The 144,179-nt window shown below is 32.7% G+C and overlaps 8 protein-coding genes and 1 long non-coding RNA gene across 10 annotated transcripts in view; 2 read left to right on the forward strand and 7 right to left on the reverse strand.

Moving 5' to 3' along the window:
- Window positions 1-5,908, reverse strand: part of LOC140443258 (uncharacterized) — a 7,204-nt gene extending 1,296 nt beyond the window's left edge. The window contains exons 1-2 of the mRNA XM_072534401.1: window positions 5,562-5,908; window positions 1-976 (exon numbers count right to left, since the gene is read on the reverse strand). The exon at window positions 1-976 is cut by the window's left edge and continues 1,296 nt beyond it. Coding sequence (XP_072390502.1) covers window positions 1-976; window positions 5,562-5,796 — 1,211 coding nt within the window. The 5' untranslated portion in view covers window positions 5,797-5,908. The remainder of the gene's footprint in view (window positions 977-5,561) is intronic.
- Window positions 5,909-10,478: 4,570 nt separating this feature from the next.
- LOC140443261 (uncharacterized) lies at window positions 10,479-27,906 on the reverse strand. Its single transcript, XM_072534407.1, has 2 exons — window positions 27,576-27,906; window positions 10,479-13,116 (listed from the first exon to the last, which is right to left on the reverse strand). The coding sequence occupies exons 1-2, from the start codon at window positions 27,808-27,810 to the stop codon at window positions 11,918-11,920; spliced, it is 1,434 nt and encodes a 477-aa protein (XP_072390508.1). The 5' UTR covers window positions 27,811-27,906; the 3' UTR covers window positions 10,479-11,917.
- On the forward strand, window positions 26,204-70,831 carry LOC140443263 (uncharacterized). Its single transcript, XR_011951191.1, has 4 exons — window positions 26,204-26,470; window positions 37,560-37,874; window positions 69,565-69,882; window positions 70,482-70,831. It is a non-coding gene; the product is annotated as an uncharacterized lncRNA (long non-coding RNA).
- On the reverse strand, window positions 29,695-44,137 carry LOC140443260 (uncharacterized). Of its 2 annotated transcripts, none has more exons than XM_072534406.1 (2): window positions 43,805-43,924; window positions 29,695-32,905 (listed from the first exon to the last, which is right to left on the reverse strand). In XM_072534406.1, exon 2 carries the CDS (start codon window positions 32,867-32,869, stop codon window positions 31,313-31,315), a length of 1,557 nt encoding a protein of 518 aa, XP_072390507.1. In that variant the 5' UTR covers window positions 32,870-32,905; window positions 43,805-43,924; the 3' UTR covers window positions 29,695-31,312. The 2 variants fall into 2 exon arrangements, with proteins under 2 accessions (XP_072390507.1, XP_072390506.1); XM_072534405.1 differs by having other exon boundaries at window positions 29,699-32,889; window positions 43,805-44,137.
- On the reverse strand, window positions 58,892-71,555 carry LOC140443262 (uncharacterized). The gene is made up of 2 exons (XM_072534408.1): window positions 71,169-71,555; window positions 58,892-61,226 (listed from the first exon to the last, which is right to left on the reverse strand). Exons 1-2 carry the CDS (start codon window positions 71,407-71,409, stop codon window positions 60,244-60,246), a joined length of 1,224 nt encoding a protein of 407 aa, XP_072390509.1. The 5' UTR covers window positions 71,410-71,555; the 3' UTR covers window positions 58,892-60,243.
- A 5,616-nt stretch (window positions 71,556-77,171) lies between these two features.
- Window positions 77,172-83,143, reverse strand: LOC140444246 (uncharacterized). The gene is made up of 4 exons (XM_072535992.1): window positions 82,294-83,143; window positions 81,124-81,756; window positions 80,612-81,003; window positions 77,172-77,186 (listed from the first exon to the last, which is right to left on the reverse strand). Exons 1-4 carry the CDS (start codon window positions 83,141-83,143, stop codon window positions 77,172-77,174), a joined length of 1,890 nt encoding a protein of 629 aa, XP_072392093.1.
- A 16,381-nt stretch (window positions 83,144-99,524) lies between these two features.
- LOC140443264 (uncharacterized) lies at window positions 99,525-104,231 on the reverse strand. Its single transcript, XM_072534411.1, has 2 exons — window positions 103,478-104,231; window positions 99,525-101,490 (listed from the first exon to the last, which is right to left on the reverse strand). The coding sequence occupies exons 1-2, from the start codon at window positions 103,740-103,742 to the stop codon at window positions 99,575-99,577; spliced, it is 2,181 nt and encodes a 726-aa protein (XP_072390512.1). The 5' UTR covers window positions 103,743-104,231; the 3' UTR covers window positions 99,525-99,574.
- A 133-nt stretch (window positions 104,232-104,364) lies between these two features.
- LOC140443265 (protein FAM50 homolog) lies at window positions 104,365-108,666 on the forward strand. The gene is made up of 6 exons (XM_072534412.1): window positions 104,365-104,679; window positions 104,731-104,895; window positions 105,467-105,610; window positions 105,884-106,076; window positions 107,170-107,324; window positions 108,350-108,666. Exons 1-6 carry the CDS (start codon window positions 104,500-104,502, stop codon window positions 108,572-108,574), a joined length of 1,062 nt encoding a protein of 353 aa, XP_072390513.1. The 5' UTR covers window positions 104,365-104,499; the 3' UTR covers window positions 108,575-108,666.
- Window positions 108,667-112,479: 3,813 nt separating this feature from the next.
- Window positions 112,480-113,900, reverse strand: mRpL9 (mitochondrial ribosomal protein L9). Its single transcript, XM_072534413.1, has 4 exons — window positions 113,712-113,900; window positions 113,331-113,657; window positions 112,946-113,146; window positions 112,480-112,691 (listed from the first exon to the last, which is right to left on the reverse strand). The coding sequence occupies exons 1-4, from the start codon at window positions 113,802-113,804 to the stop codon at window positions 112,512-112,514; spliced, it is 801 nt and encodes a 266-aa protein (XP_072390514.1). The 5' UTR covers window positions 113,805-113,900; the 3' UTR covers window positions 112,480-112,511.
- Between the last annotated feature and the right edge of the window lie 30,279 nt (window positions 113,901-144,179).

Here is a 144,179-nt window from a genome sequence, read left to right on the forward strand (position 1 = left end):
TTTTCTCCTGTGTGTACTAGTAAATGTGTTTTTAAAGAACTTGTTTTACTAAACTGCCTTAAACAGATTTCACACTTGTAAGGGTTTTCTCCAGTGTGCACTTTCAAATGTCTTTTCAAAATATCTGCTTCACTAAACTGCTTAAAACAGATTTCACACTTGTAAGGTTTTTCTCCAGTGTGTATTCTCAAATGGTTTTTTAAATTGCTTGCTTGACTAAACTGCTTAAAACAGATTTCACACTGATAAGGTTTTTCTCCAGTGTGTATTCTCATATGTTTTTTCAAACTACCTGCTTCACTAAACTGTTTAAAACAGATGTCACACTTGTAAGGTTTTTCTCCAGTGTGTACTCTCAAATGTCTTTTCAAACTACCTGCTTGACTAAACTGCTGAAAACAAATTTCACACTTGTAAGATTTTTCTCTGGTGTGTACTCTCAAATGTAATTTTAAAGCGCCTGCTTTATTAAACTGCTTAAAACAGATTTCACACTTGTAAGGTTTTTCTCCAGTGTGTATTCTCAAATGTGTTTTCAAACTACCCGCAATACTAAACTGCTGAAAACAAATTTCACACTTGTGAGATTTTTCTCCAGTGTGTACTAGTAAATGTGTTTTTAAAGAACTTGTTTTACTAAACTGCCTTAAACAGATTTCACACTTGTAAGGTTTTTCTCCAGTGTGTACTAGCAAATGTGTTTTTAAAGAACTGGCTTCACTAAACTGCTTTAAACAGATTTCACACTTGTAAGGTTTTTCTCCAGTATGCACCCTCAAATGTTTTTTCAAACTCTGTGTTTTAGAAAACTGTTTAAAACAATTTTCACATTTGTAAGGTCCATGTCTAGTCTGAACTTTTATATTTTTATTTATAGTTTTTCCTTCGGCGTGTCGACTCGTATAGTCTTCATTATGGGATGAATGTTCATAAAATGTTTCCATAATTTTCATTTTATTCTCCTCCTGAGTAAAACCTAAAATACAAACCAACTGTAAACATTTACTACAAGAGAAAAATTAATACAGAAACAAAATAATAAACAAAGTTCAACTATATTCAAAAGTTGAATATAATCAATATGTTTTAAGCACCTGCATTTCTGTCTTGTATGTGCGTAAGACGCCGCTTTCTTTTAAACAATCTTTTCACACAAAATAAGTCAACCATAGCTATTAAATAACACAATATTCCATCTTTAGTCCAGTCAGTTGGTAAAACATTATTTGTAGCATTCTCAACTGCGCCAACCCTCCAATCAATCTTAGTCTATCTATTAGTCTAGTTCTCACGGGTTTCGTCATACGTTGCGCTGTGCAGATTTACCTTAAACGTGCTCCGATTAGATATCGTATTCAAAGCAGATGTCTGATTTTTAGAGCAGTCTTAAGCGTCAGCACTTTCTTTGTACATATTAGCTCATAGGTATATCGACGATGCCAAGATATATTCTCATTTATTGGGCCTTATTTTTTGATGACTATCCTTCTTCTTCTTCTTCTTTTTATGTATTCATGACTGTCTGCTTTTCAATGGGCCCCCAGTAAGTTGTTGTTTCATCGTTTTTGTGGTCTTCCTATTGGGGAACCGTCTCTTGCCGTCTTTACTACTCTATTTGTTGTCATTCGGCTTATATGATCGTTCCATTCTACTCTTCTATTTCTTACCCAGTTCTTGATATTCTCCACCTTACATCTACGTCGTCTATATGTACTTCTAGCTCTGTCCCATAGTGTGTTATTGGACTTTATTTTTTTGACGACTTTTCCCTTAAAGCAATTATGGAATTAGACGCAAAACTAATTCCACAAGCAGGGCTTCAGGCCAGGCAAATCCTGCACAGCCAAGTATTGAACCTAACAGAGTACATAGAGGAGGGATTTGAGCAGAGAAACAGATAGTGGGTAGATCTCGGCAGCATATGATATAATAAATCACACAGTTATTTGTAGGTACCACTGATTAGGTAAAACTAATTATTTTTAACCTAATTTAATTTTAAGATTTAAGTCTCTCAAATATAAAGAAAATTGCTGGTAAAGGTCGTCAAGTTGATGCTGGAGTGTTTTCTCGTGAGTCAAAACAAACGAGAACATCAAAAATTAAAATGGATGCACTTGTTGAGGGTTTACTTCGTAGCACTATCATTAATTTTCACAAAATGGAAAAAATCGCACCAACAGTTGATTGCTTACATAAACAATTTACTGGACAATGAGGTTATTTGGAAAGTATTAAGTAAATCGTTAAGAAAAAAAAATCTTAATTTAGGATTTCCTTGGTAATAAACCACAACCAATCGTCGCATTTTAATAAAAAAGTGATTTAGGAAAGGTTAGTGAAACATTAGTGTTATCATTGTTGACAACGCTCAATATTACAATAAACAGGCGGACAAGGCAACCCTTTTAGTATGACATTTTGTTTGAAACATTTCGAAGCCGAAAGTAATGCTATCTATCGATGATAAATATTTTCATGGAGCCACCTCTCTACAACACAATTTGATGGCGACAGTTCAAGATATAATTCTTATTTAACGAGACTTTTCATATGTTCAGGAAAAAATGTTCAACGTTTTATTACAAATATTTTCCACTTTCCGGTTTCTACCGGTAGCTTTATTATAAGCAGGAATATATTATTTTTTCCTATTGTGACAAAACTGTACATTTAAAAATTTTCAAAAAATTCATAGGTACATATTTCTTAGGATTATATCTTTATGCTGTAAGAAAATTAACAAAATTGTATGTTTGATTTTCCCGCTTTATACTTGGAAAAAAAAAGTAGTTTTTTTTTGAGTTTCTTCGAAAACATGAAGTTTGCTCAAAATTTGTTAAAATACTTCTAGTGATCACATTTACCTTCTCAATTTTTTTGAATGTATAGTTTGTCTTTTTGGGGGGTGCAGATCAACTTTAATCACAGATTAAAAAAAATATATTGACATCACAGATTAAAATATATTAACATTACAAATTAAATATGCTGATCAGGGAGAAGAATAGACCAGGCACTCCGCCACAGAATAGGGTGTGTTTTCTGTTGAATGTTAGATTTAGACTATTGTAAAATGTAACACACGCATACAAAGGAATTCTCTCTGTTAAAGACAAAATGTGAGGTGGGAAATTCAAATTAAGGCTTCTTGTATTATATTCATGATTTGGTAGCAGGTGATAAAACAAAGAAACATTTTTAAAAAGGAACATAATACATTTAAATATATAGATCGCTGAGAAAGTGAGTATATTGAGTGATTTGAATAGGCTTCTACAAGATTCTCCCGCATTTAGTACCAAGATCACCCGGACTGCCTTTTTTGGACTATAAAGACAGTTGTGCTAACCACAGCAGCGCCCCAGAAGATTACTCAATATCGCATAACATAATCAAAGTTTGCATAATATACTAATAAAATACTGGCAAAATCCCCTGGTCTAGATAGCTCTTCATTGCCCTTAATGAGTAGAAGGATCTATTCAGTTTTTTTGTTATATTTTGTATTTTTTCCCCCCAAGTCCTGGTCAATATGAAGACCAAGAAATTTAACTGAACTAGCAGGTTCCATGTTTTGTGATAAAAAAATTGACTGTATCTGGGAACTGTTCTCATAACTCGCTGGTTCTAAAGTAAACAAAAACTGTTGACAACCTATTTCAACTGAACCACTCTTTAGCATTGCTTAGAGTTTGCTCTGCCACTGTGAAGAGTGTTTCTAATGTTTTTTCCAAGAACAGCGCATTTGAGTCATCAGCGAAATTTACGAGGTTTGAGAAACCATCAACCACCACATTTTTTTATAATATACACTGCATACATTTATTATACACCACACACTTCTTGTGACCTATCTGTGAGAAATGATTTTATCACATATTCCAAAACGATGTAATTTTTGTAAGAATAGAACATGATCTAGGCTTCAAAAGTCTTGGATAGGTATAAAAAAGAACCTAGTGTTTTCATCTTTGCCTCTAGTTTTTTTATTAGAAAACACCTTAGGGTCACCCTCTAAACAGAAATTACCTTGATTTCTGGAATTACCCTTAATTACTTTTACCAATTGCCAAGCCATTTTAGTTTTATTTTCGCTTTTTTCAACTCATTCTTTATAACAATTTTTTCGAGATTAAGTGAGTAAAGAATTATATTATATTTTTCTGTTCTGTAAATATCTTTATATTCAACATTATTACTAGACAGTGTAAACAAAATATAAAGCCTAGATTTACAATGTATATCATAATTTTTAAAGTACTTTTGTGATTTTTTTAGTTGCATAAAAATTTTCTAAACTATATTCATAAAAGCATCCAAATTAGTATCTACCTCCAATGTCTCAAAAACAGTTACCCAGTATACATTATCCAATATAAATTAAAATAATCTTTATTCTCCTTACTAAATATTTGTTTTTTATTATGTATGACTAAAATTTTACCTTTTGAGCATTATAATCTGATGTATGAGGATTGAATACAGCAGAATCAAATATGTCAAGATTTGTAAAAATATTATCTATACAGGATTTTTTGTTACCTTGTATGCATGTATAGTCATTGATGGAAGGTTTAATATCAAAGGAGCCCACAGACATATTTAATGCGTCTGTATTTGTTCTAATTTGTTTATTAACTGCACTGTTACAAAGTGGTGACAGTGAAATCGAAGATGAAGAAGACAAGAAGAGAGGAAAACTTCCTCAGGGATCAGGAATAGATCAGAGGATGACATAACTTTAGAAGAAGAAGAAATAACATGTGTTTGGTAGGTTATATATTTTGCATGTGCGGTATAAGTATGTATTTTTATTTTTCAGATAAATCCTGCCAATGAAATACCTACTTTTGTGGTTACCCCAGCTAAAGACAAATTATATGGAAAAAATTAGTATGAATGTAACAACCATGCACAGGGAAAAGTAAAACTTCTTCGAAGAATATTGTATATATAAAACCAGGACCCACATCGCAATTGTGAGATATACTTGATCCAGTATGCATCTTTCAAATATATTTTTCTGATGATGTTTTGAATATAACAGTAGAATAAACTTATAAAAAGACAAAATTACAATAGGGAGCCAGCATTTATTTCAGAAACAAGTTTGGAATAACTCAAAGCATTACTTGGATACTGACACCATGTTCAATACTACCTTTTCTGGTATGTGATAAAAAATGTCAAAAGAAGACAGAAATGCGTTACAGGAAAGTCCAGTCTCAAAGAGGATGAGGATGCTGTTACTTACTGCAAAATGTGTCCATCAGCAAAGAGACACATGACCATGACTTACTTATTTAAGTGTAAAGTAGGAAATAAAGGAAATATGCAGTGCTCATTAAAATAAAATCTGTTCAAAATGTATTTCAAGTTTTGTTTATATTTCTTTTGTTTGCTCAAAGCACTTTTTGAGTTACCATTAATGTTGTCTGTTACCCCATGTCTAGGGTTAATATTTGCATACTTCAACAGGGTAAAGTTAAAGATAGGTCACACAAATAAACTTCTTAATTTGTTTATTTCTTTTTAAATTATACTGTTATCTTACTTGCCTTTTTCAGTTTTTTGGTTTTCTTCAAATTGGTTCAGGTTATTTCTATCTTGGTGTACTTCAGTATTTGTAGGATATTCCTTTAAGTCTAAATAATCATATATGCCATGTGTACTTTGTCTATTGGATTCCTCCTTAATTTCACATTTAAAGACATCCAGAAGACCATCATCTAAGTCATTATACTCTATTTTTACTTTAGACGTCTCCTCACTAAATTCTTGTTTAACTTCCATTTTATTAAACTTGATTTTATGTATTTCAATAGTAAGTAATAATAGCAAAGATTGAAAGAATATAGATAGACGAATGCAGAACCAGAACTAATGACAATGACTAATGACTAGTCGTCTAGCCGTTGGCAGGTCAGGATTTCAGGATAATCCTGACCAATCCAATCGCACTTGATTTTGTGTGTGGCGCGTCATTCAAATTATGTACAGGTTTGAATGTAATAGTTCTCATTTCTCATATCACGAAACGTTCTCAGATTGTTCACACAAACAAGGAGTTATGTTTAATTGTGTTTTGAATACACAGTTTTATTATTTTACATATTATAAATTATTATTATCTTATTGTGAGTTGGCAACAAGTGACAAGACAGTGACACAAAGGGTGAGGGAGGGCTTGTCTGCTTGTCACTTATTATTATTATAGATCATAGTTGTTGTTATGTTGTTGTATAATAACCACAATCAAATATCAGCAATAGTCTGACGTTCAGATATACTTAGAAGTAACTGTCCAATATCAGTTTGATGTCCAATGTGTGTTTTTATAAAATTGACTTCAACTTTTTCTGCCAATTCAACCACAACCTTGAGACCTGCTGGGCAAAATCCACCAATTTTTATACTGCTTTTCATTTTTAAGTGCCTCTTTCCTTTGCTTTCAGAATTAAAGCAGCCTGACCGATGACACAGAAACTTCATTGTCTTGTGAGTCTTTACGGAAAAGTTCTCTACTTTAACGTATTTGGTTTTTGTACTACTTTCAATAGAATATTTCCACTCCTGAAAAGAGGCTAAATTGGAAAATTGAAGTGTTTCACTTTCTAGGATTAGGTTGTGTTCTTCTTGAAAGTGAGTGTGCAATTCTGCAACATAACTTGAATGAAAATTACACAAAGGACACTTCTTAGAATCCTTGTTAATTTTGCTATCTTTCGTTGAAGTGTCTACAACATTTTTGTGAGTTTTTTCATGATAACGTAAATGTTTTTTGTGGTTGAAATTGTTACCACATATTCTACATTTAAAATTGTAATTTACTACTTCCACCTGCACTAATTCTGGGTGAAACTTCTTAATATGTTTGCGTAAATTTGAGGTATTTAAGAATACTTTTTTACAGTTTTTGCACTCGCAATCCATTTTCTTTTTTCTTTCACGGGGTCTCGCAACGAAATACAAAATTGAAATTCAAATCAAATTCAGCTAAATAACACAAATTGATCAATGCGACTGCGCAGTATATTTATTTGTAATTGGTTAGGATCGCTATCTTGTCACTTGTTGCCAACTCACAATAAGATAAATATTTATAATATGTAAAATAATAAAACTGTGTATTCAAAACAATTAAACATAACTCCTTGTTTGTGTGAACAATCTGAGAACGTTTCGTGATATGAGAAATGAGAACTGTTACATTCAAACCTGTACATAATTTGAATGACGCGCCACACACAAAATCAAGTGCAATTGGATTGGTCAGGATTATCCTGACCTTCCAACGGCTAGACGCTAGTGAACTAATGACGAATGTCGCATATAGATATTTTTTTTTCTTTTCTTTCACACTTTCACCCACAGACCACTGAAGTTAGGTGATCTGTGCTTTCACCAAAGAATATAGATGCTTAAGCGTCTATATTCTTTGCTTTCACTGTCAAATAAATGTGTCTTCTGTCATTTTTCAGCGTTGGCAACATCTAGTAAGGTAACTCTCATAGAAAGTTTTGGGAGAGAGTTTATAGCGCCAAATACGGACGGGCTAAAACTAATTTAATTTGGCGGCAAATTCAAAACGTAGGTTTTGAATTTTAGGCGACAAATTAAAAAAATATGCTCTGAATTTTAGGCACCCTTTAAAGCTAGAGCACTACTAAAGAGTAGCAGTGTTGTCATGACGTTTTAATAAATCGCGAAATATCATGCGATATAATATTAATTAATTTAATTAAACATGTAAAACATAAAATGGTAAAATAACAAGAAAGATAATCTATAAGCTTTTTTGATACCCTTTCGAGGTGAGTTAAAGCGTTCACTGGGGGATTTTTTATTTACCTTCACATTGTATATGATTTGTCGACCTTGACCACAAACCATACCACCGAACAACGGTGACCATACATACTCTGTATGAGTATGTATGGTCTGTGACCTTGACTATGAATCATTTTTTTGGAACTAGACATTTTTCTAGAACAACAAATACCTTAATAATTAATTAATTATAGAATTAATAAACAAAATAACTTAAGGTGATATGTACAAACCAATCTTAACTAAGTAGTTCTTAAAAGCAGTTATAAACATACCAAACCAAAGACGTCAATTTTGAATGTTTATTTAATCGAATGTGATGTTTGTTATCCACAACCGATTTAACATACATCGGTTTGTGCATACCATCTATATTTAGTAAAATTAACAATAGCAAAATTTTAGAAAAATTCTGATGCTTATCTTAAAAATATATTATGGATTCATCAATATAAATTCTAGTTTCGAGTATATTATTGCATAATAGGCATTAATAGAATTTTTCTGCCTATATGTCCATTAGTAAAAAGAACACCCCTTTATTATTAAAGTTTACAAAATAGCATAAATCAAACTATAATTTATTGGAAATATTTAACAAATAAATCCATACTTACCTTACTATCAAGTAAATTAATTCACTGAATACAAAAAAGATTTTCACAAAGTATTGTCTATAAAAGCCTTCACTAAACTAAATTAAAAATGATTAATAACTACAATCTACGATAAAACTAACTAAAAGGAAACAAAATTTACTGCACTATTACAAATTTCGGAGTCGAACCTATCTCCATGGAGGACAGTCGGTGCGTTCATAACAGAGACCATCGCACCGTCCCCTCGCCTAGAGCGTAGCACTGACGGTGAACGCTCGCATTTAAAGTAATGCATTTATTTTACCGAAAATCGATTAAATGATACCATCCCATGGCCCGAGCGAGGGTCGGTGCCTCGTTATGGACGCACGCTTAGAATGACCTTAAAGAGCCGAGCCGTAATTATTAGGATAGTTAGTAGAACGCATGGTACAATGAATACCATTGTATCATGAGTAGAACGTAGGTAACACGTAAACTTGTGTACTGCGTCGATATGACTCATAGCTCTTCTTAAAATCCATTACTTCTACTTTGTTAATATCTTACAATCTGGCAACTAGTGCTGACCGCCATGTTTTGGTGCCCGTACATTGCTCTTAAGCGGCCCACAAATTGCGTTGTTGTTCGAAGTTCGCGAGATGCACACACACTTCGGTTTTGTTTATTAGTTTGTCCGAATATGAAACGAATATATTTGTGTGCAGGCAGCGGCGTAAGGAAAACATTTGTTGTCTAAATTTTTTTAGCCGATTAATAAATAAATCTTCTGTAAGAAAACTTTCAACACCTCCTATCTCGGAAACGAAGCATTTGCCGACATATGTTTATCAAGCAAAATGTCATTATTTTTTCATGCAGAATTACACCTTAAAGTTTGCAATACTTATACCCTGTATTAACGAAAAACAAGGCTATTTGTTAAAGTATCCAACTTTTTTTATTATGTAACACAAGGGAATAAATTAAACAACAGAATGTTAACAAGACATGAGGCTAAAGTTGGGTCTTAATTTTAGTATTTTATAAATGCTTGAATATTCCACAGGGTGGATAAATGGTTAAAAAAATAAATGAATGTGCCGCTTATCCACAATATCTGCTGAATAAAATATTAGACTAATGTATTCTAGCATGTTGAATATATTGTACGAAATAGAATATGAAATAATAGCTAAATCATAAGAAGTCATGGAAATGCAGATGCTCCATATAAAACTAAAAGACAATAACGATAATTTGATAACGAGCGGGACTAATATAAAGGCTTTAGATAGAAGTGCGATCTTTACCGCTAATATCCGACATTTACTCTTCAGTCCATACTCTTCCCACAGAGAAAATACTAATATGGTAGTAACTGTGATTCTACATTTACAAAGTAAAGAAGACTTGAAACAAGTGTGAAGAAAACGGTGATAAAGCCTTGTATTTGCTAGGCTGAAAACGTTGCTACATGCAATGTGGCCATATCAGTGTTATAATTCGTGAAAAAATGTCGTAAGTTAAGAAAGGTAAAATTAATACAAAAAATGTATTTCAAGACATAGAAATAACCTACATTTTCTATTCTTCAGAAGTGACACAAACGTCTCAGCAACTTCTTGTGGAAATCCATTTTTATTACTGATTTAATCTTAGACAAATCAACATAAATGGGCGTATAACAAATCGCAAAAATTCAACAATGTAAATTCCGCCAGAAACGCTTATTCCTATATGTAGCACATATTTAAAGATACCATCTTTTCATTTTCTCCGTGTTGTTTGTTTTATTTGTCCTTTCGAAACCTTGGAGCACCCTTTGGTTTACCCAGGTCTCATGAGGGTAATATCAAACGTCCACCAAGCGCTACAAGATTGCCGAGGCTGCACTGCAGTGTTGAAGGTTAATCTGAGGCCTGAGCTACATCTTTCTTGGCTCGCAGGTATCTGAATGTTACCCTTCCAAGTCCATATTAAGCTTGGTAGTTCTTCAGAATCCTGCAGGACTTTTCATCTATAGAGATAGTCAGGAGCTGTCCTCTTCTTTATTTTCCAGCTTAACAGAGACCAGTTGTGTTGCTACTACTCTCCTCCTTGTTTCTTAAATGTATTGTGAGGATTTTCATCCTTTCAAATTTTTTCTGTAATTTTCCTCTCCTTGTTCAGTTTCCTCTTCCCAGCCGCCGAAAGCCTTTTCGTCTTGAGTCCGACTTTGCTAATCCCTTCAGAGAATTATTGTGCAGAGATCCGACTTCATTCTGCTTCTTATTTACCGTCAGGGTCAATCGGTTCCATCTCACTGAGTGTTGAAGTCGAGAAGTCTGAACCAGTGGTCTATGACTCTCCCTTCTCTTAATAGTTCTCTTGGTTTCTTGTTTATTCTTTCATGCCCATTTAATTCCCACGATAAGCTATTGAAAGGATGGTCTGAAATTTTTTAGATTGCCCTAAAAACATTTAAACCACAAAAAGGATTTTTGAAAATATATTCTAAAATTAAATAATCCATAGTTTCTACTAATTACTACTAGGGATTTTTGAAACATTCGGGCACATTTTTCATAATATACCTAAATACCAAATTTATATTTATGTTAATTGTTGTAGTATTTTTTTACTGGTTAATTAGTTTAACATTTGACACCAACACTTCTTTCCGATAACTGTATTTAATTGTTTCGTTGAAAGCATCCTCTATATGGACACCCTTTTATTACGTCTCGATTGCTGATTAGTAACACTGAACTTTCCTTTATTTGGCATTTAACTTAAGCAATTTTCAGAAGAGCCGTCAGAAAGGTTAGCCGCCTGTGGTAGCCAAATTTTCACTGTGATGCCGGCACTTTATATCATTACGAAGCAGAATTCGCCAAACGGTGAATTGCTAGCTCATATAGAGGGACCGTGAGCTTGGATTAGACTGTTCTGCACAGCACCAGAAGATACACAGGTTCAGTTATTTGGGTGTTTTTTTTTCGGAACTAGTTTCTTTAACTAACCGTAAAGACTTCCACAAACACACTCAAATGCACTGTCACTATAGTAAACTAACTGTTACGTAAAAATATGAGTCATATTAAAAACCTGTAAACATCTTGTTTATTCACGTATCTGTTTTAGATTTTACGAGACACTTCGATTAGCTGGCAGAAATTTACCTGAGACGGAACTTTCCAGAAACCGGTCAGACGATGACCCGGATTTACCTTCTAGTATAAATCAGAGGGATTCTCCTGAATTCTAGGCCAGTTGTGTTTTCATATATAATAACGGATTTTTCATTGAAGGAGTCAGTTGATTTTGAAGACGCGCTCGCGATTTAAATGTTACGTTCGCCTATATAAATTATGTATTATTCGTTAAATAAATTAATATAAATCATAGTGCTTTTCAATAAATTAAGATAAGAACATTAAGTTAGAATTAAATAAAGACATAGCAGTAAAATAAATTTCATTTCATAACATTAAAGAAAATTTCAGACTTGGCAAATGTTTTCTCTAGTGTGCGTGATTTTTCAAATAAACCTTTGCAGAAAACTGCTTAAAACAGATTTCACACTTGTAAGGTTTTTCTCCAGTGTGCACTTTCAAATGTCTTTTTAAAGTACCTGCTTCAGTAAACTGCTTCAAACATATTTCACACTGGTAAGGTTTTTCTCCAGTGTGTATTCTCAAATGTTTTTTTAATTTAACACCTTCACTAAACTGCTTCAAACATATTTCACACTGGTAAGGTTTTTCTCCAGTGTGTACTCTCAAATGTATTTTTAAAGCACCTGCTTCAGTAAACTGCTTCAAACATATTTCACACTGGTAAGGTTTTTCTCCAGTGTGCACTTTCAAATGTCTTTTTAAAGCACCTGCTTCAGTAAACTGCTTCAAACATATTTCACACTGGTAAGGTTTTTCTCCAGTGTGTACTCTCAAATGTCTTTTCAAATGACTTGCTTGACTAAACTTCTGAAAACAAATTTCACACTTGTAAGATTTTTCTCCAGTGTGTACTAGCAAATGTTTTTTTAAAGAACTGGCTTCACTAAACTGCTTTAAACAGATTTCACACTTGTAAGGTTTTTCTCTAGTGTGTACTTTCAAATGACTTTTCAAATTACCTGCTTCACTAAACTGCTTAAAACAGATTTCACACTTGTAAGATTTTTCTCCAGTGTGCACTATCAAATGTCTTTTCAAAATACTTGATTGGTTAAACTGCTTGAAACAGATTTCACACTTGTAAGGTTTTTCTCCAGTATGTACCCTCAAATGTCTTTTCAAATGACTTGTTTGACTAAACTTCTTAAAACAAACTTCACACATGTAAGATTTTTCCAAATGTGTATTTAAACCACTTGCTTCAGCAAATTGCTTTAAACAGATTTCACACTTGTAAGGTTTTTCTCTAGTGTGTACTTTCAAATGACTTTTCAAATTACTTGCTTGACTTAACTTTTTAAAACAACCTTCACACTTGTAAGGCTTTTCTCCAGTGTGCACTCTCAAATGTGTTTTCAGAATATGTTTTTCAGAAAATTGTTTGAAACAAATTTCACATTTGTAAGGTCTTTGTCTAGACTGCACTTTTATATTTTTATTTACAGTTTTTCCTTTTGCGCGTAGACTCGTACAGTCTTCTTTATGGGATGAATGTTCACAAAATGTTTCCATAGTTTTCATTTTATTCTCCTTCTGAGTAAAACCTAAAACATAAACCAACTATAAACATTTACTACAATAGAAAAATGAATACAGACAAAAAATATACTGATGGTAAAAAAAATGCAACACCTAGAAGGACTAATATTTTCTTAAATATTTATGGAGGTATACATTATAATATTCCTATTATTAAAAAAATTATAAAAAAATTCGCAACGTCATTTTCTTCAAAAAATTAATAACGAGTGGCTCCTCCTTGATTTTCTATATACTCAGTTACTCTATGGGGCATTAATTGAATTAAGTGGTCTATATAATATTGCGGAATACTTATCCAGATTCTTCTTATGGCATGCCACAGGTCTTGCAGGTAAGGTAAGTTTGCAGGAGGACGTGGCAATGCATTTAGGTTTCGAATTACTATTTCTCACATATGTTCGATGAGTGACAAATCAGATCACCTTGAAGGCCTGCAAAGTCTCTATACCAGACTCTTGTATGAACTCCATGGTTTCACAAGCAATATGAGGTCTTGCATTATCCTGTTGAAAGATCGCATTTGGAATGGTTCATAGGTAGGAGTGTAAAACCGGCTGCAGTACTTCACCGATATATCGTTGAACTGTCAGAGTGCCGTTAATAAGAACTAGAGCTGATCTGCTTCCCAAACATACAGCAACCCATTCTATAATGCTTGGTTGTCTTGCTGTACGATATTTAAAAGCCAAGTCTATATTTCGTCTCACCTCGAAAACGTGTTATGTACTCATTAGAGCCTCCCAAACAAAACCTAGATTCATCACTGAGGCGGACAAAATTCCAGTGGCCATTTCAGTTTTTCCGAGCTCCGCACCACTCTAAGCGTTGAGTTTTATGCTGTGGTGTCAAAGGTTAACACCAAAAGGGGACAGTAAGCTCTCAGTCCCATTCCAAGAAATCTTTGATTAACTGTTCTTCTTGAAACTACCCTTCCTGTAGCTGCAACTAACATCATCTCTTGGTTGACGTACACTGTACCGTCTATTTCTGAGATCAAGAAGTTTAAGATGGCGCAAAGCATGGACTTGCAATATTCTAGGACATCCAGATCCTCCACAACGCCGATAATTCTCATTTAATGCCTGTTTTATTTCGGTTTTTAGCTTCAATTGACGTTGTCTGACCATCTTTTCCTCGGTTGTCCCAAAGATCTTCTTCCATTTGGCGATTTGTCTCTTGCTCTTCGTACTATTCTATTTTCTGTCATTCTTTCGATGTATTGATTCCATTCCACTTTTCTTCTTTTGGTCCACGCGTTTATTTCCTCTATACCCCATCTCGCTCGTATTCCCTCACTTCTTACTCTGTCTCTTAGAGTTTGGTTTGTTATTTTTCGTAAGACCTTTATTTCTGTTGTTTCCAGTAGTCTTTGTGTTTTCGCCGTATCTGCTCTTGTTTCCGCTGTGTACGTGATTATCGGTCTTATTGTTGATTTATATATCCTGGTTTTCGTTTCCCTTGTGAGGTATTTGTTTCTCCAGATTGTGTTGTTGAGACATCCCGCTGCTCTGTTTGCCATGTTCACTTGTTTTTGTACTTCTTTTTCCACTTTTCCGTAGGTTGACAGTTTTAATCCCAAGTATTCAGTTTCCATCACTTGTTTTATTATTTTGTTATTTACGACTAGTCTACATCTTCTCGGTTCCTCTGATATCACTACCGCTTTAGTTTCCTCTGTTGAGATCTCCATATTGTATATCGTTGTATCTTCGAATTTTTCTCTATTTATTATTTCTAAATTTTAAATTTTTTGGGCAAATCAAAAATACTCCAAAATGGCTAAAAATTGGTACAAATAAATTATATTTAAATACACAGAAACAAACTTTATCTTTCTTGTTTTGACGAAAAAAAGAAGAAAAAAATTTCAATTAAAGAACAACTTATATAATAAATACATATATACATATATATATATATATATATATATATATATATATATATATATATATATATATATATATATATAGTATAGGTAAAAGTTTATGGTCGGTATGGACCTTACGTGAGATGGAGTGAGAAACACCTGTCTAAAAAGAGAGAGGTATATTAGGTCCGCCCTTTATATCGCCGAAAATGCATGAGTGGAAATAAAGTGGAAATAATAAAAAAGGGGAAGTTCATCGTTGCCAAACTTATTGGTTTTATTTGACCTGTTGTCTTTTGAGCATTTGAACAATGTTTTAAGATAATCAAAATCAGATTTAAATGGCAGCTTACTGTTTTTTATTGGGAATATGCCACAATTTTACTTTACAATAAATGTAACATAACTTTTTGATTTCCACTTCGGAAATCGTTTTATATAGTATTTTTCATATAAAAATGCGTGTACGTCACAATTTATATAAAGTGACTTCACTTATATTTAAAATTTCCAGAAAGTCAACCTTGGAGTTCAAATTTTCCTGACACAGGTAATATTACGAAACCCATACGGAACTACTGGATCTTTCATAGGCGTCAACATGGTATAATAATCAGAAAAATGTAATCATCATTATATTGGGAATTTTAGAATTATAGAGGTAAGTTTAAAATTTACAATATATAATTTTGTATTAAAATGTTTTCTTACGTATTTTAGTGTGTTGCAGTAATCTTAGAACTAAGTGTATTTACTGTTATGTTAATATACTAGTTTGACAAATAGAAGACATTTTAAAACTTTCTCACTTACTAACTATTCTGATATTTTGGCAACGCTGTGGGGTTCTGACGTCGTAAATCTGAATGACGTGCATCTGAATTGAATGTTTCGTAGTTTATCTACGATTTCCGAATTAAAAATCTAAACATCAAAATAAGCTTATTTTAAAATCACATTGTGCCTTATTCCCAATAAAAATAATAAACTGCATTATGACGTCACAATAAAAAACCTTCATAAAAAATTATTTGGCAACGTCTCGTCTCGCGTCGTCAATGCACCGAATCAAAGTAGGGACAGTGGTAACGAGTAGAGGTGTGTCGTTGACGCTTTTATCGATAACGCAACTGAACCGATTTTCGTAAACAAGTACATAACTATGATTGTTTAACAGTAGTTTCAAGTAAGAGAGTACCTACATAAACAAACATAATGGCTATTATCGTTTATGTGTATATTTATTGAAATGAAAGAAACTAATGAAGGATATATTTATTATAACTTGAAAAATAAACTAAACAATACAAATAGTAAATCGTACTTACATTTACATTACACGTTATTATTAAATCGCGGATCGTCTAAATTGACTATGTGTTCTTCTTTTATTTAAAATTATTTAAATTTAAAATATACATGGCGATGGTTTTTCCACCATTGTAATGGACTCTCGATACAGGTGTACGTTTAGATGAGTCATGTCCAATTAATTGATCAAAAATACACCATGGACTTAAGTCATCTTTATCGGTTTCCTTTTCTTGTACTGGTTGATTTTCAATAGTACAATCTTCTTGTTCTTTAATTATAGAAGTAACCAGCTTCTTAACTCTTTATTTTGTCTTTTTAGCTTCATTTTTATCAGAAAATCACTGCACTTTACAGCATGAACCCATAAATGTACATAATGACAATGTGCCACTCTGTTCTATCCCTCTAAATCTTTTTGCTAAGCCCGATATTATTAATTGTACTACGTCGGATACTATGGATGTAAGGTTACCGTTTTCTAAAATTTTATTGCAAGATTCTTGCAGACAGCGTACCATAACAATCACTGAACTACCCTTCAAGTATTTTTGGTCACTCATTGTAATTGTTATTTCTTTAAAAGGCCGTAAAATTTGGGAAAGTTGAGAACAAATAATCCAGTCTTCATTATTTAGATTTGGTCAAAGTCTGTATTAACTAATACCAATATGGAACGGATTGCCTCTTCTAATTCGGTCATTCTTTTTAACATGTAATAGGTGAAGTTCTACCTAGTTTCCATGTCTTGGATTGGCCGTTTGGGAACTTTGTTATGTTGTAACTGATACTTTAAAAGCCTTTCTAAAGATAAGCTACTTTTTTTGAAATGTGTTTTTTGCCGAAATGTCGAAAAAAAGACTTTTTATTTTATCTATTTGAACACGACAGCATTTAAGTGCGTCCTCCACCAATAAATTTAACGTATGAGCTAAACAATTTAAATGTTTTCATTCCAAAATATCTTTAATAGCTTTGACCATATTTGAGGCATTATCAGTTACTGCAAAATTTACTTTTCGTTTTAGACCCCACTGATTAATAATTTCACTAATTTCAAAAGCGATGTTTTCTGAATTATGGTTTCCAGAAAAATGGCAGCAGCCTAATAAAACCGTTTTAAATTCTAAATTTTCGGTTAAATAATGTCCAGTTAATGCGATGTAACTCTCAGTTACTCCAGATGTCCAGAGGTCAGTAGTAATACAGATATTTTCTACTTCTTTAACAACTTGTGATCTAATAGTTTGCTCAGTTTTGATATAACATTCCTGAAGTAATGAACCTGACAAAGTTTTTCTTGTTGGCGGTTTATATCCAGTAATCCACCCTGCAAACTTTTTAAAAGATCGTTCTTCAACTATAGAAAACGGATGAAACGAGTCTTTGCATAGGTTTAGTAAATCCATATCTATTTGTTTCTTTTATTCTAAACTAATATTTTTATTAATGGAAGTATCCTTCACCTTTTGACGCTTGGGTGGCGGTGGCAGTGTCAGTACTTGTAGTAGAAGTATTCGAAGCGGACAGAAATGCGTCAGGAGAAGATTTAATCATTGCAATATTCAGAAATTGGACCATAAAAGCTGCATCTTCTACAAATGTGCATTTTTTGAAGATAAAAGTATTATTCTTATACTAGGTCAATAATTTTGACTAAGAAAAATAATTCTTAATTAAATATTTACAATAAATAAATCCTTTGACGAACTATCAATAAAGATTTGAAATCGAAAATGCAGATTAATCAAAAATCGAAACTCATTCATTAATCAGAATACCTAGTTATTTTATTTTCAACGTCAACCGATAGCCAGACTGTCCACTGTCCCGAAAGAGTCGCATGTTATTTTTAGTTTTGTAGTAGTCTCTCAGATCAACTAATCGTCCTCGTCGACGTAAAGTGTTCGTTCCTCTTCTGTTTACGTCTACACAAAACGTAGTTTTTTTGAATCACTAGTAGGCTTACCAGTGAGAAACCGTAGATTCGTAAATGACAAATAATGATTTAAAATGCAGGGATTTTCTGATAAAAATGAAGGTAAAAAAACAAAAGAAAGGGTTAAGAAGCTGGTTACTTCTATAAAAAAAGAAAAAGAAGATTGTACTATTGAAAATCAACCAGTACAAGAAAAAGAAACTGATAAAGATGACTTAAGTCCATGGTGTATTTTTGATGAATTAATTGGACATGACTCATCTAAACATACACCTGTATCGAGATATATAAAAGAAGTCGACGTGTATTTGTCTGATGATATATTACCCACAAAAAATTTCGAACAGAGATTGGAACTGTCCATTACAGTGGTGGACAAACCATCGCCAGGTATATCCTAACTTAACCACTATATTCATAAAATATTGTAGTATTGTAACAAAATCTGTTCCTTGTGAACACATGTTCAAAATCTGGTATAATTTTAAATAAAAGAAGAACACAGTTAACAAGAAAAGTGGAAAAACTTAAGTTTTTAAATGTCAATTTAGACGATTCGCGATTTAATAATGTGTAATGTAAATGTAAGTACTATTTACTATTTGTATTGTTTAATTTATTTTTCAAGTTATAATAAATATATCCTTCGTTAGTTTCTTTCACTTCAATACTTATACACATAAACGATAATAGCCAATATGTTTGTTTGTGTACTCACTTATTTGAAACTACTGGTAAACAATCAACTAGTTACTAGTTTACGAAAAACGGTTCTGATAAAAATGTCAATGACCCACCTCTAGTTTCTTAGGTATAAGCTGGATCGGAACCAGAGATATGTAAAATATCTCTGATCAGAACTAATCGTCTCACTAATGAGCAATGGGCGTCCATGAGAAATATGGAGGGAAGACCAAGGGGAAATATGATTGTTATCTTTGTCTATTCGCTGAAAATATGATTTTATATCTGTGTTAGATATCCTGTTAAATTTTACCATACCGACCATAAACTTTTACCTACACTGTATATAGAAATGTAGCCATAAGCTCCCTTACTATTAAGAATCAGCAGATTCCGATATCCGACGTTATAAATAGGAAGAAATCAATATTTTTATTATTATTGTAATTATTATGTTTCAATAGTCACGTTTAAATCATTAAATGTAGTAGTTTGTAGAATTTCTCAAAAATTGTAACTTATTTTCGAAATAAAGATTTTTTTTGGGAATATCGACGTTGAAGAAACATTTCTGGCGCTGCGAACAGGATATTTCATACAGAAACATAGTCGTTTCCTGGTCTACATTAGTTTAATGAAATCCTGAAGAACCTGGTAAAAGAGAAAAATGTATTGGAAATCAAACACGATCATCCTTGCGTAAGTTTTTCCTTTCTTTACCATTGTTTATGAGCATTTATTATTTTAATTGAATTCTTAAACATTTACATTGAATTTATTATTTATTGTTTATTGAATTTATATTATTTATAACATTTTACTTCAACGAATTTTTATATATATTTGCATTTATATTTTTTGCATATATTTTATGAGTACATTGAATGATATTTCCCAAAATAGTATCGAAAATTTAAGTTTACTATTCGACAATTTAAATTTAAAAATAAAAAGAAATCTACAAACCTCTAAATCTAAGCCTGCATCTAAATTACGTTCCAAAATGCCGATGACCAATAGCGATATTGCTAGCCTTTGCTCAACTCTGCCCGAATTCTCTTCTGGAGACAACCTCTCCACCTTTATCAAAGCAGTAGATAATTTAATAGTTTTCTTAGGCACCCAAGATTTAAATCCGTCCCAAGAATTTATCTTAAATTCCCATATCGTATCTCGAATTAAAGGAGAACCTAGAAATTTCTTAAACTATTCTAATAAAACCAATTGGACAGAAATTCGTCCAGCATTATTAACTAAATACGGAGACAGACGTTCCGAAGACATATTAGTAACACAACTATCCACTACCGTCCAAAAACATAGTGAATCCTACGACAATTATCATCAGAGAATAACTACAAATCTGAACGATTTACTCCAACACATCACTTTAAACGATAATCCCGCGACAGTCACTTTTAAAACTCCATATTTCAAAAACATTGCCCTCAAAACTTTCTGTACCGGAATCAACGAGCCTTATTGCGAATACTTATCGCATTTTGAATTAAATTCCCTAGAAGAAGCCCTTCAAAAGTGTATTGCCTACGATAACCACAAAAATCAACAACAATACATGAACTTCCTTAAGAGCCAACAAAACAAAAAGGCCCCACTCAAAAATAAACCCTATCAATCTTCGAATAATCAAAGATCCACAAACTTCCAACCCACGCATTCAAATTATGTGAGACCTTCAACTCACAACACAGAGCCCAATTTTAACTTTACTCCACAACAGAACTATAATTTTCCTCAGAGACAAAATTTCAGTTCTCACGAACAAAATCAATCCTTCCAACGAAACAATGTTCCGAAAAACAACCAACAAAGACTAAATAAATATAAAGCTCCTCGACCCCAACCAAATTTTGCTACTCCAATGAGCGGTGTTCAAACTACCACAACCAGAAACCATCAGCCCATGACAATTACAACTAATAGAAGCCACAATTTTCACATAGACTCAAATGATACCCAATATTTCGAAAACGATTTCGAAAATTACGAATCCGAACAAGAGCCCGATTTGCATGATGAAAATCATCAGGATTTTCAAGCCATCCCGTTAGACGATCATCCACCCCCTGTATAAACCTACATAATATCGAAAGTTCCCCTGGGTTACCGTGTTTCGTTACACCCAAAACACATCTACGCGTTTTAATCGATACCGGCGGTTCCCATTCAATTTTAAATCCGCGAGCTCTCAAACTATTTGATAAAAATCATATTTATCGAAAACCTTTTTCGCTAACGTCAATGAAAATTACTTCCAAGCACGACTTAAATATTAAGACGCCACTATTCCTAGAATATGGAATTCCACAAACATTCGACGTAAAAATTGCCGACTTTAGTCAATTCTTTGACCTCCTCCTTGGAACTTACGATCTGAAAAGATTCCACGCCACAATTAGCTACGCAACTCATACTTTAACCTTTGAGAATCCTCACGTTAGCATTCCATTTGAAACTTTATACCAAAAAATTCCAGTAAGCGTTCATAATGGCGAAGTTTTATTGCGTGAAAGACACTTTCAAGGTATCAAAATTCCCAATTCTATTCACGTTGCAAAAAACGGCTTTCTAGACACTTTCGACTTACCTAAGCCTATGAAATTTAATAAGAGAATTGAAGTTGAGAACTTTTGTAATTATAATATAGCAAAAATTCCAACGACGCATTTTAACGAAAACAAAATCCGTACTTCGCACTTAAATAACGAAGAAAAATATAAAATTATAAGTCTTTGCAAAAAATTTAAAGACGTATTTTACGACGAAAATAAAAATTTAACTTTCACGTCAGCTGTTAGACACGAAATTAAAACTAAGGATGAAAATCCAATTTATGTAAAGGGATTTTGGCATCCCAAAGCAATGCAGGAAGAAATAAAAAAACAAATAAATAATTTATTAGATAATAAGATAATTCGACCGTCAATTTCACCGTACTCAGCTCCAGTTTGGATAGTACCAAAAAAAGCTGATGCCTCAGGTCAGAAAAAATTTAGATTAGTAATTGATTATAGGAAGCTCAATGATCATACTGAAAGTGATCGCTACCCACTTCCTCAGATAGATGAGATACTGGATAACTTAGGAAAAGCCAGTTATTTCACAACATTAGATTTAGCTCAAGGTTACCATCAGATTGAAGTTCATCCGGATTCTATTCGGAAAACAGCCTTTTCAGTTCCGCATGGTCACTTTGAATTTTTACGTATGCCCTTTGGTTTAAAGAATAGCCCAGCAACATTCGAAAGGTTAATGGACAATATTCTTAGGCCCTTTATTCATAAGTTTTGCTTCGTCTACATGGACGATGTCATTATTTTTTCCAAGTCACTGCAAGAACACTTAGTTCATATTGCGACTATTTTTGACACTTTTAGAAAAAATAATTTAAAAATTCAGTTAGACAAATCTGAGTTTCTCACGAAAGAAGTTTCTTTCTTAGGTCACGTAGTGACAACCGAAGGAATCAAACCTAACCCAGCAAAAATCGAAGCTATACAAAAATATCCTCTACCAAAAACAGTAAAAGAAATTAAATCATTTCTTGGTTTAATCGGTTACTACCGAAGATTCATACCCAACTTTGCAAAAATAACGTCCCCATTTTCGAGATGTACTCGAAAAGGAGCAACTATCGACCCCACAAATCCAAATTATTTAGAATGTTTTGCAAAATGCAAACAATTGTTAACTAATTCTCCAGTCTTACAATATCCAGACTTCGAAAAGCCTTTTGTACTGACTACAGACGCCTCTAATATAGCTATAGGATCAGTATTATCTCAAAATAATCACCCTATTGCCTACTATTCCCGAACTCTAAATTCCGCAGAACGAAACTACTCCACTATTGAAAAAGAACTTTTAGCCATACTAGATTCTTGTAAACACTTCCGTATGTATTTATACAACCAAAAATTCACTGTAGAAACAGATCACAATCCTCTCGTATGGATCTACAAAATTAAAGACCCCACTTCTAGATTAGCCCGATGGAGACTTAAACTAGAAGAATATGATTTTGAAGTTAAATATAAAAAAGGCAAAGAGAATCAAGTTGCTGATGCTCTTAGCCGAGTCCAAATAAATGCCCTAAGTTCGAGTTCAGAATGTGCTGAACCCCCGAATTCAGAATGTGCTGAACCACCCGACAATTTCGACATAGACGATTTCCTTGCCGATTTCGACAACTTACAAAACAGTACTAACACACAACATACATCAGTTGAGAACCCTATCACTGGAATAGAGATTTCACCTGAACCAATTAATTTATCCTCAAACCAAATTATTTTTAAACCAGAGTCAAATAATTTTGAAATTAAATACAAAAGAATTTTTAACAAACACCGTTACACTGTCACTTTGACAAATAATTGGAAAACAGAAATAGCAAATACCTTCCAAAATATCCTTAGACCAAATCAAAAATTTGCAATAACAATCCCTCACGAATTTAGACCTTTTATCTGTAACTATTTTAAAGAAAAAATAAATTCCACAGTCAAAGCAATATTTTGCAATATACTACTTCAGGACATAGAAGAAGAAAACCAACAAATAGAATGCATAAAGAAATATCACGTAGAAAATCACAACGGAATAATTGAAACCTACAAACATTTAAAACAAAAATTTTATTGGCCCTCAATGCAGACAACTATTTCTAATTTTATCAATAAATGCGAAATTTGCCTAAAAAATAAATACGAACGACGCCCTTATAAACTTCCCCAATTAGGACCGTTGTTAGGTCAAAAACCTTTTGATATATTACATATCGATCTATTCCACTGCAATAAAAACCTGTATCTCACAATAATAGATTCTTTTTCCAAATACGGTCAATGCTATAAGCTCACCGACAAAACTTCCATTTCCATACTAAATAAATTAAGACACTACTTTTCGCACCACAATTACCCAAAAAAGATTGTATGCGACAGCGGCACCGAATTTAATTCCGCAGTCATTAAAGAATTCCTAAATATCCACAAAATCGAAATACATTTTACAACAGTAAACAATTCTTCCTCAAACTCTCCTGTAGAGCGCTTTCATTCAACTCTTATTGAAAAACTTAGGACCTTACAAGCCCAAAATCCAAATGATTCGTTAGATGACATTCTAACACACGCCATTCTTATTTACAACCAATCAATCCACAGTTCCACAGATTATTCCCCGTTCTCAATTCTGTACGGACCCTATGCAGAAGAAATACATTTCGACTTTGATCTTCCAATATACGAAACATATAATCAAAGACATAAAGAAGAACTCCAACCCTTTATTGCAGAACTATATAATAAACAAAAACAAAAAAGACAACAACTCTTAGATAGACAAAACGAAAATGCCGAAGATATTCCGGAAATAGACCTTACAAAATCCCTATATGTTTCTAAGAAAAAACATAAGTCCAAATTACAAGCCCCTTTCTCCACTATTCATCCAGAAACGCAAGACAAAACAAAAATAATCGGTAAAACAGATAAACAAAATTTAACAAGCACTCACCTTAAATATGTAAAACGAATACGAAAACATGTAGACAAACCTACTCAAGACCCAAATTTTTCACAGGACAATACTCGCCCTGGTCCATCCACTGAGTATTCAGAAGATTCTGAATAACGATTTAAATCCAGACGACTCTGACTTAGACTTGTTAAAATCACACATAATCTCTTTAGAAAATAAACAAAACGAAATCATAAAAAAAAAAAAATTTTAATAACCAAATATCTTATGGAAACTCTTTTAACACGAGATTCGATAAACTTTTAGAAAAACTAAATTCTGATAATTCAATTCTCATATCTGCACTCAACAAATTATCAGCTGATTTTGACAGCTATATCATTCTACACAACGAGATAATAAATCTCCAAAATATAAACGAATTTCTAATGAAACTTATAAGAACCATTACTTTATCTGAACTTAATATCTCTAATATAGAATTATTCACTTTAAAGGAAATAATAGACCTTAAAGAGAACCTTCTCAAAATTTATCCCAGAAATTCAATTCCCAATAGTAATGAACACCCTTATGAACTTATAGAATCAACAAAAACTTTAGTTTGTGTAACTTCAAATACAATGCTCATAATAATTAAAATCCCTATACTCCATGAAATTCCTTATACTACCTATAAAATATATCCCATTCCAAACAAAGATCATGTTATGATTCTGCCACCTGCAAGCTACTATACAAATAATAAATGGTTCAACACTTGTATAGGACAAGGCGATAACATAGTTTGTTCCAACTATGTACAATCCAAATGTAACATACCCAATGTAGATAATTGCACAAAAACGTTAATCACAGAGAACTTTTTCCAAGAAACCAGCAAAGTCATATTGCTAGGAATAGTTCACCCAATGAGAATCCAGCAGATAGAAATTAATTCAACCAGCCTCTTGACGACAGATGTACCAATAATGATTGAAGGTATCCAATTTAATAAAAAGACGTCTCAAGATATTTCCATTCCAAAAATTGTTCCAATAAAATTAATACCAAACCATGAGATGAAAATTGAAAAATTAACAATCCCAGAGACACATGGCCAAATTCAACCAATAGATACCATAGAAGTACTACCCCGATTATCCATAGGACTGAGCACCACTTCTGTTATAATATTTTTAACTATTTTAGCTTTCCTAATAATCTTCCTAATTAGGAAAAGAAAACGAATTTCCAAAATACTATTTGGAGAAAAATTGCATCCTGCCCAGATCCAGATACTAGACGAGCTGATAGCCGAAGTAACCAAAACTTCGAGGACGAAGTCCCAACCAATGGAGGGAGGAGAAATGTAGCCATAAGCTCCCTTACTATTAAGAATCAGCAGATTCCGATATCCGACGTTATAAATAGGAAGAAATCAATATTTTTATTATTATTGTAATTATTATGTTTCAATAGTCACGTTTAAATCATTAAATGTAGTAGTTTGTAGAATTTCTCAAAAATTGTAACTTATTTTCGAAATAAAGATTTTTTTTGGGAATATCGACGTTGAAGAAACATTTCTATATATATTTAGACACAACTTACAAACAAATACTTTTGATCCAAATAAATAACCATATACAAAGTGTTGTATTTTTTTGGCCAACAGTATAATAATCTAAGTTAAACATATCAAATTCCAGGCAGCAAAAGTCTTGCCAATAATATAATCAATATGTTTTAGGTACCTGCATTTGACTTGTAGCAGATAGGATTTTATAAAATTTGGCGAGAAAAAGGAAGAAAAGACCATGGTTTACAAAGGAGTGGAATCAAACAGGAATCATACAAGTGAAAACACAGGCAGGCAAAAGATCCATTCTGTTTTTTTCTTGTCCAGAGTGGGATAGTCAAAACATCACACATTGGCCAGTTCCCAGTTCACACTCTTAGAGGAGTCTCAGTCAGAAATATGACCATAAAACATCAAGTCCTACTACACTTTACAACAGTCTATGCAAAATTATTTTGTTCTCACCACACCTTATTATGCAGAAAGAAGGTAAGCTATATATTTAGAAATTTCATTTATTGGAAACTCAAAATCTGCAATTTACCTAAATATCAAATAGGTACTCCTGCTTTGACAAAGATTTGTCCATCAGTCTTTCACAATCAGCCACTTTAGAAGCTTGGGTCTCATCTTATGTTAAGGGGAAAAAGACATCCACAATAGAGTTCTTACAATTTTTCGAAGCAAGGACAAAACATGTTGAATAATTCAAAACCTTATTTAAAAGTCCATAACAAACAACAATGAGTAATCAGAAATTGTATTCTCATTGTAAATAAAATAGTTATAATAAACTATAGGACAAAACTGATCAACAATGTTCTGATTTACTAAAAAGGTGCTTCTATAAATTGGACTTCTGCACACTTTGCAGCTCTTCACTATCTTGAACTAGTGATGATCCTATTATACTACAAGGCAGCAGATTTTGTTATCTTCAGGATTTTTTTCACCAAACCCGATAATTTTGGTTTAACAATAAACCCAATAAACCAAAATGTCAATACGCTGAGAATATATATAAAAAAAGGAAGAACAAGAGAAGGATATATAAACAACACAGACTAAAGCTAAACTTAAGATATACTACATACAGCAATAATCATCATCAATCAGCTATGATTTGTCCATTGTTGAACATAGGCTTGCTACAGATGGATATTATAGATAGGCCTCTGTCAGATATCCGGAGGAGGCACAGCAATAATAATACACTCTAAATTAGAGCAGCTAAGGTAAGCTTTTTAATTTGTGTTGGAAAAATACTTTGCCAAGCATTTGTGTGCATTTTTCTCATTTTTTTATTATGTACAAATCTACAGTAGATATTTATTTCAGTGTATGAGTGTAATGTAATTTAATTTTGTATACATCTATGTTGTGTTGTAATGAAATGATCCTATTAAGTTTATCCAATGTCTCTATTCAGTAAATTCCATTTAACTTTTAAAATCCAACTTTTTGTACTTAAGTAGTAAGAGATGAAATTTATATCAAAGAATATAGAGGCTTATATAAGCGTCTATATTCTTTGTTTATATCATTGAATTCCTAATCTATCCTATTTATACTACTTGTTACTTATATTACTTACCTTTTTCGGTTTTTTGGTTTTCTTCAAATTGGTTCAGTTTATTTCTATCTTGGTGTATTTCAGTAATTGTAGTACTGTCATTTAAGTCTAAATTATCATATGTGCCATGTGTACTTTGTCTATCGGATTCCTCCTTAATTTCACGTTTAAAGCCGCCTAAAAGAGCATTATCTAAGTCATTATGCTCTATTTCTGCTTTAAATGTTTCATCATTACAATCTTGTTTTACTTCCATTTTATTAATCTTTATTTTATTTTATGTGTTTCTCTGATTAAACTGTGTCACTAGATACAAAAGAATATTGACGCAAGAATTTTTCACTTTTTCTTCTTTTTGGCTTTTATTCTACTGAATAATCAGCCAGTACATTTGATTTGTAAATTTTTGGGCCACTATCACAGAATAAATAACAATTGTAAAGTGATTGATTATATTATGTAACAGTTGTTCGATTCCCTATACATCGAAATCAGGAAATACTGATTATCTTTAAGCAACATTTTTCTGTCTGTATATTATTGATAACCATTACAATCTGTTACTCTTAATAGGTATATTTTGCAGTTATGTTCAACTGCATTGCAAATATTTTGTAATGTTTATTATCTTCTGCGGCACATTTATTGTATGAAGTATCTGATTTTAAACATTTTGTTCTACATTACTTATCACGAAATATACTATGTCTGTACATCCAACTAAAATACATATTATTTTAACCTTAATAGGACCAAGGACCCATACAAAGAATTGCTTTGAAAATTCATACACTGTACATTTGTTTGTACGGCAGCCCAGGTTGCATTAAGCACATATTCAATAGCGACGTTCTTGAAGTTTTCAATGTGTCAAGTGCCACTGATTTTTTACTATTTAGTTGTTTTATTTTACAGAGTACGGATTGTAAATATTCAAAGCATTCCATTCCTTAAAAATAATTTTATATTCAATTCATTGTTGTGTTGAGTTTAGTGTAAATTATTTAGAAAAATGTAGGTACATATTGCCAAAAGACAAATCGATTAATTCTTTATTTGTTGATAAAGCAAATTAGTCTGTCAGTGTATTAATAATTTATCATTATTCCGAGATAGGAGGTGTTGAAATTTTTCTTACAGATTTATTTATTAATCGGCTAAAAAAAATTTAGACAACAAATGTTTTCCTTACGCCGCTGCTACTGCACACAAATGTATTCGTTTCATATTCGGACAAACTACTAAACAAAACCGAAGCGTGTGTGCATCTCCCGAACTTCGATCAATTTGTAAGCCAAAGACCATTTACACCAATTTGTGAGCCGCTTATGGGCAACGTACGGCAGAGTTGCCAGATGCGATTTTCTAAATCCCCCACTTAGAAACTGAAATTCCCCCAAACTTAAAATTTTGTCGTATAATTACAATTTTTATAAATTTGAAAAGACTGTAGACTGAAACAGACTGTACTATAATTTTTTTAATACTATTTATACTAAAACAATGAATTAGAATAATTTTTTATATTAAAAAATGAGAATAATTTTACTTAATTAATTTAAAAAACACAATTAGAAAATCGGACGCCAGTGATTATGTGTAGAATTGGGACGACTAGGCTCTGATTCCCATTTGTTCTTTTATTAACTCAATAATTACCCAATTTCTTAGCCTTCCGTTTTGGCTATATTCTGCATCCAACGTACATATCCTAAAACTTACGTCACCACACGACGGTGGTCTGTAGGACAAAATGATCTATATTTCAGAACTGAAGGCCTATATGTTTGTAAAATATTTAGATAAGTACATTTTTTTTGGATGCCTTAAAGGTATCTACTGAAAAAACCAGATATGTATATTATTTATTTATGTAGGTCGTAGGAAATAGCCTTTTCTAGTCAGTTATATCTACATTCGCAAATTTAATTAATGATGATCCCCAAAATCCGCCACAATTTTTCCCCCATCCATTTTAGCTTATAAAAATTCCCCCAGACCCTTTGAAATTACCCCAAAAATGGGGGGAAATACCCCAATCTGGCAACTCCGACGTACGGGCACCAAAACATGGCGGTATGCAGAAAAGTAGATTAAGGTACAGGCTTTCATGTAAAAATAAAATTATTGCCATATCTTTGCACGTCTTTTATTAATTCCAAAACGGTACTTACTTAAAAAAACACGCCTCGTAATTCGTGAAAATAGGTCGTAAGTTAAAATTAATACAAAAAATGTATCTCAAGACATAGAAATAACCTACATTTTCTATACTTCAGAAGCGACACAAACTTCTCAACTTCTTGTGGAAATCCATTTTTATTACTGATTTAATATTAGACAAATCAACATAAATGGGCGTAGATATAACAAATCGCAAAAATTCAACAATGTAAATCCTGCCAGAAACGCTTATTCCTATATGTAGCACATATTTAAAGATACCATCTTTTCACTTTCTCCGTGTTGTTTGTTTGATTTGTCCTTCCTAAACCTTGGACCACCCTTTGATTTACGCAGGTCTCTTGTATCAAACGTCCCCCAAGCGCTACAAGATGGCCGAGGCTGCACTGCAGTGTTGAAGGTTAATCTGAGGCCTGAGCTACATCTTTCTTGGCTCGCTGGTATCTGAATGTTACCCTTCCAAGTCCATATTAAGCTTGGTAGTTCTTCTTCAGAATCCTGCAGGACTTTTCATCTATAGAGATAGTCAGGAGCTGTCCTCTTCTTTATTTTCCAGCTTAACAGAGACCAGTTGTGTTGCTACTACTCTCCTCCTTGTTTCTTAAATGTATTGGTGAGGATTTTCATCCTTTCAAATTTTTTCTGTAATTTTCCTCTCCTTGGTCAGTTTCCTCTTCCCAGCCGCCGAAAGCATTTTCGTCTTGAGTCCGACTTTGCTAATCCCCTCAGACAATTATTGTGCAGAGATCCGACTTCATTCTGCTTCTTATTTACCGTCAAGGTCAATCGTTTCCATCTCCCTGAGTGTTGAAGTCGAGAAGTCTGAGCCAGTGGTCTGTCTATGACTCTCCCTTCTCTTAATAGTTCTTTTGGTTTCTTGTTTATTCTTTCATCCCCATTTAATTCCAACGATAAGCTATTGAAAGGATGGTCTGAAATTTTTTAGATTGCCCTAAAAACATTTAAACCACAAAAAGGATTTTTGAAAATATATTCTAAAATTAAATAATCCATAGTGTCCACTAATTACTACTAGGGATTTTTGAAACATTCGGGCACATTTTTCTTAATATACCTAAATACCAAATTTGTATTTATGTTAATTGTTGTAGTATTTTTTTACTGGTTAATTAGTTTAACATTTGACACCAACACTTCTTTCCGATTACTGTATTTAATTGTTTCGGTGAAAGCATCCTCTATATGAACACCCTTTTATTACGTCTCGATTGCTGATTAGTGACACTGAACTTTCCTTTATTTGGCATTTAACTTAAGCAACTTTCAGAAGAGCCGTCAGAAAAGTTAGCCGCCTGTGGTAGCCAAATTTTCACTGTGATGCCGGCACTTTATATCATTACGAAGCAGAATTCGCCAAACGGTGGATTGCTAGCTCATTTAGAGGGACCGTTAGCTTGGATTAGACTGTCCTGCGCAGCACCAGAAGATACACAGGTTCAGTTATTTGGGTGTTTTTTTTTTCGGAAGTAATAATTTCTTTAACTAACTGTAAAGACTTCCACAAACACACTCAAATGCACTGTTATTATAGTAAACTAATATTAAAGAAAATTTCAGACTTGGCAAATGTTTTCTCTAGTGTGCGTTCTAAAATGATTTTTCAAATAAACCTTTGCAGAAAACTGCTTAAAACAAATTTCGCACTTATAAGGTTTTTCTCCAGTGTGCACTCTAAAATGTCTTTTCAAATGACCTGCTTCACTAAATTTCTTCAAACATACTTCACACTTGTAAGGTTTTTCTCCAGTGTGTACTCTCAAATGTATTTTTAAAGCACCTGCTTCAGTAAACTGCTTCAAACAGATTTTACACTGGTAAGGTTTTTCTCCAGTGTGTATTCTAAAATGTTTTTTTAAACTAACTGCTTCACTAAACTGCTTAAAACAGATTTCACACTTGTAAGGTTTTTCTCCAGTGTGTACTCTCAAATGTCTTTTCAAACTACCTGCTTGACTAAACTGCTGAATACAAATTTCACACTTGTAAGATTTTTCTCCAGTGTGTACTCTGAAATGTAATTTTAAAGCACCTGCTTCATTAAACTGCTTAAAGCAAATTTCACACTTATAAGGTTTTTCTCCAGTGTGTATTCTCAAATGTGTTTTCAAATTACCCGCAATACTAAACTGCTGAAAACAAATTTCACACTCGTAAGATTTTTCTCCAGTGTGTACTAGCAAATGTGTTTTTAAAGAACTGGCTTCACTAAACTGCTTTAAACAGATTTCACACTTGTAAGGTTTTTCTCCAGTGTGCACTTTCAAATGTCTTTTCAAAATACCTGCTTCACTAAACTGCTTTAAACAGATTTCACACTTGTAAGGTTTTTCTCCAGTGTGCACTATCAAATGTTTTTTCAAAATACTTGATTGGTTAAACTGCTTGAAACAGATTTCACACTTGTAAGGTTTTTCTCCAGTGTGTATTCTGAAATGGTTTTTTAAATTGCTTGAATTACCAAACTGCTTAAAACAAATTTCACACTGGTACGGTTTTTCTCTAGTGTGCACTTTCAAATGACTTTTCAAATGACTTGCTTGACTAAACTTTTTAAAACAAACTTCACACATGTAAGATTTTTCCCCAGTGTGCACTAGCAAATGTGTATTTAAATCACTTGCTTCAGCAAATTGCTTTAAACAGATTTCACACTTGTAAGGTTTTTCTCCAGTGTGCACTTTCAAATGTCTTTTTAAAGTACCTGCTTCACTAAACTGCTTTAAACAGATTTCACACTGGTAAGGTTTTTCTCCAGTGTGTACTCTCAAATGTGTTTTCAAATTATATGCTTCACTAAACTGCTTAAAACAGATTTCACACTTGTAAGGTTTTTCTCTAGTGTGTACTTTCAAATGACTTTTCAAATGACTTGCTTGACTAAACTTCTTAAAACAAACTTCACACTTGTAAGGTTTTTCTCCAGTGTGCACTCTCAAATGTGTTTTCAAAATATGTTTTTCAGAAAATTGTTTGAAACAAATTTCACATTTGTAAGATCTTTGTCTAGACTGCACTTTTATATTTTTATTTACAGTTTTTCCTTTTGCGTGTAAACTCGTACAGTCTTCTTTATGGGATGAATGTTCACAAAACGTTTCCATAGTTTTCATTTTATTCTCCTGAGTAAAACCTAAAACATAAACCAACTATAAACATTTACTACAATAGAAAAATGAATACAGACAAAAAATATACCGATGGTAAAAAAATGCAACACCTAGAAGGACTAATATTTTTTAAATATTTATGGAGGTATACATTATAATACTCCTATTATTAAAAAAATTCGCAACGTCATTTTCTTCAAAAAATTAATAACGGGTGGCTCCTCCTTGATTTTCTATATACTCAGTTACTCTATGGGGCATTAATTGAATTAAGTGGTCTATATAATATTGCGGAATACTTATCCAGATTCTTCTTATGGCATGCCACAGGTCTTCTAAGTTTGCAGGAGGACGTGGCAATGCATTTAGGTTTCGACTTACTATTTCCCACATATGTTCGATGAGTGACAAATCAGATCACCTTGAAGGCCTGCAAAGTCTCTATACCAGACTCTTGTATGAACTCCATGGTTTCACAAGCAATATGAGGTCTTGCATTATCCTGTTGAAAGATCGCATTTGGAATGGTCCATAGGTAGGGGTGTAAAACCGGCTGCAGTACTTCATCAACATATCGTTGAACTGTCAGAGTGCCGTTAATTAGAACTAGAGCTGATCTGCTTCCCAAGCATACAGCAGCCCATTCTATAATGCTTGGTTGTCTTGCTGTACGATATTTAAAAGCCAAGTCTATATTTCGTTTCACCTCGAAAACGTGTTATGTACTCATCAGAGCCTCCCAAACAAAACCTAGATTCATCACCGAGGCGGACAAAATTCCAGTCGCCATTTCAGTTTTTCCACCACTCTAAGCGTTGAGTTTTATGCTGTGGTGTCAAAGGTTAACACCAAAAGGGGACAGTAAGCTCAGTCCCATTCCAAGAAATCTTTGATTAACTGTTCTTCTTGAAACTACCCTTCCTGTAGCTGCAACTAAATCATCTCTTGGTTGACGTATACTGTCCCGTCTATTTCTGATATCAAGAAGTCTAAGATGGCGCAAAGCATGGACTTGCAATAGTCCAGCTAGGACATCCAGATCCTCCACAAGGCCGATAATTCTCATCACTGGACCACCCCCTCCAAATTCTTAACACCGTTGATGGATTAGCTTCGAACTCTTCGTGAAATGTCCAGTAAACAAAACCGGCCTCTTTATTTTATTTATATTTCTCTATTTATTATTTCTAAATTTTAAATTTTTTGGGCAAATCAAAATACTCCAAAATGACTAAAAATTGGTACAAATAAATTATATTTAAATACACAGAAATAAACTTTATCTTTCTTGTTTTGACGAAAAAAAGAAGAAAAAAATTTCAATTAAAGAAAAAATAGCGAGGTAAAAACTTATATAATATATATATATATATATATATATATATATATATATATATATATATATATACATATACAGTATATGTAAAAGTTTATGGTCGGTATGGACCTTACGTGAGATGGAGTGAGAAACACCTGTTTAAAAAGAAAGAGGTATATTAGGTCCGCCCTTTGTATCGTCGAAAATGCATGAGTGGAAATAAAGTGGAAATAATAAAAAAGGGGAAGTTCAACGTTACCAAACTTATTGGTTTTATTTGACCTGTTGTCTTTTGAGCATTTGAACAATGTTCTAAGATAGTCAAAATCAAATTTGGGCGAAATGGAGTTAAATGGCAGCTTACTGTTTTTTATTGGGAATATGCATTTCTCACTTACTAACTATTCTGATGTTTTGGCAACGCTGTGGGGTTCTGACGTCGTAAATCTGAATGACGTGCACGCATTTTTATATGAAAAATACTATATAAATAAAATTTATTAATGTTTCGTATTTTAAGTACGATTTCCGAATTAATCTAAACATCAAAATAAGCTTATTTTAAAGTCACATTGTGCCTTATTCCCAATAAAAATAATAAACTGCATTATGACGCCACAATAAAAAACCTTCATACAAAATTATTTGGCAACGTCTCGTCTCGCGTCGTCAAAGCACCGAATCAAAGTAGGGACTTAGGGACAGTGGTAACGAGTAGAGGTGTGTCGTTGACGCTTTTATCGATAACGCAACTGAACCGATTTTCGTAAACAAGTAACTATGATTGTTTAACAGTAGTTTCAAGTAAGAGAGTACCTACATAAACAAACATAATGGCTATTATCGTTTATGTGTATATTTATTGAAGTGAAAGAAACTAATGAAGGATACATTTATTATAACTTGAAAAATAAACTAAACAATACAAATAGTAAATCGTACTTACATTTACATTACACGTTATTATTAAATCGCGAATCGTCTAAATTGACATTTAAAAACATAAGTTTTTCTACTTTACTTCTTGTTAACCGTGTTTTTCTTTTATTTAAAATTAAACCAGATTTTGAACATGTATTCACATTTACAATATTTTATGAATATAATGGTTAAGTTAGGATATACATGGCGATGGTTTTTCCACCATTGTAATGGACTCTCGATACAGGTGTACGTTTAGATGAGTCATGTCCAATTAATTGATCAAAAATACACCATGGACTTAAGTCATCTTTATCGGTTTCTTTTTCTTGTACTGGTTGATTTTCAATAGTACAATCTTCTTGTTCTTTAATTATAGAAGTAACCAGCTTCTTAAATCTTTCTTTTGTTTTTTTAGCTTCATTTTATCAGAAAATCACTGCACTTTAAATCATGAATCCATAAATGCACATAATGACAATGTGCCACTCTGTTCTATCCCTCTAAATCTTTTTGCTAAACCCGATATTATTAATTGTACTACGTCGGATACTGTGGGTGTAAGGTTACCGTTTTTTAAAATTTTATTGCAAGATTCTTGCAGACAGCGTACCATAACAATCACTGAACTACCCTTCAAGTATTTTTGGCCACTCATTGTACTTTTTATTTCTTTAAAAGGCCGTAAAATTTGAGAAAGCTGAGCACAAATAATCCAGTCTTCATTACTTAGATTTGGTCTAAGTCTATGTCTGTATTAACTAATACCAATGTGAAACGGATAGCCTCTTCTAACTCGGTCATTCTTTTTAACATGTAATAGGTGAAGTTCTACCTAGTTTCCATGTCTTGGATTGGCCGTTTGGGAACTTTGTTATGTTGTAACTGATACTTTAAAAGCCTTTCTAAAGTTAAGGTACTTTTTTGAAATGTGTTTTTTGCCGAAATGTCGAAAAAAAAAAGACTTTTTATTTTATTTATTTGAACACGACAGCATTTAAGTGCGTCCTCCACCAATAAATTTAACATATGAGCGAAACAATTTAAATGTTTTCATTCCAAAACATCTTTAATAGCTTTGACCATATTTGAGGCATTATCAGTTACTGCAAAATTTATTTTTCGTTTTAGATCCCACTGATTAATAATTTCACTAATTTCAAAAGCAATGTTTTCTGAATTATGGTTTCCAGAAAAATGGCAGCAGCCTAATAAAACCGTTTTAAATTCTAAATTTTCGGTTAAATAATGTCCAGTTAATGTGATGTAACTCTCAGTTACTCAAGATGTCCAGAGGTCAGTAGTAATACAGATATTTTCTACTTCTTTAACAACTTGTGATCTAATAATTTGCTCAGTTTTGATATAACATTCATGAAGTAATGAACCTGACAAAGTTTTTCTTGTTGGCAGTTTATATCCAGGAATCCACCCTGCAAACTTTTTAAAAGCTCGTTCTTCAACTATAGAAAACGGATAAAACGAGTCTTTGCATAGGTTTAGTAAATCCATATCTATTTGTTTCTTTTGTTCTAAACTAATATTTTTATTAATGGAAGTATCCTTCACCTTTGACGCTTGGGTGGCGGTGGCAGTATGTCAGTACTTGTAGTAGAAGTATCCGAAGCGGACAGAAATGCGTCAGGAGAAGTTTTAATCATTGCAATATTGAGAAATTGGACCATAAAAGCTGCATCTTCTACAAATGTGCATTTTTTGAAGATAAAATTATTATTCTTATAGTAGGTCAATAATTTTGACTAAGAAAAATAATTCTTAATTGAATATTTACAATAAATAAATCCTTTGACGAACTATCAATAAAGATTTGAAATCAAAAATGCAGATCAATCAAAAATCGAATCTCATTCATTAATAGTTAAAAATAAATTTATAATAAATATATCCTTCGTTAGTTTCTTTCACTTCAATACTTATACACATAAACGATAATAGCCAATATGTTTGTTTATGTACTCGCATATTTGAAGCTACGGGTAAACAATCAATTAGTTACTAGTTTACGAAAAACGGTTCCGATAAAACTGTCAACAACCCACCTCTAGTTTCTTAGATATAAGCTGAATCGGAACCAGAGATACGTAAAATATCTCTGATCGGAACTAATCGTCTCACTAATGGGCAATGGGCGTCTGTGAGAAATATGGAGGGGAGACCAAGGGGAAATATGATTGTTATCTTTGTCTATTCTCTGAAAATATGATTTTATATCTGTGTTAGATATCCTGTTAAATTTTACCATACCAACCATAAACTTTTACCTACACTGTATATATATTTAGACACAAATTACAAAGAAATAATTTTGATCCAAATAAATAACCATATATAAAGTGTTGTATTTTTTTGGCCAACAGTATAATAAACCACATTAAACATAATCAAATTTCAGGCAGAAAAATTCTTGCCAATAGTATAATCAATATGTTTTAGGTATCTGCATTTGACTTGTAGCAGACAGGATTTTATAAAATTTGGTGAGAAAAAGGAAAAAAAGACCATGGTTTACAAAGGAGTGGAATCAAACAGGAATCATACAAGTGAAAACACAGGCAGGTAAAAGGCAAAAGATTCATTCTGTTTTTTTTTCTTGTCCAGAGTGGGATAGTCAAAACATACACACATTGGCCAGTTCCCACTCTCAGATGAGTCTCAGTCAGAAATCTTTCAATACATCAAGTCCTACTACACTTTACAACAGTCTATGCAAAATTATTTTGCTCTCACCACACATTAGGCAGAAAGAAGGTAAGTTATATATTTAGAAATTTCATTTATTGGAAACTCAAAATCTGCAATTTACCTCAATATCAAATAGGTACCTGTCCCTGCTTTGACAAAGATTTGTCCATCAGTCTTTCACAATCAGATACTTTAGAAGCTTGGCTCTCATCTTATGTTAATGGGAAAAAGACATCCACAATAGAGTTACAATTATTACAAAATTACAATTTTTCGAAGCAAAGACAAAACAGGTTGAATAATTCAAAACCTTATATTACATACTTAAATAATGTAATTTAATATTTGTATTGGTCGTGATATTTGATGGATCAGGTACCTTGTTTAATGTGAATTTGAACTATATTTATACCAGAAATTCAGGAAGTTAAAGAAAAACTGGAATAAAAGACAATTCAGTCCACAACTGATTTTTTCATTTTCTAATTGTCTTTGTTTCCATCCTTTTTTCAACATACTTAAAGTTAAAAGTCCATAACAAACAATAATGAGTAATCAGAAATTGTATTCTCAGTGTAAATAAAATAGTTATAATAAACTATAGGACAAACCTGATCAACAATGTTCTGATTTACTAAAAAGGTGCTTCTATAAATTGTACTTCTGCAGCTCTTCACTATCTTGAACTAGTGATGATCCTATTATACTACAAGGCAGCAGATTTTGTTATCTTCAGGATTTTTTTTCACCAAACCAAATAATTTTGGTATTATATATGTGTAAGCACCCTGTCACTAGTAACCGTGAACGGAACTAGAGACAGGGCCAAGTAGTTGGGACAGTTGTCATTCAGTAGTCCTTAGTTTTGGTCGATTTTAGGGAATGGCCATGTTTGGTTATTGTATTGGAATAAACGTTAAGTTGTAACCAGTCTGAGTATTATTAATACATAACATATTGGCGACGAGGATGGGATAAAAAGGAGCATAATCCCAAAGTGTTTTTTTTTTGTCAAAATAGTAAACAAGTCTGTACAACCGTCTGTGTGCACGTGCACAATCCACAAGTGAAACAAAATGGCGCTAATTGGTTCAATTGAGGCATTTAAGCCCAAGGAAGATGATATTACTAGTTATTTGGAGAGAATGGAACAGTTATTTGTGTGCAACGAAATCGGGGAAAATAAAAAAGTGCCCTTATTTTTGACGTTAATTGGTGGAGAAGCATATGCGGTGATAAAAGATTTGTTGTCACCTGAAATACCTAGTACAAAAAAATATGCCGAACTGGAGAAAACATTAAAAGATCATTATAGTCCGAAAAGATTAGTTATTGCGGAGAGATATAAATTTTACAATTGTTCGCAAGATAATTCAGAAGATCTAACTTCTTTTATGGAAAAACTAAAGAAATTGTCAAAATATGCGAAGTTTGGTACATTCCTGACAGAGGCGCTTAGGGACAAGTTTGTCTGTGGTTTGAAATCGGAGGCGATTAGAAGGAAACTATTATCAGAGGAAGATTTAACATACGAGAAAGCTGTCAAAATTGCACTAAGTATGGAGTTAGCTGAAGGCCAGGCAAAGGCTATAAGTAGTTCAGAAGTCATAAATAAAGTCTCTAGTTATAAAGGTAAAATTAACAAGTATCCAGAGGCATCCTCAAGCGTCCCTCATAATAAATTCCGAAATAACCAGTCAGAAAGACAGCAATTAAAATCACACCAAATGGGAAAAAGTCCATGTCAGAGATGTCTTAGATTTCATAATGACCCAACAAAATGTCCAGCAAAGTCTTGGAGGTGTTTCACATGTAATGTGATGGGTCACACAGCAAAATCACACCTGTGTAGAGGAAGAGTTCATTTTATGGAAGAAGAAGAAGATACCCTGGAAAGAGAGGAATTTGAAGTTAAGTGGACAACCCAGGTAGAGGAAACAGTTAACCAATTAGTAGGCAGTCCAAGATGTGAGCCTATTATGTTGGAATTAATTATAGAAAATAAGGTAATGACTTTTGAAGTAGATACAGGGTCTGATAGCACTATAATATCATTTGAAACTTTTAAAAAACTATTCCCCAATGTAGAATTAGGTAAATCGAATATTAAATTAAAAACTTTGTTTGGTCAAGTACAGGACAATGTTTTACATGCTAATGTAAATGTACAATTTGGTAGTATTGCAACAAAATTAAATTTAAAAGTAGTAGAATTTAAATCTCAAGTTTGTTTACTAGGTAGGTCATGGTTAAATGTATTATTACCAGAATGGAAATCCTATTTTAAACCTGATAAAGTATTTAAAGTACATAAAGTAAATATTGAAACTAACATCCTATTGGAGGAGTTATTAAAAGATTATAATGAAGTATTTAATAAAAATCATTGTATAAAAAATTTTGTTGCAAATATTAAAATAATAGAAGGGTCAGTACCAAAGTTTAGTAAACCATATAGAATTCCCTTTGCATTGAAAGATAAGGTGGAAATGGAAATAAATGAGTTGGTCAAAAGTGATATTTTAGAATCAGTGGAAACATCTGAGTGGGCTAGTCCTATTGTTATAGTACCAAAAACAAATGGGGAAATACGTATATGTGGAGATTTTAAAAATACCATAAATCCTGTTGTAGAAAATAATTATTATCCTTTACCCACAGTGGATGAAATATTTGCTTCTATTTCAGAAGGTTGTGTATTTTCGGTAATTGATTTAAAGAATGCATATTTTCAGTTAAAAATAAGTGAAGATAGTAAACGTTACTTAACAGTCAACACACCTATTGGTCTGTTTAGATATAAGAGGTTAGCATTTGGAGTCAAAACTGCACCTCACATATTTCAGTCTGTAATTGATCAAATACTAAAAGGTATAAAGGGGGTACAATGTTATTTAGATGATTGTCTAGTATCCGCTAAATCAGAGCAAGAAATGTATGATAAGTTGAAGGTAATATTGAATCGTTTTAAAGAATTTAATGTTAGAGTCAATTTAGATAAAAGTAAATTTTTTGTTAAAAATGTAACATTTTTAGGCCATTTAATATCAGAAAAAGGAATTGAACCCTGTAATAACAAAGTTGAAGCAATATTAAATGCACCAAAACCAATTAATAAACAACAATTACAATCTTATCTTGGCCTATTACATTATTATTCAAAATTCATCCCACAATTGGCTGAAAAAATGAAACCTTTATATGAATTATTAGAGAAGAATAAAGACTGGGTATGGACCAAAGAAGCAAACAAAGCATTTGAAAATAGTAAATGATTTTTGACTAGTTCAAATGTTCTTATGCCTTTTAATCCTAAATTACCCATTATAGTGTCATCTGATGCATCCCATTATGGACTGGGTGCTGTGTTAGGTCATCAGTTACCTGATGGGACCGAAAGACCAGTTATGTTTGTATCAGCAACATTGTCTAAAACTGAGGTTAATTATAGTCAGTTAGAGAAGGAAGCATTAAGCATTGTTTTTGCATTAAAAAAGTTTCATAATTATATATATGGAACGCATTTTACTTTGTACAATGATCACCAGCCATTGCAGTCTATTTTATCGCCATCAAAAGCATTGCCTCCCTTAGCTGCAGCAAGGGTACAACGCTGGGCAGTACAATTATCAATGTATGATTATAAATTGCATTATAGAGAAGGTAGAAAGCTAGCAAATGCTGATGCACTATCCCGGTTACCCCTAGCAAGTCAAGAATCTGGGGAAACAGTAAAATATTTTTCAATGGTTCAAGAGTTACCTTTGTCATATAAAGACATAGCTAGGGAAACTAATAAAGATAAAGTCTTAAACAAAATTGGGGAGTTTATTAGGCAAGGTTGGCCTAAGGTTGTTTCAGAGGAATTCTTGGGATATTGTCGGGTAAAAAAAATGTTTAGATGTTGATCAAAATTGTATTATGTATAATAACAGGGTTGTTATACCTAGGCTATTGCAGGCAAAAGTTTTAAGACTTTTAGATGACCAACATCCCGGAATTGTTAAGATGAAAATGTTGGCTAGACAATATGTCTATTGGGATAACATCAATAGGGATATTGAAAAAATTGTAAAAGAATGTGAATGTTGTCAAGTAAATGTTAATTATGTACCCAATGCTCCCTTGACATCATGGTCCTGGTGCTGGAAAAAATGGCAGCGACTTCATATAGATCTGGCTAAGAAAAATGATAAAAATTTTCTTATTTTAATAGATTCGCATAGTAAATGGATTGATGCATGGATACTTAAATCCACTAATGCATCTAATGTTATATCATGTCTGAGAAAATCATTTGCGGTTTTTGGATTGCCTGATGAAATTCATACAGATAATGGTCCGCCATTTAATTCGGAAGAATTTGTAATATTTTGTGTGAATAATGGAATTAAAGTATCAAAATCTCCACCTTTACACCCAGCCTCGAATGGTACAGTAGAACGCTGCATCCAAACTTTTAAAAATAATTTTGTAAAACAAATTTACGATGATAAGTCTAATGTTCTGTCCAATCAAGAAAAACTAGACAATTTTTTATTCTATTATAGAAATATTCCACATAGCAAAACACAAATGTCTCCAGCAGAAATCATGTTGCTACAAAAACCTAAAACTAAATTTTCACTTTTAAAACCAAATTTAAATAAGAAAATTGAAGATGAACAAACTATACGGTTGACTAGAAATGGTAGTGATCCTTTGAAATTTAAAGAATTTGAGATTGGGGAAGAGATTTTTGTTAAAAATGTAAGAGGGGAAAAGGATAAATGGTCCAAAGGCATTGTTAAGGTAAGAGTCAGTCCTGTTACTTATATTTTGATGGTAAATGATCATGTTCGTTTTGTACATGTAGATCATACGAGGAAAATTTATAAGGGGGGGAATGACTCTACCTCTGATGTTTGTGCAATTCCTGAAATAGATAGTTCGATAAACAGTGACAAGCTATCCATGAAGGAACCTGGTGTAATTCGCGAGTTTAGTGCTCCTGACGTTAGTGAGTCGTATGATACGGACAATAGCGCAATTAATACACCAACGTTATCTAAGGAATATGAGGAAATAAAAGATAGTGACGTGAATAAGGATAACATTGCGGAAACACCGCAATTAAATATTGTACATAGATCAGAGCGAGTAAAGAGAAAACCGGCTAGGTTTTTAGACTAAGTAAATCTATTGTAAGTTGTAGTTAAAAGGGGGGAGAAATATTATATATGTGTAAGCACCCTGTCACTAGTAACCGTGAACGGAACTAGAGACAGGGCCAAGTAGTTGGGACAGTTGTCATTCAGTAGTCCTTAGTTTTGGTCGATTTTAGGGAATGGCCATGTTTGGTTATTGTATTGGAATAAATGTTAAGTTGTAACCAGTCTGAGTATTATTAATACATAACATTTGGTTGAACAATAAACCCAATAAACCAAAATATCAATACGCTGAGAATATATATAAAAAAAGGAAGAACAAGAGAGGGAAATATAAACAAAACAGACTAAAGCTAAACTTAAGATATACTACATACAGCAATAATCATCATCAATCAGCTATGATTTGTCCATTGTTGAATATAGGCTTGCTACAGATGGATATTATAGATAGGCCTCTGTCAGATATCTGGAGGAGGCACAGCAATAATAATACACTCTAAATTAGAGCAGCTAAGATAAGCTTTTTAATTTGTGTTGGAAAAATACTTTGCCAAACATTTGTGTGCATTTTTCTCATTTTTTTTATTATGTACAAATCTACAGTAGATATTTATTTCAGTGTATGAGTGTAATAGTAATTTAATTTTGTGTACATCTATGTTGTGTTGTAATGAAATGACAATATTAAGTTTATCCAATGTCTCTATTCAGTAAATTCCATTTAACTTTTAAAATCCAACTTTTTGTACTTAAGTAGTAAGAGATGAAATTTATATCATTGAATTCCTAATCTATGATATTCCTATTTATACTACTTGTTACTTATATTGTTAACTTACTTACCTTTTTCAGTTTTTTGGTTTTCTTCAAATTGTTTCAGTTTATTTCTATCTTGGTGTATTTCAGTAATTGTAGTACTGTCATTTAAGTCTAAATTATCATATGTGCCATGTGTACTTTGTCTATTGGATTCCTCCTTAATTTCACGTTTAAAGCCGCCTAAAAGAGCATTATCTAAGTCATTATGCTCTATTTCTGCTTTAAATGTCTGCTCACTACATTCTTGTTTTACTTCCATTTTATTAATCTTTATTTTAAGTGTTTCAATACATGATACCAAAGAATATAGACGCTATATACTTTGATGATACACGACACGTTCGAGAATAAAGAATATTGACGCATGACGCATATAGAAGATGGAACGATCTTTGATCTTTCACTTCTTCTTCTTTTTGGCTTTTATTGTACTGAATAATCAGCCAGTACAATTTTTGGCCAGTTTTGTAAATTTTTGGGGCACTATCACAGAATAAGTAACAATTGTAAAGTGATTGGTTATATTATGTAACAGTTGTTTGATTCCCTTATACATCGAAATCAGGAAGTCAACTGCATTGCAAATATTTTGTAATGTTTATTATCTTCTGCGTCACATTGATTGTATGAAGTATCTGATTTTAAACATTTTGTTCTACATTACTTATCACGAAATTATGTCCGTACGACCGTACATCCAACTAAAATACATATTATTTTAACCTTAATAGGACCAAGGACCCATACAAAGAATTGCTTTGCAAATTCATACACTGTACATTTGTTTGTACGACAGCCCAGGTTGCATTAAGCACTTATTCAATAGCGAAGTTCTTGTTATGTATTTTAATTAAAAGACATTTTTAATGAATAGAACTTTATTCATGAACATATCAACATCAACAACCATAGTCCTCCTTTTAGGCGCTCCTTATACCTTTATGTACTATGATCAACAACCGTTGACATCTGCCTGTCATAATTCTTCTTTTTTTGGTTGCCTCAGACAACATTCACAACAGTTTTCAATGTGTCAAGTGCGACTGATTTTATACTATACTCGGTTCGCTATTCCCAGTCCGATCTGTCTAGTGAATTTAGTAATTATTTTTTTGCGAAGTTAGTTACTTTTTGACAGACTAAAAGTGGCTAGAAATTACTATACAACCAAGCACACGTACTCATAGCCAATATTAATAGTAAACAAACTAAATAGTAAATAAAATAGAACTTTGCGAATTACCATCAATATTTATTTAACTGCACCATATAATAAATATTTATGTTAAATTATAACTAAAATATATTTTTTAAATATATACTACCCAAAATTTGATGGGTTTAGTATACACTTCACTATTTAGAATAATTCTTCTTTTTTTAAAGAAAGAAGTCTGCAATAGTAGGATATTTGAGCTATTAATACTGAGAAGTAGGAATTGTTGTGTTGTTAGGTTTCCGACAATGAATCTGTCAAAATATGCCAGAGCTAAGCGAATGGAGTTTTATATAGATTTTTTTACGGAATACAGATTGTAAATATTCAAAGCATTCCATTCCTTAAAAATAATTTTATATTCAATTCATTGTGTTGAGTTTAGTGTAAATTAGTTAGAAAAATGTAGGTACATATTGCCAAAAGACAAATCGATTAAGTCTTTATTTGTTGATAAAGCAAATTAGTCTGTCAGTGTACCTATTAATAATTTATCATTATTTTTATGATAAATAAAGATATTTGTAGTACTAAATGTATGTTGATGTTGATTCTTTCCTTTTTACACTTTACTGCAGTAGTTTTGCTATTATCTTATTACTGGGTGCGATACACGCTACGGTAATCAATATGAAGAACGTAAATCATCCATTGTCGATTATTTATTCACGAATGGGGATTGTAACTTAACCCGGCGTTGGTACGGTTAGCTTGGGCATGCCCGAATTTAACTTAATTAAGACACAGTGTAACAACGATGAACCAAACTACTAATCACAAATAAGCTCAAGACACAGTTATATTTTGTGCCTCGAAGACAACGTTGATCCGTTGTTTTAGATGATAGGAGGTAAGAAACACGCGAAAGGCACAAACAAAAAACAAGCAAAAGAAAAGAAAAAGAACACTTCTTTACAAATCTAAGAAATATTGCGTACATTGCTTAAGTAGAACTCACGTCATATTTAATGTAGATCCTTAAAACTTGCTCGACTTGTGAGAAACCTCATCGACTTTGATATTGCATTTTGATAATCAATTAAACACGTCCTATAGTACTCAGAACCTTAGTCAAGTACCAGATAGACACATGACCTAGCATTTTAGAGTAAATAATCATGGAACGCAACCGTCCAATGTACATATTGTACCGTGGTTTTTTACCCAAACTTAACTCATACTTTATTCAAAATGTATAAAAGTAACATTGTCCCCTTCCAATGTACATCCCCGTAACACTGTCTCCATAAAACGTTCAAAGGTGGCTGAGACGTTACTAAGACCAAAGTGCAGGACAATTACCATAGACCTTGGCCAGTCGAAAACGCTGTCTTGGATTTTTCTGCTGGGCCCATTTCCACTTTTTCAAATCTAATATTGAAAACCATTTCGCTCCAGTCACAGCATCCACGGTGTCATCAATACCAATAGATAACTATCCTTGACCGTAACATAATTTAATTTCTTGTAATCCAAATAGAATCTAGTAGAGCCATCCTTCTTTTTCACCAAGACAACTAAGAAACTCAATGGACTTTGTGATGGTTCTATTACACCTTGTTCCTGTATTTCCTTTAACATTGTCTCGACTTCTTCTCATTTTGTAAACGGGACTCTTCTATAAGGAGCTTGTTTGGTGGGAGCAGCAATTCCAGTGTTTATTCGATGTTTGGTTACCTTCGTTCGCCCGTAATAGTTGGATGTCAAGGAGAATACATCTTCAGAAGTTTGCAGCAGTTTGTCCTGATTTTTGTCGAGATGTTCACTAGACTTCTGGTATAGGAGTTGAAGCGGTGCTATTAATTTTAAAACCATCGATGATTTTTGTGGTTGTACAACACAAATTCTGATACTAGTGACACCCTCGAGAGTATCTGTTATGTAGTAATAACTGGTAGATGGCTCAAATAAACATATAGGTATTTCAAAAGAACATTTTACAAAACATGTGCCTTTTACAAAAACCCCTAATTAATTACATTATAGAGGTTATGTCCTCAAATACATCATCATTCAATCTTCGCTTATCCACTGCTGGACATAGATCTCCCTCATAATTTTCCATCTATTTCGATCTTGTGCCTCTTGCATCCAATTCCTATGACAACGTTTTAGATCGTCAGTCCAACGTGTTGGTGGACGACCTCTGCTTCGGTAGGCATCATCTCTTGGACTCCATTCCAGTATCCGCTTTGTCCATCTATTAATTCCTCAAATACATAGTAACTTGATAAATGACAGTACCTATTTTAAACTAAACACAGAAATACAAAAATAACAAAACGCAATTATTCTTACTCTTAAACATGAATATCTTACAAATACCTTCCTTTACAAATTCAATCGTTGTGGTGGTTTAATTTCCTCTTAGGTCTACTACTAACTAACTTAAGATTATCTTTTGCACCAGATACAGTTTTTAACAAAATTTCCTTTTTAACCTCTGATGTATTTTTATCTAAATTTAAATCATTCGAACTTATTTCTGGAATCGGCTCTAGCTATGTTCTAGGAGTTATGGGTAGTTCTTGCTCTGATTCATTTTGTATAATAACTGGATTTTGAGACACATTCTCATTTGGTACAATTAGATCTAAGGGATTAGATATATTCTTTAATATCTGGTTCAAATGTCTTTTCCAAACAATGTTTTGATCTATTACCTTACCAAAAATAAATTCTATCACCTTAAATCTCATCAATCTCACATTCCACCCAACCTTTTTTATTTGGGTTCCTATAATCTCTACACCAGACTCTCTCCCCTACTTCAAAATGTACATCTATTTTCCCTTTATAATTCTGTTCTTGCTTATTTGGTTTTTCATTAACTTGCACACCTTTTGGTGCTAATAAATCTAATAAACGTGTTCTTATCTTTGACTTAAAAATAACATTTGAGGGATACAACCCTGTTGTAGCATGAACTGAATTTCTGTAGCATGAACTGAATTTCTGTAAGAGAAAAGATATCGACACAATAATGTATTTAATGAAACATTTTTGTTTTTTTCATCTAAAAGTGCTTTCCTTAAACCAGATTTAACAGATTTTACTGCATTTTCCGCAAATCCATTTGATGCTGGGTGAAAAGGTGGTGAAGTCAAAAATTTTACACCATTATTAGTTAATAAATTACAAAAGTTTTCAGAAGTAAACTGACTTCCATTGTCCGTTTCAACAATTCGCGCAAACCAAATTGGGAAAAACATTCTCTAAAACGATCTATAGTAGCTTCTGTATCAGTAGAACTCATTATGAAAGCTTCAGGCCACTTTGAAAAAGTATTAAAAATTATGAGTATCATTTTCCCCTTAATAGGTCCCATAAAATCAGCATGAATTCTTTCATAAAAATAAGTCGATAATTGAGTTTTAATTAATTTAGCTTTGGTGGGCTCTGGTTTTAGATGTCCACAGACCTTACAACCATTTACTCTTTGTTCTATATCAGAATCTAGGTTAGGTCACCAGAAGTATGAACGCGCATTTGATTTCATTTTAATTATCCCTTCATTATTACTATGAAGTTCCTCAAGCAATTGTTGTCTGAGGCTAGTGGGAATGACTGCTTGATAACCCCACATAATAATACCCTTTTCTATTGAGAGCTCATTCTTTCTAAGAAAGGCTTAAAAATTAAATTTTCAGTATGTTTAGGAAACCCATATCTAATTAAATTATACATCATCATCATCATCAACAATTAGCCTATATTTGTCCACTGCTGAACGTAGGCCTCCCGTAAAATTTTCCACCTATTCCTATCTTGTGCTTCTTGTATCCAGTTTGTGGTAATGCGCTTGATATCATCCGTCCATCTAGTCGGTGGTCGTCCTCTGCTTCGATATGCCTCTTGCCTTGGTCGCCATTCCAGAATTAAATTATACACACTACCTAAAACTACATCTTTTCGTGTTTCAGAACGTAATAAATTTGAATCAACTGGTAGTAAGTTTTCCACTAAATTGATATATTCAAAATTTAAATCTGTTTCAATTTCATCTTCAACTACAGGTACAGGTAACCTTGATAGAGCATCAGCTTTAGAGTTATCGACGCCTTTAATAAAGCGAAAAATATAATTAAAACCAGCTAAAAACAATAACCAACGTTGAATATGCCCAGCAGCCATTTTTAGTAAGCTTTTATGCTCTCCAAAGATAGCTTGCACAGTCTTATGGTTACTTGAAATTTCAAATTTCTGACCAGCTAAATATTGGTAGAGTTTAGAAACAGACCAATATACAGCTAATGCTTCTTTCATTATCATTTATAACCTTGCTCAGCCTTAGTCAACACACGAGAAATATAATAAATTGGCCTCTCTGAACCATCAGCCATTACATGCATTAGAACCGCTCCAATACCATAATCACTAGCATCACAAGCTACACGAATAGGTTTCTGTAGATCATAGTGAACTAACAATTTGTCTGAAACTAATTCTTTTTTTGCCATTTCACATTCTTTTGTCCACTTAAATTCTGTACCTTTACTAATTAAATTGTATAGAGGCTTTTAAATTCCTTGCAAATTTTGAATAAAACGTGAATAATAGTTTATCATCCCGGCAAAAGCACGAATTTCTGTTAAATTCTTGGGTCGAGGTGCATTAATTATAGCACTTACTTTTCCTTTATCTTTTTCTAATCCTTGGCTTGTAATTTTATGACCCAAGTAAGAAATACTATCTTTAAAAAACTCACATTTTCCTGAATTTTACCTAAATCCAGCCTTGTCTAATCTACATAAGACTTTCTCCAGATTTTTTAAATGTTCATCAAAATTCTTAGCTGTGACGACTACATCAACTAAAAAATTTACGGTACCTGCACAACCTTGTAAAACTTTTTCTACAATAGCTTGAAATATTGAACAACCAGGTTTTGTACCATAAGGCAAACGATTTACCTTATAAATACCATATGGGGTACTCCACGACAGCAAACCGGTATTAACGACGAAGTATATTTGGAACCCCTTATTTGGTTATGGGAGGTAAAGTCACCTAACAATATCCGAGGAGTTGGAATTCGATTGATCACTTGTTCTAGTTCTCGTTCTTTTCAATGACTTGATTTGGAGGAATATATATATATATATATATATATATATATATATATATATATATATATATATATATATATATATATATATATATATAAATAAAGGTAAAAGATATCTGCATAGCTCGCAACAAAATAGAAAATATATAATAAAACATGTGTATAAGACGGAAGGTAACCGTATATACGTATTTCTGACTATTGGTCGTCTTCAGTACGGTGCAGCCAAGTTAGAAAAGGAGCATATTAACTTGGGAAAGGATCACTACAGGAGCAATGCGACCAATTTGTGGCAATAATGTTAGAAGACTCAGGTTTTCAGAGCAACAACCAACACATCCACGGAGGAAGCTGAGCTACCTATTTCATACAAATATATATATATATTTACATATATATATATATATATATATATATATATATATATATATATATATATATATATATATATACATACATATATATATATATATATATATATATATATATATATAATATATATATATATATATATATATATATATATATATATATATATATATATATATATATATATATATATATATATATATATATATATATATATATATATATATATATATATATATATTTGTATGAAAATTACTGAGTTCTCGGGAAGAACCGCGTTGAGAATTTAAAACTCAACGTTTCGGCACCCATTTTGGAGCCATTATCAAGAGTGATACGGTTCGGTTCGAGTTCGGGGTCTCAATCTGCCTACTCCCCTCACTCGAGACGTACCAGTATCGTGTTCTATATTGCAAGAACTGTCTCTCGGCACTGAGGTCTCAATCTGCCTACTCCCCAGTGTCGAGTGACAACCGACAATAGTTCTACTATTTCGACAAAATGTCCGAACTTCTGAATTCCACAGAATATAAACTTGTCCCAAATGATCCAACCACATATCTAGAAAAAACGACCAAATCCATTATAAATAAGTCTACTCTACCTCCAGACCTCAAAAAATCTCTTATACCCAGAGAAAAATCATCCCGAATTCCAAAGATATACGGCCTTCCAAAAATCCATAAGCCCAATGTTCCCCTAAGACCCATCGTCAGTGCATACAACTGTCCCACTCAGAAATTGGCAAAACATCTCGCTTCATCCTTACAACCATTAGCCGAAAACGCCTCGTCCTTTGTCAAAAACTCTTTTCATTTCATTGATCTTCTGAAAAACTTTTCTATTTCACCCTCAGACATACTAGTCAGTTTTGACATTGTTTCTTTATTCACCAACATTCCCATCGATGAAACCATTTCCATCTTGGACTCTAAACATCAAATTCCCCAAGACACATTATCTCTTATAAAACACTGCATGTCTAATACATATTTCACGTTCCAAAATCATTTCTATCGTCAAATCAAAGGTGCCCCAATGGGATCGCCCTTCTCTCCCGTAATAGCAGATATCTACATGGAACATTTCGAAACAGTAGCCTTGTCCTCGTCAAGTCTCAAACCCACCTGCTGGTTACGGTACGTTGATGACACCTTTGTCATTTGGCCCCATGGTAAAGACACATTAGATTTCTTCCTCTCCCACCTGAATGCAATACATCCCAGCATTCAATTCACGATGGAAGTTGAGTCTGAAGCGTCTTTGCCATTCCTTGATGTTCTTATTCAGAAAAATCCACCTCACAGTTTTTCCTATTCCGTGTACCGGAAACCCACTCATACAAACCGCTATCTTAATGCCCAGTCACATCATCACCCCGCCCAACTTAATTCAGTCATCAACACTCTTATTTCCCGTTCCATAAGACTTAGCGACCACAATCACAGGTCATCCGAAATCAATTTAATAAGACAAACACTCCTACAAAACGGCTACCACAAAACCCAAATCAATAGAAGCAATCAAAAACTTCTAAACCCCATTCCATCCAAAAAAGAAACCTTGCCGCCGGATCAACCCAAAATCTTTCTACCTTTCATTAAAGGTGTTACTGACAAGATCAGTAGAACTCTTATCCCTCTTAATATCAAAACCATCTTCACCACTTACTCCAAATTGTCCAATCTCGTCAGATCCGTAAAAGACCAAATCCCCAATGAAGACCATGGTGTCTACGAGATACCTTGTTCCAGTTGCCCACGTACATACGTAGGACAGTCAAACCGACGAATCCATAACCGTATTTACGAACATTCTCTATCAGTCAAACATTCCGATACCACTTCAGCCCTAGCCCAACATCATATTCAGACAGGCCACAAAATAGATTTCGAAAAAGCAAAAACCATCGCTCCCATCCGCTCATTAAAAGCGAGAATCATTCGTGAAGCTATCGAAATCGAAAAACGGCCTAACAGCTTGAACACGCGCGATGACGCGAAACGATTGCCGGCAACATGGCGACCCCTGCTTCAGCGACCTCCCGCCCACACCGCTCAGGCCACGTCAGTTCAGACCACGTCAGCGCATACCGTTCCCGCGCATACAGCGAGTATAAAAGCAGCCACACAGGGTAAGACCGGTTGTCACTCGACACTGAGGAGTAGGCAGATTGAGACCTCAGTGCCGAGAGACAGTTCTTGCAATATAGAACACGATATTGGTACGTCTCAAGTGAGGGGAGTAGGCAGATTGAGACCCCGAACTCGAACCGAACCATATCACTCTTGATAATGGCTCCAAAATGGGTGCCGAAACGTCGAGTTTTAAATTCTCAACGCGGTTCTTCCCGAGAACTCAGTAATTTTAATGTTTCTAAAAAGAAAGTTAAAAGATTTTCTTTTCATTAGTGATTATATTTGAGACATTGATGCTATGTGGACTTCCCAACACTGAAGAACAGGTTGTGAATGGATACTGTGCAACATATACATCTATTACAAGTGAAGAAGTCATTACCTTGTTGAATGATATTACAGATCGTGAAAAGTTGAGGGAGAATAGTAAGGAAAAAGCTTTGTTTACAAAAAATAATTTTATCAAGAAGAAGCCTTCTTTTCAATTCACTACCGAATTCATCCCCACTTGTCACGGCTGCAGAGGTAAAGTCCATATCCGTCCTAAATGCCCCAAGAGGAATTCCAAAAATTGGAAGCCTAATTACAAACCACCGACTGGTAAGGACCAGTTGTAGAGTAAAAATAGAAAAATGCAGAGATGTTGTATTTTTTGAACACATAATGTATGGAAAGAATTCAATTTCGACTCAACCTGAGGTTATAATAGAATCAACTCCTTTTATTGAGGAATTTAATGGAAATATTGGTGATGAGTCTATAAACGATGAATCATTTACATTCACTCATGATTATTCAAATGATTCTGAAAATCAAGAATCAATTGATGCATACGTTACACCTTTCTCTGATTCAGATGTAGATTATACTGATGAATTGGAGGATAGGAAAAGGCCACTCAGGGAGAGGCGTCCACCAGATTAGTTAACAGATTATGTTACCTATCAATTAGTTAGTTCTGATGAGGAACCTGTTACAGTAGAACAAGCTTTAAAGGGTAACAATCGTGAACGATGGTTTCAAGACATGCAGTCTGAATATAATTCACTTATAGATAATGAGGTTTGGACTTCAGTAGATAATCCAATAAGAATATTATTTCGTCTAAATGGGTTTTCAAGTTGAAAACAGATGCACAAAGCAATACTCGATATAAGGCTAGATTAGTAGCTAGAGGTTTTTCTCAATCTTACGGAAAAGACTACTTTGACACATTTTCCCCTGTGGCTAGAACCTCAACCCTAAGGTTATTATTTGTTTTATCAGCTCAGTTAAATCTGTTTGTTGAACATTTTGATGTAACTGCTTTTTTAAATGGGGCGTTGAAAGAAGAGGTCTATATGATGCAACCTGAGGGTTTTATCAAACAGGAAGAAAAAGTTTGTTTCCTCAAACGATCAATCTATGGATTGAAACAGGCTTCTAGGGCCTGGAATGATACGATAGTTCAGTAAAGATCTTTCAAAACCTCGTGGACCTCGTAAATACACATGCCCGAAAAAAATAAATGGACCCTAAAAACATTTTTCATTTTAATTTCATAAGAAATTAGGCGACAGGAAGAGGAAGAAAAAGTTTGTTTCCTCAAACGATCAATCTATGGATTGAAACAGGCTTCTAGGGCCTGGAATGATAAGATAGTTCAGTAAAGATCTTTCAAAACCTCGTGGACCTCGTAAATACACATGCCGAAAAAATAAATGGACCCTAAAAACATTTTTCATTTTAATTTCATAAGAAATTAGGCGACAGGGTAGGGTTTGCACGTGCTAATGATGTCGAGTATTTCCAATAATCATGACATATTATGTTTCTCTCGTACATTTCAGTTAGTCATCGCATTTTTATTTTATCTCACATTGAAAAATGTAATAAAAATTTACGACTTCCCGTCTTCATTGCCGATAAAAATTGCTGTGTAAAAATGTAAAATATTTTCATTGCACTAATTTGGCTTATAATATAAATAAACCTTGTAAGAACTGAAAAAAATCTAGAGGAGCAATAAATAAATAACAAATTAATGTATGATAGAAAAATAACAAGAGGTCGCTCATGCAAAAAGTGGTCCTAATTTATTTAACAGTTTTGTATAAATCCATTTTTTAGGTTGTGATAAGGGCCTCAAACAAATAAAAACAATGTTTTTAAATTAAATAAGCCCAAACTAAAGTATAAGAAACTGATGAACAACGCTTGGTGAATTCAAAAATAATTGTGTTTTTGAGTCTTCAATCATCATTTTTCGTTTTTTTTTGTTCAGTTTTATCAACTTTAGAGAAAAATTACAATTAACTTTTTTTATTCAGAATGATCCCAAAAATGATAAAATAATAAAAACGATTGCAAATCAAATATTTAACAAATAAATCCATACTTACCTTACTATCAAGTAAATTAATTCACTGGATACAAAAAAGATTTTCACAAAGTATTGTCTATAAAAGTCTTCCCTAAATTAAATTAAAAATGATTAATAACTACAAATTACGATAAAACTAACTAAAAAGGAGACAAAATTTACTGCACTATTACAAATTTCGGAGTCGAACCTATCTCCACGGAAGACAGTCTAAGAATGAACTTAAAGAGCCGTAATTATTAGGATAGTTAGTAGAACGTAGCTAACACGCGGTAACACGTAAACTTGTGTACTGCGTCGGTATGACTCATAGCTCTTCTTAAAATCTATTACTTCTACTTTGTTAATATCTTGCAATCTGGCAACTAGTGATGACCGCCATGTTTTGGTGCCCGTACGTTGCCCATAAGCGGCCCACAAATTGCGTTGTTGTTCGAAGTTCGCGAGATGCACACACACTTCGGTTTTGTTTAGTAGTTTGTCCGAATATGAAACGAATATATTTGTGCGCAGTAGCAGCGGCGTAAGGAAAACATTTGTTGTCTAAATTTTTTTAGCCGATTAATAAATAAATCTGTAAGAAAAATTTCAACACCTCCTATCTCGGAAACGAAGCATTTGTCGACATATGTTTATCAAACAAAATGTCATTATTTTTTCATGCAGAATTACACCTTAAAGTTTGCAATACTTATACCCTGTATTAACGAAAAATAAGGCTATTTGTTAAAGTATTCAACTTTTTTGTTATGTAACACAAGGGAATAAATCAAACAACAGAATATTAACAAGACATGAGGCTATAGTTGGGTTTTAATTTTAGTATTTTATAAATGCTAGAATATTCCACAGGGTGGATAAATGGTTAAAAATTAGTCGATAAATGGTTCAAAAAAATAAATGAATGTGCCGCTTATCCACAATATCTCCTGAATAAAATATTTGACTAATGTATTCTCCCATGTAGAATATATTTTACGAAATAGAATATGAAATAATAGCTAAATCATAAGAAGTCATGGAAATGCAGATGCTCCATATAAAACTAAAAGACAATAACGATAATTTGATGAGCGGGACTAATTAAAAGATTGCTGTACAATTATAATTTGCGGGACATAATAGTAGGTAAAAATTTGTTAGGTGGAACCGACAAATCATTCAATGAACAGAATGGGAATAGAAACGTAAAAGAGGACGAACGCACAAAAAATGGGTATCAGAGAACATGTAGGAAGAAGTTGAACGACCATAGAACAGCATGGAAAGGGGAAGAAGTCTATGGTCAGTATTGGAAGAATAAAGGCTTTAGATAAAAGTACGATATTTACCGCTAATATCCGACACTTACTCTTCAGTCCATACTCTTCCCACAGAGAAAATACTAATATGGTAGTAACTGTGATTCTACATTTACAAAGCAAAGAAGACTTGAAACAAGTGTGAGAAAAACGGAGATAAAGCCTTGTATTTGCCAGGCTGAAAACGTTGCTACATGCAATGTGTCATATCAGTGTTATACGAGGCATGTTTTTTTAAGTAAGTAATGTTTTGCGATTCCGCCGCCGCAGCGCTACGGTCGGCGTTCCGCGCATGTTACCTACATCTCTTGTCTACGCACTGACGCCATTACAGTCTGATTCTTCATTGTTTACTCCAGTGTTTAAAATGCCTCTAACAATCGTGAGTCACGCTGATTGTGAAGTACGGGCTGTTATACGATTTCTTAGTGCTAAAGGCGTAAAACCGATCGATATTCATCGTGAGATCGTTGAAGTTTACGGACAAAACACTATGAGTGATGGAATGGTAAGGAAATGGGTGAGAGCATTTAAAGATGGCCGCACAAATGTGCATGATGAAGAACGGAGTGGGCGTCCTTCAGTCGTTAATGAAAATTTGGTGCTGGAAGTGGACGAAAAGGTGAGAGAAAACAGACGCTTTACAATTTCATAATTGTCCGACTGCTTTCCTCAGTATTCTCGTAGTGTTTTGTATCGCATTGTTACCGAGAACTTGAATTACCGGAAATTGTGTTCACGTTGAGTTCCAAAAATGTTGACGGATTTGCACAAAACCCAAAGTTTAGGCAGTGCAGACTTTCCTTGAGCGGTACCACAGTGAAGGTGAAGATTTTTTAGACCAAATTGTTACTGGTGACGAAACGTGGGTGGCCTACGTCACACCAGAATCGAAACAACAATCCATGGAATGGCGACATTCATCATCACCCAAAAGAGTGAAGTTTAAGCAAACAATTTCTGCCCGGAAAATCATGTGCACAGTTTTTTGGGACAGAAAAGGAGTATTGCTAGTGGAGTTTCTGCCTCGTAATGAGACAATCAATGCAGCGTCTTACTGTGAGACATTGAAAAATTTGCGTCGTGCAATTCAGAACAAAAGACGTGGCAAGTTGAGTAAGGGTATCGTTTTGCTGCATGACAATGCCCGTCCACATGTGGCTAATCAGACCAAAGATCTCATCAAATCATTTAAATGGGAAACTCTAGATCATCCTCCATACAGCCCTGATCTGGAGACCAGCGGCTACCATTTGTTCCAGCACTTGAAGAAACACCTGGGCGGTCTGCGTCTTCAAGACGATAACGTAGTCAGAACATTTGTGATGCAATGGTTAACAAGTCAGTCGGCAGAATTTTATCAGGAGGGTATTCAAAAACTGGTGCCACGTTATGACAAGTGCCTCAATATTCACGGAAATTATGCAGAAAAGTAGATTAAGGTACAGGCTTTCATGTAAAAATAAAATTATTGCCATATCTTTGCACGTCTTTTATTAATTCCAAAACGGTACTTACTTAAAAAAACACGCCTCGTAATTCGTGAAAATAGGTCGTAAGTTAAAATTAATACAAAAAAATGTATCTCAAGACATAGAAATAACCTACATTTTCTATACTTCAGAAGCGACACAAACTTCTCAACTTCTTGTGGAAATCCATTTTTATTACTGATTTAATATTAGACAAATCAACATAAATGGGCGTAGATATAACAAATCGCAAAAATTCAACAATGTAAATCCTGCCAGAAACGCTTATTCCTATATGTAGCACATATTTAAAGATATCATCTTTTCACTTTCTCCGGTTTGTTTTATTTGTCCTTCCTAAACCTTGGACCACCCTTTGATTTACCCTCTTGTATGAGGGTAATATCAAACGTCCCCCAAGCGCTACAAGATTGCCGAGGCTGCACTGCAGTGTTGAAGGTTAATCTGAGGCCTGAGCTACATCTTTCTTGGCTCGCTGGTATCTGAATCTTACCCTTCCAAGTCCATATTAAGCTTGGTAGTTCTTCTTCAGAATCCTGCAGGACTTATCATCTATAGAGATAGTCAGGAGCTGTCCCCTTCTTTATTTTCCAGCTTAACAGGGACCAGTTGTGTGTCCTCAGCTTCGTATTCAGATGCCGATCCCTGATCACCTATGAATCTATGAGTTTTGGCTCAGACACAAAGACCAGGAATCTTGTTCTCAGTCCACTAATTGTCTCACTGAATCAGTTCTTTGTGACTTCATTTGAGCAGGTCTGTAGCAAAATGCTGCTACTCTCCTTGTTTCTTAAATGTACTGGTAAGGATTTTAATCCTTTCAAATTTTTTCTGTAATTTTCCTCTCCTTGGTCAGTTTGCTCTTCCCAGCCGCCGAAAGCATTTTCGTCTTGAGTCCGACTTTGCTAATCCCCTCAGACAATTATTGTGCAGAGATCCGACTTCATTCTGCTTCTTATTTACCGTCAAGGTCAATCGTTTCCATCTCCCTGAGTGTTGAAGTCGAGAAGTCTGAGCCAGTGGTCTGTCTATGACTCTCCCTTCTCTTAATAGTTCTTTTGGTTTCTTGTTTATTCTTTCATCCCCATTTAATTCCAACGATAAGCTATTAAAAGGATGGTCTGAAATTTTTTAGATTGCCCTAAAAACATTTAAACCACAAAAAAGATTTTTGAAAATATATTCTAAAATTAAATAATCCATAGTTTCCACTAATTACTACTAGGGATTTTTGAAACATTCGGGCACATTTTTCATAATATACCTAAATACCAAATTTGTATTTATATTAATTGCTGTAGTAATTTTTTACTGGTTAATTAGTTTAACATTTGACACCAACACTTCTTTCCGATTACTGTATTTAATTGTTTCGGTGAAAGCATCCTCTATATGGACACCCTTTTATTACGTCTCGATTGCTGATTAGTGACACTGAACTTTCTTTTATTTGGCATTTAACTTAAGCAATTTTCAGAAGAGCCGTCAGAAAAGTTAGCCGCCTGTGGTAGCCAAATTTTCACTGTGATGCCGGCACTTTATATCATTACGAAACAGAATTCGCCAAACGGTGGATTGCTAGCTCATTTAGAGGGACCGTTAGCTTGGATTAGACTGTTCTGCGCAGCACCAGAAGATACACAGGTTCAGTTATTTGGGTGTTTTTTTTTCGGAAGTAATAATTTCTTTAACTAACCGTAAAGACTTCCACAAACACACTCAAATCGACTGTTACTATAGTAAACTAATATTAAAGAAAATTTCAGACTTGGCAAATGTTTTCTCTAGTCTGCGTTCTAAAATGATTTTTCAAATAAACCTTTGCAGAAAACTGTTTAAAACAAATTTCGCACTTATAAGGTTTTTCTCCAGTGTGCACTCTAAAATGTCTTTTCAAAATGACCTGCTTCGCTAAATTTCTTCAAACATACTTCACACTTGTAAGGTTTTTCTCCAGTGTGTACTCTCAAATGTATTTTTAAAGCACCTGCTTCAGTAAACTGCTTCAAACAGATTTTACACTGGTAAGGTTTTTCTCCAGTGTGTACTCTCAAATGTCTTTTCAAACTACCTGCTTGACTAAACTGCTGAATACAAATTTCACACTTGTAAGATTTTTCTCCAGTGTGTACTCTGAAATGTAATTTTAAAGCACCTGCTTCATTAAACTGCTTAAAACAAATTTCACACTTGTAAGGTTTTTCTCCAGTGTGTATTCTCAAATATGTTTTCAAATTACCCGCAATACTAAACTGCTGAAAACAAATTTCACACTCGTAAGATTTTTCTCTAGTGTGTATTCTCAAATGGTTTTTTAAATTGCTTGAATTACTAAACTGCTTAAAACAAATTTCACACTGGTACGGTTTTTCTCTAGTGTGTACTTTCAAATGACTTGCTTGACTAAACTTTTTAAAACAAACTTCACACATGTAAGATTTTTCCCCAGTGTGCACTAGCAAATGTGTATTTAAATCACTTGTTTCAGCAAATTGCTCTAAACAGATTTCACACTTCTAAGGTTTTTCTCCAGTGTGCACTTTCAAATGTCTTTTTAAAGTACCTGCTTCACTAAACTGCTTAAAACAGATTTCACACTGGTAAGGTTTTTCTCCAGTGTGTACTCTCAAATGTGTTTTCAAATTAGATGCTCCACTAAACTGCTTAAAACAGATTTCACACTTGTAAGGTTTTTCTCTAGTGTGTACTTTCAAATGACTTTTCAAATGACTTGCTTGACTAAACTTCTTAAAACAAACTTCACACTTGTAAGGGTTTTCTCCAGTGTGCACTTTCAAATGTCGTTTTAAAGTACCTGCTTCACTAAACTGCTTAAAACAGATTTCACACTTGTAAGGTTTTTCTCCAGTGCGTATTCTCAAATGCTTTTTTAAATTGCTTGAACTACTAAACTGCTTTAAACAAATTTCACACTGGTACGGTTTTTCTCTAGTGTGTACTTTCAAATGACTTTTCAAATGACCTGCTTGACGAAACTTTTTAAAACAAACTTCACACATGTAAGATTTTTCCCCAGTGTGCACTCTCAAATGTGTATTTAAATCACTTGTTTCAGCAAATTGCTTTAAACAGATTTCACACTTGTAAGGTTTTTCTCCAGTGTGCACTTTCAAATGTCTTTTTAAATTACCTGCTTCACTAAACTGCTTAAAACAGATTTCACACTTGTAAGGTTTTTCTCTAGTATGTACTTTCAAATGACTTTTCCAATTACTCGCTTGACTAAACTTCTTAAAACAAACTTCACACTTGTAAGGTTTTTCTCCAGTGTGCACTTTCAAATGTGTTTTCAAAATATGTTTTTCAGAAATTTTTTTGAAACAAATTTCACATTTGTAAGGTCTTTGTCTAGACTGCACTTTTATATTTTTATTTACAGTTTTTCCTTTTGCATGTAGACTCGTACAGTCTTCTTTATGGGATGAATGTTCACAAAATGTTTCCATAATTTTCATTTTATTCTCCTTCTGAGTAAAACCTAAAACATAAACCAACTATAAACATTTACTACAATAGAAAAATGAATACAGACAAAAAATATACTGATGGTAAAAAAAATGCAACACCTAGAAGGACTAATATTTTTTTAAATATTTATGGAGGTATACATTATAATATTCCTATTATTAAAAAAATTATAAAAAAATTCACTTCACAAACTTCATTTTCTTCAAAAAATTAATAACGAGTGGCTCCTCCTTGATTTTCTATATACTCAGTTACTCTATGGGGCATTAATTGAATTAAGTGGTCTATATAATATTGCGGAATACTTATCCAGATTCTTCTTATGGCATGCCACAGGTCTTCTAAGTTTACGTGGCAATCCATTTAGGTTTCGACTTACTATTTCTCACATATGTTCATGAGTGACAAATCAGATCACCTTGAAGGCCTGCAAAGTCGCTATACCAGACTCTTGTATGAACTCCATGGTTTCACAAGCAATATGAGGTCTTGCATTATCCGGATGAAAGATCGCATTTGAAATGGTTCATAGGTAGGGCTGTAAAACCGGTTGCAGTACTTCACCAATATATCGTTGAACTGTCAGAGTGCCGTTAATAAGAACTAGAGCTGATCTGCTTCCCAAACATACAGCAACCCATTCTATAATGCTTGGTTGTCTTGCTGTACGATATTTAAAAGCCAAGTCTATATTTCGTCTCTCACCTCGAAAACGTGTTATGTACTCATCAGAGCCTCCCAAACAAAACCTAGATTCATCACTGAGGCGGACAAAATTCCATTGGCCATTTCAGTTTTTCCGAGCTCCACACCATTCTAAGCGTTGAGTTGAATGCTGTGGTGTCAAAGGTTAACACCAAAAGGGAACAGTAAGCTCTCAGTCCCATTCCAAGAAATCTTTGATTAACTGTTCTTCTTGAAATTACCCTTCCTGTAGCTGCAACTAAATCATCTCTTGGTTGACGTACACTGTCCCGTCTATTTCTGAGATCAAGAAGTCTAAGATGGCGCAAAGCATGGACTTGCAATAGTCTAGCTAGGACACCCAGATCCTCCACAAGGCCGATAATTCTCATCACTGGACCACCCCCTCCAAATTCTTAACACCGTTGATGGATTAGCTTCGAACTCTTCGTGAAATTTCCAGTAAACAAAACCGGCCTCTTTATTTTATTTATATTTCTCTATTTATTATTTCTAAATTTTAAATTTTTTGGGCAAATCAAAAATACTTCAAAATGACTAAAAATTGGTACAAATAAATTATATTTAAATACACAGAAACAAACTTTATGTTTCTAGTTTTGACGAAAAAAAGAAGAAAAAAATTTCAATTAAAGAAAATATAGCGAGGTAAAAACTTACATAATAAATATATATATATATATATATATATATATATATATATATATATATATATATATATATATATACAGTATAGGTAAAAGTTTATGGTCGGTATGGACCTTACGTGAGATGGAGTGAGAAATACCTGTTTAAAAAGAGAGAGGTATATTAGGTCCGCCCTTTATATCGCCGATAATGCATGAGTGGAAATAAAGTGGAAATAATAAAAAAGGGGAAGTTCAGCGTTGCCAAACTTATTGGTTTTATTTGACCTGTTGTCTTTTGAGCATTTGAACAATGTTTTAAGATAATCAAAATCAAATTTGGGCGAAATGGATTTAAATGGCAGCTTATTGTTTTTTATTGGGAATATGCCACAATTTTATTTTACAATAAGTGTAGTATAACATTTTGATTTCCACTTCGGAAATCGTTTTATATATATATATATATATATATATATATATATATATATATATATATATATATATATATATATATATATATATATTTAGGGATTCTACAGTATTCACTGCCTTCCCTCGCTCAACCGTTTCCATCTCTCTCTGTTGTTCCATTCTCCATCGTTTATTCCTCTCTTACTCATGGCGTCGTCTACTTCGTTCCTCCAGGATTTTCGGGGTCGTCCTCTTTTCCTCCTTCCTATGGGGCTCCATTCGGTTATTCTTTTTATCCATCTGCTGTCGCTAGCTCTTCTTACATGTCCATACCACTTTAGTCTTTTTTGTTCTATATATGTTAGTATGTCTGTTTCTATTGATGTTCTTTGCTTTATTTCGTCATTACTTCTCCTATCCATTCTTGTTACTCTGCAGCATCTTCGCAGGCATTCCATCTCTGTTGCTATTATCTTACTGCTGTTTTTCTTGTTTATGATCCAATTTTCGGCCCCATATGTCATAATACTTCGCACTAATGTTTTATAAATCTGCGTTTTTGTCTTCATATTTAGGTGTCTATCCCACCATACTGAGTTAAGTTGTCGGATTGCTGTTCTTGTTTGTCCTAATCTTTGTGTAATTTCTTCCTCTGTTGTTGCCTTTTTCGTGATTATAAACCCCAGGTATTTGAATTTATCCTTTCCTTTGATTGTTACGTTGTCATCAATCTGTAGATCTTCTATGCCTTCTTCACTTGTAGATAGGTACTCTGTTTTCGCGAGGTTAATATCTAGGCCAGCCTTGGTATATTCTTCTTGTGAAATCGTTTTATATAGTATTTTTTATATAACAATGCGTGTACGTCACAATTTATATAAAGTGACGTCACTTATATTTAAAATTTCCAGAACGTCAACCTTAGAGTTCAAATTGTCCTAACACAGCTAATAATAGGAAACTCATACGGAACTGCTCTATCTTTCATAGGCGTCAACATGGTATAATAATCAGAAAAATGTAATCATCATTATATTGGGAATTTTAGAATTATATTGATTAAATAACCAAAAACATTTGTTATTATTAATAATATAAATTTTATAAATTGAATACTTAAAATTTTTTGACAGTTCAGAGTGTGGTAAAATTGTTTAAAGTGTTGCCGCTTTTTTAGAATAAGAATTTTGTTTATGTTTTGATTCCTTACACAATTTGATCATAATATACTATATATATTAATAAATTGTATTTATAAATACATATTAAATTTAGATTAATAGCTTTAAAAACTAATTATTGTTGTGTATTGTGATTGTGCTATGTCAAAACAAGTACATAGGTTGTAGATAGCTGATAAGCTTTCATATAAGATAGATTATTTTGAACAAGAAATAATGGAGGGACGTTTTTATTATTAATGCTCTAAATAGAGGTAAGTTTAAAATTTAGAATATATAATTTTGTATTAAAATGTTTTCTTATGTATTTTAGTGTGTTGCAGTAATCTTAGAACTAAGTGTATTTACTGTTATGTTAATATACTAGTTTGACAAATAGTTAAAAATTTCTCACTTACTAACTATTCTGATGTTTTGGCAACGCTGTGGGGTTCTGACGTCGTAAATCTGAATGACGTGCACGCATTTTTATATGAAAAATACTATATAAATAAAATTTATTAATGTTTCGTATTTTAAGTACGATTTCCGAATTAAAAATCTAAACATCAAAATAAGCTTATTTTAAAGTCACATTGTGCCTTATTCCCAATAAAAATAATAAACTGCATTATGACGCCACAATAAAAAACCTTCATACAAAATTATTTGGCAACGTCTCGTCTCGCGTCGTCAAAGCACCGAATCAAAGTAGGGACTTAGGGACAGTGGTAACGAGTAGAGGTGTGTCCTTGACGCTTTTATCGATAACGCAACTGAACCGATTTTCGTAAACAAGTAACTATGATTGTTTAACAGTAGTTTTAAGTAAGAGAGTACCTACATAAACAAACACAATGGCTATTATCGTTTATGTGTATATTTATTGAAATGAAAGAAACTAATGAAGGATATATTTATTATAACTTGAAAAATAAACTAAACAATACAAATAGTAAATCGTATTTACATTTATATTACACGTTATTATTAAATTGCGAATCGTCTAAATTGACATTTAAAAACATAAGTTTTTCTACTTTACTTCTTGTTAACCGTGTTTTTCTGTTATTTAAAATTAAACCAGATTTTGAACATGTGTTCACATTTACAATATTTTATGAACATAATGGTTAAGTTAGGATATACATGGCGATGGTTTTTCCACCATTGTAATGGACTCTCGATACAGGTGTACGTTTAGATGAGCCATGTCCAATTAATTGATCAAAAATACACCATGGACTTAAGTCATCTTTATCGGTTTCTTTTTCTTGTACTGGTTGATTTTCAATAGTACAATCTTCTTGTTCTTTAACTATAGAAGTAACCAGCTTCTTAACTCTTTCTTTTGTTTTTTAGCTTCATTTTTATCAGAAAATCACTGCACTTTAAATCATGAATCCATAAATGTACATAATGACAATGTGGCATTCTGCTCTATCCCTCTATCTTTTTGCTAAACCCGATATTATTAATTGTACTACGTCGGATACTATGGATGTAAGGTTACCGTTTTCTAAAATTTTATTGCAAGATTCTTGCAGACAGCGTACCATAACAATCACTGAACTACCTTTCAAGTATTTTTGGCATCTCATTGTACTTTTTATTTCTTTAAAAGGCCGTAAAATTTGAGAAAGTCGAGAACAAATAATCCAGTCTTCATTATTTAGATTTGGTCTAAGTCTGTATTAACTAATACCAATGTGGAACAGATTGCCTCTTCTAACTCGGTCATTCTTTTTAACATGTAATAGGTGAAGTTCTACCTAGTTTCCATGTCTTGGATTATCCGTTTGGGAACTTTGTTATGTTGTAACTGATACTTTAAAAGCCTTTCTAAAGATAAGGTACTTTTTTTGAAATGTGTTTTTTGCCGAAATGTCGAAAAAAAGACTTTTTATTTAATCTATTTGTACACGACAGCATTTAAGTGCGTCCTCCACCAATAAATTTAACATATGAGCTAAACAATTTAAATATTTTCATTCCAAAACATCTTTGACCATATTTGAGACATTATCACTTACTGCAAAATTTACTTTTCGTTTTAGACCCCACTGATTAATAATTTCACTAATTTCAAAAGCGATGTTTTCTGAATTATGGTTTCCAGAAAAATGGCAGCAGCCTAATAAAACCGTTTTACATTCTAAATTTTCGGTTAAATAATATCCAGTTAATGCGATGTAACTCTCAGTTACTCTAGATGTCCAGAGGTCAGTAGTAATACAGATATTTTCTATTTCTTTAACAACTTGTGATCTAATAGTTTGCTCAGTTTTGATATAACATTCCTGAAGTAATGAACCTGACAAAGTTTTTCTTGTTGGCGGTTTATATCCAGGAATCCACCCTGCAAACTTTTTAAAAGCTCGTTCTTTAACTATAGAAAACGGATGAAACGAGTCTTTGCATAGGTTTAGTAAATCCATAGCTATTTGTTTCTTTTGTTCTAAACTAATATTTTTATTAATGGAAGTATCCTTCACCTTTTGACGCTTGGGTGGCGGTGGCAGTATGTCAGTACTTGTAGTAGAAGTAGTCGAAACGGACAGAAATGCGTCAGGAGAAGTTTCAATCCTTGCAATATTCAGAAATTGGACCATAAAAGCTGCATCTTCTACAAAAATGTGCATTTTTTGAAGATAAAATTATTATTCTTCAACTAGGTCAATAATTTTGACTAAGAAAAATAATTCTTAATTGAATATTTACAATAAATAAATCCTTTGACGAACTATCGATAAAGATTTGAAATCGAAAATCCAGATCAATCAAAAATCGAAACTCATTCATTAATCAGAATACCTAGTTATTTTATTTTCAACGTCAACTGATAGCCCGACTGTCCACTGTCCCGAAAGAGTCGCATGTTATTTTTAGTTTTGTAGTAGTCTCTCAGATCAACTAATCGTCCTCGTCGATGTAAAGTGTTCGTTGCTCCTCTGTTTACGTCTACACAAAACGTAGTTTTTTTGAATCAACCATCGACTAGTTGGCTTACCAGTGAGAAACCGTAGATTCGTAAATGACAAATAATGATTTAAAATGCAGGTATTTTCTGATAAAAATGAAGGTAAAAATACAAAAGATAGAGTTAAGAAGCTGGTTAATTCTATAAAAAAAAGAAAAAGAAGATTGTACTATTGAAAATCAACCAGTACAAGAAAAAGAAACTGGTATTTTTGATAAATTAATTGGACATGACTCATCTAAACATATACCTGTATCGAGATATATTAAAGAAGTCGACATGTATTTGTCTGATGATATATTACCCATAAAAAATTTCGAACAGAGATTGGAACTGTCCATTACAGTGGTAGAAAAACCATCGCCATGTATATCCTAACTTAACCACTATATTCCTAAAATATTGTAGTATTGTAACAAAATCTGTTCCTTGTGAATACATGTTCAAAATCTGGTTTAATTTTAAATAAAAGAACACAGTTAACAAGAAAAGTAGAAAAACTCAGTGGCGGCTCGTGGCCTAAAAAAGTGGTGAAGATGAGGAAAGCTTGCCGGACCAAAAGGAGTTTTGGTACCTACGTCGCGCCCAAAACTCATTAAAAATTTGTTAAAAAAAATGTATAGAGTTTAGGGCCCTAATAACTTGAAAACAGTTTTTTAGGGTACTTATACTAGATACGATTCGTTCTGCTTGCCTGGGGTATTTTAGTTCTGAACCTTGACATTTCATTGGGGGTTTTTTGGCGATTAAAACACCACGCCTGTTTAACGGGTTGGTGAGTTTCGATTCAGCCGCCCACTCTGAGTCAGATGCTGATTGCAGCCGACCACTCTGGATCAGACGCAGATGTTTAAAATACTGGTTGGTCGACCATGTAAAAGAACATCCCTTTTATCTTCATTTTTCCAATGCCTAAACGGAGTCTCTAATATATTAGACACCAAGTCATTAATTTAGCCACCGTTTAATATAGTCTTCTGCAGGTCATCATGCAGGGTAGAGTCGATGACAAAAAGGGAATAAGTAGAAAGAGGAAATCATGGCTGCGAAATATTCGAGACTGGACAAACATGACTGTAGAGGAATTATTCCACGTTGCAAAAGACAGAGAAACTTTTAGAAATGTGGTCGCCAACCTCCGTTAATGGAGACGGCATAGAAAGAAGAAGAAGAAGTCATTAATTGGATTTATGTCTGTCTAAAATTATTTTTGTTCAAACGAAATCCACGAGAACACTTTATATCCGAAATCCGAAACAAACCACAGAGAAATGTATTAATAAAGTGCAATAAACAAATAAAATTAATACTGTGACTAAACTAAACTAATAAATACTATACTATACACTATACTATATAAAAAATATCTATATAATAGACTAAATTTCAAAATATTGTCGCTGAGAGAAATTTCCGAAAAATAGGAATACCAAATACACATCCAACAGTGGGTGAAGACGAATAATATATTTTATAGACGGAACTGCACTCACCAGTTTTCTCAGCTATCACTAAGGATAGGCTGACGTCACGTTGCCATGGCAACCGTGAACGCTTATGCAGATGCATTTCGCATTTCAAAAATTATATTCACCTATTCCTGAATACCAAGATTCAGTACACGGCTAGTGCCGTCAAGTACGTACCTCTAATAAAGCTAGTTGTTTAATTTTTAGATTAATTAAAAGAGAATAAATAATTGATTTCAGAATTTAGATATAATAATGTTGCTTTCATTTTTTATTTATTTGTCTCAATTTAATTATATTTTTTTGGTGAACCTCACCTTCACCTACTTCACCTGGCCGGCCGCCGCTGGAAAAACTTATGTTTTTAAATGTCAATTTAGACGATTCGCGATTTAATAATGTGTATTGTAAATGTAAGTACTATTTACTATTTGTATTGTTTAATTTATTTTTTAAGTTATAATAAATATATCCTTCGTTAGTTTCTTTCACTTCAATACTTATACACGTAAACGATAATAGCCAATATGTTTGTTTATGTACTCGCATATTTGAAGCTACGGGTAAACAATCAATTAGTTACTAGTTTACGAAAAACGGTTCCGATAAAAATGTCAACGACCCACCTCTAGTTTCTTAGGTATAAGCTGAACTAATCGGAACTAATCGTCTCACTAATGGGCAATGGGCGTCTGTGAGAAATATGGAGGGGAGACCAAGGGGAAATATGATTGTTATCTTTGTCTATTCGCTGAAAATATGATTTTATATCTGTGTTAGATATCCTGTTAAATTTTACCATACCAATCATAAACTTTTACCTATACGGTATATATATTTAGACACAAATTACAAAGAAATAATTTTGATCCAAATAAATAACCATATATAAAGTGTTGTATTTTTTTTGGCCAACAGTATAATAAACCAAGTTAAACATAATCAAATTTTAGGCAGCAAAAGTCTTGCCAATAATATAATCAATATGTTTTAGGTACCTGCATTTGACTTGTAGCAGACAGGATTTTATAAAATTTGGTGAGAAAAAGGAAGAAAAGACCATGGTTTACAAAGGAGTGAAATCAAACAGCAATCATACAAGTGAAAACACAGGCAGGCAAAAGGCAAAAGATTCATTCTGTTTTTTTTTCTTGTCCAGAGTGGGATAGTCAAAACATACACACATTGGCCAGTTCCCACTCTCAGATGAGTCTCAGTCAGAAATCTTTCCATACATCAAGTCCTACTACACTTTTCAACAGTCTATGCAAAATTATTTTGCTCTCACCACACATTATTAGGCAGAAAGAAGGTAAGTTATATATTTAGAAATTTCATTTATTGGAAACTCAAAATCTGCAATTTACCTCAATATCAAATAGGTACCTGTCCCTGCTTTGACAAAGATTTGTCCATCACTCTTTCACAATCAGATACTTTAGAAGCTTGGCTCTCATCTTATGTTAACGGGAAAAAGACATACATAATAGAGTTCTTACAATTTTTCGAAGCAAGGACAAAACAGGTTGAATAATTCAAGACCATATATTACATACTTAAGTAATGTAATGTAATATTTGTATTGGTCGTGATATTTGATGGATCAGGTACCTTGTTTAATGTGAATTTGAACTATATTTATACCAGAAATTCAGGAAGTTAAAAGAAAAACTGGAATAAAAGACAATTCAGTCCGCAACTGATTTTTTCATTTTCTAATTGTCTTTGCTTCCATCCTTTTTTCAACAGACTTAAAGTTAAAAGTCCATAACAAACAATAATGAGTAATCAGAAATTGTATTCCCATTGTAAATAAAATAGTTATAATAAACTATAGGACAAAATTGATCAACAATGTTCTGATTTACTAAAAACGTGCTTCTATAAATTGGACTTCTGCACACTTTGCAGGTCTTCACTATCTTGAACTAGCGATGATCCTATTATACTACAAGGCAGCAGATTTTGTTATCTTCAGGATTTTTTTCACCAAACCCTATAATTTTGGTTGAACAATAAACCCAATAAACCAAAATGTCAATACTCTGAGAATATATAAAAAAAGGAAGAACAAGAGAAGGAAATATAAACAAATCAGACTAAAGCTAAACTTAAGATATACTACATACAGCAATAATCATCATCAATCAACTATGATTAGTCCATTGTTGAACATAGGTTGCTACATATGGATATTATAGATAGGCCTCTGTCAGATATCTGGAGGAGGCACAGCAATAATAATACACTCTAAATTAGAGCAGCTAAGGTAAGCTTTTTAATTTGTGTTGGAAAAATACTTTGCCAAACATTTGTGTGCATTTTTCTCATTTTTTTATTATGTAGGTACAAATCTACAGTAGATATTTATTTCAGTGTATGAGTGTAATAGTAGTTTAATTTTGTGTACATCTATGTTGTGTTGTAATGAAATGACCCTATTAAGTTTATTCAATGTCTCTATTCAGTAAATTCCATTTAACTTTTAAAATCCAACTTTTTGTACTTAAGTAGTAAGAGATGAAATTTATCATTGAATTCCTAATCTACCTTATTCCTATTTATTCTACTTGTTACTTATATTGTTAACTTACTTACCTTTTTCAGTTTTTTGCTTTTCTTCAAATTGGTTCAGTTTATTTCTATCTTGGTGTATTTCAGTAATTGTAGTACTGTCATTTAAGTCTAAATTATCATATGTGCCATGTGTACTTTGTCTATTGGATTCCTCCTTAATTTCACGTTTAAAGTCGCCTAAAAGAGCATTATCTAAGTCATTATGCTCTATCTCTATTTCTGCTTTAAACGTCTCCTCACTACATTCTTGTTTTACTTCCATTTTATTAATCTTTATTTTATGTGTTTCAATACATGATACCAAATAATATAGATGATTGACATCATCTGTGATGATACAAAAGACGCTATATTCTTTGATAATACACACACACACACACACGACACACGTTCGAAAATAACGAATATTGAGGAGCAGTGATGCCACATGAAGTGGAAGAGAAATCGTGATATCGGAAGAAATAAATCGTAAGAAATCGTGAGATTTCGCTACAGTTGAATTTTGAAGGAAATGGGAGTTTTTAAATGATATATAATTATACAAAACTATTTTAAATACGTTATATTGTTATATATTAATTAATATATAAGTACATATTTAAAATTTAGTGTACTAGAAAAGGGAATATTTTAAGGGAACCACCAGTATCGGATATAATTTTAGGAAATTACCTACCTACCTATATACTGCAAGCTATGGATTTATCGATTCAATATTAGGCAATGATTGTAAACATTCTTTATAGTTTAAACTTCAATGAAAATTATTAACCTATTTTACCCAAGAATATTAAGTATAATATATATATATATATATATATATATATATATATATATATATATATATATATATATATATATATATATATATTTATATATATTTATATATATATATATATATTTATATATATTTATATATATATATATATATATATATATATATATATATATATATATATATATATATATATATATATATATATATATATATATATATATATATATATATATATATATATATATATATATATATATATATATATTTAGGGATTCTATAGTATTCACTGCCTTCCCTCGCTCAACCGTTTCCATCTCTCTCTGTTGTTCCATTCTCCATCGTTTAGTCCTCTCTTACTCATGGCGTCGTCTAGTTCGTTCCTCCAGGATTTTCGGGGTCGTCCTCTTTTCCTCCTTCCTATGGGGCTCCATTCGGTTATTCTCTTTATCCATCTGCTGTCGCTAGTTCTTCTTACATGTCCATACCACTTTAGTCTTTTTTGTTCTATATATGTTAGTATGTCTGTTTCTATTGATGTTCTTTGCTTTATTTCGTCATTACTTCTCCTATGCATTCTTGTTACTCTGCAGCATCTTCGCAGGCATTCCATCTCTGTTGCTACTATCTTACTGCTGTTTTTCTTGTTTATGATCCAATTTTCAGCTCCATATGTCATAATACTTCGCACTAATGTTTTATAAATCTGGGTTTTTGTCTTCATATTTAGGTGTCTATCCCACCATACTGAGTTAAGTTGTCGGATTGCTGTTCTTGTTTGTCCTAATCTTTGTGTAATTTCTTCCTCTGTTGTTGCCTTTTTCGTGATTATAAACCCCAGGTATTTGAATTTATCCTTTCCTTTGATTGTTACGTTGTCATCAATCTGTAGATCTTCTATGTCTTCTTCACTTGTAGATAGGTACTCTGTTTTCGCGAGGTTAATATCTGGGCCAGCCTTGGTATATTCCTCTTGTAGTTTCTTCATCATGTAGCTGAGGTTGTCTTGGTCTTGTGCAATCACTACTTGATCGTCTGCAAAACTTAACGTATATAGGTATTCGTTCCGTACCGGTACTCCCATGCCTTCGCATTTTCTTTTCCATGTAGTCAAGGCTTTCTCTAAGTATGGTACAGAGTCATACGCCTTTCTCAGATCCACAAATGCCAAGTGTACATCTCTATTTTTTGCTTTTTTCTTTTCCAACAGTTGTTCCAGTGTGTATATGTGGTCTATGCATGATCTTCCTGCCGTGAAGCCTGCCTGATCCTCCCCGATTTTGCCTTTTATCGCTTGCTCTATCTTTTCTCGCAGTATCTTCCCATATAATCTTCCTATTGATGATATTACGCTTATTCCTCTGTAGTTTTCGCATCGTTTTCTATCTCCTTTCTTAAATATAGATGTCATATATGCCGCCGTCCATTCCTTTGGGAGCTGTTCTCCATTTATGGCTTTCTGAAATATCCATTGTATCATCCGGTGTAATTTTTTTGATACGTATTTTATAAGCTCAGGTGAGATGCCTCCAGGTCCCAGTGCTTTCTTATTTTTGATTGCTTTTATGGCCGTTCTCATTTCCCTATCTGTTATTTCTATTTCTTGTTGTGGGAATCTGCTTCGTCTTCGCCTGTTTTCTTTTCCAATGAATTGTGGTCTTTGTTCTGTTAATAGTTCCTTGTAGTAGTCCTTCCATTCTTTGTCCTGTATATTTCCCAATTTAATTTTTTCTTTTGAGTTTTGTTTCAATCCTCTCAGTACTTTCCATGACTCCGAAGTTCTTGTACCTCCTATATATGTTTCAATATTTAAGCAGATTCTTTCCCATTCTTCATTCTTTTGCTGTGTTATTTATTTCTTCACTTCTCTATCTTTTTCTCTATATTCTTTATAAACTTCATCGTTGTTTGTAGTCAGCCATTTTCTGTATAGTTGCTTTTTTTCTTCAATTATTCTTTTTGTTGGTTCATTTATTTCATAATAGTGCTGTTTATTTGTTATATGTTCTTTTTCTCCAAGGGCTTCGAATGCTGCTTGCTTTATACTCGCCTTTATATGCTCGTATATTTCTTCGATGTTGCCGTATCTAAATTCTATTAATTTTTGGTCTAGACGTTGTTGGTATAGTTCTCTTATTGATTGTTCTTGGAGTAGTTCTATATTGTATTGTTTTTCTCTTATAGTGTTCAACGGTTCTTCTGTGGAGGGGGTCTTTTATGTTTCCAATTAGTGCCCATTTTTGCTGTCAGTAGTCTATGGTCCGTTCCACATTCTGCTCCTCTTTTAACTCGCACATCTTTGATCTTTATTGTGGTATCTTGTTTGATTATTATGTAGTCTATTATCGATTTCAGCTTTCGTGTTTCTTGCGTCCATGTATATTTATGAATATTTTTATGTCTGAAGAATCCGTTGGTGATATTAAGTATAATATATTATACATAAATCTAATTTTATTTTCTGAGGATTTAACATTTTATCAGCACTTTTAGGATTTCAAAGTGATTGAAGATGAAATATAAGTCATTGTTATATGAAATTGCTGATTTGTTTCATATCTCAAACACACACTTAAATCATTTTGGTCTGTTGATCCTTTAATACAAAATTTCGGCTATTCTTGATATTTTTAATGATAAAATATACATAAACATCAGTTGTTTATGGACCGATATTTACACTTTCAAAGCAATAAAGAACCTTTTAAGCTTTTATATTATTTTGTGTATATTAATTGGAGTAGTGCAAGCACTTTTATATAAAAATACAGTCGATTTATGAATATTTCAAGGTGACAATCTAAGAACACATTAAAAATGCTGATTTTCTCGTATACATTTTATTAGGTACCCATTATTCATCTTGAGATTTAGTAACAGTTTAAAAATTTTAAAAAACGTAAGATATGAGACGTCAATCGTGAGATTTGTCTTCAATTCGTGAGATCTCACGATAAATCGTGAGGAGTGGCATCACTGTGAGGAGCGATTGCGATTAATTACAGGGACCCGATCCGTCAACTGCGCAGGGGCAATCTTTGAAATGCCATCAAAAGTGACAATCTCCAACCTAAAAAAATCTGAGCAAATTTATAAAAACGATTAAGGCATAAAAATCGGGAATTTTAAAACATTTATTTTTGCAGGTACATAGTTTTTATATTCATAACTAAAATATAGAGAATATATCTTGTACCCTGAGTAATAAGAAAAAAAAACACATTAATCTAATGTATATTGACGACTTTGATATTAACCGTCTAAGATTGTTTATTTTGTTATAGTAGCATAAAGTCCGTGTCAGACGGTCAAATGTTTGATCAAACTAGTTTGACCAAACCAAAAAATTGACAGCATATGACGTCACATCCTGAGTTTGATCAAATCCTCTAAAAATAGAGGATCTATTTTCAAGGTCAGTTTGATCAAACTTTAATTTTGATTGGTTGAAAAATATCTAAAGTCAAATGACAATCAGCAGTTAGACATAACGTATTTAAATTAATTTCCTTTTTTTCTTTGGTTGACAGTGTGTGGTTTATTTGTCTTCCTATTTTGTTATAAAATAAAAATAAAAAGTTAAAATATCTTGCAGCCAGGAACAAGTTTCTACATAATTGATTTATACGAGAAAGAAGCTGTTTATATAATGTCAAACATCCATAATATTATAAAAATTCTTTTTGATTTATTGTTGTTGAAAGTAAACAAATTATTAATGAACTAAATTTAAATGACATATTCTGGTAAATCTTGTATGGGTTGGCATAAATTGTTGTCTTCAGGTGGATGTTTTCAAAAGTTGTCTCGTTCTAGAACGTGTTTAAAATATGTAGCTTAATTCTTCAATACTCTTCCATAAAAAAACTGAAGTAATGTCCGACATAAAACAGTGTTTGTATTTTTCCAACAACTTTCATAATTTCTGTAAAATAAACTTCAATAATGTAAGTATTTTCGGTTTGAAAAAAAAAAGATACTGGAAATCTTCCAGACACTTATTTAAATGCACATTTTCCACATATTGCATCGGCGTAGAAAGTTTACCATGTATATTTTTTATATGTTTATTTAAGTTAGACTGATTTAAGAAAATTTTACCACATTCAAAACAGTTCACTGACATATTTACTAATTACGTAAATAGGAAACTATTCAAAACTAAATATTTATTTCGAACACAGTCGTCTCGCACATGCGCAGTTGACGGATCGGGTACCTGTAATTAATCACTCCTGAATATTGACGCATATAGAAGAATCTTTGATCTTTCACTTCTTCTTCTTTTTGGCTTATATTCTACTGAATAATCAGCCAGTACACTTGTTTTGTAAATTTTTGGGGCACTATCACAGAATAAGTAACAATTGTAAAGTGATTGGTTATATTATGTAACAGTTGTTTGATTCCCTTATACATCGAAATCAGGAAGTACTGATTATCTTTAAGCAACTCTGTTACTCTTAATAGGTATATTTGGCAGTTATGTTCAACTGCAAGCATACAACGAATTGCTTTGCAAATTCATACACTGTACATTTGTTTGTACGACAGCCCAGGTTGCATTAAGCACATATTCAATAGCGAAGTTCTTGTTATGTATTTTAATTAAAAGACATTTTTAATTAATAGAACTTTATTCATGAACATATCAACATCAACAACCGTTGACATCTGCCTGTCATGATTCTTTCTTTTTGGTTGCCGCAGACAACATTCACAACAGTTTTCAATGTGTCAAGTGCGACTGATTTTTTACTATACTCGGTTCGCTATTCCCAGTCCGAACTGTCTAGTGAATTTAGTAATTATTTTTTTGCGAAGTTAGTTACTTTTTGACAGACTAAAAGTGACCGGAAATTACTATACAACCAAGCACACGTACTCATAGCCAATATTAATAGTAAACAAACTAAATAGTAAATAAAATAGAACTTTGCGAATTACCGACAATTAATATTTATTTATCTGCACCATATAATAAATAGTTATGTTAAATTATAACAACTAAAATATATACTACCCAAAATTTGATGGGTTTAGTATACACTTCCACTATTTAGAATAATTCTCCTTTTTTTAAAGAAAGAAGTCTGCAATAGTAGCATACTTGATCTATTAATACTGAGAAGTAGGAATTGTTGTGTTGTAGGTTTCCGACAATGAATCTGCCAAAATGTGCCCGAGCTAAGCGAATGGAGTATACGTATAGGTTTCGTATTATTAGCTGTGTCAGGAAAATTTGAACTCTAAAGGTTGACGGTCTGGAAATTTTAAATATAAGTGACGTTACTTTATATAAATTGTGACGTGCAAGCATTTTTATATGAAAAATGCTATATAGCATTAGTATATATATATATATATATATATATATATATATATATATATATATATATATATATATATATATATATATATATAATAATAATAGTCTCCCGTTTTATACCGCTTCGCGGCTTTGGGAGTATAGCAGGGTAGTCTGCTATATCTAGGGCCTACGGTATACAAGGAAGGTAACATGGCCAGTGCTACGCTTCAACCGCCTATTATTACCCCTGGTTTTACCCAAGGTACTCATTTTATTCAAGCTGAGTCGACCTGGGTCCTAAGACATTTTTAAAAATGTCTAGTTGTTCTTGCCGGTGGTAGGATTCGAACTCCGGACCACCGGCATGCGAGGCAAGCATTCTACCGCTTGCGCTACGCAGGCCCATATCTATATATATATAATATATATATATAATATATATATATAATATATATATATATATATAATATATATATATATATATATATATATAGATCTAGCGGTTAATGTGGGCCCCGTACTAAAACGGTATTATACTAACTCCAGGAGAATATACACCGTGTATATTATTATCTGGGTAGCGCTTTATGTAGACTCCGACCAACACGTAGGATTAAATGAACTCCGTAATAGAGTAAAACACTTTTGGGATCCGTATGTATTCTTCCCCGTACACAACTAAACTCCTCCGATGTTGCCAATAATTTGATTAGTCGTAGATTTTTAAATTTTATAGCAGGTACGTTTTGGAACTTAAAATTTATTTAAATATCAATCAATTTATTCATTCTGAAATTTCACAAATACTTGGTTAATGTAGTTAAATATTTTATGGTGGTAATTTATATTACTTGCTTTAATTATTTTTAAACTTAAGTTAGTGTCTGTTATAAGCTTGGAAAAGGCAATTTTTATGTATTAGTATTTTTTTAATGAATTGACACTGAAAAATTTATTATATAAATGTACGTTCCTATGTTTCGATTGCTACGTTTTATGATGTACAATATTTGTTTCATAAAGTAGTAAAATTTAAATTATAATAATTTGTAAATCAATCTTAAAATTACAATTTTTTACTGTCTAATTTCAATATTTCAATTTTTAAATGTAGGGAATTCAATATCTTACTATAATACTTTAGTATGTAACTTGTAACAGATACTAAAATAATAAGTAGGCATAACACCTAATTTCGCTTTAACTATAAATGTATCGTATAACGTAACGTACCAATCAGTAGTGAATCATTACTCAGATAAAATATTTCGGTGACTTTATGGTAATTTGATTATAGCCAACATATCTATTACAATTATTACATATAATATGTTCGGTTGTTTTAAAAAATACTTTGTCGCTTGTAAATTTTGTATCTTTCGTGATCAGGCATACGAGTATTTTATTTTTAATTTAGAAGTAAATGTATATATAATATTCTTTTTTCTGTCACTTATTTTAAATATGGTTCACTTATATTCTTCTTGCTTATTTATTTTTATTCGTAATACTTATAACGTACGTAATAACGTACCCGTTGTTGCAAAAAGCAACAACGGGTACAAAAGATATCAGGTATCAGGGGTGGTATTTGTCAATCTAAATGCCGCCTACGACACATTAAATTAGAGGACATTTCTGCAAAAACTGTATGACAAACTGTAAACATCGTTTTATCCGCGTATATCTACAGAACAGAAGATTTTTCGTATCATTCAATGGTAGTATGGAGAACGCAGACAAACGGTCTCGCTTGCCGTAGCGTAATGGCACCTACACTGTATTACATTTACACAAATGATCAACAGATACCAGTAGATACTTAAGCCAAACCCCGAAAATCTTAGGAACGCTCCTTCAATTTTCCCAACACAGGCGCTTTCACAAAACTAAACATCCAATAGTGTGATGAAATCCTTGAACTCTGAATTTCCTATAAATACCTTGTAGATAGTTTTTTTTTTTTTTTTTTTTTTTTTTTTGGCATAGACTTTTAGTCATTCAGCCAGACTCAACATGGTAAAAGAAAGATTGTCTGAGTTTATATTAAAATTAAAATAAATATACAAAACAGGTAAACAGGGTCACTCTCTTCTCGCCTAGGGGCCCATCAAGGCATTTTTTTTTTTTTACATACAACACTAGGCCACGGTAAGAAAGGAATTTAAACAATTGGGTTAGAGACAAAGGTTACGTTATTAACTAATGTATAATTATTCACATGGTTATTTTACTATCTTTTAAAAACATAACTAATAAATCATACACTGCTCTCGAGTCTAATGATAATAGGTACTGAAGGTTCCAAGGGGCTAATATGTTGTGTTTGTGTAAATTATTTATTAATCTGGATGAAGTTATAATATTTCTGGGGCAACTGAAAAATATATGATCTAGGTTTCCTTCTTCTGTACAAAATTCACATTGATCATTATCTAAAACCTTAAGTTTAAATAAATGTTTGGGGTAACAAGCGTGCCCAAATCTCAGTCTTATGATCGTGGTAACATATTTTCTAGGTACATTAAAAAACTTATACCAAGGAGTTTTAGGAATATCTGTTTGAAGAGAAGTGTATCTATTTGGGCTAACAATGGAGTATTCCTTCCATATATTATCCCACCTTTGGTATAATCTTAATTTTAAGGAAGCCAGAAAGTCGCAAGCCGTGATTTTATACGAAGTTTCTCTACCAGACATAATACTTTCTCTTGCTAATTGGTCTACATGTTCGTTATTTTCCAAACCTATATGTGCTTTAATCCAAATAAAAAGTACATTTTTGCCCCTTGTTACTAACTTTTGTTTGATATCCTTAATTTTGTAAATATAAGGGCAACTGTACGTATTTGGCAATCCCGGTTTCCCAATAGAGGTCAAAACTGATAAAGAATCTGATAATATCACTATATGGTCCGAGTTACTTTCTGTTGCATAAAGTAAGGCCTCATATATTGCAAGAGCTTCTGCTGTAAAAATAGAGATCTGGGAGTTCAACTTAAATGTGCGTTCTATTCGTTCCAATGGAATAAAAAAAGCGCATCCAGTACCGTTTGATGATTTGGAGGCATCGGTATATATAACAACGGAGTTTTCGAATTCTGATAATATTGAGTGAATAATCTTTCTATTTATGTGTATACTGTCACTATATTTTGGTACCATGATATCTGCATTTGAACCATGATATGTTGCATATGAGATGTTTTGAAGTGTATACGTAGCTTTATCTATCTCTTTTAATGCTTCCATATTATGTTGCAGAGCTTCGCAGACTAAAGGCGATTTCTTTTTTTCCCAGTATTTAGTAGACAAATCATAGCAATTCAGAGTGATGAGCTTTGTGTATAACGATTGATTTTTTATATATGTCTTTACCAGAAATTTTTCGGTCAGGAAGTTTCGTCTGATATTTAAAGGCGGTTCCAAGGCTTCCAAATACAAGGGTTGAATTGGTGTGGACTTCATAGCACCTAAACATGTACGTAGAGCTGAATTGTGTATTACGTTAATTTTATTTAGCAATGCATTACTGGCTGATCCATAAAATATGCTTCCGTAATCCAAAATAGAGCGAATATACGCTCTGTAGAATAATAAATTTACGTCTACATCAGCACCCCACCACGTTTTATTAATCGATTTAAGAAAATTTATTCCCTTGTTGCATTTGTTTAACATATCCTCAATGTGATCCTTCCAAGTCAAATGTTTGTCAAGTGTCATACCTAAATATTTGACCTTATTTTTTAGTGGATATTGATGTTTTCCTAATTTAATTATTTGATCATTAGGTTTATAATGTCTGGTAAAAATGCAAACCTGTGATTTATTACAAGATAATTCAAAATTGTTTTTATCAAGCCATTTTTGAAGTAGTTGATAAATACTATCCAAGTTTTTGATTGCTTGTTTATATTCTTTGTGTTCTGTGTAAATGCAGAAATCATCTGCGTATTGTATGAGGTTGAATGGTATGTTATTTATTTTAATATTGTACAAATCCGCTACGTACAAATTAAACAGGATAGGACTCAATACAGAACCCTGAGGTAATCCTTTGTTTACGATTCTGGGGCCTATGAGCATATGTTCTTTTCTTAAATAAACTAATCTGTTTGAATAAAGATTAACAATACTATCAGCAAATTGAGCTGGAATTTGAAATATTCTTGTCATTTTTTCTTTGAGTGCTGTTAGACACACAGAGTCATAAGCACCTTCTATATCAAGAAATAATGCCGGTAAGTAATTGTTCCGGGAATAATTGTTTTGAATGTCTACAACTAGGGAAGCCAATGCATCCAAAGTACCAAAACCTTTCCTGAATCCGTATTGTTCTTTGGGTAGAAGGTTCTGTTCTAGTAACCACCTTTCTAGCCTAGCCTTAAGTATTCTCTCTAGAGTTTTTTGTACACAAGATAATAAAGATATGGGTCTGTAAGCTTCAACTAATTTTAGATTTTTCCCAGGTTTGGGAATAGGAACGACAATAATATGTTTGAAGGCCGAAAAGTTAGAACCTTCTCTAATTATCTGATTAAAAATATTTAGAAGTAACTCTTTTGCATTATTTGGTAAATTAAATAGCATAATATATTTGATTTCATCATAACCAGGAGAAGTGTTAGGACGATCACTAAGGGCACAGTCCAATTCTACCATAGTAAACGGTTTTAAGAGAAAATGACTATAATTCGGATTGAATAACATTAAATCTTCGTGATTGTTCACATACGGTGGTGCAATTTTGTCGAAAAACTTTGCTATCCACGAATCTTCTAGTGGTAATGGAGCATTGACCCTTTTCCTGTTCATCCTTTTCGCTTGATTCCAAATCGAAGTAGGCGACGTTTGTTTATTTAATTTTGAGCACCAATCAACCCAGCTTTGTTTGGCTTTCGATTTCAATAATTTCTTAGCGTGTGCACTAGCTTGTTTACTTTTAATAAAATTTTCAACTGATGGATCTTGCTTGTATTTTATTAATGCATTTTTTCTTTCTGCAACAATTAGATCACATTCTGCATCCCACCATGGTGAAGGAGTCCGTTTCTTACACTTAAAGGGTTTATATTGGCTAATAGATTGTGTGGAAGCTTTATTGATACAGTCTAATAAAAGATTATATTTTTCTTCTACATTTGGGGATATAGGTCCACTTTCATTTAAAGTATTCTCAATTATTTCAGCGTACATATCCCAATTAGCTTTCTTAGTATTCCATTTACTTTTGGGATATATGGTCTCATTAACAGCTCTTGGGTATTCGAATTCTATTTTTACAACATAGTGATTTGATCCAAGTGTATCAGAATCTACAGTCCAAAATGTCTTAGTAAAAATGGAAGGGGAACAAACCGTAATATCAATCATAGAATCTGAATGTCCTGGATTTCCTTGACAAGTAGGTTGACCGTTATTCATCACAATGAAATCAAGATCCTGTAGGGTCTCTACAATTTGATCGCCAATATTATCATTTTTTGATGATCCCCACAGCGCATTGTGGGCATTCATATCACCCCCAATAATGCAAGGGTGCTTCACTTGGGAAAATAAGTTTGTCCAATCTTCTATTCTGGTTTTGGTTTTTGGACATCTATATACAGAAAGAAAACTCAAGTGAGTATTATCGTAATTAACTTTAATACCACAGGCAAGCAGCTCTTTATTGAAGTTTTTATTTAATTTTAATATTTCAAAACGGATACCCGTTTTTACCAAAACAGCGACACCAGCAAAACCGTCTGCACGATCTTGACGAACAATATTATAACCTTTAAAATTATACACAACATTATTTTTGAACCAGGTTTCACTTAAAAGAGCAATATCAACATCTTCTTTAATAAGGAAATTGAGTAGGCTGTTTTTATTTGCAACAGCTGATCTAGCGTTCCATTGCATAATTTTAAGTTTAGTTTTAAAAGCCATAAATTTAAGTACCTTTAAAAATATCCTCGAGAACAGTATGCAAACCCTTAGCTAACAAATTATTATCCAGTGTTTCTGCATCCTCAAATGATTTTACATTTTTTATAAATTCAGAAAAAAATTTGACTAACGAAATAACCATCTTGTTTTTTTCACCATCTATTGAACTATTAGGTTTATTGGGATTAGGTGGTAGGGGCTGTAACGGGCCAAATCTAAAAGGAAAGGTGGAGGAATCTGTAGGGGATTGTGGAACAGGAGTAGAAACTTTCCTTTTTTTAAGTGCATTATGTTCAGTATTAATCCTGCTAGGTCCAGGATGAGTAAAGTTTGTTGATTTTTTCATATACGATCTTGGAATGGTAGGATGAGATGACATAATGTCATCAGATACGTTAGGTAGTTTTGGAAAATTTCCTTCAAGATTTGACAATATCGAAAATTTATTGTTACTAACAAATTCGGAAAAAGATGATTCTTTAAATCTTTTTGCTTCTAGAAAGGAGATTTTTTGATCTAACATAATGTTTTTAATTTTTTTTTGTTCCTCATAAACGGGACAACTTTTGGAGATCGAAATATGATCTTTACTTTTACAATGTATACAAAAAGTTTTTTGTGTGTCGCATATGTGACTATCATTTTTAATTTCTGCACATCGTATACAAAATTCTTGTGTGCCCTTGCATTGCTTAGAAATGTGACCAAATTTCAAACACTTGTAGCACTGTATTACCCTGCCTACAAATCTTTCTACTGGTAAATACACAAAATTAACTACGACATGAGTTGGCAAAACATTTCCTTCAAATGTAACTATAATATTTCGTCTGGGGACGTATTCTGTTTTACCTTCTTTATCTACCTTTCTATGCATTCTTTTAATGTCGGTAATTTTAACGGAAGAGTCTATATGTTTTTTTAAATAATCAGTATCATACCTCGTATCTACATCGTGAATTATTCCCTTGATTTCCAAGAGATGGTTAGGGATATAGGCTTTTAAATTTTCATCTTTTAACTTATCATGTGTTACTAGATGATTTGCATCCAAAATAGATTTTAAAATGACTTTAACTCTATTTTTTCCTATAGATTTAATTTCCTTTAGGTTTTTGATTTTAAGTTTTTGATACAAAATTTCCCCCACCACCATTGGATGTAAACGAGAGATGTTCTGATTATTTAATTTCTCTATATAAACGCAACAGGTATGAAAATCATAATTATTAGAGGAAATATTATACAGTTTAACTTCCCTTGTTTTGCCGGAATCCGCACCAATTTCAATATCCTTATCCATATCCATATCTGGGGAACTTGTCGCGACACTCACTTCGCACATTTGCGTCTTAATGTTATTTTCCTCCCCCATTAGGGGAGGTAAATCACTTATTTACACTAAAATTCCAAGTATTAAACCGATATATTTACACAAACTTTAAATTTAAATATAAATATCGATTTTTAATTACCGCAAAAACTTATCTCTGCTTAATGTGGTTTTATCGTCTGTTCGAACTGAAAGACAAATTCAAACTGATATCGCACGTTGTCAATCACAGAATCTTGTTTAAAACTAAAAGGCAAACTAAGGACCAGAAATAGTATGCTCCGCAAGCTTGTCAGCTAAAAATGGGGCGCACATCCTTTCACCCTTAAAACGTAAATGCTTGCACTTTTCTTCTTGCTTAACTGTCTTTTTCCTTTTATTCCGATATACTCTGTTCGAGTACTAGAAACCAATTCGTTAAGGATTTTTGCTTAGTTGAGGAGATATGTTGTGGAATGCAATTTTTAGATTCCCCATGTCTCTAATAACAGTTTTATCAATGTCTATTTTTCCTTGCAATTCTTAGAAGGCACAGATTAAAGCAAAATACTGAATTTGGTTTCAAAAATTAGTTTACGTTTTTTAACCAAGTTTGATATCTTGGCGTCTATGCATGTGTCCGATCTACCTTAAGCGATTTATTTTCCTAAACAATATATTTATAAGAGCTTTCTTTATTTAGTATGTGTTCTTATTCTATACGGATTTGTAGCAATATGATAATGAGGTTAAAAAAGTTTTCTTATTATTTTTCTTTCAAATATTCGGAGTTCTTCCTTATTTGTTTTAGTCATTGATTCGCATTCATGTATTAAAATAGGTCTTAAGTGAATTATGCTCTGTATTGAATTGCTTTCTTCTGTTGATTCGCTTGTATTTGGTTTTTATTTTGTTGATTTTAAGTAAAACATTTTTCGTGCTCTCTTCACTTTGTTGAAGATGTCGTTTGCGGAGAGAGTTTCTTATAAGATCAATATCATTAGCAGAGCTTTGTACCTTGAGAGCCATTAATGAATTGCATTTTAAATAGACGTTATTTCTATTTTGGTAAGCTCTTCATTAAATTTTTAAATATTTGAATCGAGAATCTGTATTTTATTCAACTGTTTTATAACACAGAGTTTCTTGGCGCCTATCTTCATCTCTGTTTTTTTTTTTTTTTTGTTTATTGTATCATTATTTTTCTTCCTATGCCGTCCCCATTAACGGAGGTTGGCGACCACATTTCTAAAAGTATCTCTGTCTTTTGCAACGTGGAATAATTCGTCTACAGTCATCTTTGTCCAGTCACGAATATTTCGCAGCCATGACTTCCTCTTTCTACCTATTCCCTTTTTGCCATCGACTCTACCCTGCATGATGGTCTGCAGAAGACTTTATATTCCTTAGTATGTGTTCCAGGTATGCAGTCCTGCGTACTTTTATTGTTCTCAACAATTTTTTGTCTCGACCCATCCTTCTCAGCACTTCCTCATTGGTGACCCTGGCAGTCCATGGAATTCTCAACATTCTCCGGTATATCTAAAATTCAAAGGCTTGAAGCTTCCTAACTATTTGCGCTTTTACCGTCCATATTTCTACTCCGTACAATAGTTGAGACCAGACGTAACATTCAACAAACCTCAGTCTCAGCGCAGTATTAAGATTTTTGTCACAGAACAATTGCTTGAATTTTAAGAACGCTGCCCTTGCCATTTCTATTCGTACCCTGATTTCTTAGTCTGAATCTAATTCTTTGTTGATGTAAGCTCCCAGATATTTATATTTTTACTCCCGCATCATTATTAAAAGAATTTTGCTGAATGTCGATCTAGGGAATCCGGTGGTATGTACATGATGTTTCCATAACCAACGTTCGAAAATTTGTCTTACTGTAAAGTCATGAGGATTTTACTAGGAAATATAGTGCTGTTTAATAATAATAAAGTTCAAGCAACAATTCCTATATGCACTAACTTGGTACTGATATCTCTGCTCCCCGATACCAGGTAGCAGTCCCGAAAACATTATAACTGCTACACTCATGCTTTCAATTATCCAACGATTAGCCAGTCCAGGACTATACGCCTTATTATGGTACTGATATTGCTGCTGTCCCTCATAAGTAAATATAATATGCAAGAAAGGTTTTGGCAATTTAATAGGATTTTGTATGTTAGAATATTATTTCTCCGAGAAAGTGAAAAATATCTATTTGCTATCCGGATTTAATTCATAGATTAAATATTAGAATGCTACAAAATAATGCTATTAGCAGCAAAAAACGGTCTGATATTAAGTAATGAGAAAACTAAATAAATTTCTTTAACATACAAGAGAGAGGACGTAGGGTAGGGCATAACGTAACAATAAACCCATATAATTTTGAAAGATTGCAGCGTTTTAGGTATCGTAGATAACGCTGTCACATAAGAAATAAAATGGAATATTCAGGTAGCTAACTGATTTAAATATAACCCACATAACACTTTTAAATCCAGAAGTCTAATACAAATCCCTAAAATCAGGATATATAAAACAGTGATTAAACCAGTGCTATTGACTTAAATGTGACGAGAACGCTGACAAAACAATGTAAGTAAAACTTAGGTATTAATTAGATCAGGATTACTAGAAAAGCCATCGGAATTATTTTCCAACTTACAAAGGTCCGAATACTAACCAATACCGAACCGGAACTAATGCCAAGGTCTAACAGATATATAAAGATAGCAACGTCATACAAGAGACTAAATCTCAACGCCAAAGTTACGCTGGCTACATCCAAAGGCTTTCTAATAACTGCATTGCCAAGTTAAACTGGGAGAATGCCCCGAGAGAAAAAATGCCCTTAGGACGTCCACGAATCAACAGGGGAGGTAACATATGGTCAGATTTAGGAATAATGGAACTACCTACCGACCCATCATATTTATCAACACATGCCTGTACAACCAACTGCTATCCAACCTACAATCAATACTTATCTGTTGGGAACTATCAAATCCATTACATGTAGTCAAACGAAGTAGGCTTAAAAAAAGTTATCTTAGGAAAGGCACTAAAGAAATATTAATACATATTTTTAAAACGTTATTTACGTGGCTAAGTTTTCAATAGGAATGAGGAGACAAAAAGCAGAAAAGCCAATAGAACCTTGTTGCGTTCTGACTATACTATGACGATAACCTTTACAATATAAACAATACTTGAGGCAACTGTTTGTCTCAATTTTGTCATTCAGAATAATTATGTCTGTATTTTTTAATTTGCTAATTTCCATAGATTCTAATTTCCATAGAATCTAAATATATCTTAAGGCCTTTATTTTAAATATACTTTTTTAGTAATGAAAATACGTAGATAGAACCTGGAATATACATTTAACCTTTAATCTCTGGGATAAATCCATCTCCTAAACAATGGCGCCGATATATTTAGTTAAAATTCTGTGCACTTATTTTAACCGTTTATGTCCTTATCATTCATATATGAGTTGTGACCGATATTACAAACTCATTTACTTTTCACAAAGAGACTTCATATTAACTATACTTATTACTATACAAATCTGATTCGAAATATCGTCGAAAAGTAACAGTGTGTAAAATTATTTTTAATGAAAAGTTAATTAGTCATTTCTTATGGGGTTCAAAAGAAAAGCCTTTACGAAAATTTGAGTACAAATAAGACCACCGTAATCAGTTTTGTCAAATCGGTCCTTTTTAGGATCAATTATTCTAATAATGTCTATAAATATTAAGGACATATCTAAAGATAAAGACACTTTACTTTACTTAACCTTATCAGACATATGCGCTTAGCACAAATGTGACGTATTTCTAGTGCAGAAAATACATAGAAGGCAAAAAATAGTGTATTTGGTATTAAGCTGATCGCTGAAAATCACATAATAAATGTAAAAGTGCTATCTCTGCCGGCAAAGAAGCAAAGAAAAACTTAAAATGAGAGAGGACAAAACCAGTCAGCTGAAGGAACCTTTTAACGATGTTGAGCTTGGATCCACTATCTACGTATATAATGAAGAATAGTACGGCACTGACTGAAGATCTGAGCACAAAGCTTATTATAAAATTTGGACCAAAAATACAACAGTTACTGATATCCAAAGTCTTCAGACAAACAAAGCAAAGACAAAGTTGTTGCCTTGCTTAAACCTGGCAAAAACTCCAACGACCACAAAAGCTATCGGTCAATATATTTATTTTGTCAGCTTTACAAAATACTTCTCAAGAGGTAAAACAGAAGAAAAACTCAAATTAAAAGACAAAAGTTGATATAGACAGGAAAGATCATGTACGTCACCAATACTAAATCTTGCCCAACACAGCAAAGATGGGTACAAAAGATATTAGGTATGAGGAGTGGTATTTGTCAATCTAAGCAGCAATTTGCAGTTTTCATTCAACATCTAAGTTACGTTATGCCCTACTCTACGTCCTCTCTCTTGTATGTTAAAGAAATTTATTTAGTCATCTGGGAAAAATTTCTCAAACGATATTAATATTAAAAGGGACTTTAAAGAGCCAAAGCACGCTAAACCGTAAGGTGACTAAACCACACAAAATGGTTATTTGAGAAAAATTATAGCTCGTTCCAGAAAGAATTGTAAATATAACATTAATGTAATTTAAGAAGAAACGCTGAAGAAAAAAAAAACAGTAGCGGTTAGCCTAAATAAAGAAAGACAAAAAGATGTAATTTAATGTTTTGAAAAAATCTGATCCGAAGACTATCTGAAAAACATTTCATAGTATAGACATCGAGCGCGGCGATGCCTTTGCCGTATGGCGGCCTATATCGGAAACTTTTACTACCATTTGACTATTTGTGTACGATTTTGTGTATGGTTAAGTGGCACACCACAAAAAGTGTTTTTATTTTCTCTTTTGTTCAACAATTAAAATGTATTACTATACTTCTAGATGTTCCAATACAATAAAGGATAATAAACATAAAGCACAGGGTACAAAATTTTATTATTTTCTATGTGCTAGTTATTATAAACACATAAGCTATACTACAATCAAAAACTATGACCACTATGAAAAAATACGGTAAACTATAACTACATTTGTGCTTTAGCACTATAGTAAGAACAAGATAAAAATCTAAATTCCTACATAATTATATTAACGAGAAGTTAAAAAAACTTTTGTTCGTTATCAGTAATAGAATATATTATGAAAAATGTTGTTGATATTACAATATCAGATGATAGGAATACAAAAATAAAAAACAACTTACCTTTTCAAAACAACAATGAATCACTTCATTTTATCACGAAAAATTTAAAAATTGCAATGTAATTGAACCCATTTTGTGAGCTATAGTTACATTGATACTTATGTGGCAATTAGCTGTAAAGTCATTAGTCTTTTCCGTCGTATCATATTTTCCTAATATTTTTTGTAGGCAAGCGGTTTAGTTTGTGTAATATAATATCCCCAATTCGTCTCATAATATTTAGTTTTCAAAACAGCTGTTAATAACTCGTTCACATTTTTTAGAGCTCTTTGCAGTACATTTGAAAATAAGTCGACAGTAAGATACTTTACTTGTAGATTACTCCTTGTTAAATTAGTTTATTAGGTAAGCCTAGTTCTGCCATGGTATTTCATAGTTTTATTCTTATGATTATATCAGTGTTTGTTTAAAATCTATAAATAACTAGTTTAATGTTTTTTTTTGTATTCCCAACATTTCTCATTAACTGCCTAATAGTGAATAATTGATCAACGATTTATTAGTTTTTCTAATTCCACACTAATAGTCTCCTATTTGATAGTTCACCTATTCACTCAATCGTTCCAGGTGTATTAGAAAAAATACTGTATATCCTAATAATTAATAGATATATAGCTTATATATAGCTTATATCGCTATAGTTTGTGCAGTACATTTTATTATCCCTTTTGTGTATGGTATGCTTTTCAGCAAGTTGGTACTTGCTCTTACTTCTAAATTGACAGATCAGTTGTTTAACTGCCTGTACTGAACTTTCTTCTTCATTTTGCAAATATATATAAAAATTAATAAAACTGTGACATACCGTTAATTAAAATATTGGATACCCTATACTATTCAATCAACGGAAATACTAAGATCACAAGAATCTATCTCTATCTAATTAGCCTTTTTCGGTCCATCTTTGGACATAGGCCTTCCCAATCCTTTTCCATTCTTCTCTGTCTGTCGGTATAGTCATCTAGCTGGAGCCCACGTGCTTCTTGATATCATCTGCCCATCTCATTTGGGGCCTTCCTCTGCTTCGTTTATATTCCCACGGTCTCAAACTTATAAGAATTTTGTTTCATCGGTTTTTTTTTTGTCTTATATTGTGACCGGCAAATCTCCATTTCAATTCTGCAACTTCTTATCTAACATCCCTCACTTTTGTTTTCTCTCTTATCCACTCGTTTCCCTTTTTGTCTATTAGTCTTATGTGCAACATTTGTCTTTCCATTGCTATTTGGGTTTTTATGGTTATGTCCATGTTTACTTTTGTAAATGTCCACGTTTGGGAACCATAAGTTAGAACAGGGAGTACGCATTGATTGTATACTTTGGTCTTAAGATGCTGTGGATATCTTTTGTTTTTAAGAATGTAGCTTAGTTTGCCAAATGCCGCCCATGCCAGTCTAACTCGTCTTTTTATCTCTGCTGTTTGGTTTTCTTTGTTACGTTTTATAGTTTGACCCAGATATATATAATCCTGAACTTGTTCTACTTCATCTTGTCCGATCCTCATTGTGATGTTTTCATCTGTATTTGTTATAATTTTGGTCTTGCTGTAATTCATATTAAGGCCTATCTTTCCAGCTTCTACGTCCAGTTCTTTCATCATTTCAAATAATTATTCTCATTTATCTGTTATCAATGCGATGTCATCAGCGTATATTAGATGGTTCAAGCGTTGTCCATAAATTTTTATACCTTTTTCTTCCCATTCTGATCTTTTAAAAATATCTTCCAGAGCCTGATTGAAAAGTTTCGGTGATATTGTGTCACCCTGTCTCACGCCTCTATTTATTTGTATTGATTTTGTTTATTCATATACTTTAATTGTTGTTTTGGCTTCCTTATATATATTGGCTATTAGTTCCGTATATCTGTGGTCAATTCATTTTCTTATTCGTTTTTCATTATTCATTTGCTCGTTCTATAAGTATTTTCATACTTAGTAAATGGTCACCTGTGCTGAATCCCTTTCTAAAACCAGCTTGTTCTTTTGACTGGTATCCATCGAATTTTGTCGTCAATCTATTGGTTAAAATTTTTGTTAGGAGTTTATACATTACATTGAGGAGTGTTATAGGACGGTAGTTTTTTATATCTGCTTTATCCCCTTTCTTGTGTAGGATAATGGTTACGGATTCCTTCCAGTTGTTTGGGATTCTTTTTCTTTTAATATCTTGTTAAAAACGGAATGTAGATTGTTAATTACCACTTTTCCACCATATTTCAGCATATCTGCAGTTATTCCATCTTTTACTGGCGATTTGTTGTTTTTCATTTCTTTCAATGCCTTCTTTATTTCTGATTTGCTTATTTCTGGCTGTAGCTCTGAGTTGACATTTTTTACTTTAGCCTTAAGTTGGTTTTTAATTGTTTCTGGTGGTTCCGTTTTTGTTTTATATAGTTCTGAGTAGAAATGGTGGATAATATTTATAATGTCATCTTTAACGTTTGTTTCTAGTCCGTTTTCATCTTTTTTTTTGTTTATTTCACACTTACCTAATTTCGGTCTTAAGCATTTCATATTTTTGTTGTTTTGTATTACTTTTTCTATTTTTATTTCTTGTTCTTTTCTCTTATTTTTTCTTATTATTCTGCTTATTGTTTTATTGATTTCTACATATTCTATAGCTTCCTTTTTTTATCCATAAGCTTCTTTGTTTCTGTTGATATATAATTGTTCTTTTTTAGATCCTTTTTTGCTATTTCTTTTCCTGATGTAATCATCGTTGCTGTAAGTATGTTGTCTATTTCATCTATATCTTTGTCATCACTGTCTAATTTTTAAGCAAGTTGTTCTTTAAATAGGTCTTTGTATATCTCTTTATATTGCCCTAGTTTGTTTCTATCTACTAGATCCTAGTTTTTAATTATTTTTCTTTTCATTTCATAGTTATTGTCAACACTAATTTTTGCTCTGACCATCCAGTGATCGCTACCTGTTGTGAATCTGTTAAGAACTGTTACATCTTTAATGATATATCGTTCCGTGGACAGTATGTAGTCGATCTCATTTTTTGTGGATCCATTAGGGCTGACCCATGTCCACTTTCGTTGGGGCTTCTTTTTGTAAAAGGAGTCCATTGCGTATAGATGCTTTTCTTCTAGGTAGTTCATCAAAGTAGCACCTCTATCATTTCTCTGACCATAGCCGAAATCTCCTATTTTAGTTTCTTCATTGTTTAGTTTTCTACCCAGTTTGGCATTGAAATCTCCAATTACTAGTATAAGACGATTTTTATGTTCTTCCATAGTCTTTGATATATCTTCATAAAATAGTTCGATATCTTCCGTCATCATAAGCTGTCGTGGGGGCATATACCTAGATAATTTTAATTAATGTTTTTCTTATTTTAAGTATGACATAGGCTGTATTCGGGTTTCTTCTTTTCGTCGAGTTTCTGATAGGCCTATGATATCTCATTTTATGGTTGTTAATTCTTCTTTCAGTTCATGTACTTATTCATCCGTAGACATCGATCTAATATTGTATGTCCCTATTGACAGGTTGACGGATTTTTTTGATTTATGTTGTGTTCGTCTTAGTGGGTTTTTGTTTATATCTATCAAAAGCGAATTATTGCGTCTCCCAGATACAGCGAGGCAGACCTTTGAGGTGTGGGATAATATTATGGGTTATTTCTGGTTTCGTCATAATTTACACTGAAATTACTAACAAGAGAGTGCTCTTACTTCCACATGTTCAAATTGATATATAGTACCAACAGATGCTAGTTATATACCATCAGTACTAATAAAATGGAAACTATCAAATTAATGTCAATTTCATTGAATAATCAAAACAATCGAAAATATAAAATATACCAAAACAACACAATAAAAGTAAAAGTAGAAGAAGAACTAACCGACCCTATTGAAGCTGGTAATGGGATAAGACAGGGAGATTTCCTGAGTCCTCTATTGTTCAACCGGATTATGGATGAAATAATAAAAAGTAAGAAATAAAAGAGGATACCAAATGGGAGAAAAACAAATTAAAATAATCTGCTATACAGACGACGCAGTACTATTCTTTCAAAGTAAAGATGATTTACAACGTATGCTACACCAATTTCATATAACCGCCAGAAAATTTAACATGTTAATTTCCTCAAAAGAGACAAAATGCATGGTTACAACAGCAAGTTTACTAATATGTTAATTGGAGCTGGAAGGTCAGATAATAGAACAAGTGATGAAGTTTAAATATCTAGGTATCACATTATCTAGCTACGGAAAGCTCGAAACTTAAGTGGAAGATCCACTGAATAGAGCAAACAGAGCCGCAGGCTGCCTAAATGAAACAATATGAAGAAATAAAAATATCAGGAAAGAAACCAAAGGCAGAATTTACAAAATTTACAATAATGACATACGCAGCAGAAACAAGACCTGGCATAAACAGGACAAAAAGGATGTTAGAAACAACAGAGATATAAACACTTAGAAAAATTGATGGTAAGACACTATGGGACAGAGCTAGAAGTACAGATATACGATGTAGATGCAAGGTGAAGAACATCAAGAACTGGTTAAGAAATAGAAGAGTAGAATGGAACGATCATATAAGCCAAATGACAACAAATAGAGTAGTAGACACGGCAAGAGACGGTTACCCAATAGGAAGACGATCAGTAGGAAGACCACGAAAACCATGGAACGGCAACTTACTGGAGGCACATTGAAAAACAGACAGAGTCATGGCTATATAAAAAGAAGAAGAAGAAGAAGAAGTAGAAAAAGATACACAGGATAAACATTAAAATAGCTGCAAGAAAGAGAAAATGAATCAGTCATATTAATGTAGAATAGCAGAGGACAGAATGTTTAGAGAAAATAATGATACAGTCATATTAATTTAGAATAGCAGAGGACAAAGTATTTGTCATAGCCTTGGACAAGTGTCCAATTGAAAAAAGACCACAGGTCGTTCAAAAAAGACGGAACTCTAGAAAGAAAATAGAATAGATTTAAAAAAAAAGCATAAACGTGTCTTTTCCTACTCTTTTAATATTGAAAATACGCAAATAGAACCTTGAATTAAAATGTAACCTTTGATATCTGTGATAAACCCATCACCTGAACAATGGCGCCGATGTATGAAGTTGAAATTTTTTACACCTATTTTAACTGTTTTTATTTTTTTATTATCTATATATGAGTTGCGAACGATATCACAAACTTATTTATTTTCCACAAACAGGCTCTTTAATACCTTAAATTATTACTATACAAATCTGATTCGAAATATCGTCAAAAAGTAATACACGGCATGTAAAATTTAAATTTTCAATAAAAAGTAAAATATTAGGCATTACTTATGGGGTTCAAAGAACGAGCCTTTACGAAAATTTAAGTACTAAGAAAACCACCACAATCGGGTATACCCAGGGTAATGATTAAATAATTAATCGGCTAATTCTTCAGTCACCCCATTAATATGATTTTGTCAAATTGGTCCTTTTTAGGACCAACTATTCTAATAACATAATGTTTATAACTGTTAAGGGTATATCTAGAGATCAAGAAATTTTACTTTACTTAAACTTATCAGACATATGCGCTAAACACGAATCTGACTTATTTCTAGTGCAGGAAACACATATAGGGCCTAACGTAGGGTATTTGGAATAAAGCTTATCGCTGAAAACCACATTATAGATATAGACATGCTATCTCTGTTGGAAAAAAAGCAAAGAATAACTCAAAGTAAGAAAGGACAAAACCAGTCAGCTTTCAGAGAAACTTTCAACGATGTTGAGCTTGGATCCACCATCTACATATTTAATGAAAAATAATACAACTACCGACATTGAGGATCTGAGCACAAAGCTTATTACGAAATCTGGACCAAAAACACCACAATGGCTTATCCGGATGATGAACAACTGTATTCAAATTATGGAAACACCCAAAATCTAGAGACAAGCCAAAGTTGTTACCTTGCTTAAACCTGGCAAAAACTCCAACGACCACAAAAACTATCGGCCAATATCTTTATTTTGTCAGCTATTTAAAATACTTTTGCACAAGATCGTTAATATGATTTCACCGATATTTGAAGAAAAGCTCAAATTAAAAGACAAAAGTGGCTATAGATAGGGAAGATCAGGTACATTACAAATGCTAAATCTTACCCAACACATCAAAGACGGGTACGAAAAATATCGGGTATCAGGGGTGGTATTTTTCAATCCAAATGCCGCTTACGACACCTTAAATTACAAAATATTTCTCGAAAAACTATACGATATCCCCTTAGATAACAAACTCACTTATATTATTTGCGTATGCCTACACAAGAGAATATTTTTTGTATCACTCAATGTTAAGAATAGCAGATGAAGAACGGTCTCGCTTGGGGTAGCATAAAGGCACCTACACTGTATAACATTTACACAAACAAACGATCCATACCGGTAGATACTAGGACTTCTATTATATAGACGAGACACCTATTATTGCACAATAAAAATAAACTATGAATCAATTTTCAGCCAAAACCCCTGAAAAACTCGTGGGTGCTCCTTCAATTTCCTCGACATAGACGTTTTCACAAAACTGAACATCCAATCTTGTCATAAAATCATTGAACTGTAGACTTCCTATAAATTCCTTGAAAATAGTTTGTATTACACCGGGTCAGTCACAGATTATTGTTTAAAACTAAAAGGTAAATTGAGGACCAGAAATAATATTCTTCGCAAGCTTGTCAGCTAAAAATGAGGCGCACGTCCTTCCGCCCTTAAAACATAGACGCTTGTACTATATGCTTCTGCTGCCGAATTTACCTTGTTAGACAAATTAACCATTCTTTCTATTAATTTTAACACAAAAATATCTATTGTAGCACTTAACCATATTTATTTTGAGATAACCTTCTATCAAGATATCATATGTAGTACACAAATAAGACCAGAACTAAAATATTAAAAAAGCTTTATACAATATATCGCAGAAGATTGGATAAAATAAAAGTAGTTTTTATTATTCAGATGCTTACATAAAATGTACAAAGACATACTCACGTAAACAAAATATATTACGAAATTTCTTGAACTAATTGAACTAATAAAATTATATTAAATAAAAAAACAACATCTTTAAAAATACAGAAAAAATAAAATTTTCGATGCAAGCGAACATTCCATTCAATAATAAGCCCAAATCCTTTTGTATCTACATACCTGTTTTTTAAAGAACCAGTTACATTTTAGTACTTAGTTATACCAGGTAATATAATATCCTCTGTTACACAGTGTAATGCGTATGACATTCCACTGTCTACAAACAGTAGATAAAAATAAGGAGCCCATATAAACCGTTCAGGGTATATGTTGAAAACATACGGTATAATCGCACAGTTGCCAAACTCTCAGAGCTTACTTAAACCGATAAACGTATGGTTCAAATATACAATGAAGAAGATCTGAACGACCCCTATAATATATACACGTGAACTAAGCGATATACATTTATGATACAGGGGTATTTACGGGCTCCAAAAATTTTTTATAAATTATTAAACTCTACATGTTGATGAATCGACTGAACCAATATTACGGAATTGTCAAGTGAGCTCCGTATATCGGTATCCACTTGACCACGGAGCTCAATTGAACCTGAATTTTAACATGGGCGGAGTTCACTTAATGCCGTAGATATATATATATATATATATATATATATATATATATATATATATATATATATATATATATATATTTTCCTAACACAGCTAATAATACGAAACTCATACGTATACTCCATTCGCTTAGCTCGGGCATATTTTGACAGATTCATTGTCGGAAATCTACAACACAACAATTCCTACTTCTCAGTATTAATAGCTCCAGTATCCTACTATTGCAGACTTCTTTCTTTAAAAAAAGAAGAATTATTCTAAATAATGGAAGCGTATACTAAACCCATCAAATTTTGGATAGTATATATTTTAGTTCTTACAATTTAACATAACTATTTATTATATGGTGTAAATAAATAAATATTGATTGTCGATAATTGGCAAAGTTCTATTTTATTTACTATTAATATTGGCTATGAGTACGTGTGCTTGGTTGTATAGTAATTTCCAGCCACTTTTATTATAATAAAATATCATTATAAAGCGTTTTTATGAAGAACATTTTTGTTCGGAACACAATGTAACTGTAATCGAACGAAGGTGATATTTTGGCATAAATTGGTAACAATTATTTTACAGTTGCGGTGTTGACTAATGTTAATAAGTAATCAAGAAAGTGTTGTTTTTGTTCCATTCCAAGTATTCCATTTTACATCTGTATACGACGCATACAAGCGGCTCAAATTATTTTTAACAAGATTATTTTTCAACTCTTGTTTTGTTTCCATTTATTTACATTAAATATTAATTTTTGTTGTATAATCCACTTTTGCAATAATTATGTGACCTATTTGATTTAAAATGGATTCAGGATTTTTTTATACTTTGGCAACTTCGATCTCTGTCAATGATAATGACGTGCAACGGTAAGTAAATTAGATGGACTGTACATAAAACTATGAAAATTATGTATCGTTCACGGGTATTTGCATATTAAAGCGAATTTTACTTATGTATTTATAATTGGTTGAAGTTTAATAGATATCCAATCAATGATGCGCATAAATATAATTTGACGTAGATGGTCTCGATCGTGACAGTAATTTCACAATGTCAACTGATAATTGTCATTCCAGGTTAGTATTATCAGACATTTTACAGTGAAAATTTAATTTTGGATTTATTGTCATAAAAAAATTTTAAATATGCCGAGATATACCGAGAAAGAACAAAGACTAATATTAAAATCATTAAATTATTTTCAATTAGAAAAAGAGGCTGGGACTTTATTACCAGTTTTTGCCGTTCGTGAATTAAGTTTTAAATTATTCTAAAAAGTATTACCTAATAGTATTTTCTTAAAATCCTGTATGACGTCAAAATTAGTGACGCACTGAAAGAAGGGTTTGGGACAGACTGTATGTACCTTCATATTGAACTGCATAATGTAGTTTTTAATAATGTATTATTGCCTATTGTTCTATTTTAATTGGATTACACCGCATCAAGTAATGTGTTTTATAATTATTTATCTCAACCTTTGCGTTGCAATCTATTTACAGTGAAGTAATTACGAAATGAAACCTTATTCTCGAGAATCTTATTTCCCACCCCTTATAGTTCTATATATTTTACTAGTGATGATTTTGAAAGAATGGCAGAATTATTAGAATAGAAGAATGTTGAAAATTGATTTTTAGTACCTCCCCTTTTAAGAAGAGTAGAGGAACCCTGTAAAAATTACTTAATGCTAGATTAGTGGAGAAAATATTAAAAAACAGTATTATTAGAGAAGGAAACAACCTAGGTATTTTGTGTGACAATTATGTGTTTCTTAATGTTTTCTGAATATTTTTAGGTGAACTCTAGAATGTGAAATGTCGGGAAATAATTCCCGAACTTACTGAAAATTTCAATTTGGATGTAAGTGTCAAAAAGCATTTTATTTTAAGTCGTTTGTATTTCAGAATTAAAACATTGAGTTGAAACAGACTGTCAGGACACGTAAACGAAAATTTAATAAAATAATTCAATGATTACAAAAAACACCAGTGGCTGATATTTTTTATTCGGATTACAGTAATTTTGTTAGGTAGTTAATTTTAATCATTGTATATAATCTTTAATAAATATATTTGGGATATGTTTGGAAACCGTTTCTTTAACTAGTAAATACTAAGTAGACTTCCACAAACACACTCAAATGATTTTTTAATCTGCTAATATAGTAAACAAATTAAAGAAAATTTCACACTTGGCAAATGTTTTCTCCAGTGTGCGTTCTCAAGTGATTTTTCAAATAAACCTTTGCAGAAAACTGCTTAAAACAAATTTCGCACTTGTAATGCTTTTCTCGAGTGTGTACTCTCAAATGTACTTTTAAAGCACCCGTTTCACTAAACTGCTTGAAACAGATTTCACACTTGTAAGGTTTTTCTCCAGTGTGAACTCTAAAATGTCTTTTCAACTGACCTGCTTCGCTAAATTTCTTAAAACAAATTTCACACTTGTAGGGTTTTTCTCCAGTGTGTACTCTCAAATGTATTTTTAAAGCACCTGCTTCACTAAACTGCTTAAAACAGATTTCACACTTGTAAGGTTTTTCTCCAGTGTGTATTCTCAAATGTTTTTTCAAACTAGCTGCTTCACTAAACTGCTTAAAACAGATTTTACACTTGTAAGGTTTTTCTCCAGTGTGTACTTTCAAATGTCGTTTTAAACTACCTACTTGACTAAACTGCTGAACACAAATTTCACACTTGTAAGGTTGTTCTCCAGTGTGTACTCTCAAATGAGTTTTCAAACTACTTGCAATACTAAATTGCTGAAAACAAATTTCACACTTGTAAGATTTTTCTCCAGTGTGTACTCTCAAATGTAATTTTAAAGCATGTGCTTCACTAAACTGCTTAAAACATATTTCACACTTGTAAGGTTTTTTGCCAGTGTGTACATCCAAATGTGTTTTCAAATTAACTGCAATACTAAACTGTTGAAAACAAACTTCACACTTGTAAAGTTTTTCTCTAGTGTGTACTTTCAAATGTCTTTTCAGATGACTTGTTTCGCTAAAGTTCTTAAAACAGATTTCACACCTGTAAGGTTTTTCTCCAGTGTGTACTCTCAAATGTATTTTTAAAGCACCTGCTTCACTAAACTGTTTAAAACAGGTTTCACACTTGTACAGCTTTTCTCCAGTGTGCACTTTCAAATGTCTTTTCAAAACACCTACTACACTAAACTGCTTAAAACAGATTTCACACTTGTACAGTTTATCTCCAGTGTGTACTCTCAAATGTGTTTTCAAACTACATGCTTCACTAAATTGCTTTAAACAGATTTCACACTTGTAAGGCTTTTCTCCAGTGTGCACTTTCAAATGTCTTTTCAAAATACCTGCCGAGCTAAAGTTCTTATAACAGATTTCACACTTGTATGGTTTTTCTCCAGTGTGTACTCTCAAATGCTTTTTCAAATTACCTACTGCACTAAACTGCCGAAAACAAATTTCACACTTGTAAGATTTTTCTCCAGTGTGCACTAGCAAATGTACTTTTAAAGCACTTGTTTCAACAAATCGCTTTAAACAGATTTCACACTTGTAAGGTTTTTCTCCAGTGTGCACTCTCACATGTCTTTTCAAGGTACTCGCTTCACTAAACTGCTTAAAACAGATTTCACACTTGTAAGGTTTTTCTCCAGTGTGTACTCTCAAATGATTTTTCAAACTACATGCTTCACTAAATTGCTTTAAACAGATTTCACACTTGTAAGGCTTTTCTCCAGTGTGAACTTTCAAATGTCTTTTCAAAATACCTAATACACCAAACTGCTTAAAACAGATTTCACACTTATAAGGTTTATCTCCAGTGTGTACTCTCAAATGTGTTTTTAAACTACATGCTTCACCAAACTGCTTCAAACAGATTTCACACTTATAAGGTCTATCTCCAGTGTGCACTCTCAAATGTTTTTTCAAAATATGTTTTTTAGAAAATTGTTTGAAACAAATTTCACATTTGTAAAGTCTCTGTCTAGTCTGAACTTTTATATTTTTATTTACAGTTTTTTCTTTGGCGTGTAGACTCGTACAGTCTTCTTTATGGGATGAATGTTCACAAAATGTTTCCACAATTTTCATTTTATTTTCCTCCTGAGTAAAACCTAAAATACAAACCAATTATAAACAATTAACTACAAGAGAAAAATAAATACAGACACAAAATATACTAATGGCCAAAAATATTAAACAACTAGAAGGACAAATATTTTTTTAAATATTTATTTATGGAGGTATATATTATAATATTCCTATTATTTGATAATATTATAAAAAAATTTTCAACGTCATTTTTGTCAAAAAATTAATATCGAGTGGCTCTTACTTGATTTTTTATATACTCACTGTATGAGGCATTGATTGAACTAAGTGGTCTATATCTGATTAATATCTATATAGGTCTGATTAAGAGGAGGAAGGAGTATAGGAGAAGTGTCATGGTTGAAGAATTTAAGGGACTGGTTTAAATGCAGTTCTATAGAACTCTTCAGGGCAGCAGTAGATAGAGTAAAGATAGTGATGATGATATATAACCTCCGATCGGGAGACGGCACTTAAAGAAGAAGATATGTTTGATTGATATTTTTTATTCTAATTTTCGATTAAAAGTGGTTGATTGTTTTGCAAAAGCGCTTTCTTTATGTAATCCCGTTGAAATTTTTTGTTTAAAATGTACCAATCCTGAGAATTAGTGTCCACCATGGGACACCTTTTTTTTTGAGATGTTAACTTAGGCTCCTTCTAGAAAACGAGCTATTCAAGACAATTAAAAAAAAATTTACAAAAATTAGGTTTATTAAAATGCAACCAAACATTGCTTTTGGGTGGCGCCATTTTTCTTTCTAGTTTCGTTAACTACAAACAAAATTCACACTGCCCAAATACCTAATAATAAACGAAATAAAGATGGAAAGGAAACTCAATACTTATTATAAACACACATCATAAGACATCATTTGAAGTGAATATTGACCTCGACCTTGCACTGCTCATGACTGACTACACGATACAACAATCAATCAATGTAGTCCTAAAAGAAACGGATGGTAAAAAGAGAAAAATCAAAGAAGCGGCTCTAATTATGCTAAATGAGACCAATTGTGTTGCAAATTCCTCGGCAAAATGTAGTAGGATCTGGTTACCCATATTAAAAGAGAAAGTTATTAAAAGGAAAATACCAGCATTAGTAAGTCGGTAACATATGGAGGATACATCATTTATGTTTTTTAAATAACAAACATATAAAATCAGAATTTGGTGTTTGAAAGTAAACTAAATGCACGACCAAATTCTTACCATGTCGGGATAGTATTATGAGGTTTTTTTCCTGGATTTTCCCTCATAATTTACTATGGAATCACTAACAGGAGACTTTTACTGTCATCATGGCATGTGTTTGTCTTTTTAAAGACAAATGTCACGCTATGATTTTTTCTGAAGGATATTCTCAAGTTAAAGTTGATTTGTAATCGAATGAACTATCTTACAAGTAATGTAGTCTCAGGAACGCAACTCATCAATATTGGCAATATTATTTTAAAGTCGTACTTTAAAATGTAAAATGTAGGTCTGAATTGTCAATACAAATGATTCAGATAAAGACTCTAGACTCCAGACTCTACCTCATAGGTGGTGGGGAAAAATGTCGATAATAAACTAATAATACCATAGGAATGTTAACAAAATAATAAATTATATGCATAAAAACAGAGGTAATAAAAAACTAAGCCTAATGGTTCATTTTTATTGTATTCTTATGAGTTTAGAAATTTGTGTTGGAAACATACTTTGCCAAACATTTGTGTGCATTTTTCTAATTTTTTAAGTGATTCAGGTATCATTCACAAATCTACAGCCCCTTTTTTTTCAGTGTATGTGTGTAATAGTAATTTAATTTTGTGTGTATCTATTCTATGTGTGTGTTATAATTAAAAGACCCTATTAAGTTTCTCCAATGTCTGTATTGAGTAAATTCCATTTAAATAATAAAACTTTTTGTACTTGTGTAGTAAGAGATGAAATTAAATATTGAATTCCTATTCTATCCTATTCCTATATACTACTTGTTACTTATATTGTTAACTTACTTACCTTTTTCAGTTTTTTGGTTTTCTTCAAATTGGTTCAGTTTATTTATATCTTGGTGTATTTCAGTTTTAGTAGTATAGTCTTTTAAGTCTAAATTATCATATGTACCATAACGTGTACTTTGTCTGTTCAATTCCTCCTTAATTTCACATTTAAAGCCTTCTAGAAGTGTATCATCTAAGTCATTATACTTTATTTCTACTTTACACGTCTCCTCACTAAATTCTTGTTTTACTTCCATTTTATTAAACTTGATTTTATGTTCCATTCAATTTTCAATACATATACCAAAGAATATAGACGCTATAAGCGTCTATATTCTTTGCATATACCAATACAAACGAATATAGACCTAACCCTCTTATCTATGATATAGACGTGTGGCCTGTTTGTGGGAAGCAAGGTAGTCTGGGAACACTTTAAACTGTTTGATTTATTGATAATAAACTACATTACATACTAAAAACAAGTAAGAAAACTGTAAGAGTTCTTTTCGTTGTTACCTCGTCGTGTGATCGTGTTCTGACAGCTATCAGCTGCTACTCTTCTTTTCTCCATCTACGTACCCTCACCTCGGTAGCACAGTCATCCCATGTGTGGCTGGAGGTTAACTGTCATGTCAGTCAATCTGCCACAGACGCATGCTTCCATTCTATTAATGGGTGCGTTCAGGCCGTTCAGCCCACCACCGTTTAACCGACTTCAGCGGCTGGACCGGTATATACTCTGGTCCCAAGAACGGCAAGAACACTAAACACAGATGTAGTCATGATACTATGACTAACAGTATCATGTATGTAGTCAACCGTTCTTGCTCTGGTCCAACAATACATCAAAAGTTGAAGTTAGGTGACAAATGACATCGCACATCGTTTGACGTTGACGTTAGTCTTCGTTTGCTATGTTTTGATAATTGTGTATATGAATAGTTCACCCTTTCCCTTTTGTTATGACTGAAAATAAGTAAAGTACAATTGATTATTATTTTAATTCATACGTAATTGTTGTGTTTTACTGTTAATAAGATGGCTCATTACAAAGGAGCAGCCAGCGAAGCTGGTAGAGCCATGCAGCTGATGAAAAAACGCGAAAAGGAAATGCAAGACTTAGAACTCAGGAAAAAGAGAATTGAAGAGGATCTAAAACTTAACAATATTGAAAATAAATTTGCTACACACTACGATGCCGTTGAACAGCAGCTCAAAGTAAGTTTCGGTTGATTTTAAAAATAAAAGCATTAACTTTGTGTCTTCTAGAGCTCCACCATAGGTTTAGTTACCCTTGATGAAATGAAAGCAAAGCAAGAGAATATTGTTAAAGAAAGGGAAAAGAAGTTGGCTCAAAAACAAGCTGAGAAAGAAAGGGAAAAACAAAGACAAATGGAAGCGAAACAAGCCGAGAAAAATAAGCAGAAAAAACAGGTATGTAATTACAATATTTTTTATTTTTATTTAGTTTTTAACAGTGAAAATAGAAATTTTAACTATTTCTGGAACAGTAAAGTTTTATCAAGTAATATTTTACTAAAGCAATTTGTTGATACACATTTTTTTATGTTCTTTATGTTTCATTTCTATTTCTAAGAAATAAATACATTAAACTTATAATTTGTATTTTGTTTTGTTTTGAATATAAATACAAGATCCTAATTAGCTAAAAATAAATGTTATGAAACCCTAAATTTTACATACAATAATGCAAAACTGATGTAAGTCCTTGAATGTAAGGTATGTTAGAGAAAATTAATTATTAACTACAAAAAAGGTTCTGTATTATCAACAACTTATTTTATTTTTTCATTTGTTACAGTTTTATTATTTGTATTTTTTAGTTTTCTTTGATAAAATAATATTTGTTCTACACTGGTTCAAGTTTTATAATGAAAATTCTAGATTAAATTTGCGAAGGTTGTTAAATATACTATAAATTTGTATTTTGTTTTCTTGATTGAAATTGCAGTTTAAAATAAAAAGTTTTAAGTATTGCTTCTAGATTCAAGCACTGTCTTTCAACCTTGAAGATGAAGAAGGAGAAGAAAATGGTGATGATGATGATAATGAGCAGGAACAAGTCATAGTTCAAACAAGTAATTTTAAAAGACCTAAAGAAGAAATAGATTCATCAAATTTAAAGAAGGTAATTTTCAAATTAATTTCACATATATTATATTGTCCTAATTTTGAATAGACCCTATGCTGCATCAGTTAACTTTCTCAAAAACCTCCAATCGATAGTCCACCATATTATACTCATTTTTTCTCATCAGATACTTTTTATCTCAGTTATTTATTTATACTTATAGATTTATATATAAGTAGGAAGACATTTTACTTTGTTCTTAAAAAAATTAACACAATTTTTTGCTTTTTATGTTGCTCTTTTAATTGGTTTTAATATAACTCTTTTTAGGTGAGAAAGAACCCAAATGTTGATACTAGCTTTTTACCAGACAGAGAAAGGGAGGAGGAAGAAAATAAGCTAAGAGAAGAACTAAGACAAGAATGGGCTGAACAGCAAGAAAAATTAAAAGAGGAAGAAATTGATATAACTTTCAGTTATTGGGATGGATCAGGACATAGAAGAACAGTTCGAGTAAAGAAAGGTAATACAGAATCATTTATATGTGATGTGTCAGTAATAGCATGGTCACCATACTTAATGACATGACACTGACTAGTCAATGTAAAGCTTTGTTAGGTCTTTATTTTGAACCAGCATTTTTGGGAAAATTCAGAAAAAATGATATTTATTACAGTCCACACTCAAGTAGAAAAATATAAAATAACTATTCAGAAATTCAGCTTCTATAGATTTAAAAATCTGTAGTCTGAAAATCTAAATCAGAAGTTGCTTGTACCAACAGTTCTTCATCAAAGTCGAATTTCTCATGTAGATTTTTGTACACATTGAAACACTTGCTGTGTTTCAGCAAGCATGCATTAGAACCTTCTTTACAGTACTTACTTTTTTTTAGGAACTACATTCACACTGGCACTTTCTACAAAATCAGTGTTGTTATTGTACTCAATATTTTCAAACAACATTATCCCATGGCTGCCACATCACTATTCAAAATAATTAAACTTCAACAAACCACACTCTATGCTTTAACTCACTAAACAATTGTTTCCCAACTAAAAAACTTCACACAGCTATCCTGTCAGTTGTAAAAAAGATAAGATAAGGTGGGATCAAATGTCACCACATTTAAAGCATTCTAAAATATATTGCCACAACTATACATGCATACCATAATTTAATTTTCAATTTTAAAGTAGTTAATTTCTTATATTTTACATGATTTTCATATGCTTAGACACTAGGTGAAACTACCCAAAGCAGACCAGCATTAGGTTCAAATTTGGATGACCTTGTTTATGAGTTTTACTACATTCTTGACAAAAAGATTTCCTGTATATGTTACAAAAGTAATAAGAACTTAAATTCGTTCATGATTAACTTAAATCTGTATTCTAAAGTAAATGAATAATTGTGTCCAAGTGTTTTGAGCTCTTTGTATGAAACTGACTAAACATCCAAAAGAAGAATCCTTATTCCATGACTTATATCAATTATCTGAAATATCTGGTTATAATACAGTAATTTTTTATAATTACTTCTCATCGTCTTGTTTCCAAAAGAAAATGTAAAATTATAAATGCATATTTTAGAAATATTAACTTTATTTATTTTAGGAAATTCCATATATCAATTTTTGCAAAAAGTTCTTGAAGTATTAAGAAGAGAATTTTCCGAATTAAAAACAGTCATGGCAGATCAACTAATGTATGTAAAAGAGGATCTAATATTGCCTCATCATTATACATTCTACGATTTTATAGTAACAAAAGTAAGTTTACCAAACATTTACGAGGATAGTCCCATAAGTACTTAGCCTTCAAAAGAAAACGAAAATTTGAAAAAGTGACGATTTATTTCTCAACATAATCTTTTAGATGGATACACTTGACCCAGCGAGCAAGCACTTTTTTTCGCCAAATCGGGCCGTTTTTTCTGCAAGTTGACCCAATAATTCGGAATAGTACCCTTCTTCATGTCGTCGCAAGTTTTGATGTCTTGAATTGTATTACATTTATTTTATTTCTAATATTAGGATTGCCTAAAAAAAAAAAATTTGATAACATTCCTTGAACTAGAGATAAAATAAACTTAATAAAATTGATGACATCCAAATTTTTATCATTTATTGTCCAAACTTAACAGTTTGATTCTATGGAGTAAAGAAATATCAAAGAAAAGAAAATGGAACATCTAAAACTAGCCTACTTTATGGAGCTGAGACATGGAGAATAACCGAAAAATATAAGAAAAAGGTCGAAGCCACGGAAATGGATGCCATTAGAAGATCGATGAGAATATCAAGAGCCGACAGAATACGGAATGCAGTGATAAAACAACAAATGGGTATAGAGGGCACTATAGTTGAGGATATTGAGAGAAAACAGCTCAGATGGTATGGGCATGTGAGCCCAATGGGGGATGAAAGACCACCACAGAGCTGGAACCTGGGAGTTAGGAAAGCTATTAGCGCTCGAAATCTGGATGAACACCTAACTCAAGACAGAATACAGTGGCGTTTGGGAGTCGGACAACGTCGTAAGACGTTATAAAAAACCGAATATATATATACTTAACAGTTTTTGAGTTGTGCCACTCTTTCATGCAGACTTCATTGTAATCGATGTAACTATGAGTCCGATTCAGCTGAAATTATGTGCGATTATGTGTTTTTTATGTACCGTAGTGTACGGCAATAAATTTCCCTTGCGATAGTGGCGCCATCGGGCGGTGAGGCCAAGTACTTATCGGACCGCCGTCGCATGATGTGTTAATTTCTGAACAATGTATTTTTAGGCACGAGGCAAAAGCGGGCCCCTCTTTCAGTTCGATGTACACGATGACATTAGGTTACTCAGTGATGCCTCGATAGAAAAAGAAGATTCTCATGCTGGTAAAGTGCTGTTAAGGAGCTGGTATGAACGGAACAAGCATATTTTTCCAGCCAGTAGATGGGAGCCTTATGATCCAACAAAAAGTTATGACAAATACACAGTTTCTGATAAAAATAAAAAGTCTTAAAACATATTACATTAAACTAAAAAAAGCAATATTTAAGTTAATTAAAGTTGTTTCTAATGTTCATTTGTAGGATTAAAATCATTTTTATAAAATATGAACTTGTTTTTTTTATATATATATTTCTTTCGCCTTCGTACAAAATGTGGTGTAAAATATTCATTTCCATAAATCTACAGCTGCCTGAGCGAACTATGGTTTTTGGGAGAAATTCTGTCTGCGTAAAGTTTAGGTAGATATACATCAGAGACAGTGGCGGACCACAGAATAATAAAACAATCAGAATGCCCAGTCTGCTTGTCAAGATAAGTGTGCGCAGACGGAATCAGCCATGTTTTAAATAGAAGCAGTGTTGTTCAGTGAAATTTTATCTGGTGTGCATAGAAAAATTAGCCCGGTTTAATTTATTTACGCCAACCATCGACATAATATGCAATATTTTGTGTCGTACTTTTAGTTGAAGAATAGATTAAATTATTTCAAATTGACTAAATTATTAATCTCTAGAAATTTTTTTTACACATTTTTCAATCCAAGTCTGTGTTTAATTTATCAGATTCTAAAACAATGATTCATGAAATGGTTTTCACATTTTGTGTCGTTTTTTATCATTAGTATATGCAATATCCTTAACTTTTTCTGCTTGATTTGAATGAATATTACTCAATGAATCATATATTAAGACTGCTGTATTTATATATTCATCTTTTTGTTGAAGTCTTGTTTGAATAATATATTTTCTCTAAAATTCTATCCCATATAGTCAGTTAGAGTACATATTCAAATGTATCAAGTTTTTTATGTGATTTGGCAGCTTGGGACCTTTTTAACGGTTTTCATCTTTGTTGGAGGAAAAATGGCGCAAAAAATGTTTAATTTCTTCTTAATTTTCCTTTAAAAATTTTATAGCATCGGAATGAGCGGACTACCTGGTGCCACAAATAAGTTTAATACTCAAGTGTTTACTCTTAGAAAATTTTTGTAATACATTCCACCTATGTGTAGAACTTAAAAATACGTAAATTCCCGAACGATATTGAAAAAAGTGCAAATTTTCATTTTCCATGAAAATTTCGACAGCAGCGTTTTCAATTATAGTTAAGAATGATTGCCGCATGGTATGAAATGGGCCGAAAAGAACATGTTTTATTCTGGATTGGTGTCCCATATATGTACCTGACATATTTTACGCATTATCATAACGCTGTCTATGACAGTTAATGACGGATTTAATGTGGTCACTGGAGTTTTTAGACTGACAATTTTTTATGTACATTTTTCCAATCATGATAAGCACGGGAACGCTCGTCCAACCTTGTCGACTTTATCAATCAACGATTCGGTATAATTTAGACATGTTTCAGCAATAATTATGAATATTTAGTTTTTCCGTTAAATAAAAATTAAAAACCTAATTTTCGGGCCCTAGACACGTGCCTAGGTTGCCGAGGCCTTAGTCCGCCCCTGGACAGAGAAAGTATTCGGAAAAAAGAAACTCCATTCGCTTAGCTCGGGCATATTTTGAGAGATTCATTGTCGGAAACCTACAACACAACAATTCCTACTTCTTAGTATTAATAGCTCAAGTATCCTATTATTGCAGACTTCTTTCTTTAAAAAAAGAAGAATTATTCTACTTAGTGGAAGTGTATACTAAACGCATCAAATTTTGGGTAGTATATATTTAAAAAATATATTTTAGTTGTTATAATTTAACATAACTATTTATTATATGGTGCAGATAAATAAATATTGATTGTCGGTAATTCGCAAAGTTCTATTTTATTTACTATTTAGTTTGTTTACTATTAATATTGGCTATGAGTAAGAAGAGGCAAATTCGAATAATTGTAATATTCTAAGAATAGGTAAGCATTCTAAGAACAAACAGTAATTATATTTTGCTGTGACCAATAAAAGAATTTTATTCCATTTAGGTTCTTGTAAATAGGAGCAAAAGTGGATAATGAAGTACATTTTGAGAAAAAAGACAAAATTTTATTGCGAATAATAAATTAATACCTATTAAAATAATTTTTAATAATATGACATAAATTAATAATAATTTTATACACTAAATAATTATTTTATTTGAACTTAAGATAAAAACAAATAATGATTTAGAGTTAATGGAATATCTCAGGGCGGACAAATATGCAAAAAAGTGAAAATATGCACTAATTTACCCAAAAATATGCATTTATTTGAGAAAATATGCATATTTTCAATGGAAGCGTTTATTTTAATAATTAGAAAACAATATTAATAAATTTAAAAACTAAGTAGATAATTGTAATGTAGGGGAGGGTGGTCTACAGTGAGACAAAAATCATATTCAAATAGAACTCGGAAATTTCAAAAATTTAATTGAATTCCTTAACTACGGTTTAGATGCCTATTTTCGCCAACAACACAATAGATTAAAACTAGATATAAATTAACCCAATGTGTTATTCTAAGAAGTGATTTTCTATGATTGAAATTTTGTGAGAGCCAACAATAAGAATAATAATAATATTTCGAAGTGAAATTTTATTGAATCAGGGATTTTATAAAAGGAAACTCTTCTAATTTCTTCTGCAACTCTGTTCATTCCATGTGTCCTGTCATGACCATGTATGGTGCAGCGGATAAAAAAGCAATAATTTATGAGTAGAAATAGCTGCAGGAAGAAAAAAATTTGATATTTCTTCTTGTACAAAATGTGATATTGTTGCAGAGTTGGTTTTTTCGAATTACTTGCATGCAATTAAAGAAGATTTTGGTAAGATCTGATCGCTTAGAACACCAATCATTAAATGAGCGATGTATCTTCCTGACGAATCAGTGGTTTCGTCAACACATACATAGAAGTAATGGTCACTAATATTAGTTTTATATTATCTATTACCTAATAGATATTATTTTATTTAAAAAAAATTTAACAACAAGCCTAGTTACAAAAAGAACGAAACTAGTGATATACAGAACTCTTATCAAGACCATCCTCACCTACGCGTCGGAAACATTGGCGATGAAGAACGTTTATGATGCTTTGAATGTAAAATCCTTCGGCATATCTATGGAGAAGTACAGGAGGACGGATTATGGCGTAGACACTATAATTTCGAACTTTACCGCAGACTTGATATTATTAGGTCAAAATAAACCGGCTGCGGTGGTTAGGTCACATAGAGAGAATGAGTGATATGGAGCTGCCAAAACATATTTATAACCAAAGAATAGATGGAGTGAGAAGGAGAGGTAGACCCAGAGCACGATTTAAGGATCAGATGGAGGAAGACTTGAGAATGTTGGGAGTACTGGAAACTGGAAAGCCAAGGCGAAGAATAGGAGAAAATTGAGACTTATCCTTGAGCAGGTCAAGACCCACCAAGGGCCAATGATGGTGATTATCTATTACCTATTACTGACGAGTACGAGTTGACATGGTTTCTCTTTAGAGTCCTTTCACTTGGAATATTCAATTTAAATATTTTTTAAAAAAGAAGTTAAGTTTTCATTGGATACTTTTGAAAGCGGTTTATTTGAAGAGATTAATGCACGGCACAAGTCTTCATTAAAAGTATCTTGTTTGTTTGCTTCTTTCTAACTTGACTGATTTTGATACACTATGGTACAATAAAGTGTTTTTCGACAAAAATTGTATTTGTTTCAACATTGTATCTATAGTTACACAGTTATTCTATAAATAATTCAAATATTTTTTATATAGATTCCATTCGGAATCTTTCTTATAAATGCAGTTACAGTCACATAAACGATACTAGCAGATTGAGCATAAAAAGTTATACAAGAAGAACACTGTAACTCAAAATCGCCAAAAATGTTAGTTACGTTATTTTGTCCAGAGATTGATATTGAGGATATATTTGTTCTTTCTCATTTTTCTAGAAATAATAATTACAGATTTTTTAAGGATCTTTATATTTATTTACATTTATTGTTTTCTTGTCATAGTTTTCTTTTTAGGCATTGTTTCTAAAAGGGATGCTTGTTCTGGTAAAATTGATTCTGTTGGGATCTTCCAGAATTCAGGAACATATGGCAATCGTGATGCAACTTCGGTACTCCAATGATGAAGCCTGCAACGCACATTAACTTTTTCTTGTTTATTGATCTGGAAATATAAATGACGAATTTATAAATACAAATAAAGTTATAAATACTCAATTAATGTAATTTTTATGTTTTTCTGTGATATATAATGTCTTCAATCAGCTCATGATTGACATCCAGGTAATAATTATAACAAAATTGTCAGAAAAAGTTGCGCCAGTTTGTTTCATATATTCACCTAAATGTTTCAATACTCACTATAAATGTATGCTTTAATTGTAGTGATTGTTTGAACAATAAACTTGAACTACTTACAGTTACAGTTACTGCAAATTCTTTGCCTTCTAAATCCATGTTTGGTCCAGAAATTGGTGTCTCAGGAATTGTTATTGCTTCTTCTGGTACAAAATATCCACATTTTCTAAATGACGCTTTGATATGCCAAGGTTTTATTGTCCATGGTGTTTCTTTATTCATAACAACTGATAACATCATTCTGGAAAGTGATTGGACAGTCTAAAAGATCATACAAATGAATTAAGGTAAAAGAAAAGTTTACTGTTTAATAGAAACCAAATTAAGTCTTAAACCCTTTTAATTAATGTTAATTACAGCAATATTTATCTAAATGTTTAAACAGGTAATCAATTCTTGTTTCTATATAATGTCGACCATATGACATAAATAATTTATTACTTACGTTCGCTGCTGAAGGAGAACTGTATTTCAGTAAATCTTTACTTTGTCCAGCACTTTTATATTTTGCCTCATTTTCTGGGGTTGGATACACAGCTAAACCAGTTAGTAATAAATTATTGTACGCTTTATTCACTTTTAGTGACACTTTATCACCGACATTTCCTAAACCTTCTACAACGGAAGTCAGAACAACTTCAATTTTGGACTGAGGCTCATGGTGAGTATTTCTCACAACTTCATATACATAATGTTTACTCCTTAATGGCTTTTTGGGATGTCCCTTCTTATTTAGTAACACGGGATATTTTCTTTTTAAAACATAAGTCGTCTAAAAGTAAACAAAATTATGAAAGTACCGATTTATTATGATTTATTTACTTACTCTAGCTTGTTGATACACTAAATCAGTGGCTGTCAGTAGTGTACTTTGTGTTTTTAGTGTACTAGTCACTGTCGAAATTGCGGCTTTCCACATATTAATATAAAATTTTATTATATTATAAATATTTAAAGTCTTCCTTCAGTGATAACCTAACCTAATTTACTTTTCCTCTTCTTTTTCCTAATTTTTATAACTTTGCTTCTTCTTTTTTGTTTACATGCTAAATGTAGTTGTAGCAAAGAAGATAGACGCTATATTCTTTGGTTGTAGCAAAGAATATAGACGCTTCTATATATATAGAAGCGTCTATTTTCTTTGGTTGTAGGTAGGTAATGAAAAAGAATCTGTAGCAGCGACACCTTTTATGTAGTGGTAAAAATACAATGTGTGTATTTGTGATTTTCTTTCTGCCCTGGTAGTATTTTTAATTACCTACCATAATAGTGGAACATCCTGCTACACAGAGGTCGCTGGAAATAATATACAGTGTAGAACAAAAGTCAAATAATGAAAAATAAATTCGTTACGTAATGCGTATTTAAAAAAATCATGACACGCCAATATTATGAATTTCATTAATTTACCGGTTAATCAGTTGCTTGGTTGTCGTGTAACGGTTTATTGAATAATAATGGATTAGCACAAGTCATCCTATCAATCAAAGCAAAGAACACAGGGGAACATTTTACACTCTTTGAAGAACTAAGGCGTGATGGTGTTAAGTTTTTCAACTTCTTTTGAATCTCTACTGCGTCATTTGATGAACTCCATGAAAATCATCTATTGCAATCGTAATTAACACTCACTACCAAGTGAGATTTTTTTAGATCGAAAGTAGGAGGTTGTGACTCATCATTCAAATGGTCTTGTCAACGCATCTTCGATAATGTTATCGTTTTCAAAAAACTTTCGCACCTCAAAACAGATCCGCCCTGGTCTATAATGCTATAGCTGCAATTAATGCAGGTACCAAAATACGTGCAGCCGCTAGAAATTTTATCATTCCGGCTGTAACTGACTGTATTAGAAGGAAACCAGTACCTACTTACCAAAGAACAAAAAGCAAAGTTAGAATATCATATAATAAAATTGGGAAATTTGTTTCATGGAGTTGCCTCGAAGTTGAGACGAATAACTTTCGATTTCGCAGAAGCTAATCATTTGAAACATAGATTCAATAGAAATAAGAAATAAACCTAACTAAGGTCATAAATTATGCGAAATTATTATGCGAAATGAATCCAGATATGCTCTTCTTCAAACCATCCTGCAAGGAAAAATATTTGGAAAACGAGGTCCAGGAAGAAGAACAACATCTTGGTTAAAGAACCTCAGAATCTGGTTCAATACAACATCTGTGCAGCTTTTCCGCGCTGCTGCAGATAAGATAAAGATTGTCATGATGATCGCCAACATTCGTAACGGATAGGCACATCAAGAAGAAGAAGAAGGTCCTAAAACGGAATCCATAACTAAGTCTTTCTTCAGTCAGAAGGCACTAGCATAAACCGTATATCGTCCTTCAATGCTGAAGCTGTTGGAATTGTTTTTAAAAATCTTGAAGGTGTTTTGAACAAAAAAAATAAAAACCCTGTGATTAAAAATACTTTTATTACTTTCTGTTCTCTATGTGTCAGAGTAAAAACACACCAGTAAAAGATGCCATAAGTTTTACTATCTTTACCTAAATTTAAAAAATTCTAGAATGTATTTTGACCATTATTTTATATTTTATATGTGTGTTATTAATGTTGAGTGTCAATGCTTTTATAAATAATCTCAACGACTAGTAAGTTGCACTGAAGAATTGTAATATTTTATAAATATTTACATATTTTTCTTATTACAGTATCTTGAAAAAGGAATAAAACCATTCCGAAAGCTAGACAAAAAGTCAAAAGAGTGTTTCATTAACATTACGTCCAATTTTCTGACTGCAACCCTAATAAACTGTGTTGTTTGTATATATATATATATATATATATATATATATATATATATATATATATATATATATATATATATATATATATATATATATATATATGCATGTTCAGACAACGGATGGTCAAACAATTTGTTGTTCTTGAAATGCTCTTCTTTTGCTGGTATTGCATAATCATTCAAGCCATATATCATTGCATATTTATAATTTCTTCAAAGAAAATTATATTGTGCTTTACACAATACCACCTCATACGTTAAAATACGTCCAGCCCCTAGATTTGACATTTTTTGGACCTCTTAAAAAAATTCTCGTTGCTATTTATGATTCTCATGTGATTTCGACTGCCCATGAGAAGATCACGGTGTACTATTTGGTTCGCTTGTTTTATCAAGCATATATAAAGGTAGCAACTATGGAAAAGGAAAATCCAATTTCAGAACAACCGTAATATTTCCTTTTAACCACACTAAGTTTACAGAAGACTTTGCACCAGCTGCACAGTTTAGAGTAGTTGTTTTAGATGCTGAACAAGGAAAAAGAATTTAGTAATCAAGAGCTACTGTGGAATAGACACCATTAACATTAAAAGCTACTGTGGAACAGACACCATCGACAGCAAGAGCTACTCCAAAACAGAAACCATCGACATCAATTCATTCAGGTGTCAATAAAGTATCACATGTAGCTCCTATCAAAAAAAAAAACTATTTAACAAGTCTACTACAACAACAAAGAAACAACAATCAGAAATTTGGATTGCTACACCAGTGAAGGATATTTATTCTTCTGGACCAAAAATCTAAGCGAGATGCGAAAACTGAGAAGCTAGCGAGGAGAGAGCAGAATGGTGATATAAATGTAGAAAAAATGAAACGAAAAGTTAATGTTGCTAATAATAATAAAAACCAGGGAAAAGAAAAGAGGTATTGGAGATAAAGATGATTCTAAATTAACCATAGAAATGGATTTATCAGAGGGTGTTGGAGTCTGGGCACATGTAGCTTGTAGTGGTTGGGAGTCAGCTGAAGGTTTTCAATGCGATGCGTGCAAAGAAAATATTAAGAAAGCAGAAGTATCAAAACGACAATTATTTTAACACAATACTTGAAAAATTTGTTAAGTATATTGATAATGTGTTAGATTGTTTCTAAATTTATTAAAAATTTCTTCAACTATTTTTATTTTTTGTTACTTTTCCAGCTCAAATAGGATGCACGATATTGTCCCTCTTGCTAAGCGATATTACCCCACCGGGTGAGGCAATACTGGGAAAAGCACGTGTTGCGTATTTTTACAATATTTTAGTAATACGTATTTTATTTCTTTTTTAATACTTATAATATCTTTAACCAAACATATTTACTCAGAGTTTATGAATTTGTCAACTATTTATTGTGTAAAACGTAAATTTCCATTGATTCCGAAGCGATTTTAGTTAGCTTTTTTTTTATTGTGTTAATCGCGAAAAAATACATTATCGTTCTGTTCCAATGGTAAACAAGACTCAAAATGTCTACATAAAAACTCAAGCCATTATATCGGTCAACCATTTTGACTATGAAAACGATTATTAAGAACCAATTCTTAAAATGCTGCTGGTTCCAAAGATAATTGCTCAGTAACCTATAAAATAGCGCTGATGGGTATTATGATGGTAAAGTTTTACACATGGGCGGTACTATAATAAACTCCAGAGAATATATTAGATGTTTTAAATCAGCATATATGGGCAATATGTTTCGAACATTTAAATTAAATATGGTAAATAATCTGAAATATCAAGCAACACAATTTCTTATTACAGTTTTTTTATTTATGAAATTTGACAATTTTAAATAAATGATGAATTCGATCGTGCAATGTAATGGCACTTTTGCCAACGATATAGAAAAAAGTGTCATTGCACAATCTAATACCGATATACCTATCCAATGAACTGAACCTGTTATAAAGAGAACCAAATAGCAATTTCAATTATAAATAAATCAATAGATAAATGAAAACAATACTGTTTAGAAAAGCAGACAAAGGTAACACTACTACTTCTATAGATACAATGGAATATCATAACAACAGAATTACAAAAAAAGAATAAGTATATTTATGAAAGATTTCGAAACAATTATTATTTCTAAACAAAATTTAAAACCCACATTATGGTAGAGACATGTAGGTGATTTATTCTCAATATGGCCTCATAGATCAGAGTTGTTGGACACATTCCTGAAAAATAAAACGATAAAGAACAGACAATAACATTTACCATGGAAGAGGAATAACTAAAGCTCGGATTATAGACAAAATGTCTTTTTTGCCTATTTTGCCTATTATAATTGTTTTTTGCACTTTTTGCCTTGTTTCGTAAATTCCGCCTATTTGTGCCTTTTTTAAAATTTCATGGTACTACCCATGATATTATTCTATTACTAAACCTTTCGATAATAAAATTTTGGGTCAATAATAAAATATCAATGGTTTGTTTATATAACAGATTTCTAGGAAAATGTACCTGATCGAGACTTGAGGGTTAACTATTTGGAAATCCCTAAAGACAGTTTTACATTATGCTATTTTCGTGCTAGGCAAGAGCCATGCAAGACAGATCATGGAACTGCGCATGCCCACGGGCTATTTCCATGCAATTCCTGTGCTAGACGAAAAATTAGAACATGTTCTATTTTTCATGCTATTTTCTTGCAATTTATCGTTAAAATTCATGTTGCCAACATAACAATTTATAATAGATTACAGAATAAAACACAACCTTATCTCTATCTTTAGCGTATATCATAAATTGCCCTACACACAATGGGAATAAATTGAGATATAGCTGATTCTGATACTCTAAAATTGTACATTAGAGATCGAAACGTTTCACCAGTTGCCAGATACCTTAAAGTTATAATTAATTTTGTCCTTGATGGAATGCACTGGCGAAAATTGGTATCTCTTTTCTGAATTAAGGGATTAATTTTTTCCAGGAGCTTAAGGAAAGTGGACTCGTTCATTCGAAGAAAGTTTTTAAAACTTTGAAGGTCTCTAGCATCCAAGAACTCTTGGGGTAACTTCAAATTTCCCAAGCCTGCATTCAACCAAGGTTTGACCCAGCATTTTCTAGGTTTTCTTTTTTTATTATTTTTCATGATTGTTGCTACAACAGCAATATTCAACAATAACAATGTTTTCTTTTCTTTGGTTGACATCCTTCGCCCTTTTAATAACCATAAATAGTGTATATTTATTTATTATATTATTTATTTTAGTACTTAATTATATTTATTTAAAATAAAATAACCTCAAATTGATAAATATTTTCTCTGTTGGCAACAATGAAAGTGGGATCTAAAATTGCACAGAAATATCTCTGATGTAAAAAGGTCAAGCTAGGCAAGAGATGTGCCATGCAAGACGGACTTGCATAGCATGAGACTTGCATAGCCTAGATGTAAAGCTGCCTTAAGCTTTATTAGTTTATTATCAGTTGTACAGTCGGTTACTGTATCAGAGTTTAGTCACAAATTGCTATATCCTAGTTTAGTTTTGTTGCGTATACCGAAAAGCAAAGAACACGTTTTAAAACGTTTTAGACATTTGTGTGAAAAGATGACATCTAAATTAAGGCTATGGATCGCACCTTTTTCGGAACTTTCTCTAGAAGGATATGGAGCATTTTGTAAACCATGCGGCAAATCGGTAAGTTTTATTTTTTCTCTTTTTTTCTCGTCCCACAACATAACTAAATTCTAAAGCGGTTTTAGAATTCTATTTATTTTTTTTTAATTCTCAGATTTCAAGTAGAAAAAAGTACTTTATTGACCAGCAATGTGGAACCCCACTTCATAAACGTAATTTGGAAAAATTAAATTCCTCTAAGTTAGCCCAAATATCTCTGCGAGATAGTTTAAGCAATTCAAAAAAAGGAGGAAGACGCATTTAAATTTGATTTATGCCAGATGATGATTGCATCCAACATTCCTCTATATAAAGTTAATAACCCTAGTTTTAAATGCTTTTTCGAAAAATATCTTAATAAATCCTTACCGGACGAGAGTACATTGAGAAAACATACTGTGGAAAAATGTTATGTGGAATATATTTCAAAAATTAAGCGGGAGTTAGAGGGCAATTTTTTGTATATTATCGTGGATGAAACGACAGATGTATGCGGCAGGGATATAGCTAATTTAATGATTGGAATTTTGAACGAAAACTTTGCGAGAAAACCTTATTTAGTTGCCGTTAAAGAATTGGAAAAAACAAACAATTTAACAATAAGTCGATTTATACAAGATAGTTTAACAAACCTCTTTTTACCCAACGCTATACCAGTGAATAAAATAGTTTTAATGCTTTCAGATGCTGCGGCATATATGTTAAAGGCTGCTGTTAATTTAAAGATTTTTTATCCTAATTTATTTCATTGCACTTGTGTAGCCCACGGGGTAAATAGAATTGCTGAAGAAATAAGAAATCTGTTTCCGTTGGTAAATAATTTTATAAATTTTATGAAACAAGTTTTTGTAAAGGCTCCGTTGAGGGTGCAAATATATAAAGAAAGACTTCCCGGTGTCCCTTTGCCACCTAAACCAGTAATTACAAGGTGGGGAACCTGGCTCGAAGCAGTTTTTTTTACTTTAAACACTGCAATGAAATAGAATTAGTTATGTCAGAATTTGATGATGATATTTCCGAAGCCATTCGAGAAGCAAAAAAAAAATATTAAAAAATCCCAAATTGAAAGAGGAACTCGCTTATATCAATGACAATTATAAATTAATAGTTACCACAATTACCTTATTAGAAAAACAAGAGATAAATTTATGTGAGTCAGTAAAATTAATAGATAATTTAAAGACGAAATAAATCGGCACCTGGAAGTAACGGTCAATTAATTTAAAAAAAAATGAAATATGTTTTCGACAAGAATGAAGGTTTTTCGTTTTTATCTAATGTTGCTAAAGTTTTGAATGGGACATTTTCTGAGGAATTTCAAATTATGCCAGATTTATTATCAGCACTGAAATATGCTCCAATTACATCTGTCGATGTCGAACGTTCGTTTTCAATGTACAAATTAATTTTAAGTGATCGAAGACATAGTTTTAAGACCGAAAATATTGAAAAACATTTAGTTGTTTCTATTAATGATAAAATTTTAAGTGGTTACAATGTTTAATTATTAATTTACAGTTATTTAGTTACTAGTTTATTTATACTAATGTTATGATTATGATGTGTAAATGTACCTGCCTTAAGTTAATATTACGTTAATTCACTTTGTACAATAAATAATAAGTTATATTCCTTTATGGCCTATATTTTGCCTAAATGTTAATATTCCTGCCTTTTTTAATAAAAATCTTTGCCTATAGGCGCCTTTTTCTTCAATTTTTGTTGCCTATAAATTCGAGCTTTAATAATAACACACTACCTTTCTTGATGTTTTAATCTCAAAGAGGGATACTGTATATGAGACTCAGGTGTATATAAAACCAACACACATCAACAGATATCTAAATTACAGATCAATATTAAAAAGGGAAACACTAAAACCTATGTTATATTGCAGCGAGATTAAATAAAACGAGCGGTTCGAATTTATATACATATATTTATTTATAACTTTACAGTTCGGTAGTATCAACTAACTCTACTTCTAACATTGTTACCTATATATACCAAAAGTATTATGTTCGAGAATATTCTGACGTAGTCCCACCTCTAATTCGCCTACGTGACCGGTTATTCTCTCTCGCACTCGATACACCGCGAAGCTTCGAGAAGAGTATTAGAGATGCATTGCAACCGTTACCTGGGCCATGCCGAGAGCATGTTCGTAACACTGCTCCCCTCTTAAATCTGATCGTCCCGATCAGCAACTCCAGATGTAGGCCCAGGATGGCGGAATCTACAGAGCTCTCCAGCTCTGCATGAACCCCTCAAGAAGAAATAACAGTCTAGAGACTTTGAAGGGCACGATCTCTTTGGGTTAATACAACACACCGTAATTCGTACGCCGGTTTCTCGGAAGATCACTTCAAGCATGCTTCTGACAATCTTCCAATCCAGATTTTCTAGTACATGGCCTATCTTGGGTAAGGCCAAATTCTTGATGTCATAATTGCACACGATTTTCTTCAAATTAGTTAGAGCACGCCATATATCCTCGTAGCTTGCCCTGTCTGTATACGACTTCCTGGTCACCATATACAGCAAAGATCGAGAACCATCGTCTAATCTCAGTACTCTTCCAACTTTAGGCTGCTGGTTTTTTAACTCGTCCAAACGACCGAATTTCTTATAAAATAGGGATGAGATTCCTTTAGTCATCTCAAGATCTTGGGCAACACAGTGGGCTAGAGAGACGTTATGCGGAACACTAAAAAGATCCTGCTGAACTTCTGTGGTCACGCCGAATCTAGCACTCTTTCTCTCTGCGTACTTTGACATAAATTCATTAAAGCTTGGTCGCCGGTTATCTTTGATCTCATGTTGAAGGGTTCGTGCTTCTTCTGTTTCATTTGAGCCAGCATATGGTGCAAGACGATTTATGTGAACTACTTTTGGTTTACCTTTCGGCAACTTCTTAATTCGGTATATTACGTCATTTATTTTCTTTTTAATTTCATATGGACCTTCCCATTGTCTTTGCAGTTTGGGAGACAAGCCTCGACGACGTTGTGGATTATAAAGCCAAACAAGATCACCTACTTCATAGCTTTCACTCTTGCATCGAGAATCATATTGATCTTTCATTCTGTCACTGGCTATCTGGATATGTTGTCGGGCAAGTTCATGAATGTTGTTCATTCTTAACTTCAGGCGGTCGACATAATCTTCGCTTGCAACATGTTCTTCGGAAGGTCTGCAGCCAAACTGTAGGTCGCAGGGTAAACGAACTTCACGAACTAACATCAGGCAGGTTGGAGTCTGGCCTGTAGTTTCATTTACGGCCGAGCGGTAGGCCATTAGGAATAAATGAATGTGCTGGTCCCAATCTCTTTGATGTTCTGATACAACTTTGGACAGGTGTTTACCCATTGTTCGGTTCATTCTCTCGACCATTCCATCTGATTGAGGATGCAGGGATGTCGTTCTGGTCTTATTGACACCAATCAATTATTTTATATTTCAAGTGATAGCAATAAATACCGTAAAATTATAATTCTGCTTCCTTTTTTTCCGGATACTTTCTAGACGGACTATATATATCGTATTTCGAATTGCCATTTTATTGCCTTCAGATAAATCAGTAGTGTTGTTTTTAAACGAGGTCTGCTTTTTCCCGGTGAAGATAAAACAGGATTTTTTTCTTTTCTTTTTCGTATATTGTCTACTGTTTTTCTCGCCAAGTTAGGTGCAGCTGCTACCCTCTAAAACAAAGTTAAAATATTATCAATATTTTTAATTGAACTTGAAAAAAAAACCAAAAACAAAATGCTCCTAATTATAAATATTTTGTTATATAATTAACTCATTAGTGCCCAGATTATTTTTTCGCAGTTTTTAATTTGATGATAATATTTTTTTGGGAGCCGTTTTATTAAAAAACATAAAAATAAATTCATTTACGCATTCGGATTTATAAATCACTCAGTATATGATGTTACATATAAGTAACGCTAGGAGCTAATGGGTGCAAAAATACAAAATATACCTGTAAACAGTTTAAAAACTGAAAATAATGAAAAAGGAATTTAAACATTTTGCAAAATCTTGCAGCACAACGTCTTCTTTTGTCGTTTGGAATTTTATCCACTAAGTGTTCCATCCTATCATATCTAATTTCATCGGCTACTCTTTGCGCATTAGAAGATGGAGATGGAGTCCTACCAGTGCTTTTGGGATATGACGAATATTTCTTCAAATAAACTTGCACGTCAGCCCTTCCAGAGTCTATTTGGGACATCTGAGAGTTGTTTGATTTTTGAAACAAACACCGTTGTACAAATACCAATGCCATGTAAATAAGGCCCAGTACCATTTTCTGTTTCTAATTTGAATCCTGTACTGTCCAACATTCTGATTCATTCGATCAGTACCACCCATTTTTTTGTTATACTCTGCAAGTACTGCTGGTTTGCTAAGTTGTATGTGTTTTTTTTTCCTTTTGCGAATAACGTCTAACATTTGTTATTGGATTGATGTCATATCTATTTGAAGCAAAGCAAACTAGGAATTATCGACTTACTTAGCTACTAGTACAGCATCCGTCTTACTAATAGTACTTTCATAGTATCCCCTTTTTTTTTCTGAAAACCTTTTTTAGCTAATAAAGGACAGCTCCTAGGTAAACGGTTTTCCCTTTTAGTTCCCATGCCTCCGTATCCTTTCAAACGCAAGTAAGACAATAAACTCAGGGTAGTAAATAAATTGTCAAAGTAAAATAAGAATGGAAAAGATTTCAGATTATCAGGAAGCTCTTCCATCATTTTCACCAGAGGTGCTGCACCTTTCCAAAGTTTCTTTCTATGTCAATATCAGGAGTTACAGATTTTCGTTGATATATCTCAAAATCAATCAAATAGCCCATCACTGTATTTAGGCACCATACTTTATAACCAAATCGTATGGGTTTGGCTCCTAAAAATTGCGTGCAGCTATGTTTACCCTAGTATTTGACCATACTTTCGTTGAAAGCCAGATGTTTTCAGGAACAAAATACTTACTGAATCTGTCCTTCACTTTATTTATAAATGGCCGTATTTTCCAGAGCTTATCACCCTTATCAAATTTTGCGTTAGAATTCAAGCGAATAAGCCTCAAAATTTGCTGAACTCTGTTACGTCTCATAGCATTATATACAAGCTCGTTTCTAGTGTGAAGACTTTGCTCCCAATACATACGCTTGCTGGGAAGATTATTATAACCACTAAGAATCAATATAGCAATGAAACATTTCATTTCCTTTAGCGAGACTCTTGGTCGGGTAGGTTCTTGAAAGTAGCATATTGGTTTGTTTCCTGTACCAGGAATAAAATGATTTCTTCATCTATGAACATTTCGAATATATTAACAACTGATTTGTTTTCAAACAGTGAATAATCTGACTCAGGAAATTGTTTCTCGTTATACGTAAAATCTCCCGAAACCCAATCCCGGGATTTAGAAACTTTTGAATATACCATATGAACAAGTGTAATATCGATATCATTTGCCAAAGAAATATTACCTTCTCTCGATTCTGACTATTGAATAGAAATTTCTTCTCCTAGTATAGTTCCGTCAGCAGTTCTAACTTCTTCATCGGCAAGTAGCTGAGGTTTGATCAAATTGTCGAAATGTGTGCCCTCGTCCTCATCTCCGAAATCCTCATCCGTCAGAGTGGCCAGATCCGGTTTCGCTATATAAATTGTCTTATATATATATATATATATATATATATATATATATATATATATATATATATATATATATATATATGCTTTTCATCATTAACGCTTTATAATAGTGCACATTTGAAAATTGTACTTGTTGTGCCTCTTGAACAGATGACAACGGTTCCAACGGTCCCCCATTCCTTTTTTCTAATTCAAAGTACTCGATTAAATTTAAAACGAGTTCTTGTGCTTGTGAGGTGAGGGTTTTTCCAGGCATAATCTAAAAATATTCAATAAAATATTTTCTTTTTACCATTTCTTTCTCTTTTGCGGAAACTTAAACAAAACCATTTTTTAACTGTGTGAATGAGGTTAACTTTTTATGTAAATTAATGGTAAAATAAAATACACTTACCATAAAATTTCAAACTTCAATATAAAATTAGTTATAAAAACAACTGTTTGTGTAATATAAGTAACTTCTAAATGCAAAAACAGGACAAAAACCAGCAAACGTCACAAATTGTACTTAAAATCTGAAAACGTCCCCAAGCGTCTTTTTTGTACCTATATCATTCGATGTACTGGGTCTAGGTTTAGAGCGTTCATGTGTCATGTGTCTTTACTTAATAATAGGCGAGAGCTGGTTTGTTTTTAGTTTCATGCAAGGAAGGCAATGATGCTAGATCAAAAGTATATGTTTTATCTCGCCAGGTATTAATGAAAACAAAATTTGTTTAATTTAATGTTTTGTATTTTACAAACGATTTCCGAAGTGGAAATCGAAACATTAAAATAAACTTATTTTAACGCTGTGGTGGTAGCGCCGGGCCTGTGAAACCTGAACCTACCTTTAACTGCACAGGACTCCGTTGGCAACAGCGCTGTGAACAAAACCATCCAGGCATGTTTCTATCTTCTGCGGCAGTACAACTCAGGCGTTCAAAGAGGTTACTGTTACAACCTGATTAAATAGTATGCTATATACTTTAATAATTTCTTTACATTGTATTTTATAACTTATGACAATAATTATTTGCAGATAATGAATTTCGAGGACCAGCAAGCCAGACTTCTTGGTCTACTGGAAGAAGTACCATCTGACAGTGAACTAGAGATTGATTTAGAAGATGATTGTTCGGAGACCCACAACTTCAGCCATTGCGAAGTCCAATCTGAGTCATCGAATACTGAAAAGGATGCTTCTTCTTCAAATTCTGATGATGAAAGTTGTGAATCGAAAAACACACGAATATCTCGTTTTACCGCTAAAGATGGGACAGTGTGGTGGAAACACAGTTTGGCTTCGACAAGAGAAAAACCAGTAGGAAGGACATAATTACTTATTTACCTGGAGTTAGAGGAGTGGCGAAACAGACAAAAACTCTGGAGAAAGCTGGAGTTTATTTATGTCCGACGGTATGCTAGATAAATAGTTGAATTTATAAACAAATTTAAAAGGTGCTAGACTCAATCTTGAAGAACTGTGGAACAGTAAAGAGCGTGGAGTAGAAATGTTCTGGTTGACAATGTCCCTGGGAAGGTTTCGTTTTTTGCTTCGTATGTTACGTTTTGATGATAGGGAAACGCGAGGAATACGAAAAGCTCTAGATAAACTTGCTTTGATAAGAATTTTTTTTGATGAATTTGTTACGAATTGCAAAGACCATTATACAGTTGGAAGTTGCGTTACGATTTATGAAAACTTGGAGGCATTTAGGGGACGATGTAGTTTCCGCCAATACTTACCAAAAAAACCTAATAAATACGGCCTTGAGATATTTGCGCTAGTATACTCGAAAATGTGTTAGATCAAAAATCTAGAGGTTTACGTGGATGAGCAACCAAATGGGCCATTTAGAGTAAAAATTATTCAAAAAGTATTGTGGAGCGTCTGATAACACCAATTTCCGGAATGTCGCGAAATATTGCTTGTAACGACTGGTTTACAACGTTACCACTTATAAATGATCTTTTAAACATACATACATTAACTTATGTAGGCAAAATCAGGAAAAATAGACGTGGTATTCCTTTGGAGCTTAAACATATAAAGTCGAAACCTCTTCTATCAAGTATGTTTGGTTTTCAAAAACATATTACACTGGTATCTTATACTCCAAAACAAAATAAAAATGTTTTGTTAGTCTCTAATTGATGAAGATTCCGGGAATCAATATAAACCAGAAAATTGTCACATTTTCTAATAAGACCAAAGCTGGAGTTAATACACTAGACCAACTTTAGTCATTGTACAATATGGCACGTAATACGAATAGGTGGCCCATGGTAATATTTTATTCAACTATGAACACAGCAGGTGTACATGCACAAATTGTATACAATTGTAACAACCCTGATACTAGTATGAAACGTCGACACTTTTTAAAAACTATTGCTCTGTCATTATTAGATGAGCACTTAAAAGAAGATCATCAGCTCAAAATGTACCACCGCATGTAAGATATAGACGTCAAGAAGCTGCAAATACTAGAATTCAAGAAAATTTGGCAGATATGCCTACTGGGACAAAGGAAAGGTGCGTTAAGTGTAAAAATGACAATAAGTCAAAATAATGTTGTAAAAAGTGCCATGCATTTTTATGCCTTAAACATGTCAATATTTGTTGTGGTGAATGTTCAAATTAATCGTTTATTTTATCATTTTTAGTTTGTTTCAGCATTACTTTTTAGGTTTCTTTAAAATAAATATCTCATGTCTCATTAGTGGTTAAATAATTTTTTTTATTAATAATCGATTTTTTTTTGTATCAAAATGTAGGATTTTCAAGAAATGTCAAAAAATATTAAAATAATATATTATTCAATATCATATTCACATATACGTATTTATACGAAGAGAGTTAATTAATACAGGCAAAGAGAATATTTAAAATAATACAAAAATATATATTTATATTATATTTATATATCGGGTCTGGTGAACCCGGCGCTATCAAATTTGTATTCAAAAGAGGCGCTACCTCCGCAGGGTTAAAGTAAAATTGTAGCATCTTCATAATAAAAATAGTAAGGATTTAATTTAACTAAAAATATATATCTTTTTTAGAAAAGTTGGTCAGTCCTATACTACGAATTCAGCAGCAGCATCAGCGTCTGGTCGATTGTATAAGTTTAAATTTTAATTTAGTCCCTGAAGATCGGCTTGAGCTTTGTACCCGCCTGAAATATGCCTCTCTACCGAAAAGCTAGTTATACTGAATATTGTTGAGAAGAGCTTTAAGACCCGTGGATCGCGTTATGGCGGACCAAACAGTCATTGTAAACGAAAGTAAACATAAAACGGAGCAACAATTGTCTGCGCCCCTATACCCATTACAGTGTTATTGTATTCCATGCCAATAAATAATATTCTTTATATGACTTTGGAAGTGGATTTAAATTTACATTTTGGTTTCGTTGGGCCATTCAATTATTCGGGGATTTAAAGATTTCTAATTAAGTCCATCCGGAACTTAATTGTGCTGGTTTGGAGTTTTTTTATTTTCTTGGAGCCGCCTCATTCCTTTTCGTTTTTCGGTAATCACTTTTTCTGGTGGTAGCAATAAAAGTTAAATTGATTAACTGTATTTATTATCAATTTTATATACCAAAACATAATTTAAATTTTTCCTCAGATGTTTTGAAATACGACCACTCCATATAATCAGTTTTATAATTACCAAATAGAATAGATTATTCAATAACTTAAATTTATTATATTTGAAATGTTCACAGCTTAACCCATTATTAGCCAAGCAATGAAAAATAAGTTAAGTAATAAAATATTTAAATAATGAATTTGTTGCCCAAATGAGTCCATTTCAAACTGGGTTGTAGAAATAAATTACAGACTGACTCATAATCTATTTATTTAGTTAGCGACGACCAGTTTTGATCACTACAGTTGTGTTGTCATCATTAGGTCACCGGTAAAGTACAATCTTTCTTCTTCTTCTTGATCTGCCTATCCGTTACGAATGTTGGCGATCATCAAGGCAATCTTTATCTTATCTGCAGCAGCGCGGAAAAGCTGCACAGATGTTGTATTGAACCAGATTCTGAGGTTCTTTAACCAAGATGTTCTTCTTCTTCCTGGACCTCTTTTCCAAATATTTTTCCTTGCAGGATGGCTTGAAGGAGAGCATATCTGGATTCATTTCGCATAATATGTCCGAAGAACTGTAACTTTCGAGATTTAATGGTGGTCAGTACTTCTCGATTCTTATTCATTCTTCTGAGGATCTCCTCATTTGTGACTCGGTCAGTCCACAGGATCTTAAGCCTTCTCCGATATAGCCACATCTCAAATGCTTCTAGTTTTCTGTACATATCTTCGTTCAAAATCCACTATATATATACAATAGCACTAAAGGCCTTAGAGGCCCATGGCTTAAAAAGTTTGTTCTTTCTTCATTTTCGCTTTCCTTTATGTACTGAGATCTCCTCTGGCTCAATATGTGATTTTTCTCCATTCCTTCTTGTTATTCATTTTTCTTTTCTGGCCTTCTAGTCAAATTTCTTCCATATCTTTTTCTACCTCTTGATTCCATCTATTTTTTGGCCTTCCTTTTCTCTTCTTTAAAGTTATAGTGTAGTTTAGTACCCTTTTTGGAGTCCTCGTGTTCGGCATCCTTTCTAGGTGACCTCGTCATCTTAGTCTCTGTGCCTTTATGACTCCTATTATGTTAGGTTGATTATATAATTTCTTTAACTCATTATTTGATCTTCTTATCCATAAACCGTCCCTTATTATTCCTCCATATATCTTCCTCAGGATTTTCCTTTCCCATATCTCCAGTAAATTTTGTTCATTTTTTGTCATTGTCCATGTCTCACTGCAGTATGTTACTATTGGTTGTATAGTTGTTTTGTATAACTGTATTTTTGCCTTTCTTGATAAAAACTTGCTTTTCAACATTCCACTAAGAGCATGTACACTTCTATTGCCTGCCATTATTCTAGCTTGTATTTCTTCTTTAATGTTAGGTTTACGTGATATTATTGTACTTGGGTATGTAAATCTTTCTACCATTTCGAATTCGTATGATGATCTTTCTTCTACTTCTACTTTAAACTTTTGTCCATCCCTGAACTGATCATCTGTCCACTGCCTACATTTTGTTTTAGTTTCATTTATGTAAAGTCTCATTTTCTTTGCTGCTTTTACTATTCTCTGTACTATCTTCTGTAGCTCTTTTTTTCCTCTTGCCAGCAACACTATATCATCCGCAAATGCCAAAACTTGGTGTCTTTTATGATATACGAGTTCTTCTTTATTGATTTTCGCTTCTCGCATTATTTTTTCTAGGCATAAATTGAAGAGTAATGATGACAAAGGATCGCCCTACCTTAATCCTTCGTTTACTATAAATTTGTCCGATGCATGATTGTTTACTTTGACTCTGTTTTCTGTATTCTCTAAAGTAAGATGTATCATGTTACGCAACTTTCTGCTAACTCCCAGTTCCTCAAGGGTCTCTTTCAATTCCTTTCTTTTTATTCTATCGAATGCTTGCTGGAAGTCGATGAATAGCGCTATCGTTGGTAAGTTGTGTTCATAGCTTTCTGCTTGTAATTCTCTGATTATGAATACTTGGTCCGTTGTGCTTCTCCCTCGTCTAAATCCGCACTGATATTCGCCTATTATATTTTCAACTTCTTTTTCTAGCTTATCTTTTACGGATTTTGATAGGATTTTATATACGGTATTTAGTAACGCTACTCCTCTGTAATTACTGCATTCTGTTTTGTCTTCTTTTTTGTGTAATGGGCAAATAATGGCTTCCTTCCAATCTTCTGGTATTCGTTCTTTTATCCATATCTAGTTTATGATCTTGTATATCCAATTAGTTAGCAGTTTTCCACCATATTTCATCATCTCTGCTGTTATGTTATCGCTTCCAGGGGATTTGTTGTTTTTCAGATTTTTTATGATTTCCTCGATTTGTTCTTTCAAGGTACACTATTCAACACCATAAAAAAGGACATAGAAGACGTAGCATCGTACAATCTTTAAAATGCTGAAACAATTACATATTGCAATTCTAACAATTTGAACAAACCTTTCATCAGGTATGATACAAAAGGTGCGAATATTATTTGTTTGTTAAAAAAGGGTGGGGAAATTTATTTAATGAATAGTAAAATCCCGGATAAAGGAGGAGGAGGTCTACAGCCAGGTTGGCATCCTACTGATAGACTTTAAAACCATACCGCTCATAGAAACAGGATTATGGCTCGGAACAGGAATGATTACATTACGACGCGACGACTAACGTGAGAAAGAGGACAACGAATTTATGGAAAACGAGAAATATACTTCGCATCGGTACTTGGAATGTAAAGTCCCTAAACACAAGAGAGCAGGAAATTACAAAAGAGCTCGTAGAAAAAAATATAGAAGTAGGTGCCTACACGAGACGAAGAAAAAAGAAAAGGGTCAGACTATCTGATGATTTACAGTGATATTGCGAAAGAAACCAGAGCCAAAGAAGGAGTCGCCCTGTTAATACACAGAAAATGTTTACACCAAGTACAAGGATATAAATATACCTCTGAAAGAATAGTAAGTGTAAAAGTGAAACTGGATGTCAAACCTCTGAATGTGATAGCAATCTATGCACCAGAGAACAAAAGAGACACCACCACAAGGGAAAACTTCTACGAACACCTTTAGACTGTAATAAACGAGACCCCAAATAATGAATATACAATCATTATGGGTGATTTTAACGCCCGTATTGGCAATGATATAGTTCCAGGAATAAAATAGCGATATAATGAAAATATCAGAAATGAAAACGGATACTTTCTGACGGCCCCTGTAGCATAAACGAAATACGTATTAGTAATACATTTTTTCCTCACAAAGAACAATACAAATTCACTTTTGAAAACAGTAGAGGACAAAGATCTATGATAGACTATATTCTGTCAAATAGAGAGTTACAGCCCTCTCAAATCTTGGATGTAAGAGCACTAACATCAGCGGAAATAGAAAGCGATCATTAATTGGTATTGTGCAAAATTCGAATGAAAACACATATATGTGATAACAAAACACCAGAATACACCACAAAGATAAAAGTCGAAAGCTTACAAGATAACTCCACAAGATACCTATTCCAAAAAAGAATAATCGAAAAAAGCAGAAACACATATATCACAGAAAGTGATGGAGTCAAAGAAAGCTGGCCAAAAATTAAGTCTAATATCTTAGCCTCGGCTAAGGAAGTTCTTGGTGAAAGAAATATAAATAAAAATAAATCGTTCCCAAGGCAAAGAACTCCATGGTTTTGTACAGAAGTGAAGAAAAAATGCAAAGAAAAGAAAAAAGCTTACCTGAAATACATGTTAACCAAAACACAATAGGCATACCATAATTCCAAGACAATTATAAACGAAACACAGGCACTTCTTCTTATTCTTCTTCGAGCGACTAGGATTACTCCTGTTTGTCTGCCTCTTATTCTGTTTCAGTCGTTGTTGACTGTACATTATCTTTCCACCTTTTTGGCGGCCTTCCAACGGATCTTCTGCTATACGGCTTGTTGTTTTTACAGATGTTGGCTAATCTATCTGGTCCCATTCGGTTTATATGTTCGTTCCAGTTTTTTTTCTTGTTTTTATCCACCTGTTAATATTTTGAATTTTGCATTGTTCGCGTATACTTCTGCTGGTTTGTCTGTCTCTTAATGATAGTAGGCAACTACTAAAAGGCACTACACATTGTCTTCGTTCTTAATGAACGTATAGCCACATACGACATATTAGATGGCACTATGGATGATAATCAGCATAAGGTAAATATAATTTATATAATTATATTATTATATTTGCAAGCGACGGACAAAGTTACTAGCAATGTTATAAATATCTTGACAAATGACAAATTTTATCGAAAAAGAGCTCCAAAAGGAAAAGGCAATTGTTAAAAGATTATCATCTTATTGTCTGTGACTTCTTCGCAAATGCCGTCCAACTTTGACCGGTTGTATCTCAGGAACCATTGCTCGTAATTTAAACTAACAGTTACCGAGATATTCTATTTGTTTATAAGCCAAAAAATAGTTTATAATTTTAAAACATTCCCCCAGAGGCCGCCCATATAATCCGATTTTAATATAATAAAGTACTGTTACGATAAATTCTGACCCAAAACGGTAAACATGTTTATTACTAATATGCTTATTCATTCGATTATTTTCTAGGTAATGCCTACCTGACACACGATGTTATAAAAACAACAGTTCGAACCTTCTGGAGACGAGCCGATGTGAAAATACCAGTTTGCCGTTACCGTTTCGCCGCTAGTCGAGAGGGCTGTCGACGTTTCTAGTTTAACGGTACTGGCGTATATAACAGGACATTTTATTTGGAAGGGACAGTTAATTTTGAAGACTCGCGCCCGCGATTTAATTGTAACGTTCGTCAAATAAATTGTACAGTAGTTTAATAAACTGATATAAATTACCGTGTGTTTTAATAAATTAAAATAAGAACAATGTAATAAATTAGTAAAGAATTAATAAATAAAATATAAATAATTATAAATAAATAAAGACATTACAGTACGTTGAATAGGTAAAGTGCTTTTTTGTAAGTAAAAAATCGGCAGTCTTCTATATGGTCTAGGTTTTGTTATGCAAGATTTTAAAAAATTACAATTTTTAAGAAAAAAATTAGATTGCAAAATTATTATGCAAAATCTACTTCATCAATTTTAATGAAATTTGGTTGACTGTTTTATTATATTATAAAGATTTTTAAACGTTAAATAACGTAAACGATAAAACGTTTTTAACCAGTTGCATCTTATACAAAATTCAATTATCCCAATTTTATTTCATTACTAATCTGTTCCGCAATGAATCGTTTTAAGTTATAAGCAAGGAAAGTAGAAAAAACGATGCTTTAGTAATTTTTATATATTTTTAAGTCAATTATTATTACTGAAGTTTTCACAGATCCGCCCTGGTCTACTGGGATATATTAGAATTATATATAGACTAGGCGGGATCTGTAGAAATTCAGACCATAATGGACATTTTCCATAGGAAGCTATTTTTTTGCTGCAATCCCTTCAGGGTGTGCCCAATATCGATAATCACGATATGCGCCAGTCGCAAACCCTGTGCTAAATTTTTTATTTAACAAAATCTGAAAACAATTAAAAATTTCTCATTTTATTGCTCCTATTTTCGTTTATAATTCGGAAAATATTGATCATAGAGAAAAAATTATAAGAAGTTAAAAGTTTTGTTATTCAATTTTACACAATATTTCGTTAGCTAGAAATTGAAAATTTGATGTTTATTGTTGAAAAAATAGCAATCATTGGAAAAAAGGTACAAAAAAAATGAAGTTAATCCTTTAAACGTTTTCGACTTTCTAAACTTGACTTACAAGCTCCATATTCCGCCTAGAATAACTTTTTAATATGTTTAAAACGTGTGCTAAATTTTGTTAAGATCGGTCGGATAGGTTTTGCATAATAATTTTGCAATCCAGCATATTGGAAAAAAATCGCAAATTTTCAAATTTATAGTAGGCCCTAAATAAGGCTCTCAGATAGTTGCAAATTTTTTTACATATAAAAGAAAGCTCAAACTTTCAAAAGCTTTTTGTAAAATTCAAATCGGTTCACTAATAGAGCCTAGAAATTTTTTTAAAGTTTTAAACATTTTTCAGGCTTATAAACAAATTGAATAACCTTACGAGCTTTAAACATATCAATTTCAAAATTTACACTTAAAGAACATTAAAAGACTCTTCTTAAAAAAAAAACGATACATTCGGCTTACTGGTTGCCGAGATATTGAAGGTCAAGGTCAGACCTGAAGATTCTTGTCCTTCCAAATAAAGAAAAATACTTTAAAAAATTATTGAAGATTGAGTCCAAATAAAGTTTATTTATGAAAAAAAAAATTTTTTTTCGTTCGCCTTTGTTTTAACAATTTAAATTATTTATTAACAATTTATAAATACATATTTGTTTACTAAAAGTAATAATTTACTTCAATGTATAAATTGCAAGCTCAAAAAAAATGCATGAAGAAAAAATGCAATTACTTGTTTAACATACAATTGTTTAATGCAAATTTCCTAATTTTGCAATTAAAAATGGTATTTGAAAATATGATATTTGAAATTCTTGTCGTCCGAGACATCGACTCAAAAAAAAGTGCAAAATTGGTTAACAAGAAGCTGAGGTAATGCAATTTTTAGCGCGCGCTATGATTTTGAACTCGCCGATTCACATTTCGAGTATTATTTGTCTTTTTTATGGATGTTGCCATAAAGCGCATTACGTAAAACTTTTCATATAAAAAGTACTTGACAAGACGAGGGTATTTGTTTAAAAACGAGCCCTCTATCACTTATGGTTACACGGCAAATGTATGCCAACTTTGACCTTTAATATCTCGGCAACCAGTAAGCCGAATGTATCTTTTTTTTTTAAAGAAGCGTCTTTTAATGTTCTTTAAGTGTATAATTTTTGAAACTGATATGTTTAAAGCTCGTAAAGTTATTCAATTTGTTTATTAGCCTAAAAAATGCTTAAAACTTTAAAAAAATTTCTAGGCTCTTCTAGTAAACCGATTTGAATTTTACAAAAAGCGTTTGAAAGTTTTAGCCTTCTTTTATGTGTAAAAAAATTTGCAACTACCTGAGGGTCTTATTTAGGGCCTACTATAAATTTGAAAATTTGCGATTTTTTTTCCAGTAGGCTGGGTTGCAAAATTATTATGTAAAACCTATCCGACCGATCTTAACAAAATTTAGCACACGTTTTAAACACATTAAAAGGTTTTTCTAGGCGGAATATGGAGCTTGTAGGTCAAGTTTAGAAAGTCGAAAACATTTAAAGTATTAACTTCATGTTTTTGTACTTTTTTTTCCAATTATTGCTATTTTTTTCAACAAGAAACATTAAATTTTCAATTTCTACCTAACGAAATATTGTGTAAAATTTAATAACGAAACTTTTAACTTGTTATAATTTTTTCTCTAGGATCAATATTTTACGAATTATAAACGAAAATAGGAGCAAAAAAATGAGAATTTTCAGATTTTGTTAAATAAAAAATTTAGCACAGGGTTTGCGACTGGCGCATATCATGATTATCGATATTGGGCACATCCTGAAGTGATTCCAGCAAAAAAATAGCTTCCTATGGAAAATGTCCAATCTAACACAGATCCCGCCCAGACTAATATTAATTATAATTAGTATAGTAATTATGATTAAATTGGGTCGTTCTTAGCCAATTTCTAGGCGTTACAAATTCGGCAAAAGCTTTTGTTAGTTTCAAGAACTCTGTCGGGCCCTTAGATACTACATTCTATCGGTTTGGTTTCTCATGAAACATTATTGTTTGATGTTTCCACATTTCGTTTTTCTTTTCTCTTATTTTTCTGAATATCTGGAGATGGCATCTTAAGAATTTATTTCCTTGGTAGTGATTCTTCTTCTTAGAATTAACAGAAAAATCACAATTATATTCAAAGAAAATTTAATTTTAATTTAAATAATCACGGATTTAGCAGAAATTTAAAGTTCTAAGCTACTGGCAACGCCGTTTTCTACATAGGATAAGGCGAAAACGTACACAGGTAATTATAACGATTCAATTGCGAAGGTGGATTCAACCCGCCACCTTCTCCAACCCCTCACCTTGCTCGAGACGATCCTCGCGCTCTCTGCAGGAGGTTATAGCTTGTATAAATTACAAGTCGGGTGCTAATTGCCACATAAATCCAAAGCCGGGTTCCTACCACCTTCCGTCGCCTCCCAAACCCACCCCGTCTCTTTTACTAGTTTTAATTAGTTGCAGGGTAAGTACTTGCGAGTGTATTTATTATAAGTAACTACTTTATTGTTGGGGTGGGGAAATTCCTGAAGCTCTCGCATATTTTGGAGAAAATGGAGAAAAGTCTATCGCTTTTTGTTCTTTTATTGCAGCAGATAATTTATTACGTTTTAAAATTTGTATAAAATGTTCTAAACTAAAAGGAATTTTAACAGAAAATATGTACATAAGTCACAGTGGAGATACGTATTAGTCCTCGTAATGCAAAGTTATTGTATGAGTACTGTTCTCGGTTTTCCCACTCGAAAATTTACTATACTTTGTTTAAAAACAACGACAAAAAAACAATGATTTAATTATCTACATATTTGCCACAAGGGAAATATAAATAAATTCGGGAAATGAAAACGAAAGTTATTTGCAATTTACCTAGGAGAAGAATATAGATGGAAGGCGTGGATCCAGACCAGGAAGAAAGAATATCCCCAACATCGCATAGAGCAGTTGCAATTATTGCAACAAACAAAAACAAATCCAATAATAAATTTAGTTATTAAATAAACCAGTCTCTTTCTTTTTTAGATATTTAGAATTATATAAAATATTATCAGTTTAAACTCCAAAAAATGACCATGACTTTGTTTTTTTTTTTAATCCAAAATCAATGCTAATTAACGAAACTAACAGGCTTTAAAAATTACTGTTGATAATTTATTTTTGATCGTTTAAAAAAAACTAGTAAATAAAATTCAAAACTTCCACAATTTAAATAGTAGAAATATTAGGTTTTTGTATAATACTTTTGTAGCATAGCAACAAGCTACATAATGTTAAAAAATAGAAAGTCTGTATTTAAAAACGTCCACAGAAGAATTTATATACCGTGTGTGTCAAAAGAAGAGGGACGGTCAAATATTTCGATAAATTTACATTGGATTGAAAAACTGAAAAATACTTCTTCAATATTTTTCAAAAATCTTAATTTTAAATGGAAACATTGAACATTGATTTCGCTCGCGTAACTGACATGCAAACTCGACGGTCGATTCTCGGCAAAATTTAGTTTGTTCATATGATTTTTAGAGGTTGAGTGGCATTTTCCTCTCTGACGACTGGAGTAAAACAGTTTATTTGATATTTAGTTAAGTCATCCTTCAATTGAACTCTAGAAAATTTGTTTTAACAACCTAATCTTATTGCGCAATATAAATAATGAACTATTGCTAACCTTTCCAATGTGAAAAACGGACGTAAGTAAGGGATTGCGCGGTTTTATTGAATCTACAATCATGGAAACTGATAGCGAATATTTGCTTTTTGTACACAATCCTCAAACTCCATTGAGCTAGTTTGAGGAGGTTGTTCCAATGCCTTCAGACGATCCCCAATCGATGCGAATCTATCTGATTGCCAAAGTGCTGTACAAAGTAATTAATATGGTAAAATTGTTAGTATGACGTTTCGTTTCGTTGACGAAGCGTTTCGAAGCCGAAAGTAATGCTTGTTTAACGAAATTTTTCATATGTTTAGAAAAAAATATTCAACATTTTATTGTAAATATTTTCCACTTTTACAGTTATATATGTTGTTATTACAATTTTGTCTGGCTTCTTACAGGTAGCTTTATTACAAGCCGGAACATATTATTTTTTCCTATTGTGGCAAAGCTGTACATTCAAAAATTTTCAAAAAACTCATAAGTATTTTTTAGGATTATTTCTTAATGTTGTAAGAAAATTAATAAAATTGTATATCTGGTTTTCCCGCTTTATACTTGTAAAAAAGTAGTTTTTTTGAGTTTTTTCGAAAACGAAAACATGAAGTTTGCTCAAAATTTGTCAAAATACTTCTAGTTATCACATATACATTCTCAAATTTTTAAAAATTTTTTAAATGTGTAGTTTGTCTTTTGGGGGATGCAGATCACCCCCAAGCTTAATATATCTCCGAATGATTTTTGTTTTAAAAACCATCAGTATAGAGGAGGTGCCCGGGGAAGAGAAATGTCCGTTAAGAGAGAGTTTATTGTAGTGTAGTTGCTAGGCATTTAACGGATATTACAGAACGGATATTTGTTTTCTACAGTAGAATTTCTAGAAGAAGCAAAATAAGCCAAACCAAACCATGAATTAAAGTCATGATGACTAGGAATACTCAGATTACATAATTTTTATAATTTTTTATAAACAATTTGATCATACCTCATCGATTATCATTATTTATTTATTTTTATTAAGATCCCATTTCAAGTGTCTAGTTAATACATTAAATAATCTCTTCTTAGTAACATTAAACAACTTCCGTATGCAAACTATTAAAAAAACATCTAATTTTAAGTAGCAATAACCTTGCACGTTCAAATTGATAAAAAATTATTTATTGCTTCAGACTACTTTTGTTAAAATTTTTTATAAAAGTTGTATATTTGGTAGACTTGGCAAGCAAAAATATATTTTACTCCTGCGAATAATTAACTTAGGAATATAATGATAAATCATTACAAAAAATTACAAAAATTTAGATCAATAATCTAAATTATTTAAAAAATGATATACACTCAGGCAAAAAAAAATAAGAGTAACAGCGTAATTTTTAGTTTAATTCTTGTTTTGTGAAAATTTTTAATGTGATACTACATTCAAATGTCAGGAATTGTAAATGTTTTGTAAACCAGAAACGTGATGTGCACAACTTACAGAAGTTATTATTATGAAAAAAATTTAGTTATTAAAACTATAACGTTACAATTTCCTTAATTCTAAAAACTTATACTGACGAAACTATATTTTCACGTTAACCCTCTGTTTGAGAAAATAATTTTTTTATCTGAATGCAGGTAAGTATTCATATTTCCAATGAACACGTGTAGATATCGCTCTAAGCACTTGACTTAAGATCGACCCTAACCACAGTCTCTCCCAAGATTTAACAAGCTTTGGCTATAATTAAAATTAAAGTGTTAAAATTTTCTGTACACCCCTGCCCAAAAATTAATTAGTCTTGGCCAAAAGTTATAAAAGCAGGCGATACAGCCTATTTCGATCATCCAGTTTCTAGTCTCCTATCGAAATGCATTGTGACCGAGCCCATATTACTCATAGCCTTACCCAACCCTAATTAAGCTCCGAATTGAGCAACGTTAAGTCTTAGTAAATGATTAGCTTTTTACCATCTACTTTTGTTAGTAGCTGTTTCGTTACAAAATATAAATATCTACTCCGTCGAGGCTACACGTAAACTCATAGATATATACTCATATATACATAGATAGTATAAACTCATCATCACAATAACAACAGCGATTTTAAAATAGACTCGGAGAGATTTATCTGACCACTGATCATACTGATCACTGGCCTTCCTGCACCCAGTGACAGGTAAAGACCATAACATTCTTGCAAACTGCTAAGGTTTGATAACTTATAGGAATAGTCCAGTCCTGATGTATTAAATGCAAATGCAATGCATTGGCTGGTACTTGGGAATTTCATTAAATTCTATTGATAGCTACCTAAGATCATGCGAAAAGAAAACTTCTCTTCATTTGTCCTTGTTCCTTCAACATGGATAGTGAATTGCCCATTGATTTCCTCTAACACGTCTAATAGACCATTCGCCGTGAGAAAACCGATATAAATATTTCAAATATTTTAAAGCGATTTGTAAAAATAATTTCTGAATTTAATAGATTATCACGTAAACAAGAAGTGTAACAGGTAACAGGTAATCTTCCGCTTTAGAAACCAGCGCCTTGAGACAAAAATACTGGTGATGAGTTTACCCATCAGCGGTGATGAGTTTACGGATCTCCAAAGAATGCTGGTGATCAGTTTTGCTATATCTCGGAGGGTCTAACACTTTTGGGGGGGGGGGAGGGGGGGCTGTAAAGTGATGAGTTTGTACACGTCCTCGGTCTGAAAGAAAGGTAACAAAAATATAACGTATGTCACGTGTTACTTCGACTTGGCCAGTGGTGGCAAATTATCAATTGAAATTTTCGGAATATTTATAATCACATTTTTCACAAATACTATCTATACAAAGAAATTATTTTAGTTTGTTCTAAGCTCTTAACCAGTTATAACTGTGTTGTGAAAAATGTCGAACAAATTTTTATTTTTTTGATAGAATACAGACATAAGATGTTCAACAAAAGTGCTGGCTTTGTCTTCATCACTATGAGCCTAGCTACCATCGTCTTTTCTTATAGGAGTCTTAGTTTGTTGTTAGGATTTCAGTTTCCTTGTTAGTTTCCATAGTGAGTTGACTTTATTTTCATTTAAAGAAAGGTTTTCCAAAAAATATTTATTACCAGCATCTTTGTATTCGTTTAGTGCTTCTTTGAGTTGTGTGGTTCTGTTTACATTTGTTTTGTCTATTGGGGCTTGACTGCTTTGCCTTTTTTGTTAGTTTCCTTTTTTTAAGAATCATGTTGTTTACATAGTAGGAATATGAGCCTGATTTTTCTTTATAAGAACTTTCTGGAGTATCTTTTTGGATAGACGTAGTTAGGTGTACTGCACCGTCAACATACTTTCTGGTTTTATGTGTCAGGAAATTATTTTCCTTTATTGGTTTGTTTTGTTCTTCTTCTTATTCTTTCTCTTTATAAATAATTCTGCTTATTCATTGGCCGATTAATACATCTGTGAAAGGTTGTCACTCCATCTTTTGCGCTGTCATCCGACACATCTTCGGCCGATTGGTGACTTATCACATGCTATTTTGACGCTCCGTTCGGCTCGCGGAGATTAGAATACGTCCGAGGCCAGAAAGCCCTGCCTGTCGTAAGAGGCGACTAATGGTTAGGAATCGAGAGGTGGAGAGCCGTCGCATGAGGTGTCGGGTCTGTAAAAAACGCACTCGGGGCGCTTAGGCGTCACGGTCACCGGTCTACACTCCTAGTATCCGAGACGAGACTCTCGTGGGACCACTCTACTATCATTCCAAGAGAACCGGGGGAGATTGAACGAGCTGAGCCCGTATGCACCTCTTTTGACCCTCACCACCATTAGGGGCGCCGGTGTCTCGGCACATACCCACCTGGATATTTAAGAGTGGTAGAGGAGAGATCCTCGGCGGCGACCTGTCTACGTGCGAGGTGGAATTCCTCTGCCTGCGTCACCTGTCCGCTTTTGGGAGGTACTAACGGATGGGTGTGCGTAAGCGCAACACAGGTACTACGGGGAGGGTGGAGCCCCGCGATTCTTTATGCATCGCGCCACTCTAATTTGGTGTCGGACTCGTAGGAGCAGTGGAGTCAGTGAAGGCCAGGAAGACCAGGGTCCTGCCAGTTTTATAATTTAATCATAGCCATGCTATCTTGACGACACGGGTCTCCTCCATTCTGCTTATGTGGCTATTTCATTCTTTTTCTCTATTCAGTGTCCATTCATTTATACACTGTACGTTACATTTTCTTCTAAAGTCTCCACTTCCCTTTCGATCTCTCCAGCATATTTCCTGTAATTCTTCTCAGTGCTCTCATCTCTGCCGTTTCCAGTAGCCTTTGCATTGTGGCTATGTCGGGTCTTGTTTCTGAGGCATATGTCATTATTGGTCTTCCACTGGCTTTATAATTTCTTGACTTCATCCAAATATTAATGTGTCTGATTCGCCATATAGTGTTATTAAGGCATCCTGCCAGTCTATAATTTGCTTTTTGTACTTGATCTCTCACTTCTTTGTCCAGGTCTCCATAGCTAGACAGTGTAATTCTCAGGTATTTTATTTTATATTATTAAATTATTAAATTTAATTTATATAGGTATCAAATTCTTTTGCTCTTATGTTGAATCTGTGGACCAGTCTTTGCAGACTATCTTCATCTTGGGCTATCAATATTGCGTCGTCTGCGTAACAGAGTATTTTTATTTCTTTGTTTCCTATTCTGTATCCTTTTCCTTTGTTAACGCTTTTAATGATTTCATCCATGATCAAATTGAAGAGCATGGGGATCAATGAATCTCCTTGTCTTATCCCGCTGCCTATTTCTATAGGTTCTATAAGTTGTTGTGTGTTCTATTGTGACTTTAATTTTTTTGTTTTGGTAGATGTTTTCGATAGTTTTTATAATATTTAGGGGAACTTCTCTATTATACAGAAGATGGATTACATCTTTGAGTCTTACTCTGTCAAACGCTTTCTTTAGGTTAATCAGACACAGAAATGCTGGTCTATTATGCTCTAGTATTTCTTAGCAATTTCCTTTATAACAAATATTGCATTTGTACACGATTTTCCACTACGAAAACCCTGTTGTTCATCTGTTAAACTTATCCTCTAATTTATCAGCACTTGTAAAATTTTAGTTGTAGGTTTTAGCGTAATATTTAACAAGTCTATACCTCTGTAGTTTTCTGGCTGTTTTGAATAGTAGAATTAATTTGCTCGTTCTCCATTTTTCCGGTATGTTATTGTGTTTTATAATTTTATTAATTAATGTTGTTAATTGTTCTGTCATTGCTGCTCCACAATATTTCAGTAATTCGTTTGGTATCCCGTCTTTATCTGCTGCTTTTCTGTTCTTCAGATTTTCAAGTATTTTCCGAACTTCCTGTGTTCTTCATTTGTGGTAATTTCTGGCGTTTCCGGTTCTAGCGTCGTTTGTTCTTCCTCTGCATAGAGCTTTTTTATGTAGTCAATCCACGTATCCTTTTCTATGTGTTTTGGTTCTATTAGTTCCTTTACCTCCGTTCTTTGACTTCATGAACCGCATAATTTTGCGCAAAACATTATATTTTGTTTGGTGAGCAATAAATAGCAGACAAGATCAATTGTCCACGCCAGTCTTCTATTGATATCTAGGTGGCCTATATATATATATTTAATTCTCTAGTTCTGTTTCTTCATGGTACCTAATACTATTTGTTACTATTATTATAGTCCCGCCATGAGCTTTGCTTGTGGATGTTTAGTAAAGTAGATTTGATAAGTTTAAACCTTAAAATAACTTTGTCATATGTGTTTCTGCAATCAGCATGACGTCAATGTTGCATTAGGAAATAAATGCTTTTACTTCTTCTCTATGGTTGGTCAAACTGTTGGCGTTCTAGACACCAATATTAGAAAATAGATAAGGGCTAAGCAGTGCGTCTTGGTGTAATCCTACTTTGACATGAAATTTATCAGTCTCTCACACATACCTGTCTTAACACGAGTTGTTACTCTCTCATACATGTTTTTTCCAATCTTAATATATTCACCGGGAACTCTTTTTTTATTAAGCGCTCATCACAGAATGTCTCGAGAAACTCTATCATATGCTTTTTCAAGATCAGTGAAAGCCATATGAGCGTCTGTTTCTTTGTAAATCTGTTTGTTTTCAGTAAATTGTTTTAATAGAAATAAAAAGTAATCGCCGCCTATGATCAGTTTTTTTTATC

The sequence above is a fragment of the Diabrotica undecimpunctata genome, chromosome 6, assembly GCF_040954645.1.
Source record: "Diabrotica undecimpunctata isolate CICGRU chromosome 6, icDiaUnde3, whole genome shotgun sequence".
Lineage (NCBI taxonomy): Eukaryota > Metazoa > Arthropoda > Insecta > Coleoptera > Chrysomelidae > Diabrotica > Diabrotica undecimpunctata.

Coding starts and splice junctions, on each gene's coding strand:
- LOC140443261 (XM_072534407.1), bottom strand. CDS start 27,810: ATGGAAGTAAAACAAGATTGTAATGATGAAACATTTAAAGCAGAAATA. Junction 13,117..27,575: donor AAACCAAAAAACCGAAAAAG/GTAAGTAATATA, acceptor TTTATGTTTTAG/GTTTTACTCAGAAGGAGAAT.
- LOC140443260 (XM_072534405.1), bottom strand. CDS start 44,039: ATGGAAGTAAAACAAGAATGTAGTGAGCAGACATTTAAAGCAGAAATA. Junction 32,890..43,804: donor AAACCAAAAAACTGAAAAAG/GTAAGTAAGTTA, acceptor TTTATGTTTTAG/GTTTTACTCAGGAGAATAAA.
- LOC140443262 (XM_072534408.1), bottom strand. CDS start 71,409: ATGGAAGTAAAACAAGAATGTAGTGAGGAGACGTTTAAAGCAGAAATA. Junction 61,227..71,168: donor AAAGCAAAAAACTGAAAAAG/GTAAGTAAGTTA, acceptor TTTATGTTTTAG/GTTTTACTCAGAAGGAGAAT.
- LOC140444246 (XM_072535992.1), bottom strand. CDS start 83,143: ATGCAATGGAACGCTAGATCAGCTGTTGCAAATAAAAACAGCCTACTC. Junction 81,757..82,293: donor CCAATATAAACCCTTTAAGT/GTAAGAAACGGA, acceptor TAATTAGAGAAG/GTTCTAACTTTTCGGCCTTC. Junction 81,004..81,123: donor AGCAATCAAAAACTTGGATA/GTATTTATCAAC, acceptor TAATTAAATTAG/GAAAACATCAATATCCACTA.
- LOC140443264 (XM_072534411.1), bottom strand. CDS start 103,742: ATGGAACATAAAATCAAGTTTAATAAAATGGAAGTAAAACAAGAATTT. Junction 101,491..103,477: donor AAACCAAAAAACTGAAAAAG/GTAAGTAAGTTA, acceptor TTTGTATTTTAG/GTTTTACTCAGGAGGAAAAT.
- LOC140443265 (XM_072534412.1), top strand. CDS start 104,500: ATGGCTCATTACAAAGGAGCAGCCAGCGAAGCTGGTAGAGCCATGCAG. Junction 104,680..104,730: donor CCGTTGAACAGCAGCTCAAA/GTAAGTTTCGGT, acceptor TGTGTCTTCTAG/AGCTCCACCATAGGTTTAGT. Junction 106,077..107,169: donor AACAGTTCGAGTAAAGAAAG/GTAATACAGAAT, acceptor TATTTATTTTAG/GAAATTCCATATATCAATTT.
- mRpL9 (XM_072534413.1), bottom strand. CDS start 113,804: ATGTGGAAAGCCGCAATTTCGACAGTGACTAGTACACTAAAAACACAA. Junction 113,658..113,711: donor TAGTGTATCAACAAGCTAGA/GTAAGTAAATAA, acceptor GTTTACTTTTAG/ACGACTTATGTTTTAAAAAG. Junction 112,692..112,945: donor AATTTGCAGTAACTGTAACT/GTAAGTAGTTCA, acceptor TTATATTTCCAG/ATCAATAAACAAGAAAAAGT.